Source organism: Ascaphus truei, chromosome 9 (assembly GCF_040206685.1).
Source record: "Ascaphus truei isolate aAscTru1 chromosome 9, aAscTru1.hap1, whole genome shotgun sequence".
NCBI lineage: Eukaryota > Metazoa > Chordata > Amphibia > Anura > Ascaphidae > Ascaphus > Ascaphus truei.
The window spans coordinates 45619319-45763497 of record NC_134491.1 but is presented as its reverse complement, the minus strand read 5'-3'; the positions used below and the strand labels follow the sequence as shown (position 1 = coordinate 45763497).

Here is a 144179-nt window from a genome sequence, read left to right as displayed (position 1 = left end):
TATTTGCTCCCATATTTATTCAATTTGCTAAATATTTCTGGCCCTACTCGTGCATAACTAAGCTTGTATTTACAGTACAACGTGCATAGATTCTCATGTGTTGTTCTCCCACCAAGCCATGCAAATCAACCCAGCAGGATACAATGCTATAGGCTGCAATACCACACTCCAGGAATGTATAACCTCTATTACCGCTCATTACTTTGCTATTGTGGAGAAATACTGACATTTCTATTAAAACAAACCCACTTTATCCCTCAGTCGTGATGGTAGCAGCTAATACCTAAATACGGGAATAATTCAGCAGCAGTTTCACAGCTGTGATAAGCGGCTGATTTCACGGTGAACCAAGTGATCGGAATAACATATAGATATTAATATACTTTATATAAGGAAGGCTTCAGGGCTTGATTCACTAAGGGTCGATAAATGAAACAAATAGTGTTATCAGTGTTTAAAGCCAATATTATTTATTGATCAATTCACCGAAGCCGTGTTATAGCAGCGATAAGGGGCTTTTTACCGCAGCAATATGTCAGTGTTATTTTTAATGCCGCGTTTTACAAATGAGCAGTTAACATCAAATTAAGTAGAACACTTTATTTACTCAACTCCGATACCTGACGATATTGGGCTGCCACTAAATAATATTGCCAGTTTTTATCACCTACCCCAGGCTGGTGTTATGCATATAATGTATATAATGCCACTATAAACATAGGGAAGATTGTAAAAAAGCTGCAGTTGATGCTCTTTTTAAAAATGTATTTTTTATTTTTTCCTTTCAGTATGTGCATGAACACAATCTGCACACTGACAAGTGATTAGATAAATTGCAGATCGATCCGTTCTCCTGTAATCGATCGGCGAATCGGGGGTTATTTAATTCAGTTCTTGCACAGCATTGTGGGCAATGTAGTCCTGGAATATGATTGACTGGGCAGTTACTAGATACAATTGGTGCACTGCTAGAGAGAGGGCCTATCAGAAGGGGAGGGGGCTGTGACTTTGGAAATGGTTTCTAAAGAAACAAAAATGCTTCCAACATTAAAAATGTCTTTAAAAAAAATGTTTTTAATGCTACAAGTATTTTCTCATAGCACAGAACTGATTTATTTTTAAAAAAAAACACATGTAGGATATTGCTTGAACTGCAGCTTTAATAATATACAACATATCAATATACTAATCTTAGTAATACTAGCTGGCTACTTTGGCATACTAAAGGCTTGAAATTTGCACGCAGTAGCGCAACTAGGGGGGGTGCAAGGGTGCATTTGCACCCCCGAGAATTACAGTGGCCCCGCGCTCTTCCTCACAGCAATGAAATTGATTGAGTGTCGGGCCGCTGTAAGAGAGCAGCCTTCCGCCTGGGGAGAGCGTCGGGCCGCTGTAAGAGAGCAGTCCTCCGTCGGGGGAGAGCGTCGGGCCGCTGTAAGAGAGCAGCCCTTAGTCGGGGGAGAGCGTCGGGCTGCTGTAAGAGAGCAGCCCTCCGTCGGGGGAGAGCGTCGGGCCGCTGTAAGAGAGCAGCCCTCCGCTGGGGAAGAGCGTCGGGCCGCTGTAAGAGAGCAGTCCTCCGCTGGGGGAGAGCGTCGGGCCGCTGTAAGAGAGCAGCCCTCCGCCGGGGGAGAGTGTTGGGCCGCTGTAAGAGAGCAGCCCTCCGCCGGGGGAGAGCGTCGGGCCGCTGTAAGAGAGCAGCCCTCCGTCGGGGGAGAACGTCGGGCCGCTGTAAGAGAGCAGCCCTCCGTCGGGGGAGAGCGTCGGGCTGCTGTAAGAGAGCAGCCCTCCGCTGGGGGAGAGCGTCGGGCCGCTGTAAGAGAGCAGCCCTCTGTCGGGGGCTGTAAGAGAGCAGCCCTCCGCCGGGGGAGAGCGTCGGGCCGCTGTAAGAGAGCAGCCCTCCGTCGGGGGAGAACGTCGTGCCACTGTAAGAGAGCAGCCCTCCGCCATCGATATGGCAATTTGACATCTCATGATGACCCGCCATCGCGTGACGCAGCAAAGTCATGACGTAGTTGGGGCGAGGGCCTGGCAGGTAAAAACGTTGCACCCCCCAATATGAATGTCTGATTGCGCCCCCATTTGCATGTATAAATGTTATTCTTTTTAGATTTAATTAACCCCTTTGGTGCCTGCAGGTATTCCTGTGCTGTGCAGCGCTAGCCTCAGGCACTCAGTTATTGAATACTACCCCATCACGTAGACAAGTGCGATATCCCCCCCACGCCCCCGCTCCACCGCCTCATTGCCTGGCGCTGATTAAAGCGGATCTCAGTCCGGTATCGCTAATTGATTTAACACGTATGCAAATAATGCGCACATTGAAACTCGTTTAGCAGTAAATCATTCTCCATGAAAACGGCAGTAAATCCCACATATGTCGTTGTAATCCTATTTCTTAATAACGTCAAAATGGAACGCAGACCTACAGTGATTCGAGCCCGAATGGGGACATATGTGCTATCTGGAGGTTATAAGACACATTATGAAACATTCAAGTGAATGTCTTCTGGTGGTGGATGGTAGCATCACTTAGTAAATATGGCCCTTAATGTCACTGAATGCAGCTCAGATCCCAATGCCTGTCATACCTAGTGACCTTGGGCAAGTCACTTTATCTTCTCATGGTTCGAGTACCACATTTAGATCGTAAGCTCTTTGTAACAGTGACTAAAGCTGCAGCCAGGGTAATGCTGAGCGGGCGTGTTCGCCGCGATGAAACACATTGCAACCATGTGTGTGGCCAGCGTGAGCGCGCGCCTGCGCATGCCCATGAGCGCACGGCGCTTTGCTGCTTGCAGAGACAAGTAAATTTGTTTCTGTTGCTCGCTGGCGTGTCACGTGAGCGCTTCACCCAATGAGGGAGAACCAGCTCTGTGACATCATGGCCCCGCCCCCGACACGCCCCCAACAGGCACGCAACTAGCTGGCCAGGATTCGTACGTCCGAGCAGAGCGCATGACGTCACGACGCTCGAGCGCCAGCGCACACGCTCCCAGTCTGGCCGCAGCCTAAGGCCTCGGCCAGGTAGGGAAAGGGCGCCCTGGCGCTCATGTGCTGCGCCCTGCTCGGCCGGGCAATTCGTAGCCGGCTAAGTGCGCGCGCGTCTGGGGGCGTGGCCACGACGTCACGGAGCTGGTTCGCCCTCATTGGGCGAACCACTCACGTGACGCGCTTGCGAGCAGCAAATTCAAATTTGCTTGCTCAGCAAGCAGCTAAGCACCGAGCAGGCGCGTCCGCCAGCTCACGCTGGCCAAACACATTGTCGCAATGTGTCTCATTGTGGCGTGTGTGAGCGCGTTCGCTCAGCGCCACCCTGGACGAGGCCTAAGCTCTCTGGGACTGACAGTGCACATCGCACAGACATACCAACTTCTAATCCTTCCTAATATTATAAGAAACATTAATATCTCAGAGCTGTGATGTAAGATTAAACAGCCACAACATACAAATAATTTACTGCCATAAAATATGAATGTAACACTTTACATGCAATGAATGATTCACAAACTTCATCACCACTTGCAAATCTCCCTCAATCACGGAAGCATTAAATATGCCATTGGAACATTCCAATGCTTAAAAAGTCATTAAGTAATGGATAATTGATGACTGTTAATCTGTGGCTTGAATAACCAGAGGTTAATTTAGTACTGAGATTTATGGAAACATATTTCAGCGCTTGACAAGAGTCTGATAATTGCTACATTTTCACTGGTTTGGTTTTTGTTTCGCTGGGAACAATAGGAAGATAAGATAATTCATTCCTCTGTCTTGATGGGGATTGAAGATGATATTTGATATAGTATTATCTGGATTCGTCAGGGACTTTTATGATAGGGTTAGTTAAGGTCGGTGATAGAGATGGGAGAATTTTGTGGGGTGGATTTGGACCCACCTCGGATCGGCCGGTACCTTTGGACCGCGGATCAGTCTAAAAAAAAAGGCGACTCGTCTTTTTCCAGATTTTTTTTTTTTTTTTAATCGCCGACAATCCAATCCAACGGATTCGGCAATCCGCCGGCGGATTGTTACCAACGGCGGTTTTGGATTCATCCGCACGGATTGAAACTGAAACAATCCGGCTACAGATTTTACACGGCGCAATAGATTTTGAATGGAAAGCGCGTGAAATTACGCGGAACGGATTTTGAAAGGAAAGCGCGGGAAATTACGCCTAATGGATTTGAATGGAAAGCGCGTGAAATTCCGCGGAACGGATTTTGAAAGGAAAGCGCAGGAAATTACGCCTAACGGATTTTGAATGGAAAGCGCGGGAAATTCCGCGGAACTGATTTTGAAAGGAAAGCGCAGGAAATTACGCCTAACGGATTTTGAATGGAAAGCGCGGGAAATTCCGCGGAACTGATTTTGAAAGGAAAGCGCAGGAAATTACGCCTAACGGATTTTGAAAGGAAAGCGCGGGAAATTACGCGGAACTGATTTTGGCAGTTTCGCCCGTCTATAGTGAGGGGCCCTTATAACCGGTCAGAGAAGCCTGGCTATTATTTATGTAACCCCCTTTGTGGGATTACTAGTGTCTACTGAATGGGTTAACAGTGAATTAACAGGTTAATGTATAGGAAAGGCCCCAGCTGAATGTAACTAAGAGTTTGGAGAGAAGGAGCGGCTCAGTGAGTAAAAGACACTGACTGGCACTTAGAGTTTGACTGAGAGTTTGATGCAGGGGAACCTGGTTCAATTCCCAGTGTCAGCTCCTTGTGACCTTGGCACCAAAAACATAGATCGTGAGCTCCACAGGGCAGGGACCTGTGCCTGCAAAATGTCTCTGTAAAGCGCTACGTATAACTAGCAGCACTATACAATAACATATTACTATTATTATTATTGTAGTTTATTCTATCTTGCTTATTTCATGTAGCTCCTGTGAAGTGTCTGGCCACTCCTCAGTTCAAGAACCTGCTAGAATAGTCACCTGCCCAGTTACAGGGGCAGGATAGTGACATCACACAGGGGTATAAAAGGAGCTTCCAGAAGCTTCCAGACCCCAGGCTCCTGGAGGACACCAGAGGAAAGGAGTCTCATGGTGTTAATGGCCTGTCCTTAATGTGCACCTCTGTGTGAAGCAGAAAGGTCACCTTTTATTGTTTTACAGTTAGGGAAGGGTCCCTTATCTAGGAAGGGCCACTGTAATGCTCAGGGTGCCGGAGAATGCTTTCTTTTCTTCAAGGAGGGGTTACATTTAATATATAAAATAGTTTTCTGTCTCTGCCTTGATCTCCGTCACACTTGAATTACCATTCTGACGAGGAAATTGAGCCATTTGAGACCTTTTAACCATCTTTTCATAGTGAAAGTGCCCTGTGTTTCTTACTGCTCCACATCCCTTACCCTTAGGCCTCACTTATAGTCCTGGCTACGGCGACGTCGCAGCAAAACAAGTTTACTTAAGCCGTCGCATGCACCTATAGCAGGCGCGAGAGCGACGGTGCGACGACTTGTGATCGCTGGAAGTCAATAAAAATTTATTTTTTTGCCGACCGCAGTGTGACGTCACCGGGCACGTGAGCGGTTCAGCCAGAGGGCGAGCCTCTCATGGCCACGAAACCCAGTCTCTTGCCTCCTACACTATAGGCAAAAAATGCTGCTACAACGGCGACGGATGATGTCACGATGTCGCGTCGCCATAGCCAGGACTATAAGCGCGGCCTAACCCTCCTAATTTGCTCTCAGCCCCACGACAGCGCGGGGTATTATTTGACGGGAAGGTGTGCGAGACGTTTATCTCACAACAAGGCAGCGGTCTGACAGCAAAAGAGAGAGAGAGCGGACATTTGCTTTTTATGATGATCCTGCTCTATTGGAATGAGAAACATATTTGTACCCTATAATTGTGCATCTGCGGCCTTGTCCTGCTGCTGCGTTTGTTATTTATAGGAAGTGTTAACTTTCTGGGCAGGCGTCTGAATGAATATAAACGTTCCAAGTGTGAAAATACAGATTTTTTTGCCACAATAAACTGGTCTGACTCAGGTTTCTCGCAGTTACAGTAAGATTCAGGCAACGACAGGTTAACCATGGAGATCAGTCTTGGGCTCTGAATTTCTGTTCTGACACATCAACTCTCAAACAGGATCCATATAGTAATTCCTAGCTACCAATGGCTTGTTAGCATGAAACAATGCAATGAAACAATCCTTGGGAAAGTCTGGGCACAAAGCCTGTACTCTTATCTTGGCCTTGGGCAAACTTCATCTTGTACCCAAAATGTACTAAAAACAATTCACTTGTTCTAACTTTCCTACCAATCAATAGTTTCCTTTAAATGTAATTTTTCTTATATTCTACAATCTTTCTCAGTTCAGTCAGAATAGTGTCTGGGGAAACAAAATGGATGCTAGCAGACAACATGGATTCCAAATCACTTGAATTCCATTTACACTGGACACCTGCTTTCTATCTTTGAGTGGAGAATAATGTGCAACAATTAAAAATGGAGAGATACGACAGAATTCAGGCAGTAAGACACTATATCGCAACCCCCTGTGTAGTATAATAAGAATTGCGGTAACACACAGTTACCGATAGAGTGATTTACTGTATTACAGGGTCCCCAACCCCCGGGCCACGGACTGGTACAGGTCCGTGGCCTGTTAGGAACCCGGACTGCACAGCAGGAGTTGAGGAGCCACGGGTTAAGCACAACTGTATAAATCGGCGAAATGCGTTGTTTAGTTGTTTGTCCCAGAGAGGCCACCATAGCAGCCCAATCCAGATTGCGTTCCAGCTGTGCCCCAGAGCAGGATACCGGATGCGGTAGCAGGGACACGCCAGAGTGCCGCACTGGTCACGGACTACACGTTTGCAGCCTGGGACTTTCTTACATGTGAGTTTAGAGAGTTCATTTGTTATTAAAGTGTGTATTTTACATAATACCTCTCTCTGGCCTCATCCCGAAATCACCCTCCCCCCTCCCCCCCCCCCTGGCCTGTGGAAAAATTGTCTTCCACGAAACCGGTCCCTGGTGCCGAAAAGGTTGGGGCCCGCTGCCGTATTACATAGCGACCTTAGTGACGCGTTTAGTCGTTCCTCACATGCGAAATAGGCGCAGAGTACTGTAGTGGGATTCAGTCATATTCTGTATCTAGTGCTGATTCTTTTGCAGCGGGCGGGACTCTATATTATATTAAATGCCTAATAACTCAGCACCTGTTCCCGACAGCGTAGACCCTCTTTTACTAGCAATTAACAATATATCAGTATGTATTGTCAACGCGGAGATGATGGGCGTTTGTGCTGCTTCAAAAGAAGATGAATCTGTTTGGAATCTCCATACGCTGCGTCCTCATTTTCACAACACTACTCCATATTGGCTGTCTCCTGACTGCCACACGGGTTAAGGACAAAGTAACAGAATCTTCTTGTTTCCTATATCATTTCAATGGTTATTATTTAGCTGCGTATGTATCATTATGTTCCTGAGCCTTCATTTTAAAAGTGCAATCTCATGTAGCAAAAACAGCATTCTGCAAAAGAATGAAACCATCGAGTTGGCTTCGTGAAACTAATTTAGTTGTGCTGGAAGCAGATATTTTATTTCCTTGAATTATTTATAAATTGCTTTTCTTTGGAGCCTCTGAATGGGGAAGTGGTTGTCAATCAAGTGATTTATTTCCCCTAATCCCACCCTGTCCGTATCAGAAAGCCAATAAAAATATTGGTAGAGATGGAGGTTTTGCCTGTGCAAACACGTCAGTACTGTACATAGTGATATCACACAAAAGGAAGCAGCCAGAGGAAATCAAACTTGTCCCAAGTCTCATCTCACCCAAGTAACTTTAAAACATTATTTAAAAATACTTATGGGTGTCAGATTTGGGTAGAAAAGGCCTTAATCACCCAGATGTGACTCCTTATATGGCTGACATTAGTTCACTTTGGTTATACAGGAGACTGTCCCTTTTACAGGAGTGTGTCTTACAGTTATATTATCACCTCCCGTTCCCCTCTGGGAGGAGCAGCAGCTGATATAAATAATCGTATTGATTATCTTGACAGAAATGTATGGCTCTGTCAATGGTGATTTCTCCGACCATTTCAGCAATGGGCAGATCCCCCAGCAGCAGGACGAACAATAAGACGAAACCTTAAAGGGGCACTTCTAAATACTCCCACCCATGGAAAGGACTGACCCCAAACGTCCAGCTCTGCAGAGATACTTCTGCTTAGTAACTGGAAAAAGAAGCACCATTGGAGGTTTCTAATTGTGATGTTTCCCCGAGAGTGGGGTTACAATACATAGTCCCAGGGTAAGTCGCAGGGCCCAGGGTAAGCCGCATTTCATTGCTGCTTTGCCTGTGGTGCTCGGATTTGCTTAGGTAAATGTGGCTGCTTGTTTTGCATGTTGTTGTCCTTTGCTGTGGGAGACTGGACCATACACAGGTCAATAAGCACAGAGCAAACCACAAACATTTCCATCCCTTAGCCACCAATACTGGCAAAGCAGTAAAGTGAAGGCAGGGTGCGGTGTGACATCCTTCGTACCGTGACAGTAACGCAGGGACGGCACCTCCGGTCCTCAAGGGCCACACAGGTCAGAGTTTCAGGATATCCCTGTTTCAGCAGTCTTGGTGGTGCAGTCTTTGACTGATCAAATGATTGAGCCACCTGTGCTGAAGTAGGGATATCCTGAAACCCTGACCTATTGGTGGCCCTTGAGGACTGGAGTTGCCGACCCCTGGTCTAAAGGAAAAATGCTATTTTTTAAAATTAATTATTGATTGATGCTTCACAAGCATGACCCAAAGTGACAGTTCTCTGCAAGCATGACCCAAAGTGACAGTTCTCTGCAAGCATGACCCAAAGTGACAGTTCTCTGCAAGCATGACCCAAAGTGACAGTTCTCTGCAAGCATGACCCAAAGTGATAGTTCTCTGCAAGCATGACCCTAAGTGACAATTCTCTGCATGACCCAACGTGACAGTTCTCTGCCAGCATGACCCTAAGTGACAATTCTCTGCCAGAATGACCCAAAGTGATATTTCACTCGCCCATAAAGCCAATCCCTCAGAGGGACACAAGCAATCCTTATTTAAGTAGGCACAATGCAGGTGGTTCTAGGTATCTGACGGTTCGCTTTCCGTCGAATGCCTTATCCGGCACTGCGTGGTGCAGTCCGCTGGACACATTATCTGAAGTCAGTACCACTTATCCGCCACTCCCCGCCACGGATTAACATGGACTCGCAATCCGACTGTCCATTATCCGACGGCGGTTTGCGGGCCGGATTCCGGGGGATAAGTGAGGACCGCCTGTACAGTATATTCTTCCTCCTGTGTGATCACTTGTATTTTGTTACATATCACCAGGACACCTGTTAAAAATATTGATTTAACCTTTAAAGAAAAAGTGTGCAAGGTTTAACATTAGAGCTACAAGCTAAGAGTCTGTTCTTCGCTCGTTTTTGCTCATTCTTTTTCATTTTATCACCTTATTCTTAGGATTTCACGTAGTTTTGTCACCTTGTATCTTTTCCTAATATCAATATTATATTGTTATGACTATTCAGGTTTTCTATTTTTTTTTTACCACTTTGCATATTATTGTATATAGAGATTTTATTGTATTGTTAACTTTTTATGATAGTATATTTTTGCACTATTCCGACGCCTATAATGCGCCTCTCTTTCTATTTCACGGCGCATATTTTCCCGTAGACTCGCATCTGGAAGAGCCCTTTATTATATTACACTTCCACTTATTTTAATTCCCTTGTAAACTCTTCAGTGTGAAGATTTTCCGACCCTTTTCGCATTGAAGGGTTTAGGACAGGGTGGTCCCCATGGACCACCAACAGGTCAGGTTTTAAGAATATCCCTGCTTCAGGACAGGTGGCTCAGTCGAAGAGTCTGCTTCAGCACAGGTGGCTCAATCAGTGGCTCAGTCTTCGACTGAGCCACTGATTGAGCCACCTGTGCTGAAACAGGGATATCCTGAAAACCTGCCCTGTTGGTGGCCCTTGAGGACTGGAGTTGCCCATCCCCTGCTTTCAGACACGACTGCATTTTCTAAGCAGTGCTGAGTTATGCAGTGGCAGCGCCGGGTCGTGCTGCAGTGAGTGAGCAGCGCACACCGCAGATAAAGGAGCAGTATCCGCATGGTGCTTAGCACACAGCTCTGCTTTTGCTGTGGATGATCAATAAAGCAATGAATAATTTACACCCCTGAAACACAAACCGCCCATAACTTTGTAGGCGTTGGCGCGCCTCGTATTAAAGCCAAGTCTTTGTTAGTGTTTGTCTTAACAGATTGCCTTTAATGCACATTGATCTGGCTCTATCAGATACATAAACGTGTCTTTCACCAGCAGAGAACAAATCGGGCTTCTTTGCCGGGTCCCAGGAACCCAAACGGCTTAGCAGAGGCTGTTGAACGTTAACCATTTCACTGCCAGATTGGATAGCAGGAGTCCATTGCAAAGGGCCTTTCCCTACTAAAATCATCCATCACAAAATACAGCGAAAGAACTGAGCAAGTATTATTCTCTTTATCAGGTTTAACATTTGATTTATATTTCAAATAAAGATTCATTATTAGCCAATCGCGATGTTTAGGTGCTAATTGCAGGTCTGAGTCTGATCACTGGAGATGTGGGAATCTTTTCATATTTGCTTTGCAAAATTTGACCCTAGTTTGTCTCTTAGATTTTTGTGAAAGTTCGCATTAATTGGAATTTTACTGCTTTTTGACAAAATTGACCACAAATGGCTGTATATGAAGGCCGCCGTGACCTTGCACGTTGAAACTTACGAATTTCACCTGGTCAGCAAATTTGAGCGAAAAAGTCACACACCTCGATAAATGACCTGGTGACGTGTTAGCATGATCCCGTGTATTTTTACGTGGAGTCTGTCCCCTCATTAACCCTTTCACTCTTGAAGCAAATCTTCTAAACAATTGAATGAGAAGTTGGGGTGTATGGCCCTTGGGGAAGAGATTGCCTTTCCTATTTGCTTACATACAGTACGTTATGTTTAAACACTGTATAATATTTAAAACCTTTAGTGGTAGGGTGCAAAGTTCATATTAATAGTGACAGATGTGTGCTACGGGGAGAGCAGCAAATAACCCCGAAAGGTTTGATTTATATTTTATCCGCACCTTTCAAATCAGTTTACAGACAAAGTCCTTTGTAGAAAATGGTTTGCAAATTTCTTGTAAATGAAAACGCCCATTAAATGGTAATCGTGCGTTTTGTTTAATCCCTCGGACGTGACCCTGAGTACAAGAGGCGGGTAATACAGCACTGCCAAATGCAAGTACTTCCCAGACTTAAATATAACATCCAGGGTCCATGTTAATATAGTTTAGGGCAGCAAAAGACTGCATTTGTGGTCAACTGCTTTTTTTTTTTTTTAAACATTCTTTTTTATTGGTTTTTGTATACATACATTGAAGAAATAAACATAATGTCAACTTTTGCAGTACGCACACAAATAAACTCCATCTGTGGGACATACAACACTAAACAGACGACGTGATGGGGATACGACAAGACATCACAAACATTCAGACATGACTACAACGGAGAGTGGGGGAGGGGAGGGATTGGGAGAGGGAAGGGGGAGGGGGATATGCGAAGAATCTTCATCCTATGTCCTTCCAACCGACGCCAGTAGCGAATTGCCATCGCCGTGATACCGCACCACCCTCTCGACTGAGGTTGCACTGCCTCTGCCAAATTATTGCTACCTGGGGGATCCCTACGTCCGGACCGTCCTTCTCATCCCACTCCCTGGCACCCCTCATAGGAGAACTCACTTCCTTTAAATTATAGCCATATCGTGGCATCGTTCACTCCCTGGATGTCCGTCTGTGCCAACCAGGGCAGCCAGACTTTTGGGGAATTTGTCGCCGGAGTCGTTGATTAGACTCGTTAATTTTTCCATTCGGCATATGAACCAAATTCTATTCCTGATCTTTGCTAGTGATGGGATTACGTTCTGGTTCCATAATGCTGCTGTCTCGCACCTCATAGCCGTTGCAAAATGTGCTATTAATCTGTTCCCTGAGCGCGAAACCTCATCTGTGGGTTTGCTTAATAGGAACACCCATGGGTCAAGCGTAATTTGGAGGCCCAGGAAGAGCCTCTGTAGCCAATCTCTAATCTGTGTCCAAATCGGTACTATTCTCGGGCAAGACCACAGCATGTGCACCAAGTCCCCCCGTTCCCCGCACTGCCTAGGGCAAAGCGGGGAAGAGCCTGGGACGAATTTAGCTAATCTAACTGGGGTGAGATACCAGCGCAACATTACCTTATATGAGTTCTCCTTCAAGGTCGTGCAGATGGAGCTACTCGCTGCCGCTCTAAAAATCGCCGTCCAGTCCTCGTCCTCTAATGTGCACTGGAGATCCGACTCCCACTGGGCCATAAATCTAGGTTTGTCTGTAACTGGTTTGTCAGTACCGACCACGTCTCTGTACAAGGTAGAAATCAGTCCCCGCGTGTTTGTTCCTCTCACGCAGAGCTGTTCAAACTTTGTTAGCGGTGGTCTCACCGGATGTGCGTTGTAAAAAGCCCGGACCTGGAGGTATCTAATGAATTCTGTGTTGGGGATGTCCGTTTCTGACTTTAAAGCTCAAAAGATTTAATTGTATTACTACCCTCCAGATCCTTGAACCTCCTCAACCCCAATTTGCGCCACAATGGGAAACTCTTGTTCGCTAGACCGGGAGCAAAATCTGGATTACCATATAAGGGGGCCATGAGCGTATGTTTGGAGGTCAACGAGCGACTACTTTTAGATGCTTCCCAGACCGAGAGCGAGTTGAGAACAGAGGATAGTGCCCTGTCTATGTCCTTTACCCGTTTCCGCGGGTACCCGATTAGGTCACCGAGCTCCAGAGGGGCACACATCTCCTTTTCTAGTGCCACCCACCGCCTTAGCTCCGGGTCCCCATGCCACTGCGTAATTTGGCACAATTGTGCCGCTTTGTAATAGGACATAATACTCGGGACAGCTAGACCCCCCCCCCCTCCTTTGACTGCTGCATCATTTTGGCATTTATCCGTGGTTTTTTCCCCTTCCAAATAAATTTCGAGATCTCTTTTTGGAGTCCCATAATATCTGCCCGAACCACGGGTATCGGGAGAGTCTGAAACAGGTATAAAATCCGGGGGAGGATGTTCATCTTGACGCTATAGATCCGTCCTAACCATGAGATACCATATGCTGCCCAGTCTTGTAATTCTTTGTTTAGAGTTTTCAATAGACTGGGGTAATTTGCTTGATACAAGGAGCCTATCTTTTTTGTGATATACACCCCTAGGTATCTTATGGAGGAGGGTCTCCACTTAAACTCAAAGTTGAGTTCAATCAGCTTCTCCATTTCTCGGGGAATATTAAGACTTAGGGCCTCTGATTTTGTCTGATTAATCTTGAACCCCGAGATCTGGTTAAATTGTTCTAGAAGCCCGAACAGGTTAGGTAACGAGATTAGCGGCTTCGTCAGGGTTAGAATAATATCGTCTGCGTACAAAGCCACGTGGTGTTCTTGCGAGTGTATTTGTACTCCAGTGATATCTTTGTTGTTACGAATTTGGGCTGCTAGTGGTTCAATGCATAGGGCGAACAACAAGGGTGATAGCGGGCAACCCTGTCTCGTACCACTTTTAATTGGGAACAGCTCTGAGGGAAACCCCTGGTGAACCACCCGAGCTGCAGGCGCACTGTATAACGCTTTTATTGCCCTCTGGAACTTGCCCCCAAACCCAAACGCTCCAAGCGTGGACTCCAGGTATGGCCAGTCTATCCTGTCAAAGGCCTTCTCTGCATCTAAGCTTAAAACAACACCCCCGATCCCGTTGGCTTCCACAAAGTCAATTATATCTACAATCTGTCTAGTATTGTCGGCCGCCTGTCTGTTGGTAATGAAGCCAACTTGGTCGGGATAGATAAGCCCCGGCAGGATGACACTCAAACGATTGGCCAGCAATTTAGAATAGATTTTAACATCTGTATTTATTAATGATATAGGCCGATAGCTTTGACAATTTGTGGGGTCTTTGTCCCTTTTATGAATCAAGGAGATCGACGCCTGGAGCATCTGTTCCGAGAAGGGCTCTCCAGCCAGCACTCCGTTAAATAACCGAAGCATATGTGGAGCGAGAACTCCAATAAATTTTTTGTAGTATAAATTTGAGAACCCGTCTGGGCCCGGGGCTTTAGAGGGTTTTAAACCCTTAACCACTGTCAACAGTTCTTCCCCTGTGAAGTCGCACTGGATTGCCTCTCGTTCTAAGTTGCCCAGTTGTGGTAACTCTGCGCCTGCCAGGAATTTCCGCAGTTTACTGCTTGTCCTGGCATTGTGGACCACCTTCTCCCCATTATATAGCTGTGCGTAAAACTTTTTAAACTCGTCTACGATAATTTTGGGATTTGACGAGAACTTCCCCTCTGTTGTCCTAATAGAGTGAATATTGAAATTTGGCTGTCTGTTTCGGAGTCTGGTGGCTAGCATTGTGTCCGGTTTGTTAGCTTTCTCAAAGAACTTCCTCTGTGTCCAACTCAGATCTTTCTCAGCCCGGGACGTAAGGAGGAGGTTGAGCTCAATCCTAACATCCTTCAACTCCTTTAATGTTTCCTCTCTACCTGATCGGTTATGTAGTATAGAGAGCTCGTGCAACCTCTGATAAAGCTGGGTCATTTTGGCCTCTTTCTGTTTCTTTTTCCTAGCAGCTATGCCAATTAATATCCCTCTCATCGAGGCCTTGTGAGCCTCCCACAGCGTTGTGTGGGATTCCACAGACCCCAGATTAGTTTGGAAGTACTGGGAGATTTCACTCTTAACTTGTTTTGCGATTTCTGGTATTTTAATCAGCGATTCATTTAGCCTCCAATTTGCTCCCGACCTAGGCGGATTAATTTGCACGCATCTCAGCTCTATAGATGCATGATCCGACCATGTTATGTCATGTATGTGAGTATCGGATATCTGTGGGACCATTCTACCAGATACAAAGAAGTGATCAATCCTGCTGTAGCTGTCATGGGGGTGGGAATAAAATGTGTATCCGCGTTCTCCCCGGTGATGTTCTCTCCAAATATCTATCAAGCCCATCTGTCTTAGGCCTTTTATCATTGGCCCGTTACCCTCTCTCCTCTGGGTCTGAGCTAGTGGGGAGCGGTCTATCCTTGGGTCCATGACTTTGTTAAAGTCCCCTGCCAGTATTACTTGTCCCTCCACAATTCGCTGGAGTGTCTGAAAGAACTCGGCAAAGAACCGAGGTTCCCCTGAGCCTGGGGCATAGACGTTCGCCAGTGTCAATCTGCTCTGTTTTAAAAGGCCCACTAGGATAATATACCTCCCGCCAGGATCTCGTTTGACTTTCTCCACTTGAAAGGGGGCCCTGTTGTGGAATATTATTGCTACCCCTTTTTTCTTTTCTTTGGCCGATGACAAAAATACCTGACCATACTGCTTATCTAAGAATTTCGGGGTGTTTTGGGCGCTAAAATGTGTCTCTTGTAAGAATAAAACGTCGGCTTTTCGCCGCCTAAATTCGGAGAAGGCGACCTTTCTTTTAGTCGGGCTATTGAACCCCTTAACATTCTGCGATAAGAATGTTACCGCCATGTATTTGTGAGAGGTGGGTGGCTGTGCAAATGGCCGGACTCGTGCCTACCTAGGGCTGATGCTGCATAGCAGGAAGTGCCTCGTCGTCCGATGTGGAGGGGTGCCTCCTTTTCTTCGCCGTGAGGACCAGAGGTGGGGAGGGAAGAAAACACTGGGGAAAAACATAAAGAACATATATCAACATACAGAACCGTATTGGTCCGGCTGGACCTCGGGTTCAATGCCCAGGAAGGATATTCTTCCTCCGGACCCCCCTCCCTCCTGGTCCAACCCCATGGCCTCTCTTGTCGACCACGGGTTCCCGGGACTTTGACGTGGGTACGGCCTAGGGCCGCGACCTCGTCTGTGAAGCGCATGCCTGCGGGTAGGATCTGCAACGCGCCTCTTCCCCCCGCCGGCATCTGTTTCTGTCAGCAACCAAACTTTTTAACTTATCCACAACTATAACTATTTCTATAACTACCACTTCCCCCTCCCCTAAATAGTAACCCACCCCCCTAACCCCTGTAACAATTACCCACTCCCTAGTAACCTTGTCCGCCCCTTCTAAACTCCCTGTGCAGGTTCTTTTGGCCATGTCCAGCTTCCTCTGTCCGTCTGGTAATACAACTCCCAGGACCTCCCCCAGCTCCCCCTAGTGTTCGCGCCCTCCCCCCGTATGTGGGCGCCTAAATGCTTGCTCTCTCTAGTATTGTCCCTCCTTTATCTCCTCCGGGCTAGAGCTCGAGTGCGTCCAGCAGGAAGTTCCACTCCGGAGGCTGCAGGCACCGGTACTCCCTCCTCTGAGGTCTCGCGGGCTCCACCGGCTCTTTAGGTCTCGCGTTGGTCTTGCGGAGTAGTCGCGTCTCGCGCGACTCTGCTGATGACGTCATCTGGCTAGGCGGGAGGTTCGCATTCGTGGGCTGTCTCTGGACGAGAGAGGGCGGAGAGGAGGGCGGGTCGTCTCAGCGGAGCAGAACCTTCGCGCCAATTCCTCGCCGCCATTGAAGCTCCGCGCCTCCTCTACCTCGTCTGATACAGGTATGATCAACCGGCCATTTTGTTGGATAGTTCTTTATTGCCCAGGATTTTGCCATCTCTGACAGCTGGTTCTTCGGGAGGGCGTCTTCTAATCACTCCGAGGGTGGGTGTCAACCGTGACTGGAACCCCCCTGAGTAGAGTGGTGCGTTTTGTGTGTTTTTTTTTGTTATTTTGCTTTTTTTTTTATTTGTTGGTAATCCGCTCCGGGCCTTAGCTGTTTCTCTCTTCGCTCGTCACCCTCTCTGTTCTCTTCTCTCGCGCCGAGGAGGGCACCTCAACCCAGGGCTCCGTGGACGCTGGGGCCGTCTCCTGCCTCTCCGTTTGGGCATTACTCGCCCCTCGCGGGGTATTGGGAGCCCCCTTGATTCCCAGTTTTTTGAGGAAGGCCACGCTCTCAGAGGGTTGCCTCAGCACATGAGAGCGGCCATTCCTGATCACCACCAGGGCAAAGGGAAAGGCCCACCGGTACCTAATGTCTCTATCCCTGAGCTCCTTCGTTACAGGGAGCACAGCTCTTCGGCGGGCGAGGGTTAGGGGGGAGATGTCCTGGAAGACGGACAAGGTAATCCCTTCAAATGTTATGTGTGGGGTGGCCCTTGTTATTCTGCACACCTCCTCCTTCGTTTTGAAGTGGTGTAGCCGGAGGATGACATCCCGCGGGGGGTTCGACGGCAGGGGCCTTGAACGCAGAGCTCTGTGGCAGCGGTCCATGGTTAGTTCAGCCTCCGCCTTACCCGGTAGCAGGGATGCCATCCACCGGGCAAGCAGGGCCTCTGGGTCTATGACTTCTTCTGGTATCCCCCTCACTCGCAGGTTATTGCGCCGGTCTCGATTTTCATTGTCCTCCTGCCTGGCTACCAATTCCGCAATCCTGTCCTCTAGAGCCCCCAGTTTTGTGCCCGTTTCCTGATGTCTCCTATGGCTGTCCTCCATGCGGTCCTCCAGTTCACTGGTGCGGGTGCCTATCTGGATTATGTCCTTTCTGAGGCTTTCCACTTCTCCTTTAAAAAACGTTTTCAGGTCTGTGAGGAGCCTTGCTATCTCCTTTTTAATGATTTTAGTGTGACCTGCTTGGGCTCCCTCTGCCTCCTGGGCCGAATCCGAGTCCGAGATTGCAGAGTGGTCTGTGGTTCCCGCTTTACCTGCGTTGGCAAAGTAAGACCTGACATCTGCCTTTGCCTTTGGTTTCTGCCTCCGTGTTGCCATTGCTCCGCCGATGGGATCAAGATGTGCCTTGGGTTAACGGGGTTCTGTGTGTGGTGTTTTGCCCCGGCTCTGTTTGGTATTTCACTGATATAATTTTATAATTCTGCCGACGGGTAATGGTGCCGCGCGTTCACACTGCCATCTCCAGCCCGCCGCGCATGCGCATCCGTGGTCAACTGCTTTTAACGGGAACAAGGCGTGACTCCGTGAGTAAAGGCACTGACTGTAAACAATGACACTGAGTTTGTTTTGTCGGCTCCTTGTGACCTTGGGTGAGTCACTTTACCTCCCTGTGCCTCAGGCACCAACCACATAGAGTGCAAGCTCACCTGGGCCGGGACTGTGTCTGTAACATTCTTATGTGCTGCACACCGCGTGCTGTGCTGTAACTGACGCGCTTTGAGTTGGTAGAAAAGCGCTATATGAAATAGTTATTGTGAGTGGAGTAGGTTTGGTGGACTGGAAAGTGGGTAGGATGCATGAAAGCAGAAGGAGACGGATGGTAGAGGGGGCTGGGTGACCGCAGAGGAGGGAGTATAAGGATGTTACACATGTAGTGAACACAGATTCTACTGATCAGTCGCCAGCTCTCATCATTACTAAGATCCAAAGGCGCCACCATTCCGGGTTTGGCCTGGAGACTACGGGTTTTGGCCACATATCTCCGGGCTACGGGTTTAGTTTGTGAATCTCCGGGTGGCGGCGGTGTGCGGTGGCATCTCCCAGCATCCTCTTGCATCCCCCTGTAACTCCCGTGAACGTGGCTGTATGCCATTAAATGACACCGCTTTGCTATGACAACAGGACGCTACGTGATGTTTCAGCGTCACGTGACGCCCAATGCCATGGTAACGGGACGCTGCGTGACATCACGGCGCTAAGCGGTGGCTCGTTGCCATGGAAACGTCGTGACATTGCGTAGCATCCCATTGTCATGACAACGCTGCGTCATTTGACGCCGTGCAGCCATGCTAATGGGAGATGCCGCAGGATGCCACCAGTAGCAGTGAATATTTTTTACATTTATCTCCAGGTTGGCCTTCAGTAGAAGGAGGCACCCCTGGGAGCTACACCTTAGCACAGCTTTCCTCCCATTCCCAGGCTCAGCACCCTTTATGTAGATCTGGGCCTGTGTTCTCTCCGGGACGGTGGGGATGTAATTCCTCACCCTCTGGTTTACCTGCTGTACCAAATTAGCGTAAAGACAACAACTTCCTGTGTCAGGAATTACCGCTCAACATTTCAAAATGGCTCCTCTCCCCTCCCAGCACACGACCTCGGGACTGGGATGTTTATGTCAGCTAGGCATGCAGTACTGAGGAGGTACTCTTTGCATATTATATTAAATATCATCATTATTCATTATTTTACATGCATTGGTTGTGAATAGGAGGTTTCATTTAAGATTCCAGGTACCGACACTTTAAAGGTCATCTGTTAATGTTCCTCTAAATATTAAAGATAAACTCACTTCTTTCATCTAATTTCCGTCTTTCATCTGGAAATCTGACGTCTGTATTGCATGCAATTGAACTGGAAGGTTTAATAAATTATAGTGCTATACTTGGACTCTCACAGCCGACTGTCTGACCATAACTTTGACTTTTCACTGCATAGTTGCAGCTATTTACACTCATTAGAATAGGGGTGCTCAACTTCAGTCCTCTAGGACCACCAACAGGTCAGGTTTTCAGCATATCCCTGCTTCAGCACAGGTGGCTCAATCAGTACCTACTTCAGCACAGGTGGCTCAATCAGTCCCTGCTTCAGCACAGGTGGCTCAGTCATCGGCTGAGCCACTGAATGTCACCTGTGCTAAAGCAGGAATATCTTAAAACCTGACCTGTTGGTGGCCCTTGAACTCCCCTGCATTAGACCGCACTTACAGTAGCGGCGACGGCGCATAGCGCTAAAACAAAGACATGAAGTCTATCGTGGTTGCCCATAGTGGGCGCGACAGGGACGACGCTGCGCAGCGACATGGCGACCAAAATCGCTGAAGTCACTGGATTTTGTGTTGGTGTGCGGCAGCGCCTCCGCCACGCCCCCTGTCGACCATCCGAGGTCTCCTGCACCAAAGTGCAACTATTGCTATAGCAATGGCGACGTGTGATGTCAGCGGTCGGAACACGTCGCCGTCGACGCTACTGTAAGTGCGGCCTTAGAGGCCTCCTGATACATGTGCTCTTCAGTAAACACTAAAACTTTCTTTGAGGTAAATAGTGGAAGGTCCAATGAAATCCTGGCTTATCTTAAAGGAGCAATCAACACACTTTAATTGTTATTTTTTTACACCAGATTGAAGCAGGGAGTCTCCAGAGCTGAACCCCATTAATTTCAGCTCCGGGGACCCCCTGCTTCTGGGGAGATACTTACCTCCGTAGAGGGTGCCGGTAGCCGCTCCGGCTGGGTTAACATTACTTTAATTGTAATGGTCGTTAGTGAGACTTATATGCAAAAGAGTCATTCCCCCTAACAGCACAAACCCACAAAGGCCCGTGAAGGTTACCGTAGGGACTTCACTTTACTGGGGGTGAATAACGCTTAAACGGGGTGTAACTCACAGCCAGACCTTTAAATAGGGCACTTACAGGCTCTGAGTGGGTGCACCACTGCAGTTAACTATGATATAACAATCCCAGCGTTATTGTCGCATTATTTCGCTCTCTTTTTTAACTTCAGCTAAACACCTATTTCAGGGCCTGGGTGGGAGTAAGGCTTGTTGGAAGCTAACGCAATACTGCGCTCCAATAACGTGACGTTAGCTCTATGCTAATGAGATTAACAGCTGCTGTTATTTTGCATATAATTAGCTTGGTGGATATGCGCTACCCTCAGGGAAAATAACCTCGTTACTTCTTGAGTGAAACCCCCAACCCCCCAAAAAGCACAAAAAAGTGTGAAGTAAAATGATGCGTGAATAAGTCCAAAACAATTGGCGAAACAACAATGGTGAATTAGTGATTACACTGCTCACAAATACAGATAATTAGCACTCACAACAAATCCTTCTTGTGTTGTTTCAAAGTGAGCTGGGCTTGTAAACTCAGGTATTCTTCATGCTGCATCAATACTCACAAATAAAACCATATAGCACACACAGAATAAAATAATTGGTCCTGTATCTCATACTTGTATTTCATTATTTATTGTTTGTCTCTTTCTAATGCAGCGGGAGACTCGTCTCTGCTGTCTGATGGGGTGCCTTAAATCGCAGGTTCAAATCCCCGCAAGGTCAACCCAACCTTTTTGTAGATCCGATGAAGAGTGACTGTAATGTGGTAACAATACAATGTAATCTTATAAGTGCTTTGGAGTGGAAGTGTTATGTACTAAACTGGATTATAGTATCCCTAAATTGTGGCCCTTTTCCTCAACAACCATTTAACCAATGAACCATATCTCCCGTTGATCCTGTTATTTCTTGCCTTTTAATGTACTATTTAATTAGCTTGGAACACCAGATATGCCCCCAAATGTTGCATTCTGCCTTCACCCCTTCTCTGCCTGAAGGGGCCTTTAAAAGGACGCATGCCAGTATCGTCGCTAATTGATACATTGTTCCAATGATATAAACAGTAGTGTGCATGGAGTTGTGTGAGGAGTTTGGTGGCCAGCCATCTCCTCAGCGCGTAAAGCTTTGTATTAGCTTTCCCCTGTATGGTACATAGCGATATTAAAGCAGCCTTGTCAATTTGACTTTGCCCATCATTAGATGTATCTGTTGTATAAGTGTTGTACGGGTCACACGCGCTTTGTTCCTTTGCCACTCAGGTGACGCCAGACCTGCTACTGATTCCGTGCCGTGAAGCGGCGCTGACGGAACGCACATTTTTGTAACTTGAACCAATAAATGAGTCCTTCGCCCGCTCTCTCTATCCTTCTCATCGCTGGAGTTTGAAGGATTTTCAACAAGATGACAATTTCCTCTCAAGCTCCCTCCCGGATCTTCCCCTAATCAGTCTTAGGCCTCGGGCATAGACACTTTGCCCGTGCGGAGGCGCGCTGAGGCTCAGGGAAAGCGGTGCTTTCCCTGGACTTAGAGCGCGTGCCGTCCGTGGGCGTTTCTGGGGGCGGGCCAGTGATGTCACGGAGCTGGTTCGCCCTCATTGGGCGAACCGCTCACGTGACCGGCCCTGCGCTCTGGCGAGCGCCAAACCTAAAATTTAGGTAAGACACACGCTTTCGCAAGCGTGCGGAAGCGTGCGCGAGCCCCTGCTAAAGCCGCTCTCATTGCGGCTGCAGGGGCTCAGTGCTGAGCGTGAGCGCGTCTCAGCACGGGTCAGCAAGGCTGATCCTACTATGTCCCAGGCCTAAGTGTAGAACTGAAGCCGCTGTATCTGTACTGCTGAAACTAGATCATTTTGCAGAATCATCATATATAAAGTTTGCTCACTTACCTTGAAGATCTAACAAGTCACGCGCACCACGCCTTCCATATATAACTTGTAGAGTGAGTCTTATGCATTGCAACATTTACATAGCCCAGGTCAGCATACACACAAAAGTATGTATCACAGCAGTTAGCATTGTTACTCCGAGACCATGTACTTTGGTTCATAACACCTACATCTCACTCATTTGGGCCTTAGGCCATTGGACATGGTCAGCTATGCAAATCTTTGAAAGCCAGATAAAGAACTCGTATGAAGAATAAAGATTCAAACAAGCTAGTGCATTATAATCCTGCACCCAGTGTGACATTCATGCCAGTGCATTATAATCCTGCACCCAGTGTGATATTCATGCTAGTGCATTATAATCCTGCACCCAGTGGGATATTCATGCCAGTGCATTATAATCCTGCACCCAGTGTGACATTCATGCCACTGCATTATAATCCTGCACCCAGTGTGACATTCATGCCAGCGCATTATAATCCATCACCCAGTCTGACATTCATGCCAGTGCATTATAATCCTGCACCCAGTGTGACATTCATGCCAGTGCATTATAATCCTGCACCCAGTGTGACATTCATGCCAGCGCATTATAATCCTGCACCCAGTGTGACATTCATGCCAGCGCATTATAATCCTGCACCCAGTGTGACATTCATGCCAGCGCATTATAATCCTGCACCCAGTGTGACATTCATGCCAGCGCATTATAATCCTGCACCCAGTGACATTCATGCTAGTGCATTATAATCCTGCACCTAGTGTGACATTCATGCCAGCGCATTATAATCCTGCACCCAGTGTGATATTCATGCCAGTGCATTATAATCCTGCACCCAGTGTGACATTCATGCCAGCGCATTATAATCCTGCACCCAGTGTGACATTCATGGCAGCGCATTATAATCCTGCACCCAGTGTGACATTCATGCCAGCGCATTATAATCCTGCACCCAGTGTGACATTCATGCCAGCGCATTATAATCCTGCACCCAGTGTGACATTCATGCCAGCGCATTATAATCCTGCACCCAGTGTGACATTCATGCCAGCGCATTATAATCCTGCACCCAGTGTGATATTCATGCCAGTGCATTATAATCCTGCACCCAGTGTGACATTCATGCCAGTGAATTATAATCCTGCACCCAGTGTGATATTCATGCCAGCGCATTATAATCCTGCACCCAGTGTGACATTCATGCCAGTGCATTATAATCCTGCACCCAGTGTGATATTCATGCCAGCGCCTTATAATCCCTCACCGTGTGATATTCATGCCAGCCCATTATAATCCTGCACCCAGTGTGATATTCATGCCAGTGCATATAATCCTGCACCCAGTGTGACATTCATGCCAATGCATTATAATCCTGCACCCAGTGTGACATTCATGCCAGCGCATTATAATCCTGCACCCAGTGTGATATTCATGCCAGCGCATTATAATCCTGCACCCAGTGTGATATTCATGCCAGTGCATATAATCCTGCACCTAGTGTGACATTCATGCCAGTGCATTATAATCCTGCACCCAGTGTGACATTCATGCCAGTGCATTATAATCCTGCACCCAGTGTGACATTCATGCCAGCGCATTATAATCCTGCACCCAGTGTGATATTCATGCCAGTGCATATAATCCTGCACCCAGTGTGACATTCATGCCAGTGCATTATAATCCTGCACCCAGTGTGACATTCATGCCAGTGCATTATAATCCTGCACCGTGTGACATTCATGCCAGCGCATTATAATCCTGCACCCAGTGTGACATTTATGCCAGTGCATTATAATCCTGCACCCAGTGTGACATTCATGCCAGCGCATTATAATCCTGCACCCAGTGTGACATTCATGCCAGCGCATTATAATCCTGCACCCAGTGTGACATTCATGCCAGTGCATTATAATCCTGCACCCAGTGTGACATTCATGCCAGCGCATTATAATCCTGCACCCAGTGTGACATTCATGCCAGTGCATATAATCCTGCACCCAGTGTGCATTATAATCCTGCACCTAGTGTGACATTCATGCCAGCGCATTATAATCCTGCACCCAGTGTGACATTCATGCCAGTGCATTATAATCCTGCACCCAGTGTGACATTCATGCCAGCGCATTATAATCCTGCACCCAGTGTGACATTCATGCCAGTGCAATATAATCCTGCACCCAATGTGACATTCATGCCAGTGCATTATAATCCTGCACCCAGTGTGACATTCATGCCAGTGCATTATAATCCTGCACCCAGTGTGACATTCATGCCAGTGCATTATAATCCTGCACCCAGTGTGACATTCATGCCAGTGCATTATAATCCTGCACCCAGTGTGGCATTCATGCCAGTGCATTATAATCCTGCACCCAGTGTGACATTCATGCCAGTGCATGATAATCCTGCACCCAGTGTGATATTCATGCAAGCGCATTATAATCCTGCACCCAGTGTGACATTCATGCTAGTGCATTATAATCCTGCACCCAGTGTGACATTCATGCTAGTGCATTATAATCCTGCACCCAGTGTGACATTCATGCCAGCGCATTATAATCCTGCACCCAGTGTGACATTCATGCTAGTGCATTATAATCCTGCACCCAGTGTGACATTCATGCCAGTGGTATATTTATACTTGATAAAAAATGTACGTATTTGGCAACATATTGTGGTATCTGAGATCATGTGTATTTGTTTTTCATTTTATCTTCATTATTCATAGTGCGTAATTGTTTCGTTTCATGCCTCGGTATGTACACACATCTGTATAATCCTTTCTCCTCCCTTGTTTTCACATTTTATCTTATTAGGCAATTCATTCACAGTTCTGCCACTGAGCGTGTAGAAGCACGAGCTCCTCTGATCATAGCATCTTTTATCTGGCATTGGGTTTAATGGCGCCATGGCTTATGGAAATAAAGCTCTCTTCATGTCCCATGGAAAGTTTGTACAAGTACATAGCAGCTCCTGTAATCAAAGGATCAGTCCAATACAGTGAAAGCGAAATACTCACTGCAGTCACTTTCCAGAACATAAAGGAGACCTTCCCCTGTGCCAGGAAGTTAGGACTTTAATAAATGAGGGAATATATCAAGCTTGTGTGGGCCCAGGCAATGGAAAGCAAACACCTGCTCGGGTGGTGAAACGAAATTAATTACTTGAAGGTGGAATTCAGCTCCGGACGTCCCACTCTGTGCTTGTTTTATTAGGGATTTTATTGCAAAAATTACAAAATGATGAATTCATTTGTTAGTCAAGTGAAATATCGCTTTGTATGTGTTGCGGGGGCCTTTTCTCCATGTGTGACCTGCAGTACATTCAGCTTTAGTTACAGGTTAGGCATGGACCCTTCTTTATCTGAAGTACAACTGATGTGTCCAAGATTAGAGGTATCAGGATAAGGGGTTACCAGCAATATGTCTCAATAATGTCACAGAAACTTAATCAGGAAATAATTAATATGAAGACAAAAACATCTGGAAAGATTTTACCTTACTATGACAGGACAAATCCCTTACAGTTATCTCTAAACAGAACAGTCTTTTGTGTTTCAATGCCGATGATCCCACCCCGCAGTATAATCTTTCCTTTGCATACCAAAAACTAGGTGGGATTGTTTTTTGCCAGGGTATGGGACTTTCCATTGAATCTGTTCCTTTGTGTTCCCGCTCCCGCGCAGACTGTGATGTGGGAGGGGAGAATCAATGCAATTTGTGTAAGCTGAGAGAGCGAGAGCGATATAGAGAGGAACCAATATCATGACTGCGTGAACGTTACATGAACTACTTCTCCCGGGATAGTTTCAGCGCTTGCCTCCCAGTGGGTGTCAGGCGGGGTGTTCTGCTCTGTATCCCCCAATTCGGATTTTTTTACATGAATCCTCCAATTTTAGTGCACTTTATTTTAGGTTACCGTTGCACTAGAATCTGGTTTATGTTATATTTTGTTAGTCTGGTATTTTTTTTGTTGTCTCGCTGCGTCCTGCGGACCAGCGAATTACCTGCTGATCTGATTGTCCGGCTTCGGATTAAATAGTCTTCCTCCGTCTTGGGGCAGATAAGTGCTTGTTTCTCTGCAGAGTGTGGCAGGGCATTTCGACTGTTGTAGTCAGAGTGGCACTGCCTTTGAAGTGGGAGAAACAAGTTTAAGGCACAGAATGACATTTCTGTGCGTTTCATGCACCTAGAGGTAGATAGTAATCTGCCTGTGAGATACGGGATCCATTGCATCCAAATCATTCTTCCTTTTCATCCTGACCACATGTTCTGTGAAAACCTTCTGTGGTTTTACTCCTATTCCAGAGACATATGCGTGTAACACAATAACTGAGCACTGTTAAGGCTGGCAGCTACTGTAACATTTCTTTGTGTTACAAGCTTCATGCACAGCCCTGCTACCAAGCGCAGTGACGTTCCCAGGGAACAATACAAGGGGAGATTGCAGAGACTGGCGTACATACCACATTTAGATTCCAACAGTCTGTGCTAACTCCTCACTGTATACAGTACAACCAAATGTCCCCGTTTGCACAGGCTGCAGAGAAGCACAAATAGGTGAAGTGTAAGTATAACCGTGTTAAAATGCCTGTTTAAAATCGAAAAACTTTAAGAACCCATATATATATACACACCCTAGTAGTGAGTGAAGACACTGACTCTCATAACAATGACACTGTGTGTGAATCGGGACCCTGGTTCATTTCCCGGAGCCGGCTCCTTCTGATCTTGAGCAAGTCACTTTATCTCCCTGTGCCTCAGGCACAAAAAACATAGAGTGTAAGCTCTGCAGGGCAGGGACCTGTGCCTGCAACATTCCTATGTGCTGCGTACCATGCGCTATAATGTCATTGTGAGGCACTTTGCATTCTATTGGGAGAAAAATCGCTGTATGAAATACAGTTATTATTGTTATTATTATATCTCCTATATGCTGCTGGCCCATGTAAACCTGTCCACATGAGCCTTCCAGAAATGTGCTAGCTTTATCGTTGCGTTTCTGTTCTCTCCTCACCATTGTTGGGCACTTAAAAATAAATGATATTTCATTCATAACATTAATATTCCATGTTTCAAGTCGATCCTGAGAAGTCCCCGGGCCAGTCAGAGTTATAATGGGCCAAGTAAGAATTGAACCCACACGTTTCAGCATTTAAAACGAACGCCTTCCCTCCTGCCCGGCCCTGATATACCTGCTGGGGGGTGGGGTAGATTTACCAGCCCTCTCCCCTCCTCATGCTCTTTGAATAATCAGCATCATCTGTTGATGGAGCTCTGATAACTTTGGCCAACACCCATATGCTGACATGGTCTTTAATTCAGTTCTGATTTGAAGAATCTTCTCGGCAGCTGTGCATAGTGTTTGTCTATTTAAGACTGAGTAAAAACAGGATCTAAGCCACATCAATATCTACCTCGTCTATTCCAAAATGTTCCGAATTTGTTCCTGACTTAAGCGAGGCCAACTTGGATACAGACTGCATGTCTGGGAGCAAAAGAGCCAATCAAAACAGAGCATATTGAGCGGCTTTGAACTGAGATCAAATCATTTCACATCTACTCCAACCCACTGCTCTCATAACGGGCTTTATTAAGAACATTTGCAAGAGGTAATGAAAGTGACTGCGCCAGGTTTGGCTAGAGGTGTCATCTGACCTTTATCAGCTCTGAGCTTCGCTGTTCTTTATGTCCGGCCAAGCACATTTTTCAGAAATGATCCATGTCAGTGCCAGGCCTCAGCTGACTCCGACCCATCAAACCAGACCAGAATGGTACCCACTCAATCACATGGATGTGCCCCCCTGGTCTGTGATTTGCAAAGCTCTCCATTTGGACGGCACACTTTGCCGTTTTACTAATGCACTGTGATTTATCATTAGTCAATGGCACCTAAGGGATGCACCTGCCATCAGGGGCCCGCTTTGTGCGCAATACCTGCTATATCCAAGAAATTAACCCTTTAACAGTCAGTCATACATTAAAGTGACAGCCCTTGTTCAGGTAACCTTTACATATAGAAGAGAGAACATTCTTTGAGAAATCCCTCGTGGCGAATATAGCAAGATTTTATTTTTTCACAGGACACAACGCTGTATAGCTGTCAATCTCTTGAAATAATCTAATTACACTGATTTGTGGATTTCATTGATTCACTCACATCCAGGGCTGTTGTTTCCCCTCTACATGGGACTGTACATATAATAGGAACGGACCAGTACACAGCAGCTGTGGATTCATAGTCCATCGCTATGTGTGAAAGAGTCTAAAAGCAGTGTAGTAGTATATTACATTATATTTGTTGCTACATCATTCTGGGGTCAGTGTTCAAGTTGTAAACGACTAAACATGTCCTAAATAACAAGTCACATTTGACCAAATAGTAGGAAAGCAGTTGCATGGCTAAGTGCTTTCACTTCATTGAAGCTCCACTACGTTCTGCCAAGTGGGGAAATCGATGGGGAGAACCGCAGACAAACTCGTGCTCCATCCTGGAAGGAAGGAAGTTTAGGTGAAACTGTTATTTCAGGTTTCTGCGGGAGCCTTGTTTATTGAAACTGGAGATGTATTAAAAAGAACTCGGAGGAAGTTTAGTTGTTTTGGCTGCAGGGAGTCAAATCAAAGAGACTGCAGGGTCAGACAAGCAGGGATGCCACCTGGATTCAGATCACCCAGATAGGCCCAAGTAGAATTGTAAAAGCAATTAAACATCTTCAGTTATGAACCAGATGTTCACAACAGGAGCTGCCAACTAGCTGAGTGCTCTCACGATATGTACCAATGAGTGATCTCCTATCCTGTGTGGGAGATGTGGGTGCTATCTGAGTGTGTTCTGTCTACTGACTTCAAAGAGAGAAAGTCAATGGAACAGTAAGAGACATCTGATATTACCGACTGTGTTCCAAGCAGTGGGACTGCCTACCGAGTGTTATCAGTAATGGTGGGGAACTTCACTCATCGGTTTGGTTCGAAACTTTTTTTGTATTATGGTTTTGCTGGAACTTGGCTGATTTCGTTTAAAAAAAAAAAAGGATGGAATACCCCCCCCCCCCCCTTGAAATAAGCAGGAACATTTTTATGTATGGGGTCACAATTTTATCGCCCACACGCCAAAAGTTTGTCCAGTTTATTAACCAAAGAAACCCAGGAAAAAAACCCACTTGTTCCCTGGGTTTACTTTGTATTTTGCTCTGATTTTAACATTTGTGATGAAGCGACTCGGACATCGAAACAAACTTTAAACCCACAAACCTGCCCGTCCTTAATTATTAGTAACATTATTTGTATTGATTATTGACATATTATCAGACTTTATTATTTATTCATGTGACGCTAACATGTGCTGCCTCACAGTGCACAAAGAAAAAGTAACAATAACATCAACATTTGCACACAAATCGGTATGGTAAGGGAGGCTTCAGTGAATGGGACTTGCTCTGAATGAGGGATTAACATTTGCTATGATGTTCACTACTGAATAAAGCTAACGCTTTGTAAAGAAAAAGTCTTAGATAGAGCAAAACTACGCTAAAAGTACATTAGAAAAACGATACTTTTTTTGTGTTCAAATTCTATCTTGAGAGTGTAACCACAGAATATAAAATGATTTACATCACAAGCAGGGGTGGCCAACTCCAGTTCTCAAGGGCTACCAACAGGTCAGGTTTTCAGGATTTCCCTGCTTCAGCACAGGTGATGCAGTCTTTGACTGAGCCACCTGTGCTGAAGCAGGGATATCCTGAAAACCTGACCTGTTGAGGACTGGAGATGGCCACCTCTGATCTAGAGTGTAAACTCTTAGGATCGGGACCCTCGTTCCTCTCTGTATCTGCCCGCGCGCGCCTGTCCTTATTGGTCATCACGTTTACGTAATTGATGTCACTCTGTGCCCCCACTGCACCTCGCTGCGGAGTACCTTGGCGCTTTACAAATAAAGGATAATAATAATAATAAAAACCAACAGATGAACGCCACAGCAGTAACCAGACACCCTTATTCCCAGCAGTGAGCAGGGGGGTGGCTGCTTTGAGGTCTGGTGAATACATTGAAAATAAGATCTGAGCGGAGGATTTGAGTCCCTCAGAGGGTGCGGCTTGCATTTGGCTCAGAATACCGTCCCGTGAACAAGTTGCGAGTTGGCCGGATGTGTACGGCTTCCTAGGGAGAAAGCAACATTGAAAAAGATTTTACAAAAAAAAATCCCCTTTCTGATACTAAGCCAACTCTTTTATCAGAGATTGAAATATTTTGTTTCCTCTTGTCTAAAAGAAAAAGGAAATATTTTCAAGGTGAATCTAGGTGAGATTGCCCTGTGCGTCCAAGTCATGATACCTGCCGTCATTTAGTATGCTAGAGTTATTATAATATAATAATAAGTTATAAGACAATGAGGCATTATGGGAGTTTGGTTAACATCTGGTTATGCAACCTCTTAGCTGATAATGTACTGGGGGGAAAGGGGGTTGAGGTGACCATCTCTCCCTGGAGTGTCCTGTTATTATTACATTCATGTAAGATTTAAAAAAAGAAAAAAGAGAGAACCTTGTGCGGTGTGAGGGACATTTTGGCCGATTTCACACATTTTGCGAATATTTGACTAAATAAATTGCGACGTAATCATTTTAAATCTGTGAACAAATAGCCGTCTCTCCAGTTTCACGTTATACTGTGAACTGAAAATAGGTTATTAATAAAAGCATATTACGAAATTACAATTAGAGAACCTAACTTTGGGGTTTGGAAAGTTCATTTATCCAGAAAAAAAACCTCTCAGGTTCTCATCACAAAATATTTAGTCATTTTTAATTTTGCCTAAACAGTAAAACACAAATAGTGTTGAATACACATCTGGGAAAAAAAATACAAGTGAAAAACATGTTTGGGAAGAGACAGCGCTCTTGTTTTATCTGTGCACAGGGCGGGGGATGGCTTTCCTTACACATATAGGAGATAAACTCATTCTGATTGATATCGCAACGCATGGTATTCTTATCTCTCAGATGTCACAGCACTCTTCTAAAGGGTCCCACTCCATCCACTTGTGTTCAGGGGGTGATGAAGTGACACTTTATGCAGCTTAAGAATGCAACAATGTTGCCAAACACTGTCACAGGACACAAAGGAAGACAAATGAGGGAGGAAGTGTTTGTCGATATGAAAGATGAAAAAGATAAAGCTTGAGTATTTCAGAGCTTATCTAGGAAGCTCTTGACCATCTGCTGGAGTAGGTACCTCCACGGAGCGTGGCACAGAGGAGGTCAAAAGGAAGGGAAATAACAAGGCGTGCTTTGTGCAAACGTGTATTGGCAGAGAGCAAACAGTGGCTCACGTTGATGGATAACATGGGGCAGCAAGCTGTTGACAGCAACTTAACTGAGACCTCAAGTATATTAATTGTCCTTCTTGTAAACATCCCAGTAACACTTCAGTCCCATTTAGAAACATATACTGGAACTGTGGCAAAGTGAAAGCCCTCAGCAGTCTAAGGCCTGGGACATAGTGCCCCAAACAGTGCTGAGGCGCGCTGAGGCTCAGAGAAAGCGGTGCTTTCCCTGGCCTTACACAGCGCGCCATCAGGGGGCGGCCGGGGGCGGGCCAGTGACGTCACGGAGCTGGTTCGCCCTCATTGGGCGAACCGCTCACGTGACCGGCCCTGCGTTCCGACAAGCAAGAAAATCTCAAGACTCCGTCAGACACACGCTTCCCCAAGTGTGCTGACGCGTGCGCGAACCCCTGCTAAAGCCGCTCTCATTACGGCTGCAGGGGCTCAGTGCCGAGCAGCAGCGCGGCTCAGCACGGGTCAGCGCATAAGCGCTGACCATGTCCGAGGCCTAACAGCTTATCTACAGACGTTAGCATTTCCTTCAAATAGTGCTACAAGCAACATCAAGGAGACTCCATTGTAGCCTTTATTTGATGGTGATCCGGAGGGGTTCATCCTTTTCCTAAGCACACAGGCCAGTCCTAAGAGTAGGAACATTAAGATGGAATATTCTCGGAGATAAGGAGAGAGACAGGTGCAGTGACATTCGGCTTGCCCATATTCATTATTCCAAGAATAAAAATTGAACTATAGGGGGTTTGTGTTGTTGTGTTCATCTATAAGGGCTTTTTATGGCATATTAGAAATGTAACCCGAGCAGGCGCTCGTATTTAATTTCTCCTTGGCCTGTCTGTGCAGAAGAAGATATGCATTCCATTTAACATGTTTTAATATACAATCTTTATATCTAATAGCAATCATCTGAGAGAGGTAGGGTCAGGCTTGATGAACTATAAATCCGGTCTATTTCTATGCTGTCTTGTTAATATATATGGAAATTAGGAGACATGGAGAATAACCGGTCTCAGCCCTAAAAATAGATAGATTCTTGTAGAGGCCTGTGCTTTTGGTATTAACACTTGTAATGCCCGTGCGATTCTTCCCTCTGCATGGGAATAGCACAGATAAATGATCTGAATACCATGCTGTTCCACAGTTACAGTGATGTGATCAAAACCAACACTCCCTCTCCAATCGTTTTTTTTTTGGAAAAAAAAAAATGAAATATGTACATTCTAAAAAATGTGAAATTCTATAATAGTGGTTATATGGGATTGAAGCCGGTTAAATGTCTTATGAGGTAACCATAAAAATAGAAAAAAAAATTGTTACAGAGCAAATTGTTAGCACTTTAATTTACTATCAGATTCACCTTCAAATGCTGCAAGCCTATTTTCCAAAAGTTTTCCCTTTTTTGGGCAAAATGAAACCAGATAAGTTCAAACCCTGCAGGTAACATGATTGTACATTCTCCTGACGAAGACGTAGCACACTTAGTCCGGAGTGAGCATCTGTTAGGAAGACGGTCTCGTTATATTAGTCCGGCGCGGTAACTCACGCCTCTTTTCCTGTTTTCTTTCTGTAGATATTCATCATGGCGGTCTGTGTCATGTTCATGGCGATTAAATGGAAGGAACGCAGGATAATGCAGACAGATCAATCATTTTCCTGCACACATCTTCCTGGTGTGGAGTTGATCAGAAGTATATCTGTAAGGAGATGCTGACAGCTGCCACAACCTGCATCTTTGGCATGAAAAATTACACAGATAATTTAGCAGATGTTGCAAATAAGAAAAATCCCATGGCATAGGGTGTTGTTCCGGAAGACATATTATGGAACATTTACTTGAAAGGGCTTACGGCGTACCACCGCCTACTAAATATTCCTATATATATATATATATATATATATATTCCATTCAATGTGTGCATCAATACACTCTACACACTGACAAGTGATTAGCTAAGTTTCCGATCGATCCGTTTTCCTTTGATCGATCGGTGAAGATTCGGCTCGGGGGTTCACTAAATGGCTTCTTTTAAAAAAAATACTACAAGTATTTTCTCATAGTGCAGCACTGATTTATTTAAAAAAACACATGCAGGAAATTGTTTGAACTGCAGCTTTAAATGGATATCATTGTGAATGGTCACTGGGACTGGAATTACTACAGCATGTGTCCTCAGTTAGGTTTGAGGCACTAAATAAAGTTATTAAACATATTACATTATGACACAAACATTATCATTGGTAGAGAAGGTGTTACACAGTTGAGTGCTTTCACTCCATTTCACCTTGTAATTTCCAGATATATTAAGAAGACAACATAGAAATAGACAGGATTTATAGTTCCATGTGATTGGGATCACTACAGCATCTTCCCTTACTTATGTTTCAGGCGCACAAAAAAAGTTATTCAACATACAGTATTACATTATATTATGACACATGCATCATCAATGGTAGATAAGGTGTTACGCAGCTGAGGGCTCTCCCTTCATTGCATCTTCTATATGTACTGCTCATGCTCACTAGAGTTGAATCACAGTTCTTTAGGCATCAATTACTAGATCCTTCTTTCTTATATAACCTAAATATTACTGTATATGTCTGCTGTGACCAAAAAGTCTTATCTCATTGCAGGATAGTTATGAGATTGATGATTGGCAGGTGCCCTGAGACGGCGTCCCATATACTGTACCTATAGAGAGAGACTTCGTATAGGAGGTGTAAGGATGGGAAAGGGGATTGGCCACAAGAGAAGTCGGTAAACTGTTCAAGCCGGTCGTACACACTTCTCTAAATAACAAGTAAACGTTTTGAACCTAAACACACAGCTTTTTATTATGATTGTGTCCTAGTGATCTGGTTTGGTCATCCGGCTGATGACTGGTCTTTACCCATAGACAATCATCTGGTAAAATATTTTCTGCATTAATAACGAGAACTCTTGTGCAGTTTGTGTCTCTGGCTTTCTAACCACAAAGTATCAGCCTCTAGTGAGCAGAATATTTGCTGCTGTCACCTGTTCTCAGCCAGGTGTCCGGTTTCCCAGGTGTACATTTGGGCTTTTCCACTTCTGTCTGAAAACAATGGGTGAATTTTCCCAGTGTCCGATCATTTGTCCCTCAGCAACGCAGCCTAATTGCTCAGTGTTGGTAATGTAGCAGAAGAGAGCAGAGATTTAAACTGACCTCCCAGGTGTCCAGAGCAGGTGGGCGACTCTGCAATGACTCAATGGTAACGGAAAAACAGCATCCATTCTAAGGCCGCGCTTATAGTCCCGGCGACGCGGTGTCGCGTCAAAACAAATGTATTGAATCCGCAACTGAACGACGGCTTGGTCGCGATCGCTGGAAGTCAATGAAAATTGATTTTTCAACGACCGCAGCCAATGAGGGCGAACCGCTCACGGCCACGCCCCCCGGTCGCCATGTCTTGTCTAACACTATAAGCAAAAATCGCTGCTACAACGGCGACGGATGACGTCACGCTGTCGCGTCGCCGTTGCAAGGACTATAAGTGCAGCCTTAGGCTACGGCCCCAGTGCTCACTGCTGCACGCGCACCTGGTGGCGCATGCACAGATTATAGCCGCGATCTGCGGTCTGTAGGGGAGCGATGGGATGCGTGACGGGGCGTGGCCAATGATGGGGCATATCTGCTCTTCCATTGGCTGTCCACCGAGCACGTGACCACGTCGAGGCACGGGAAGACAACATTCTTGTCTTCCCTGCCAGCGGACGCGTCATCGCACTTTGCGCGCCAACACACACACGGCCACTGCGACCTGCCCCATGATAGAGGGCTGTGCTGTGGTGTGTGGCACGCACACGTAGCACGCTCCGCAGCGGCCACTGGGGACCTGGCCTTAGGCAAGGAGCCTGGCCTGTGATCTGCTCCAGAGTAACCTGCACTGTGCCCCGCTCCAAATCCTCCGGGGAAAGAGCCATTACATAGTAAATATTATTGTACTTGATTGCAGGAGAGCACAGTTTGATTGCAGGACTGGGAAAAAAACGTTTAAAAGAGTTTGAAAAGTTCATGTTGCGTTTACTCCACATGAATAAAAAGATCAGATATTATTATTATTATTGTTTATTTGCAAAGCGCCAACATATGCCGCAGCGCAGTGCAATGGGGGAACAGAGAGATGTAAATGACATAAACAGAGTTACATACAAATAAGGGTAAACAGACATGAAAAGTAACGAGGGCCCTGCCCCTGAGAGCTTACACTCTATTTCTAGAGGAAATCTTTATCTTGCAAAATATAAGACACTGTATGTTTCTAAATAAAAGAATAGATGGATATATGAATAGATTGTTACACACAACACAAAAAAATACATAGCACTATATATCTACCTTTAAATAATGCATAATTATAAACCAGTAAAAAGCTCATTATAAAGCGGTGCTAATAACCTATATACATGTATTATATTTCCCATTCTTCATATGCCCCAAGGGAGTGAGACAATACATTGTCAGAGAGCCCACATGTCCCGTCCCCCCAAATAACGACACATTGTGTTTGGGGGGGAAACAAGGCCCCAGCTTTATTTATATTTTACCTAAGTTTTACCAACTCTTCTTTACCACCTGCCAGGCAGCCCGACTAGTACAGAGCCCACACCGGCATCACCGTGGCTCCCACTGCTACCCATACCAGGCAGCCCGACTGTAGTACAGAGCCCACACCGGCATCACGTGGATTATGGCTCCCACTGCTACCCATACCAGGCAGCCCGACTGTAGTACAGAGCCCACAAAGGCACCACGTGGCTTGTGGCTCCCACTGCTACCCATACCAGGAAGCCAGACTGTAGTACAGAGCCCACACCGGCATCACGTGGCTTGTGGCTCCCACTGCTACTCATACCAGGCAGACCGACTGTAGTACAGAGTTCATAATGGCATCCCGTGGCTCCTGTTGCTTCCTATACTAGGTAGTCCGACTGTAGTACAGGGCCCCCAACGGCATCGCCGTGGGTCATAACTCCTGCAACTACCTATACCAGCTCAATGGGGGCGTCTGGCAAACCCACCACCCGTCTACTGCTGGGACAAATCCTATAACGAGATACATATTAGTACATTAGATACCGTACATATTAGAACATCAAAACAGTAACATCATAACAATGATAAAAGCTAAACCTATAGATGGGGGGGGCGGAGGTATTCTCCCTCTGGCGGGCCCCGTGGGAAGAGGTCCGCCGCCCAGCGCATCGCCTCCCTCCCCAGTGTGTCACCGTCCCCTCCCCCCGGTCTTAACCCCATAGCCGCCGGCGGGGAGGAGCGGAGGGAGGTAATATCGGTAAGCAGAGAAGGGGGCGGGTGGGGGTGGGGGTGAGGGACTCACGCCTGCCACGAGACCCCAGCCTGAGTGCAAGGGGCGCCGATTAGAGATGGTTGTATTTTGTTGCAGATTTGTATCCGCCTCTGAGGGCGATTCGTCTTTTCCAGATTTTTTTCTTTATCACTCCAATCCGCTGATCCGCATTCCGCGATAGATTTTTAGAATCCAATCTGTGGATTTAGCGATCCGCGGATTGGATTGTTAAAATTCACCAGCGAATTGCATGCAATGGCGGTTTGGGATTAAACTTCACAGATTGAAACTGGAACAATCTGTCTACGGATTTTACCCCGCGGAACGGATTTGGAATGGAAAGTGCGGGATATTCCGCGAAACGGACTTTGACAGTTCCGCCCGTCCCTACCGACTATATCCATCTCTTTGATTATTAACACCCAATGTGCATGTAAACTGAAGTGAGCAATGAGCAGAGGATATGAATTCCAAGGCATTATATCTCTAAACTGTGGAATAGAACAAAATGTATATATCATCATTTAAAGACATTTTTTTTTAAATATTCAGATACTGATACATTTGTTCAGTATAGAAACCAACTCTCCCCGATGTCCCCATTCATTTAAACACACTTTTAAAGAATAGTTTTATTGTGAGTGCACATTTTTAAGTTATCAGTGAATTTTCACGAAGTTCACACTATATTCACTACTAGCTGATATACCCGGCGTTGCCCGGGCGTGGAAGGGCAGGGGGCATGGAGTGGAAGGGGGGGGGGGGCAAAGGGCAGGGAGGGTGGGGGCAAAGGGCAGGGAGGGGGGGGCAAAGGGCAGGGGGGGCAAAGAGCAGGGAGGGGGGGAAAGGGCAGGGGGGGCAAAGGGCAGGGGGGGCAAAGGGCAGGGAGGGGGGGGCAAAGGGTAGAGGGGGGGCAAAGGGCAGGGAGGGGGGGACTCAATCCCCCCTACTCACACACACAATCCCCCCCCCACACACACAATCCCCCCCCCCACACACACACACACACACAATCCCCCCCACACACACACAATCCCCCCCCACACACACACAATCCCCCCCCCACACACACACACACAATCCCCCCCCCACACACACACAATCACACAATCCCCCCCTACACACACAATCACACAATCCCCACACTCAATCCCCCCCCCCACACACACACACACAATCCCCCCCACACACACAATCTCCCCCCCCACACACACACACACACACACACTCAATCCCCCCCACCCCCACACACACACTCAATCCCCCCCACCCCCCACCCCCCACACACGCACTCCCCCCCCCCCCACCACCAACACCACCAACACACACACACACTTAATCAGTACACAATTTCACCTGGGGGGGGCGACATGCTCCGATCCCCCAACCCCCCATGCTGCTGAAAACGGGAAGCAGACAGGAAGAGAAGGAGGGGCTGTCTGTGTGCAGAGAGAAGCCCCGCCCCCTCTGCAAGACACAGACATAGAAGCAGCGCGGATCTTCTGGCCCCGCCCCCTCTGCAAGACACAGACATAGAAGCAGCAGCGCGGATCTTCTGGCCCCGCCCCCTCTGCAAGACACAGACATAGAAGCAGCGCGGATCTTCTGGCCCCGCCCCCTCTGCAAGACACAGACATAGAAGCAGCACGGAGCGCCCCCAGGTTTCCCTGCGCGCCCCAAGCTAATGTATGTAACACCCCCCTTACTGTGTGTGTGTGTGTGTGTGTGTGTGTGTGTGTGTGTGTGTGTGTGTGTGTGTGTGTGTGTGTGTGTGTGTGTGTGTGTGTGTGTGTGTGTGTGTGTGTGTGTGTGTGTGTGTGTGTGTGTGTGTGTGTGTGTGTGTGTGTGTGTGTGTGGCCCGTCACTCCGCCTCAGGCCAATGAGAGGTGTGTGTGTGTGGCCCGTCACTCCGCCTCAGGCCAATGAGAGGTGTGCGAGGGCGGGCGGCCCAAGGAACCAATGAGATTTCCCCTAGGGACACCGGACATCCAGGCAGGCATACAGTACTTTCACTAATATAGTATAAGATTGGTCCTTGTTTCTTTCCTTATATGCAGCAAGATACTTCCTCTCATTAAGCGAGTCGCTGCTGAAATTAGTTTGAAAGCAAGATCCAGGGGTCTGATTTGCCCTCACATTCGGGGCTATGTGAGTTAAAATCCCTTATTCTACAACAACTTTAGAACAGAGTCCATACATACTGTACCATATTGTATATATTATTTCTTTCGGTTAATATCTGTTCCCTGATTATTTCCCGGTGTAATTAATCATGCCTGGGGTATATTTTGCATCTCACTTTCTTTCAATTCTGCCTTTTTTTCAGATCTTGTCTCAACATGAGTTGTGTAATTATGAAACTACTCTACGGGAGCTGAGAACATGCGGCACAAAGGGTGTGTTAGCTGCCACAGAGATGGAAACAAATATCTCCAGGGTTCAATCGAGTCTTTTTAGAAGGTAAATGATTTTTTATGAAAAATAGTTACATGTTTATCAGAGAAATTGAGATGAATTGGACAGACAGGTATCACAGATGGGGCTTCACATGGATGCTCAGCTTTTCATCTATTAGTAGAACAAAGTTGTTGAGGCAAAAGGGGTATTTTTTTTAACCCCATCCCTGCCAAATGGTCTTAAAACTCATTGCTTTGTGTTGCCTATTGCTAAAGATTCCAAATTAATTTGTGATAAAATAAATATATATAAATGTATAAAAACACAGAAAAAACAGGCGCACTCATAGCGTAAAATTGTATAACAATAAATTTATGGAGTAAGGGATAAAAATGCACACTCACAAACAAAGCTGAAAAAAATGCGTTTTTGAGTACAACTCAGCCCGTTCAGATGCAGGAACCCAAGGAGGAGGACTTCGGTGTGATGTCCGCGGTGTGTCTTGCCACAATAGCCCCTCTAGGTCCTGGCAGGGACCGAGAGCCACGAGGGACGCCGCCTTCCCCTCTCTCCGGTGCTACACAGAGCATACACTGAATAGAGTCTCGCGTGAACTCGATGATGTCAGCGAGGTTTCAGCCGGGGAGAGTTCACAGTGTAAACAGGAACTTGAATGTCTGAATGGCTGGTAGCAAAATGCTAGCAAAGCAGCAGGAGTGCAATAATGTAGATGAGTGCAAATAAAATATATAACCTGGACAGTAGGCTCCACAGCAATCTCTACGCGTTTCGTCTCAAGCGAGACTTCATCAGGAGTTGGTAGCATAGGCATTACATACAGTTATATAGTACACATGACCAATAAGATCATAGGAGGCAGAGGATTAGTAATGAGATACACATGATGAGTATTAGGGTTGGATTAACCCCTATATATGCCAGAGCACACATAGATAAGGATTCACAATTTTAATCCTAAAGACCAAGTATGTTATAGCATATAGTATTAGACGCTTCAACCAATGCATAAAATAAAATATATATCACAATTATAGACCAGAAATTAAACATACAAGTCATCCAAAAAAGGTTAACCTGAAGAGTTAAGTAAAATGTCATTGGTAGTTGACTTGCATAGTAACATATATATAATACGTATAATACAGTAAACAGATGTCAATATGTGGTGAACAATACCCTAAGTATAGAGAGATAGCTATATAACCACTAAATATAGGAGGAGACAACATAGGTGCTAAAGAGACCCAGAGGGACCCGGGTAAGGAAACATGAGACCAAAAGGCTAACAGAACAACTAAAAAAAAAAGGGGTAGACATATATATATATAATGTAGGTAAAAGGAAAAAAAAAAAAAAAAAAAAAGTACATAAAAATGAAATTAAAAAAATAAAAAATAAAAATAAAAAATAGAACTAAAAATGAAAATAAAAATAAACATAAAAATAAAAGTACAAATGGAGAAAAAAAAAAATATAATGAGATAATATCTAAATAATGAAGGATACAAGACCAATGGTGGTCACGCAAGCACAGTCAATGGTACCCATATGAATAATGTATATGTGAAAATGATTTGGTATACAAATATAAATGTAGAAATACTGAGCCACTGTGGTGTAATGGCACCCACAAGGAGGGAACGAAATAAATCGTTCAACCCAGACCTCCCAGCTAAGCGCCAGACCTCACAGTGGACAATTGGATGTAACTAAACTACTGTACTGATATCTATTGTGTCATTGAGACCCCCCGGAACCAATGTACCAAGAACATATATCCAGTAGATCTCCCTGACACACAATTTTTTGAACCTATCACCCTCCGATAGGGAAGGTGAGATGGCCTCGATACCAAAGATGGACAGAGAGCAGGGATCCTTATTATGCATGGTGTCAAAATGTCGTGATAGACAATGCGACTGAAGGCCATGTTTGACATTTCTACGATGCTCAAGAAATCTAGTACTAATCGTCCTAGACGTGCGGCCCACATACTGTAGGCCGCAACGACAGGAAATGAGATATATAATGTATGTACTCAAACAGGTAATATGATGTTTGATTTCATGTTCAGAGCCGTTAGAAAAGGATTTAAAGGAGTTAATTTTACTTAAATGCCCACAAGTGATGCACCTAGTTCTACCACAGGAAAAATATATAAATATATAAATGTATATACATGTATGTGTATATCTATAATGTGTATATATATATATATATATATATATATATATATATATATTATCACCCAGCACACAGCACTTCCACTGCAGCAAGGGATTCTGGGAAATGACATGCAAATGAGCACACCGTGCCACTTTTTGCTTCAAAAACCATTTTTAACATGGTTCCCTTTACATCTTTATACTATATAATTGAAAGCACTGTATGCCTGCCTGCCTGCCTGCCTGGATGTCCGGTGTCCCTAGGGGAAATTTCATTGGTCCCTTGGCCCGCCCCCGCACACCTCTCATTGGCCTGAGGCGGAGTGACGGGCCAAAGGACACACAGGGACACACACACACACACAGGGACACACACACGGACACGGACGGGGACACACACACACAATCCCCTCCCGGTGCCCCTCACTCTCCCCCGTCAGCTGGACCGCACCTCAACTTCCACACCCCCCCCCACCCTCCCTGTGCCCGAACTTACCCGGAGTCCCGTGTACACACACACACATTCCCACCCCCCCCAAGCTCACACACCTCACCCCCCCCCCCCCCAAGCTCATCCCCCCCCATCCCCCCCAAGCTCACACCCCGCCGCCGCTACAGTCAGCGGGGTAACGGAGCGAGCGCCCGGGACACACGCGGGGGAGCGGCCACAACACGCGGCCTCCCGCCTCACATCCACTTGGGAGCGGTCGGATGAGTGAGGCAGCGGCCGGATGAGTGAGGCAGCGGCCGGATGAGTGAGGCAGCGGCCGGATGAGTGAGACAGCGGCAGGACGGGTGAGCTCCCCCCCCCTCCACATGCTACGTGCTGCTCTCCCCCCTCCACATGCCCCGTGCTGCTCTCCCTGCAGCTCCCCCCCCCCCCTCCATATGCCCTCTGTCCGGCTCCGGTCTGATCCCCGCAACTCCGTACCAGATGACTGCAGGGTCCGTCTCCCGGCCTGCACGAGGAAGATGCTGCCGACTGCAAGGTAAGCAGCTCCCCCCCCCCCACACACACATTCCTTCAGCTCCCCCCCCCCAACACATTCCTTCAGCTCCCCCCTCATCCCTCCATACACACACACACACACACTATATATATATCTCTATACATAAATATATATATATATATATATATATATATATATATATATACACATACACATACACAGAGACACACACACACAGAGACCACACACACACATGTACACACACACATGTACACACACATGTAGACACACACACACACACACGTAGGCACACACACACGCACATGTAGACACACACACACATGTAGGCACACACACACACATGTAGGCACACACACACACATGTAGGCACACACACACGTCGACAGACACACACACACACGTCCACAGACACACACATGTAGACACACACACACACATGTAGACACACACACATGTAGACAGACACACACACACATGTAGACAGGCACACACACACGTACACAGACACACACACACACACAAACGTAGACACACACACACACACACGTAGACACACACACACCTATACATACACACACCTATACAGACACACGTATACACACAGACACACGTATACACACACACGTATATACACACACACACACACACGTATACACACAGACACACGTATACACACAGACACACGTATACACACAGACACACGTAGACACACAGACACACGTAGACACACAGACACACGTATACACACACACACACACAACTGGCATTCTCGGCTCCCCGCCATTCCCAGCCCCCATCAACACCATCAGCACCCACACATCGGCACCTTTGCACATCCCCCATCGGCACACCCACATCCGCACCCCCACATCAGCACCAAACCCTCCCAAATCAGCACCCCGATACAATCACCATCAGTACGGCCACAGCAGCACTACCACCGCACATGGGCCGCGTGGACCACTCCTCACCCAAATGCCACACCCACACCACAAACATCCCGGGCAACGCCGGGGCTCTCAGCTAGTATATATATATATACACACACATATACACAGTGGTGTGAAACAGAAAGTACACCCTCTTTGAAATTCTATGGTTTTACATATCAGGACATAATGACAATCATCTGTTCCTTAGCAGGTCTAAAATTAGGTAAATACAATCTCAGATGATCATGACATATTACACCGTGTCATGATTTATTTAATAAAAATAAAGCCAAAATGGAGAAGCGATGTGTGAAAAACTAAGTATACCATATGATTCAATAGCTTGCAGAACCACCTTTAGCAGCAATAACTTGAAGTAATCCTTTTCTGTATGACTTTATCAGTCTCTCACATCGTTGGCTCACAATTCTTTACAATGTTGCTTCAGTTCATTGAAGTTTGTAGGCATTTGTTTATGCACAGCTCTCTTAAGGTCCTGCCACAGCATTTCAATCGGGTTGAGGTCTGGACTTTGACTGGGCCATTGCAACACCTTGATTCTTTTCTTTTTCAGCCATTCTGTTGTAGATTTGCTGGTGTGCTTGGGATCATTGTCCTGTTGCATGACCCAATTTTGGCCAAGCTTTAGCTGTCGGACAGATGGTCTCACATTTGTCTCTAGAATACTTTGGTATATAGAGGAGTTCATGGTTGACTCAATGACTGCAAGGTTCCCAGGTCCTGTGGCTGCAAAATAAGGCCAAATCATCACCCCTCCACTACCGTGCTTGACAGTTGGTATGAGGTGTTTGTGCTGATATGCTGTGTTTGGTTTTTGCCAAACATGGCGCTGTGCATTATGGCCAAACATCTCCACTTTGTTCTCGTCTGTCCAAAAGATATTGTTCCAGAAGTCTTGTGGTTTGTTCAAATGCAACTTTGCAAGCCTAAGCCGTGCTACCATGTTCTTTTTAGAGAGAAGAGGCTTTCTCCTGACAACCCTTCCAAACAAACCATACTTGTTCAGTTTTTTTCTAATTGTACTGTCATGAACTTTAACATTTAACATGTTAACTGAGGCCTGTAGAGTCTGAGATGTAACTCTTGGGTATTTTACAATTTCTCTGAGCATTGCACGGTCTGATCTTGGGGTGAATTTGCTGGGACGTCCACTCCTGGGAAGATTGGCAACTCTCTTGAATGTTTTCCACTTTTGAATAATCTTTCTCACTGTAGAATGATGGACTTTAAATTGTTTGGAAATGGCCTTATAACCCTTCCCAGATTGATGGGCAGCCACAATTGCTTCTCTGAGATCATTGCTGATGTCTTTCCTCCTTGACAGTGTGTTAACACACACCTGAATGCTCCAGACCAGCAAACTGCTAAAACTCAGGCATTTATAGAGGTGGTCACACTTGCTGATTATCAATTAATCAAGGGCATTTGATTAGCAGCACCTGTCTGCTACTTAGCAACTTAATTCCTATTGAAGCAGTAAGGGTGTACTTAGTTTTTCACACATAGCTTCTCCATTTTGGCTTTATTTTTGTTAAATAAATCATGACACGGTGTAATATGTCATGTGTTGTTGTTCATCTGAGGTTGTATTTACCTGATTTTAAAACCTGTTAAGGAACAGATGATTGTTATTATGTCCTGATATGTAAAACCATAGAGTTCAAAGAGGGTGTACTTTCTTTTTCACACAACTGTGTATGTATGTATATACAGCTGTCTGTGGGTGGTTTTCTGGGTATGCACCTTAACCCTGGCTGTGCTCAAAGCTGTGACCATGCAGCAAGCTTAAGCCTATAGGGAACCATGTTAAAAATGGTTATTGAGGCAAAAAGTGACACTGTGTGCTCATTTGCATGTCATTTCCCAGAATCCCTTGCTGCAGTGGAAGTGCTGTATGCTGGGTGATAATGGGGAAAGGCGGGGTTGCAGACCTGCCTAAGACATGCAGATGAGCATACAGCTATATTTGCATATATATATATATATATATATATATACACACATATATATTATAGATATACACATACATGTATATATATGTATATATAATCACAAATTCATTTGTAAATCTTTAGCAATAGGCAACACAAAGCAATGAGGTAAGACCATTTGGCAGGGATAGGGTTAAAAATCCTACTTTTGCCTCATCAACATTTTTCTACTTATAGATGAAAAGCTGAGCATCCATGTGAAGCCCCATCTGTGATACCTGTCTGTCCAATTCATCTCAATTTCTCTGATAAACATGTACCTATTTTTCTTAAAAGACTCGATTGAACCCTGGAGATATTTGTTTCCATCTCTGTGGCAGCTAACGCACCCTTTGTGCCGCATGTTCTCAGCTCCCGTATATTTATATATATATATATATATGAAACCGTTTTAGAGAAATGCCTAAAATTATCTGGAATGTACCAAAATTATCATTCTAAAAATACTGCATTAAGCTTTTCTTTCAGTCAAAATGTATTTCAATACTATTTCTTACATTTGAAATTTCAACTAAAAATATATGAAAATGTTCACAAAATCATGCAAGCGCTTCTAGTCTTGTCTTGAATCCGTCTGTACCAGGGGTGGGCAACTCCAGTACTCAAGCCCCCCCACCAGGTCAGGTTTTCAGGATATCCCTACTTCAGCACAGGTGGTTCAATCAGACAAAGACTGACCCACTGATTGAGCCACCTGTGCTGAAGCGGAGACTGATTGAGCCACCTGTGCTGAAGCGGAGACTGATTGAGCCACTTGTGCTGAAGCCGAGATATCCTGAAAACCTGACCTGCTGGTGGCTCTTGACGATTGGAGTTGTCCATCCTGGCCTGTACCCTTTCATAGACCGGTGAATTTACCACTAGGCCACTCTTTTCTCTAACACGTTGGTCTAAAAGTCGCCTCCATTAAATCTTCCCAACAACTCGACAATTTGTCTGAATCTATTCTCGATTGTGTGGGGAGTTAAGTAGTTTGCAGTAATTATGAGCTTACGTAAAGATTACCAATCGTCGTGTTTACATGCCAGGCAAGTGATCGAGCAGCCTTCAGCTCCACGGTGGCTAATAATTTGTCATTACTCAGACAATCGTGAACGACAGTCAGCTTTCTATGACTAAGTCATTAGCACAAACAACTGAATACAATGTTTGCAAGTAGCCAGCCCACTCTGCTTATGCACTTTTTTTTCCTTCTTCATTTCCCGTCAACAAAAGACTTGTCGGTCCTGTTCAGAGGATTGGGTAGGAATGTGCACGTCACTTTGTGATGGACAGCGAGAGTTGGAGTTTTGGTGTGAGTCACAAATAATGGGACCAGGGCAAGTATCTGCTGTGAGATGTAGGTGTCCACTCAATGAATTGCTTCCGCTTCCAGTTGTCAGGCTGGATTTGCTGCTATATTCTTTGGACCAGGAGCCAGGGGGTGAGCTAATGATGACTGGAGATGTGTGAACATTTTGCAAAGTTGTCAACATCAGAAAACAATCACCCAGGCATTATTTATTTATAAAATTTGTTACCAGGAACTGAGAGTTACCTCTTGTTTTCAAGTATGTCCTGGGCACAGAGCTACGATGACCAAATACATGGTTACATTAAGTGAACAGGCTTACACTATATACAGGCATACCCCGGTTTAAGGAAACTCACTTTAAGTACACTCGCGAGTAAGGACATATCACCCAATAGGCAAATAGCAGCTCGCGCATGCGCCTGTCAGCACGTCCTGAACAGCAATACTGGCTCCCTACCTGTACCGAAGCTGTGCGCAAGCGGGGAGACTATAGAGCCTGTTACAAATGTGTTATTTATATCAGTTATACATGTATATGACGATTGCAGTAGAGTACATGCATCGATAAGTGGATAAAAGGTAGTGCTTCACTTTAAGTACATTTTCGCTTTACATACATGCTCCGGTCCCATTGCGTACGTTAATGCGGGGTATGCCTTTAATAATAATTGTTTGTTCTTGTATAGCGCTGCTAGTTTTACAGTCACAGTCCCTGTGGAGCTTACAATCTATGATTTTGGTGCCTGAGGCACAGGGAGATAAAGTGACTTGCCCAAGGTCACAAGGAGCCGACACCAGGAATTGAACCAGATTTCCCGACTCAGTGCCAGTCAGTGTCTTTACTCACTGAGCCATTCTGCATGCACAGTAAGAGATTATATATGTATAGGCGTGAGAAACAGTTACAGACCAGATTAAAACGTGAGACAGCTTTAGTTTTGAAAGAACGTAACTGGTGGCAGCTGTCTATGCATTCAGATGTCACCAGAAAAATCACGGCCCTCTTACCATTTACTTGGATTCTCCTTGCTGCAGAGAATGGCCTCGGGAACAATGCTGTATCTTTGTGTGTGTTGTCACTTAATGAATCTTATTCTGGCAGTTGCTACTGTTTGGTTAAGCTTATTGGGTGAATATTTAAGAAATTCCCCTACAATAAGATTTTGATCACCTTTAGTGCCCTATAGACACCCAGCGTACTTTACGTAGTGGGGAGCCCTGCGGGCCCTTCTGATGCACGCTGTTACATCATGGGGTTTTGTTTTCTAGGGATTGTTCGCAATAAGTGATACAGAGGAGCGCCATTTACAACATCGGAAACAGGAAGTGATGTGGTGCGCACTCAGGAGAGCGGTCACGTGATCGCTAGAGCTGGAGGGTCCGTTACCCGGGAGGCGGTACTACCCTCCGGCACCCAACGGGTTAAGTATTAGTTAAGAAAATGCTTTAGAAAGTGAAACATCTAGACCAGGGTCTCACACTCACGTCATATGAGTGGCCTCATTAGATTTCCTTCCACCGTACGCACCATGTAAGACACAGTAGTATGATAGATGTCAGCTTTATGCTCACTATTCCACCCTTCTCACTCACTCACTTCCCCCTTCTCATTCACTCACTTCCCCCTTCTCACTCACTCACTTCCCCCTTCTCACTCACTCATTTCCCCCTTCTCACTCACTCACTTCCCCCCTTCTCACTCACTCACTTCCCCCCTTGTCACTCACACCCCCCTTGTCACTCACTCCCCCCTTGTCACTCACTCCCCCCCTTGTCACTCACTCCCCCCTGTCACTCACTGCCCCCTTCTCTATCACTACCCCCTTCTCTCTCACTCCCCCCTTCTCTCTCACTTCCCCCCCTTCTCTCTTACTCCCCCCTTGTCACTCACTCCCCCCTTGTCACTCACTTCCCCTTCTCTATCACTACCCCCCTTCTCTCTCACTCCCCCCTTCTCTCTCACTCCCCCCTTCTCTCTCACTCCCCCCTTCTCTCTCACTCCCCCCTTGTCACTCACTCCCCCCCTTGTCACTCACTCCCCCCTTCTCTATCACTAACCCCTTCTCTCTCACTCCACCCCTTCTCTCTCACTCCACCCCTTGTCCCTCACTCCCCCCTTTCTCTCTCACTCCCCCTTCTCTATCACTAACCCCCTTCTCTCTCACTCCCCCCTTCTCTCTCATTCTCCCTTCTCTCTCACTACCCCCTTCTCTCTCACTACCCCCCTTCTCTCTCACTCCCCCTTCTCTCACTCCCCCCTTGTCACTTACTCCCCCCTTATCACTCACCCTCCCATCTCTCTCACTCTCCCTTCTCTCTCACTTTCCCCTTCTCTCTCACTTCCCCCTTCTCACTCACTCCCCCCTCCTCACTCACTTCTCCCCTTCTCATACATTTCCTCCCCTTCTCACTCACATCCCTGCCTTCTCTCTATTTCTCTCCCCACCTCCCTCCACTCTTAATATCCCACTCCACCGTCTCTTAATTCCCCCTCACACATTCTGAATACCCCCACACTTAGTATTCCCCCCTCACACTTAATATTTTCCCCTCACACTTAATATCCCCCCCCCCCACACACACACACACTTAATATCCCCCATTCACACTCTTACAGGTGAAACAGCACGAGAGTAAAGCTGGTGTGGGGGAGGAGCCTATGCTAGTGCAGGGGAGGGGCATATGCTAGTGCAGGGGAGGGGCTTGTGCTGCTCCCACACCTGACTGCAGCAGGATCCCACACATGCGCTCTTATTGGCCTGGCAAAACTCACGAGAGTTGCTGCTGCAGTCATCTGTGGTAGCAACAAGGAAGAGGCAGTGCAGGCCCCTCCCCCTACACCAGCACAGGCCCCCTCCCCCTACACCAGCACAGGCCCCATCCCCCCACAGGCCCCTCCCCCCATACCAGCACAGGCCCCTCCCCCCTCACCAGCACAGGCCCCTCCCCCCTCACCAGCACAGGCCCCTCACACCAGCACAGCCCCTTCCCCCACACCAATACAGCCCCTTCCCCCACACCCAGGGCCATCTTAACAACATTAGGGGCCCCCGGGCAAAGCAGTGCACGGGGCCCTGCCTACACTGTCGCTCCCAGCCTCCCACGCGCTCACTAGCAGCAGCAGGCACCGGAAGTGCTGCACTGCTAGGCTGCGAGCGGTTGTGACACAAGCCGGGGTGCCGGGCGGGGGAGAGCGAGCGGAGCCGTGGAGCCGTGCAGGGGGAGAGCGAGCCGGGGTGCTGGGTGGGGGGAGAGCATTGGTGGGCACGCATGGGCCGGGCGCGTGGGGTCCCGCTATGCTGTGGGGCCCACGGGCAACTGCCCAGCGTGCCCATACGTTAAGACGGCCCTGCCCACACCAGCACAGCCCCCTCCCCCACACCAGCACAGGCCCTCCCCTACACCAGCACAGCCCCCTCCCCCACACCAGCACAGGCCCCTCCCCCACACCAGCACAGGCCCCTCCCCCACACCAGCACAGACCCACCCCTCACAACAGGACAGGCCCCTCCCCCAAACCAGCTCTCCCCTCCTGTCTGGGTACCTGATCTGCGGGGGTCTGCGGCTGAACACAAGGGTCCGACGGGCCTCATGTTTGACAGCCCTTCTCTAGACTCTGCAAATGAAACATCTTCTAGGAGTAAAAGCGTTTAAACAAAAGCAATAAATGTTTCTACTGTAAGTAGGGAAACCATTACCTACTTACCTAGCTATATAGTTACATACTTACCTACTTTCATAGCTACATAGTTACATAGTTACGTACTTACAGCGCTACATAGTTGCATGGTTACATGGTAACCTACTTACACAACTACATCGTTACATAGTTACCTACTAGCAGAGTTACATAGCTACATGGTTACATAGTAGATGAGATTGAAAAAAAAGACATACGTCCATCAAGTTTAACCTATGCTAAATGTATACGACAGGTTCTTATCCTATATTTGTATTTACAGTACTTTAATCCAGAGGGAGGCAAACAGAAAATCCAGTTCAGATCCAGATCCAGTCCAGAGAAGGTCACTCAGTATATGTGAACATGACGCTCCCAGCAGCTTGTGAAGGGTCTTCCTCTGAACATCCGTAAAACTGCACACGTTGAGTTTGCTTTGTGCTGAAGGCTGATTTACATGGGAGAGAAGATATGGAAAATAATTTAGTTATAAATAAGGCTCAGCAATGACATTCAGAACATTGAACTTTTCAAACCGCTGCTTTCAAAGCGAAGAACAATCTGATAAAGATACTTTATCTATAAAGATCATATACTAAATCAGCAAGTACATCTTTGATGTAAAAGTTCATGTTCCGGATACCCCTAAAAATTAGCAATGCTTCTAAAATAATACTCTTGGCTGGAGAGATTCAACTGTGTGATTACTTTACCTTGGTAATCGAGATGTAACGATAATCATTGGTGCCCCCAAATAATTCAAAGTTTGTGACTCCTGATCTAACCTTGGACCCCAAAACTATAATTCCTCACAGTGAAGGTATTAGCATCATTTCCATTGCACACACACACACACAAGAGCACACGCTACACGTGCACACGTCACACGCCACAGAATAGCACACACCACACAAGAGCACACGCCACACATGCAAACGTCACACAAGAGCCACGCAAGCTTTCTACGTCGTCACTTTTTACAGACTGTGAACAGATAAAGATACTCCGTAGGCAGCACAGTTGTTTCAGCGGCTGAACATAAACTTCTGCTTTAATAAAGAATAGATAGGTGACAGTGACAGTAATACCATGATGTTCGGGCCTTGCTTCAAGATGCCTATACTGAATCTTCAACATCTCAGGAGACGAGAACCCCGTGCAGATGATTAAAGCATAAGATCGAAGTCATACAGGAGTGAAGTCACTTGCCCTGAGGCGAAGTATATTCGAGCAGGGCATTGAATGGAGTGTAATTAGAGTCAAAGTCGTACTGTGTTCTTTAAAATGGCAAGAAAGAAGAATGCCGAATAGTTATAATATCAGGAATAATAATGGAGAAAAAAATATATAGTATATTTATTATATATAACAGCAATATTATCAACTCTGGTGATGCCCCAGATAATTGTACCGTTTTATTTGCCGGTAAAATAAAAGAGAAAATCAAAATGGCTGCTGGGGTCGTCCAATAGAAATCTGTGACATCACACTCCGAACACCCTGGCAGGGTAACAGGCAGATAATGCCGAAACCCCAAGTTTTTGAGTAGAGAAATATGCCTCCGGGTTCCTATTATGAATAAAATGACTTAAAAAACAAACGAATAGGGGGAATTCCTGCTTTTAATATAGGGGTGGGCAACTCCAGTCCTCAAAGGCACCAACAGGTCAGGTTTTAAGGAAATCCCTGCTTCAGCATAAGTGGCTCAATCAATGGCTCAATTGTTGACTGCACCACCTGTGCAGAAGCAGGGATATCCTGAAACCCAACCTGTTGGTGGCCCTTGCGGACTGGAGTTGCTCACCCCTGTATTAAAAGAACTGTTTTTTGGGTGCTATATGCATGTAGTTTATCACAGTAGTGTTATCAAGCGACTTAATATTTTAGAGTCCTTTAGAGTAACTTCCTACATCCAGTAATGTTTTTGTGTCTAAATTCTGAGCAAAAGCATCAGACAGCTGGAAGTGTGTGAAATGAAACTCAGTACTACTTTATATTGAAACATGTTCAACGTGTTCACTTTCAGCAGGAGAGTCCCTGAATTTTTCCTTCCAAACCATAAATATCTGATCATTTGTATTGTTTTGTAGAACACACACATGCTGGTTTCTCCATCGAGTAAAATGCCGGGTCCATGTGCTTGGAAATATATTTGAAGAATGCACACAGCCTGAGAGAAGCTGTGCTCGGGGCTTCATTCCTATCTGACTGATTTGCGACATCATTCTGCACATCACATCCTATATCCAGACTGTACGAAAAGCAAAGCCCAAAGCTGGCCTGTTAGTTCAGGCTAGTCAATGCTTTCCCCTTTGACCTCAGTATGGAGCGCCAACAGCAATGAACAAGTTGTTATAGATTTTATGAATATCTTTATTTTGTACAACAAGAAAAATCCTGAGTGTGGGCAAGTGAAAACAAGTCAGCAAATTATCACTGCCCCAGATACATTAGAAACACTTCGCTATCTGTCAAAACTCAGACAAATGTGATAAAGGTTAGAAAAGATACATGTCTAGATAAGCCATAGGTAATTATCATTACTACAGAAAGGGGGGAATGGGGGGGGGGGGGAGCTTCATTATAAGCAATCCGGGCAACTAGAGGATTCCTGCAGCACATACAGTAGTAACATAAAAACTGAACGCGCGGAACCACCATTAGACAGTTCCCATGTAATGGACAAAACCTTTGCCTGCTGTAATCTCCGTCTCTTGTCACTATTTGGTGTTCCCGTGTATGTACCCCAATAATATATTTCCTCGCTGTGTTTGTCTACACCACTGTATCTGGGCGGCAGCGCCGTGAACCTGCTACATATTCAGACCTGCTTTCTCACATTCCCCAAGCCCTCACGTGAAATGAATGCGCTGTATGAATATGTGTCTGCTGAACAATTCCAGGAGAGAGCAGCTGTTTTTATTGTAATGAAGGCAGTGTTTTTTCTGTGTTCCTTGTTTATGACATTGTTTTCTTGCTTCCTCCTCTGTGACTCTTACAGATGTCATTCAAATTGCACCACAAATGTGTGTCATACTTCACACTCCAGGGAGGAATGCACTTTTTATGTGTTTACATTCCTGAATGACAGATTGTTTGCAAGCTGTGATTTAGACACATTGTGGTCCATTATCCAGTCTCTGCTCTGATACATTGATTCATAGCACTTGATGGCATGCAAGAATCACTTTGTGTAGCTAGTTTGTCTGTGTTCCTAACTCCTGGAGTGTTGTACCATAGATTCAGCCTTTCACTCCACGACTAAACTACTGTTATGCCAATCCCAGGACAATCTTAGGGCGACAGCACAGTGTCTGAAACATTAGATGTATTTTTGTTAGTTTGTAAAAAATTTAATATGAGCATGTACAATGTGTCACTTATTTCATGATATTTGTGACAGCTGTGTGCACGCAACTATATGTGTGTTATGGGTTAATAACACCCAGCTATCCAGGTGACTCACTCATCTACCCACAGGGTGCTAAAAATGAGTAATAACTCTCCAAAACCCATCACTCTACACCCCAAGTACGCTGTCACCACCAAGAATAATTTAAAGTCTTGCCCTCAGGAGTCCTTGGTCCCCTGTTTACTGGGAAAAGATGTACAGGTAATTAACACAAAAACCCAGTGTAGGAAAACGTGTCTGAAAATGTGGTTCATCTCTTCAAAAGGGTACTAGGTTCACTTAGAGCCCAGAAACAGTGCTTATTGCATGTTGATTTAATATACAAAAAGGGTACAGTGTTTATTTACAGAACAGGAATGATACAAAAAGATACAATACATGAATGCAGACAGTTTCATCAAATAAAAATAATAAAACAGAGAACCTATACATTACCAACGAACAGTATTCAAAGAAGTCTTGAGGTCAAAGATATTAGAACTCACGTGTTATGGATATAAAAAAAGTCTTATCATGTTATGGATATCGTGTTATGTCGTGTTATGGATATAAAAAAGTCTTATAAAAAAGCACTTATCATGTGAGATCTTACTCCAAAAGACTGTTCATGGTCCCAAGACTCAATAAGTATCCAGCCGCTCCTCCTCTTACCGTGCATCCCAAAACTGGAACAACCTACCGGAGACTCTCACATCCACCACCAGTTTAAGTTGTTTCAAAACTAAGGCTGTCACATTTTAATCTGGTCTGTAACTGTTACATACGCCTATAATATATTTTTTCTTTAACTGTGCATGCAATGTCCTGTATATAATGTATACCCTGTTAATTTATGTAACTGTATTTGTAACCATGTATTATTTGTCTTAACTCTATGCCCAGGACATACATGAAAACGAGAGGTAACTCTCAATGTATTACTTCCTGGTAAAACATGTGATAAATAAAAAATATATATATATATATATATATATATAAAACACCCTTTGTTGATATCTGCTTTTGATACTCAAATGCATTGTTTTTATCTTCAAAATGTGACAAGGACAGGCCAAACTTTTCTGGGTGTGTCTTATCTCCAACTCATCAATCTTTTGGGACATTTAAGACTGGGAGAGAGAATGATTTTAAACCCAAATGAACCCGGGTATAAAATACACTTTAACTCTCTCCCTATAACTCCTAGAATAATTCTACCCTCATCATTGCATTCGTATGATTTTAATGCACGGCTGCACATCTGTCCTGACCGGGATCATATACATTTTTTTTTAGCGCGATACAAATATCTGACATCCTGTAATTTCCTCATAAAATCAATATATATTATCATTATGAATTGCATCAGATTTTAATTATCATACATTTTAAAATCTATAAGGAAATGGACTGTGCCTTTTCTGTCACCTCTGGTCTACTGGCCGGAAAGGGGCTCATTCAATGTAATGATGTCCCCTTTTGAAGATACCCTAGAGATCAGGCAACCAGTATATTGAAATTATTTCCCACACTTCCTAAAAGGATTTCCTTAAGAACCCCACTGAGTTGACAAGTCTACGGCACCTTGTGAGGAGTGGGGAGCTGGTGTAAGGCCACAACCTTTGTTATTCTGGGCAGCAGCTCTTGCAGTGTGAGCAAACCAGCTTATGGGTAGCATCACTGTCACAGTGTACTTTTGAGCTCTACTGCTCACACCTGTAGCCCCTTCCCCCTGGCTATCTTTAGAAGCAGTCAGCTACACTTCACGGTTGCCAGTTCAATGTTCCTAGTGCGCAAAAAGGAGCACACCTGATATATCTGTGGATATAATATAATGCTATATATATGCTAGTATAATGGCTAGATTAGATACAGGTGTGAGCAGTAGAGCTCAAAAGTATGATGTGACAGGGATGCTACTAGTCTGCTGGTTCTGCGCACACACAGAATCACAAAGGTTGTGGGTTCTAATCCTGTTGGTTCTCACACCAGTACCATGCAAGCTGCCTTAGGCTGTGCTTATAGTGCCGGTGCTAGTAGAAGTGACGGAGTGATAGCTTGGTCGCGATTACTGGAAGTCATCTCAATTTGATTTTTCTAGTGACCGTAACCTGACGTCGCCGTCGCCTGCACTATAAGCGTAGCCTTAGACTTGTCAACTCAAAGTTGTTTCCTATAGAAGTGTGGGATGCGAGTCATTTAAATATAATTTGCATATTTAATTAGCATATCTCTCAAGTATCTCAGCTGTACTCCACTTTGAGCACAAAAGTCTCTCCCTATATTAGTTAGAGGGAAGTGTGAGGGGATATATATACAATTTGAGCAAGGCACTAGTAAAATAGAACGTGCAGATTTGTAAAGAGCTGTAATCCATCACTGGTTGGTTTTTAGTGATCGGGAAAAGAAAAAAATCTGCCTTTTTGAGACTGGTCCATGGATGGAACTGGCCAATCTGTGGCGGATATTGCCCAGGTCTAGTTAAATGCATTAACATGACAATATTGTAGAGTAACCGAGGAGGTCTCTGGAAATCACTGTCTGAATAATCCAGACTCATATCAAACCCTTTTCTGATTAATAGACCCAAAGCAGTAACTTTATATATATGCAGACTGCATGAGTTTCAACTTGTTTTCTAGCATTTTCTAGCATTTAAACACAAAGAAGTGTGTTGTGATAACACTATTACTAATGGTAAGAAATAAAAACAAACAAAGTATTTAGAATTTGGCAGTCAATGTAATCCCTGCGTAAAAATTAATAGGACAACATTAAAGAGAAGTTTAACGTTTTACTATCTCGTATAGAATTTAAACACACAGGAACAATAAGGACAGAAGCCATAGATTAAAACATAGAGCAAAATATTGAGATAAGGAAATTAACCTGAAAGGTTTCATAAGAGATCACAGTAAAGAATAATTCCAAATAAATACAGCCCAACTGCATCTGCTACGAGTTACAGTAGGTGGAACATTCTTGGGCTTATCTCTGGAGCTGGCAAACACAATATATCTTTAGGTGCAAATCCTCATCCACCCACAGGATGAACTGGAATTTCCACTGTCATATCATTATCCTAATGCAGCCACGATGAATGTAAATCTGGTGTAAAATAGTATGTCTCTAGTTGAACAGGACTCTTACTGACCTAGGAGTACAATGGTTTATGCACCAGGATCCAGCCTATTTGGGGTGAAAGCCCCTGACCTGGCTTTGGGAAAGTACAGTATTTGCTAGAGTCCATCTTCCTGACACCCCGTCTCCTTTTTATGATGAAAAGTATGGGGTGAAGGCACTTCTGTAGGTCAGGAGGCCACACAGACGGGATGTGGATCTGGACAGTGTCTGATGGCCCTTTGCTTATATATATATATCACCTACTCATTAGTCCTCTCTTGCAAGAGACATCCTCAAGTTCACCTCATTAAAATAGCTTTACACCAGAAAGCAAGCTTACATTGCAAGCTTATCATAAAGTTTCAAAATGGTGACACGAGCAGATGGTTACCCAACTGGTAATTGTACTGCTATCTTACAAAATCATTAGGGAGAAGGAGTGGCTCATTGAGTAAAGACACTGACCCTAGCACTGAGTTGCGTGACCCTGGTTCAATTCTCAGTGTCAGCTCCTTGTGACCTTGGGCTAATCACCTTATCTCCCTGTGCCTCAGGCACCAAAAACATAGATTGTTAGCTCCACACAGTAACTCTGTGCCTGCAAAATGTCTCTGTAAAGCGATATGTAAAACTAGCAGCGCTATACAAGAACATGCTATTATTACAAGAACATGCTATTATTATTACATACATTAACAAAGGACACGCACTCAATATAGATGTGACATATTTGCACTAAATCAGGCAACGTTTTCTTTTTGTGACAAATTCTGCAGAAATGTAAACTTTTTTATGGAAAGTAGTAAAAAAACATTGTGCCGGTAACATGGTCCTCTATGTGCAGGGTAACATGATCCTCCTCTATGTGCAGGGTAACATGGTCCTCTATGTGCAGGGTAACATGGTCCTCCTCTATGTGCAGGGTAACATGGTCCTCCTCTATGTGCCGGGTAACTTGGTCCTCTATGTGCAGGGTAACATGGTCCTCTATGTGCAGGGTAACATGGTCCTCTATGTGCAGGGTAACATGGTCTCTATATGCCGGTAACATGGTCCTCCTCTATGTGCCGGTAACATGGTCCTCTATGTGCAGGGTAATATGGTCCTCTGTGTGCAGGGTAACATGGTCCTTTATGTGCAGGGTAACATGGTCTCTATGTGCCGGGTAACATGGTCCTCTATGTGCAGAGTAACATGGTCTCTATGTGCAGGGTAACATGGTCCTCTATGTGCAGAGTAACATGGTCCTCTATGTGCAGAGTAACATGGTCCTCTATGTGCAGGGTAACATGGTCCTCTATGTGCCGGGTAACTTGGTCCTCTATGTGCAGAGTAACATGGTCCTCTGTGTGCAGAGTAACATGGTCCTCTATGTGCAGGGTAACATGGTCCTCTATGTGCCGGGTAACTTGGTCCTCTATGTGCCGGGTAACTTGGTCCTCTATGTGCAGGTAACTTGGTCCTCTATGTGCAGGGTAACATGGTCCTCTATGTGCAGGGTAACATGGTCCTCTATGTGCCGGGTAACATGGTCCTCTATGTGCCAGATATTGTGGTCCTCTATGTGCAGGGGAACGTGGTCCTCTATGTGCCGGGTAACATGGTCCTCTATGTGCAGGGTAACGTGGTCCTCTATGTGCAGGGTAACATGGTCCTCTATGTGCCAGGTAACATGGTCCTCTATGTGCCAAGTAACATGGTCCTTTATGTGCCGGGTAACATGGTCCTCTATGTGCCGGGTAACATGGTCCTCTATGTGCCGGGTAACATGGTCCTTTATGTGCCGGGTAACATGGTCTTCTATGTGCCGGTAACATGGTCCTCTATGTGCAGGGTAACGTGGTCCTCTATGTGCAGGGTAACATGGTCCTCTATGTGCAGGGTAACATGGTCCTCCTCTATGTGCAGGGTAACATGGTCCTCCTCTATGTACAGGGTAACATGGTCCTCTATGTGTAGGGTAACTTGGTCCTCTATGTGCCGGGTAACATGGTCCTCCTCTATGTGCAGGGTAACATGATCCTCCTCTATGTGCCGGGTAACATGGTCCTCCTCTATGTGCAGGGTAACATGGTCCTCCTGGTCCTCCTCTATGTGCAGGGTAACATGGTCCTCTATGTGCCGGTAACATGGTCCTCTATGTGCAGGGTAACATGGTCCTCCTCTATGTGCAGGGTAACGTGGTCCTCTATGTGCCAGGTAACATGGTCTCTATGTGCAAGGTAACATGGTCCTCTATGTGCAGGGTAACATGGTCCTTCTCTATGTGCAGGGTAACGTGGTCCTCTATGTCCAGGGTAACATGGTCCTCCTCTATGTGCAGGTAACGTGGTCCTCTATGTGACAGGTAACATGGTCCTCTATGTGCCGGGTAACGTGGTCCTCTATGTGCCAGGTAACATGGTCCTCTATGTGCCAGATAATGTGGTCCTCTATGTGCCAGGTAACATGGTCCTCTATGTGCAAGGTAACATGGTCCTCTATGTGCAGGGTAACATGGTCCTCTATGTGCCGGGTAACATGGTCCTCTATGTGCAGGGTAACATGGTCCTCTATGTGCCGGGTAACATGGTCCTCTATGTGCAGGGTAACATGGTCCTCTATGTGCAGGGTAAAATGGTCCTCTATGTGCAGGGTAACATGGTCCTCTATGTGCAGGGTAACATGGTCCTCCTCTATGTGCAGGGTAACGTGGTCCTCTATGTGCCAGGTAACATGGTCTCTATGTGCAAGGTAACATGGTCCTCTATGTGCAGGGTAACATGGTCCTCCTCTATGTGCAGGGTAACGTGGTCCTCTATGTCCAGGGTAACATGGTCCTCTATGTACAGGGTAACATGGTCCTCCTCTATGTGCCAGGTAACGTGGTCCTCTATGTGCCAGGTAACATGGTCCTCTATGTGCCAGATAATGTGGTCCTCTATGTGCCAGGTAACATGGTCCTCTATGTGCAGGGTAACATGGTCCTCTATGTGCAGGGTAACTTGGTCCTCTATGTGCCGGGTAACATGGTCCTCTATGTGCCGGGTAACATGGTCCTCTATGTGCCGGGTAACATGGTCCTCTACTGCCATTTTCACTAAATGCTGGTGAAAAGTAATGACATTCTAATGAAGTTGGCAAAATTCAGATAAAATTGGGAACATTCAAACAATGAAGAATTGAAGCGGGTTTAACAAGTTTCAAGACATTCGCACACCAGTGAACATAATAATATTGTAGATGCGTTACTACTGGTTACCAAATTATGTCAGAACTCACTTTTCCTCTTATGTCAAATTGACACTTCTAGCATCTCATCGGATACTCCTCTCAGCTCATCAAACACTGATTATGTGGAAAAATCACACATTGATAATTCAATTAGAAACACTGACATTTGTACCAGTGATCTACCTCAATAACAGCTTATCAAAATACTTGTAGCATTTTGCCACATCTTTTACATAAGCAAAAAACATGGAATATTATGAAGCTTTTCAGATTCATTTTAAGTATACTCAAGAGGTTCCCAAATCTTAGCTGCTGTGACCTTTTCTGATGTTCAGATATAATAATGTCTTCTTGTGACCTTCTGATATCGACATTTCTATGAATTACCCAGTGATGGTGACACATTTCTTCTTCATGAGTTCAGTTTAAATGGAGCCCAGGTTAGTAATATGTAGGAGCTGAATAACAATCAGGAGAGGAACAGTAATAATTCTACTGTAGTTGGAAGTGGAACTCAGTATGATTTGAAACAGCCACACAAGATAAGTTATAAAACCCATTCTTTGTATACTGTAGGTTTTTGTTGTGAAAATTCAGATTTTGGTTTTCACTTCCATCGCATACATTGCATTTTTTTTCTTTGGCATCTTTATATTTTTAAATGATGTGAAAATGTCTTTCTTCTGAATTTACATGTCTGCCTATAAAACATACAGCATATTATCATGCAATGGTAACACCTGAATGCATTGGACTAAAACTCTTTCATTCATCACACTAATTAGATATACTGTACACGTTTCTATATTGGTGATACATTGGTGAAAGGATGACGTAATCCTGTGTTTTTTGGCTGTCCCGGTGTGAGTTCTACCTTTAGGGTCTACATATAAAATATATGTTTAATTATCAATGACCAGATCCCTTTACCTTACTACAAGTTGTTAAGTGGAGCTTGGGGTTTTTTCTCATCACAGACGCTCCCCCTGAGCACTCTTTGGGTATAGGCAACCCCGATGCAATATACTATGTGCAGCTAGAGTAGAGTTCAACCCCATTCAAATGAATGATACTAAAATCTTCCCCAACATGGGACATCAGTGTCACAGCATATATGGGCCTCTGAGAGATACAGCTTGTTGCACTTATTCACACATGACATACTCTGCATCTGTACCTATTTCTGACTGCGAGAGCAAAGGAAACCACACTTTCTGTCCCCTATTGGGGAATGTGCAGCTAATTACAACAGCTTAAAGATTGATGGCTGGTTTGATAAATGATCAGCAGGATATTGGGAAGTTGTCTATTGGGAAGTTGTCACTACTTCTATGTTGTACATATATTAGTACACACACGTATACTCAGAAATACCACTGTGTTTTTGGTATATATTAAATTGTATGTGTTCTAGAGTCTTCATACTCCCGTATCCCCCATTGACAGGGAACTAGGGTATACTTATTTTCATGTGTTCAATGTCTGACTTGCTGCTCTCAAGCCAAAGTCTCCCATGGGTCAATGCAAAAACATTTCAAGGCGCAACAAAATAACAGCATTTACTAAAGCCAGTGAGCAGACATCTCAATCCTTTGCATGATTTCAGTCATTCAAAAAGTTATTGTGGGTAAAAAAAAGTGACACGCTCCACCGTACAGTGTACAGTAAATAAACATACCACGTGTGGCGTATTTGCACGTCTCAGGCGGGTCAGCAAACCCCGCCTTTCCCCATTATCGCTGAGCAAACCGTGCATTGCAGCCAGGGATTCTGGGTACTGATCAGTGGCGAATTTCCCATGAGGCCTGTTTTTTCTCCCCCATATACGGAGGCCCCGCTCCCTTCCCCACTGATTGCCGGGGAAGAGCGTGGGGCCTCTGTAAAGGCCTCTTACCATCTCCTTCTCACCGCACTCCTCCTTCTGTAGCATCGAGGCATCAAATGACGCTGCGACGTCACATGGCAATGTGTTGCCATGACAATGTGATGTCGCACATGACGTCACATTGTCATGGAAACACATCATCATGAGACGTTGCCGCGACGCTGCAGGAGGAGGATGGCGCGAAGGAGGAGGCGGCCCGGGCGGCAAAAAGGTAAGTGCCTATGGGCGGGAAATTTTTTAATCCGCCACCGGTAATTACATACAAATGAGCATACTGTCACTCTTTACTGCTCATCCATTTTAACATGGACCCCTTTAGGGTGTACTGTTCTCATTTGCATGTCATTACCCAGAATCCCTGGCTGCAGAGGAAGCACTGTTTGCTAAGCGATAATGGGGTTGCAGACCTATCCGAGTCATGCAAATGCACCACAAGTGGGATTTTTATTTAATGTACACGATTTCAGTGACGCTGACCCATTTTCTCTGTAATAAGACAAGCGCAGAGCAGAAACAAAACAAACCTGCACAAATTACCCCCGGCTATTGTTTAGATGAATTGTCCACTAGGTACTGTAAGAATTGACATACTATGTATTTATTTTCTAGTTGTTAAAGAAAATGGTGGGAAGGCTTATTTTTTATAGCTCATTTGAGCCAGGAAGCAAATACTGCATAAACTGAGCCGTAAACACAGCCAGCCGGCAGCTTTTTGCCAACAATAAAGTCTAGTAATTATAACCCATTCACTGCTGGTTGCAAAGCTTTTCTAGATCCTCTTGCACTGTCGTATGGGTTACGTTATTGCCCTGGATGAGGACACGTTTTCCTTGTGTATATTAAAAGTAAAGTCCAGCAAATAAAAAACAAACACTAAAAAGCCTCCGAAATGTTTGCAAAAAAAAAATGCATTTTTTTTTTTTAAATGACATAAAACTTTGAGAACCAAACGTGGGGATATTTTCACATCTCTAGATCTGGCATCAGCGGAATGATGACACAGCCCGAGATAGTCAACACCATAGTGTTTGTTATTGATTGGTTTACCACTGGTATTGGTGGGACAAGTTGCCATGTTTTACTCCTGGTCATGCTGGGAGAATGGGGGACAAATAGTGTCTGGACCTGACCAAGCTCAAAAGGAACTGCTAATCATTATTATTTATTTTATGTTTTAATAAACAGGAGAGTGGGTTGAAGAAAGACCCACATTCTAGAGAGTCATACATTCTAGGTCAGGGGTGGCCAACTCCAGTCCACAAGAGCAACCAAGAGATCGGGTTTTCAGCACAGGTGGCTCAATCAGTGGGTACTCCTGTTCTAGACAGTCATACATTCTAGGCAGTCATACATTCTAGGTCAGGGGTGGCCAACTCCAGTTCTCAAGAGCAACCAAGAGATCAGGTTTTCAGCACAGGTGGCTCAATCAGTGGGTACTCCTGTTCTAGGCTGTCATACATTCTAGGCAGTCATACATTCTAGGCAGTCATACATTCTAGGCAGTCATACATTCTAGGCAGTCATACATTCTAGGCTGTTATACATTCTAGGCTGTCATACATTCTAGGCAGTCATACATTCTAGGCTGTCATACATTCTAGGCAGTCATACATTCTAGGCTGTTATACATTCTAGGCTGTCATACATTCTAGGCAGTCATACATTCTAGGCAGTCATACATTCTAGGCAGTCACACATTCTAGGCTGTTATACATTCTAGGCAGTCATACATTCTAGGCAGTCATACATTCTAGGCTGTCATACATTCTAGGCAGTCATACATTCTAGGCAGTCATACATTCTAGGCTGTTATACATTCTAGGCTGTCATACATTCTAGGCAGTCATACATTCTAGGCAGCCATACATTCTAGGCAGTCATACATTCTAGGCAGTCATACATTCTAGGCTGTTATACATTCTAGGCAGTCATACATTCTAGGCAGCCATACATTCTAGGCAGTCATACATTCTAGGCAGTCATACATTCTAGGCAATCATACATTCTAGGCAGTCATACATTCTAGGCAGTCATACATTCTAGGCAGCCATACATTCTAGGCAGTCATACATTCTAGGCAGCCATACATTCTAGGCAGTCATACATTCTAGGCAGCCATACATTCTAGGCAGTCATACATTCTTGGCAGTCATACTCTATCATTTTATATTCCCAACACAACTCCATGCTGGCAGTTCAGACGTACTCAGCAAAATGTAAATACATAAAAGGAGCAGGCAAGATTATGTAATGGTTTTACGGGCCCCACCCAATCTCACATTGGCCCCTGTGGTCTACTGGCCCCATTACATGTCTGTGTCATGTGTGGTGCACTTGCTGGCTAACAAGACTCCTGAGTCTCCCGCTTGGTTGGTATGGGGATATCAGCACGACAGGCATCTGAGGTAGTGTGATCTGAGTCTTACTCACATACGATGCAGCGCCTCCATCCCATCAGGATCTCTGCGGCTGCAGGGAGAAGTGTCTGATGGGGACCTCCTTTTGGGTGCCTCCTTCTGTGTAATAACTTCACTCTCACACAGCAAGGATCATGTGAACCTGGGCATCTTTATTGCATGTTAAGGCAGACTGCCCCTCATTGCGGTCGTGCTTAGCTGCTCATCTCTTTGCTCCACTCCATTGGGAAGGTTCCTTCTCTCTCAATAGAGTGGCTCTCCACCTCTCCCCTAAGGCCTCGGCCATGTTAACCGCTTGCTGGCGGAAGCGTGCTGAGGCGCGCTCCCGCTCAGCACTGAGCCCATGCAGCCACAATTAGAGCGGCTTTAGTAGGGGCTCACTTGCGCTTCCGTGTGCTTGCGGAAGCGCAGGTCTTAGAGGAATTTAAAATTCCCCCGCTTGCCGGCGCGACAGGCCGGTCACGTGAGCGGTTCGCCCAATGAGGGCGAACCAGCTCCGTGACGTCACTGGCCCGCCCCTGGCCAGTGACGCGCCCGCCCCCGGCCTGCCCCCTGACGGCCCGCTGACAGCGCGTGCAGTAAGCAACCGCAAGGCCAGGGAAAGCACCCGCTTTCCCTGAGCCTCAGCGCGCCTCAGCAAGCAAGCAGGGAGCATGGACTCAGCCTAAGGGAGATTCACCAGCTTGTCTCTCTCTGCCACTTGAGCTGCACAGACTCACAGCTCTTGCTGACCTCCACAGACTCACACTGTTGCAGACCTCCACATGACTCTCCTGAACACAGTCAGAACACAGACTCAACCCTCTGGAACCCCTAACTTTAGGCAGTGCTGTGTCTTATATAGACTCAGAAACAGACTCACCTCTGTGTCACTAATAGTGGACACAGAGCATGTTCTCACTTCCCTTGTGTACATATGACACTTCACCAGGGTGTGAGGGCAAACCTCCATGATTGTTACTGGCAACCCTGCATACTTACCAGGATTACTGCCAGTATGAAGGAGATATGCACATCAATTTTACACATGGCCACATTTACATGGCTGAGGGCTAAAACATTAAACACGGTGCATGTATATGATATACCTTACTTGGGTAGCAATTTAACCGTTACCCCTTTATTCCAAAAGTAGCCTACAATGCAGTGTATAGGGTTGCAGGTCCCACTGCCAACAAAGTGGCTCAAATTGTTTAGAAAAGGGAATTGTTGCTAAGCCCAATTAATGTTATTTATCACTGCTTCCTACATCTATTGCTCATTTATATCACATGCCAGTCTTCAAACAATAAACAACCCCATTGGATTCATGGCCCTCCTAGTACTAAGGAGGTGAGCATGTTGCAAACCGAAGAAGCTGGATAATCGCTTATTTTCGTTCCTGTTATTTCATATTTTTGAAGTGTTGTTTATGTAATTGAAGTTGTTTCACTTCATACAATGGGATAATTCAGCAGTAACAGTACGCACAGGAATCGAGGTTTATTTTCAATGCTGGAGGAAATCACAGTTTTGCGGCTTTTTTACTTATATAAAAATAGACCTGAATAGAATAGAGATCTCTAAGAATAGAACAAACATTCAAAGATTGCTCCAGGAAACCCGGCCGTGCTCAATTCTACAAAGGGAAAGAAACCTAGGAAAATGCAACTTTGGAAAACACGCTAACAAACTCCAGATGGCAGCCATGTTGGCATGTAAGCAAAGCCGAAGCTCCCAAGCATGTGGTGTTATCGGGAGAGTTTAGTACACACAAGTGCTAGGGTGGCCAACTTCCGTCCTCAAGGACCACCAACAGGTCAGGTTTTCAGGATATCCCAGCTTCAGCACAGGTGGCTCAATCTGAGCCACTGATTGAGCCTTGTGTGCTGAAGCAGGGATATCCTGAAAACTTGACCTGTTGGTGGACCTTGAGGATTGAAGTTGGCCACCCCAGCACTAGATGTTTCAGATGGTTAACCCATTAACCACTTTGCAACCAGAGAGGCCTGCAATGCATCACATAGCCAGGAAGTGAAGGGGTTAGACCAGCGGTGTGCAAAGTGGGGACGGCGGGAGATTTTTCTGGGGGTGCAAGGGCCGTTGCTGGGACCCCACGCTCTTCCCTGAGGCATTAGAATTAAATGCCGGGAATATTGGGCCATGATTCAATCCCTTATCAAAGATACAACGGATCAAACAATTCTGATCGACCCACTAACCTACCTACTAGCGAAACCCATTACAGACATAGGCCGTCCAGCTAAGAGGTTGATTCCATTCATACTAACAGCTGCGAGATGTGCTATTGCAGCCTCCTGGAAAAGAATATCCCCCCCTCCAAACAAACGGTGAAGAGACGGATAAATGAGGTCATGTTAATGGAACAACTGACCGCCTTCCTTAGACAATTGACGGCCTAATTCTACAGAACTTGGGAACTGTGGCCGACCCATTGACCTGGCCATGTGGCTTCGGATGAGCATCCGGTTAAAACTTTGACCAGTCACCAGTCAGAGGGGGAGAGAGGGAGAGAAGGAGAGAGAGGGAGGTAGAGAGGAAGGGAGGTAGGAAGAGGGAGGGTAAGAGAGGGGGAGAGGGGAAGAGAAGGGGAGAGGGGGGGAGGCAGCTAGATAGGAAGGGAGGTAGGGAGAGGGAGGGTAAGAGAGGGGGAGAGCTCTAATTTATGGGAAAGACACCTTTGCACACACCTGAAATATCAAGATGAGGAGTCAGGACCCTGGGGTGGGGCCATGGAGAGGAGGACACAGCATGGAGTGGAGAGAGGTGTGTGTGTGTGTGTATTTCACCATTGTGTCCAGTATTTTTTGAGAAGCCGCCTGGCCACCCTACACACGTGTCTAATTTCCACTCATCGTTGGCTGTAAGGAGAGATTTTTCTGGGACGAATTGGGAATTCTGGATTGAAATATCAAACTAACAGCCTACTTGCAAAATGTATATCCATTAAATCCGGTAGAAAGTGTGTGTAAAATGACAGGAGACCATCCCCCTTTCAATGTTGTGAATTCGAAAAGAACTGAAGCATTCGACTGGAGAAAGCAGAACAGTATGAATAATATCATGCAAATGTCTGATTCAATAGTTATCAATCCATAAGCACAACTCATCGTTTCATATCGTCCCCCATTTCCCCTTCTAGTCTGCTCACACCTCATTAAACTATCTGCTTTAGTGCTTTGATTTTCTACCAGGTACTTTTCTCATGAATGGGTGATGAATAGATCTAGTCAGTTCCTACGTCATTCTACTTCAGTTCTGCTTCGTTACAAAAATTAAAACATTTCTGGATCCATGCAAATGGGCAGAATTTGTTTAAAAGCGGCATTTCCTCTTCCCTGTTTTTTTGTTGCTGTTTTAAAGTGGCAATCCAAGCTGGTGATTTTTTTGCGCATGTATTTTGTTAACGTAGGATTGAAGCAGGGGGGTCTCCGGAGCTGACCCCCCATTAATTTCAGCTCCGGAGACCCCCTGCATCCTGAAATACAGACCCTCTGTAGGGGCTGCAGGTAGCTGCTTCGCTAGCAGGGTTCACGTAATGGCGGCGTTTCAAAGCTGCCGTGACCTGCAGACCAATAGGAAGCCGTGATGTCATCAGGTTCGTCTACCTATTGGTCCACGTGACGTGGGAGCTTCAAACTTTGCCAAGATATTGGCGCCCCCTTTGGAGGCCTGTATCTCAGGGCGCAGGCGGTCCCTCGAGCTGAAATGAATGGGGTTCCGCTTCAGAGACCCCCTGCTTCAATCCGATGTTAAAATACACTAATTTAAAAAAAGCATGAATTGCTCCTTTAATAAATGCTGCAGTTCTGTGTCTTTATGCAATGGAATTATGGACAACTATAGGTAGGAACCTTGCTCTGACCCCTTGGTGGTAGAGGCGTGCTGCCTAGGGAGTAAATCGATAGATTTTTTGCGGGTGTATCTAGAGAGGTACACAGAAAGGGTCCCTTTGTAGGCGCACCGCAGACCGTTATAGAATAAAAGTGGTCAGGGGTGAAAATAAAAGTGTATGGTACAATGTATTCGTATTTTATTTATCAACAAATGAAGGTGTAATAAAAACAGTATATATGTTTAGATTCTACTAAATATACTGTGTTAAAATAGACACTAAACAGGTCTAGAGAGTCCACTATAGGCCCCCTGTAGGCATAAGTGCCAAGTAGTACTTGCTATTGCTGAGCTATAATGGATCACTGTAGTGACCATGAAATTGTTCATGCATCTATACTCTTTCAAGGGTAATATAGAGCACAGGGTAAGTACTCATCAGTAGGATGGATAACTTTTAATATTAGGTCTTAACCCAAGCCCTATTCAACACTCTAGATGGCTCAGAAAACCAGGTGTGGTGAACGTGTGTGGATAGACACTGTGGTTCTAGAGGTACAGTGGAGTGGGCACTGGTGTTAACGTATGCACTCGTGGTCATCCACATGTAGCTGGGGTCCACTGCGCATGTCTGATGGCACGTGCAGGGGTTACTGGCTGCCCACTGCGTCTGGCAAGGTAAGTGTGATTTATTTCTAGAGTAGTGTTGCCAAACAGAGCTTCACATAGAGGAGGAGCTGGGCATGATGTAGTTCGAGGTGTGGTCTAGGGGTAAAGTATAGTTTAATCCACTTGAGAAAAGAAAGTATACTTGTAACCTCTTGTGTCAATTTAATGTATTTGACAGGGTAGTTTGTTAAGACTCACACATGTACTGTTCTGAAGTTAATGCTGTTCTCATACGCGCAGGTCAATGTTTTGGTTAGAAATTCTAACTGCGCATGCGTCAACTTCACTGTGAGTTGCCGGGTATATCGTGAGACTCTGATAGTCTCTATAGGGAGCAACTGGTGCTGCTTGTGGCCCTCGATGGTAAGTATGGTTTGAACAGTGTCACGCCAGGGGGTGTTACCGGGTCCCTATTGGGAAAAGGGGGGCCAAGTTTGAATGCAGAGTCTAAATAAACCCTGCTTAGTGGTCCGCCATCTAGAGTGTTGAATAGGGCTTGGGTTAAGACCTAATATTAAAAGTTATCCATCCTACTGATGAGTACTTACCCTGTGCTCTATATTACCCTTGAACGAGTATAGATGCATGAACAATTTCATAGTCACTACAGTGATCCATTATAGCTCAGCAATAGCAAGTACTACTTGACACTTATGCCTACAGGGGGCCTATAGTGGACTCTATAGACCTGTTTAGTGTCTATTTTAACACAGTATATTTAGTAGAATCTAAACATATATACTGTTTTTATTACACCTTCATTTGTTGATACTGTAAATAAAATACGAATACATTGTACCATACACTTTTATTTTCACCCCTGACCACTTTTATTCTATAACGGTCTGCGGTGCGCCTACAAAGGGACCCTTTCTGCAATGGAATTATCTAAGCTGCCGCTAGATCCGTACTCCCGTGATTGTTCTACGCAGTTCCTTCTTCCCGGGGCATGCAATATGGCCACCTATTTCAAAAGGGGAGCGGCTCCTTAAATGGCTGCAGTCCAAGGAATCTTAATACATTAAAATATTATTCAAAATGGCAGAAAGAGTGTGGGTCAAATGCAGTACATATTTATTTATTTATTTTATTATAAAATATGTTACCAGGAAGTAATACAGTGAGAGTTACCTCTCGTTTTCAAGTATGTCCTGGGCACATAGTTAATATGACAAACAATACATGGTTACAAATACCGTTACATAAGTGAGCAGGGTTATACATTATGTACAAATACATTGCATTAACAGTTACAGATAATATATATTATAGACGTATGTAACAGTTACAGATCAGATTAAAATGTGAGACAGCTTTAGTTTTGAAAGAACTTAAACTGGTGGTGGATGTGAGAGTCTCCGGTAGGTTGTTCCAGTTTTGGGGTGCACGGTAAGAGAAGGAGGAGCGGCCGGATACTTTGTTGAGCCTTGGGACCGTGAAGAGTCTTTTGGAGTCAGATCTCAGATGATAAGGGTGGCATTTGGTAGGGGTGAGGAGCTTGTTCAGATAGGTGGGTAGCTTGCCCAGAAAGTATTTGAAGGCAAGACAGGAAAGGTGAACTTTGCGCCTAGACTCAAGTGATGAACAATCTAGTTATTTAAGCATTTTGCAGTGATGTGTGCTGTAATTGCATTGGAGAACAAAACGGCATATTGAATTGTAGAGGGTATCAAGTTTGCTAAGGTGGGTTTGGGGCGCTGAGCCGTATACTTTGTCCCCATAGTCTATAATTATCTTATATAGGAATTTTTTCTTTAAAACACATATAGGATTTACAATGAAATGTTCTTTAACAAGCCAGAAAACGAAATTGAGATGCAACTTCACATACTGCACCGTTTGTCTATGCTTATAAGTAGCCTTTCCATGCTTTCGGTCATTATTCTTTTACTTGTTTATATAGAAGACCCTCTGTAGACATATTTGGAAGATTATGACCCCTTTGAAATGGACTGCCTCCCCCCTGCATATACAGTATGTGATGGGGTCTGACTAATGAAATGCTCAAAAATGTAACAAAATAAAATGGAAGATTGTACATTTTTAAGAATTCTTTGATTTGCAATGTTTTACCCAAATTATTTTTGGAGGACTGCTCTTTGCTACTAGGAAACCTGTATAATGTATGAAATACTTCACATCTTACTTGACCTAGAATCCATAAATGATAAAACTACTTGTAGAAGGTTCTTTTAAATCAGAAATATCCTTTATCCTTCGCTATGTAAGGGACAAAAATACTCTTCGATTTTTTTCCATTATTAATGTAGAATGGAACATATGAACACAACCATTATGTTAAAAATATATATTTGAATGCAGCCCAGATTAATTTTTGCACCATACCATGTTATACAAGTAAAAGTATATATATTTGATGGATCAGTAAAAGTCGATCTTATCTAAATAATAACCAGGTGTAAAGTTTTTATTAATATATACAGCGACTTGTTACTGTTGATTAAATCCACGTTCATTACCCAGAAGGAGGTGTGTGTATCCCTGAATACGTTCACGCAGTAGAATGGGGGTTTCATGGGACCCCCACGGGTTACAGGTGTTCCGATTCTCGGGTCCTGTGTAGAAAGAATTGTTTTTTGAAAATTAATTGAAAGACTGCATTGTGTCAAAAAAACAACTTCTCACCTAAAATCCCTAGCAGTATATGCTGGTGTCATTATTGTCGTACTTACGTTTTCGTATTCTTTGCATGGCGTGTGTCCCGTGCATACATATTAACGCAGGAAGAATTGTTTGCACCCACTTGCGTTTGTTATTAACGCCAAGAAAGAGGAATCGGACCATTTTTAAGCTTTTCCGGCACACAAATGTGCTATTATTTTACACATATAATTTGCACAGGAGCGCCACCGACAACATCCAAACTCTGCCTCTAACTCCACCCCTAGCGTCATTTTTCCTGAGTGTTGCACACGCTACGCAACATATCAAAGTCTATATAATAAGCTGGGGCACTGGACACGCATGAATCTGTTTCTCTTCTGTGCTTCCCGTTTGTGACAAGATTGCTTTTGGCGACACTTAATAGGAATGGTGTAGCTCAGGAGTGACCAACAGGTCAGGTTTTCAGGATATCCCTGCTTCAGCACAGGTGGCCCAATCAAGTCTTTGACTGAGCCACTGATTGAGCCACCTGTGCTGAAGCAGAGATTGAATGAGCCACCTGTGCTGATACAGAAACTGATTGAGCCACCTGTGCTGAAGCAGAGACTGATTGAGCCACCTGTGCTGAAGCAGGGATATCCTGAAAACCTGACCTGTTGATGGACCTTGAGGACTAAAGTTGGCCAGTCCTGTTTTTGTTTCCTTCAGTAGACCATATATAACTGACACAGCTGATAATCATAGGGAATCCTTTTTAAATCTACCGGCTGCAAAAAGAGGATAAAATCATTGCAAAATACACCACCATTTACACACACATACACACACACACACACACACACACACACACAAACACACACAAACACACACACACACACACACACACACACACACACACACACACACACACACACACACACACTCATTGAAAGCAATTGGAGTTTGGCTGCAAAACTGGGTCAAAATCTGGCTTTAAAAAACACAACCAGATTTTGAAAGGGAAAAAAAGCTATATTTTATTATTTGATAAAACTGGTGTCTTTTCTTATTTCTTACTTCTTTGTATTACTTTTGTAACAGATTCCAAAGCCGGACTCAATGCTGTTGTCTTTTGATATATTTTCAGACCAAACCACCAATCCGTTTAAACAAGGTACGTCTCACAGTCTCCCGGCATCAAAACACAGGCACAAATTGCACAAGTTTCCACTGAAAACTATGGAGATTTAGGGCCTCATCCAGTAAGCACCGAAAAGCCATTTTTTGCCATTTTCTCGCCAATAATGCCTCTCCGATTCAATAAGCGCCGATAAGCTGACGAAAGCACCAAAAAACCGGCATTTTTTTTTTGCAGATATTTGCGCAGAGAGAGTGGCGGATCTCTCTCTGCTGTCTCCCGGCATCAAAACACAGGCACAAATTGCACAAGTTTCCACTGAAAACTATGGAGATTTAGGGCCTCATCCAGTAAGCACCGAAAAGCCATTTTTTGCCATTTTCTCGCCAATAATGCCTCTCCGATTCAATAAGCGCCGATAAGCTGACGAAAGCACCAAAAAAATCGGCATTTTTTTTTTGCAGATATTTGCGCAGAGAGAGTGGCGGATCTCTCTCTGCTGCAGGCTGGTCTCGGCAGGGGACGGCTTATCGGCAGGCTGGCTGTCTCGCCACCGGCAACCTGCAGTGTTTTGAAATGTTGCTCTCACAGGGATTCGCCAGGGATTCGGCCCATCCTGCATACTGCGAGGGCAACACGCCAAAAACATGCCGAGTTTGAACCCCTGCCGAGAGTGCCTTTTCGGCGCTTACTGCATCGAGCCCTCAGTTCTAGAATACATTTGACATTTTCATGCCCCAGATGTGCAGGCCGGAGACTGGCAGGTGAACCCTTATCTGACTTGTAGGCACACATTCACACCAAGGAAATAGATGCAAAACCTTAAAAAAAAAAAAAAAAAAGAATAACGGGTAGCAAACACCTGCAAGCATTAAAGTATGATCACATTTAAACCATGCTTTGCCAAAAACACCCTTGCCTACCAACATGTTACTGCAGATAACAGTAACGTGTTGGGAAATAAATATATACTCTTTCCTTTCTGTGCAGGTAAACAGTGTCTGAACAAGTAACAGGCAAAGTGCATTGCTGTATGCGAACAGGTGAACAGTTAAATGCAAAGGTGTTTTGTGGACATGGGAAAATGATGCAAATCTCTGAATTACTCATGAGCAGCGCTTTCCTATCTTCTTCTTGATGTTAACTCCAATATTCCTGTTTCCTCTACAGCAGGTTTTCAGGATATCCCTGCGTCAGCACAGGTGGCTCAATCAGTCTCTGCTTCAGCACAGGTGGCCCAATCAGTGTCTGCTTCAGCACAGGTGACTCATTCAGTCTCTGCTTCAGCACAGGTGGCTCAATCAGTGGTTCAGTCTTCGAGCCACCTGTGCTGACGCAGGGATATCATGAGAACCTGACCTGTTGGTGGCCCTTGAGCACTGGAGCTGCCCACCCCTGCTCCACAGCTTCCATTCTGTTTTTTGAGAAGTGTCTTTTTTTTGGGGGGGGAGGGGGGTTTATTCCATGCACTTAATTTTGCAGATAGCACATGCAGTATTGTGTTTCTAGTTCCTATAACAGACATGTCGCTCTTGTGTTATTGACATGGGTAACTGAAATAAAATAAATGATGTGTATCTTCATCCTGTTACAATTGATTTATTGCAAAGCTTGTAAAGATTCTTCAAGGGAGCATTGGGAGTTTACAACACAGAATACAGACCTGCGTTTCCTCTTCAGTTTTGGACACAATCACTATTTGGTGTTGGCCTTATCCCGACATTCCCTATAAAAAAATAAAGCTGTATATGACTAATAAAGATACCTAGCAAATGTCCAAAACTGTCATCACAGATCCAGGGCACTGCTGGGCTTATGAATGTTTTCTAGGGATCGGAAAGTATGAAACCGGGCCCCAGTGAAATCCATGAATCCAATGTGCAAGTTACTGAAGATGTTTAAAAGGAGTAATTTTGCAGATTCCATATCCCACTGCATGTCCCTCTTCCTGTGCTACAGCTCCACCTTGGTTAGGCCAGAGGAAGCTCACTCACCCCTCACTGGAATGTATTTTATCTGCAGCAGTATGTGCTGTATTGACGTGTTAGTAATAGATGGTTCAAAAGCAGATACAAAGAGATCGCCTTGGTGCTTATTATATCTGCTGCTGTCTTTGCATTTTTAAACCAAGTATATTCTATCTTTTCTCCCTATCATCTACGCGCTCTTATTGTTTGAATGCGGCTATTGTAGGTTCAGTATGAAGTAGACAGGGCTTCCCATAGAATATATTTGATTTGAGTGTATACAGCTTTATATGAATTGTGTTACCATTAGATAATATAAACCCGGTGTAGGAGGGTAGGGAATGGGTAACCTAAAGTCGTTTCATGTATTCAGACAACAGAGTTTTACTGTGCCGAAGGATGTTTGCAAGACTCGCGCTGGTTTGCAACTGCAATTGTTTAATGAAAGACTCAATCTCTAACATTATAGGTGTTTTATTCAGTCTATATATATATGTAATGCAGATCAGCTCAATTGGGTTATTACAGGGGAGGGCAACTCCAGTCCTCAGGGGCCACCACCTGGTCAGGTTTGAAGGATATTTCTGCTTCAGCACAAGTGGCTCAATCGGTCCCTGCTTCAGCACAGGTGCCTCAATCAGTCTCGGCTTCAGCATAGGTGGCACAATCAGTTTCTGTTTCAGCACTGGTGGCTCATTCAGTCTCTGCTTCAGCATAGATGGCTCAATCAGTGGCTCAGTCTATGACTGAGCCACTGATTGAGCAACCTGTGCAGAAGCAGGGATATCCTGACGTGTTGGTGGCCCTTGAGGACTGGAGTTGCCCATTCCTGCGGTATAATCATTTAGAAATAGCAGCACCTGGTACAGTAGGAGGGAGAGGCCCTTATCAGCTTGCAATGTAAAAGATAAAGAACCCGTGCTCTGGTATAATGTATTTTTAAATAAAGGTCCTGGCCAGCAGAGAGTGAGATACCTGCCCAGAAGCCAGGCTCCCCGTAACTTGGAGCTGCGGTATTTCTCATTGTCACCCATGAGTGATGCATTCATCTTGATAAAATCATTCATTGTTGTGCAATCTGAAGAAGAGGGCTTTTAAACAGCCATTGCTGGCATTGTCCTGGCTATCAATCACGTGTCATGGAGACATGATCCGCAGATACATGCGAGCTGTCTGCACTTATTTATATTGGCCCCAAAATATTGGGGGGCAGAAGTCTCAGGTGGGGGCTGGTTTTATGGAAACCTTTTAATGAGCCCGTATCGTTTTTACACAGAAACAAAGGAAACGATACTGTCCTTTACAGGCTGATACCATATGTGTGTGTATAATGAGCATATAACAGTGTTTCTCCCTGTGTAACAAACACAAGACAAACTTACTGACAAGTTGCACACTGTGATAAGACTATTTGTAATATGTTACGGTTACCGTTACTATTCTGTTTGCTCAGTTCCCAGGTCATTTTTCCAAATATCTAGCATTTTATAATCTCCTCTCTCCACACAATGTAGTGATATATCTTTATGTTTATATATGTATAAAATAAAGTTTATGATTAAATAAAGTTTATGAACAAAGACGGTATTCTCACACACACACACACGTATATAGCACGTATATATATATATATATATATATATATATATATATATATATATTTAGACACACACACACATATAGCAAATGGAAATATGCTTTATGGTGGAGGGTTTTTTGTCACTTTTTTTACCCACCATAACTTAACTAATGTGTGGTGTATATATATGCTATACCATGGAGGTTTCTTGTCGCCTTTTTTCTACCCACCATAACTTAAAATGTATATAAGACTTGAATGTGCTCACAAGTGATCTTTTTATTTTGATATATATATATATATAATCAGTACATTGTGTGTGTATATAGTTGTTGTTAAGGTGGTTATATAATATTGTATTCATATATGTGTGTTTTCTGTGAGTTTGACCTAACATTGAATATAAAATGACCTTATTATTACGTTCTCATTACAAGTCCCTGCGGTTTCCAAGCCTGGGGGGGGGGGGGATATTCCCTGCGAGACATGGGGCTGATAGTGAGACCCCCATCGGACCCCGACCCACCTCCCACTGGACACTCACCTCGTCTGATACCCGGGCTCTGTTACCCTCATCCGAGCCCTGAATCCCCACTTTATATATTTGTGAACATTTTCCAATTCAGGAGCAGAATCCTGACACGGACCCCCCCTCCCCCCCTCCCCAAATAACCCACCGGACCCCAACTAACTCCCAGCGGAACCCACCGCTCCCCCCCAAATAACCCACCGGACCCCAACTAACTCCCATCGGACACCTCCCCCCCCCGCCAACTCCCACCGGACCCAGCCTCTCCCCCGGGAGTCCCAGACAATAGATCCCACGTTCTCTGCCTGATAGGGAATTCAACATCCAACTTCCCCCCCTTAACCACTCTACTTTCTTCATGTGTTCTCAACACTGGGGCAACAACGAGGCAGCCCCCTTCCTAATGTGGGGTATCTCAAATGTGGGGTGTTTGAACTGCCAAACTGGGGCAAATGAGTAGTATACAGAATACATGTGTTATAATGTAATATAATACATTTATTAAATAAATATTATTGTGACTTTTCATCAGATTCCAGGAAATTCTACCTTTAAACTGTGGTAAAACTACAAGGATTTCCGCAGCTGGGGGCTTTGGGTGATATAAGGGGAGTATTACTGCCCCAGATCCCCTCCCCATGGGGAAGATTCAGCTTGTTGTATACATGATTAACACTGACAATCTCCCACAAACGGATTTATCCTGATTTATTCTTCACACATTGAATCTGCTTTATATCTGATCATTTTTCATGCTTTGAAAGGAAGAGTCGGCAGCTAAATGGGATCAACATTTTATTCCTTTATTTAATATGTTTAAATGGGATTAGTTTTTATCAATTTTGTTCAGGCAACAAAGGAAATGTAGGAAGAATTCCGTTTTAATGCACAAATCCATCAACCTACACACACACACACACACACACACACACACACACACACACACACACACACACACACACACACACACACACACACACACACACACACACACACACACACACACACACACACACACACACACACACACACACACACACACACACACACACACACACCTGCACTTCTTTCACAAGCCAGACACACTCAAGCTGGAAATAAATGAAGAAAAGTATTTTTTTTTTAGCATCAAACTCCTCTTTGTTGGTTCACTGCAAAATCCACCCAGCACCGAAGTGGTTAAAAAGTCAACTACAGTATACCATGATAAAGCTCCATGAGATTTCCATAATGAGCCCAGCAATAAGCACAGGGACTTGTGCAGTCCTCCCCCAGCCTTGCCATCTCTTTACACCTTCCTACTGGAGGATGGAACCTGTTGCCTTCACGTCTCAGGTGCTTCCCCTTGGAAGGGATGGGTGGTACCTGGAGGTGCACATTAGCACGGGACAGACACGTCTCAGGCATCAGTACTGCAAACATCTCCCAAGGGTGCCAGGCTCGGGGGGAGAGGGGGGAAGGGAGAGGGGGGGAGAGAGAGACAGAGGGGTGGGGAGAGAGAGAGGGGGGGAGAGAGAGAGGGGGGGAGAGAGAGAGAGGGGGGGAGAGAGAGAGAGAGGGGGGGGGAGAGAGAGGGGGGGAGAGAGAGAGGAGAAAGAGAGAGGGGGAGGTGCAGATTAGCACGTGTCAGACATATCTCAGGCATCAGTACTGCAAACATCTCCCAAGGGTGCCAGGCTCAGGGAGGGGGGGGGAGAGAGAGGGGGGAGAGAGGGGTGGGGGAGAGAGAGGGGGGAGAGAGGGGTGGGGGAGAGAGAGAGGGGGGAGAGAGAAGGGGAGGTGCAGATTAGCACGGGTCAGACATATCTCAGGCATCAGTACTACAAACATTTCCCAAGGGTGCAGGGATAAGGGGGGGGGAGAGAGGGGGCGGGGGTGCAGATTAGCACGGGACAGACATATCTCAGGCAGCATTACTGCAAACATCTCCCAAGGGTGCCAGGCTCAGGGGGGGAGGAGAGAGGGGGGAAGGGAGAGAGAGGGGGGGGGGAGAGAGAGAGAAGGGGGGAGAGAGAGAGGGGGGAGAGAGAGAGGGGGGGGAGAGAGAGGGGGAAGTGCAGATTAGCACGGGACAGACATATCTCAGGCAGCATTACTGCAAACATCTCCCAAGGGTGCCAGGCTCAGGGGGAGAGAGAGGGGGGGGGGGGTGCAGATTAGCACGGGACAGACACATCTCAGGCAGCATTACTGCCAGGGCCAGGGAGGTAACAAGTGACACATTATTACATCTGCCTCATTTGCATGTCCCCGCCCACAGCCCTTTAACGCGTGCAGCAGTCACACTGGCTGCTGTTCGGGAGGCTGGATCTCTGCGCTGGATCTCTGTGCTGGATCTCGGTGCTGGAGGCTGTGAGGAGACAAGATCCGGACTCAGTGTTATGTCTCCCGCAGTGTGAGTGAGCCACGCGTGGGACAGACACGGGGAGCTCTGTGAGAGCTGACCCACAGACAGAGGGTCACCCTGCGCCCTGTTGCCTGCTCTCTGGAATACCGCAGGAGGAGGGAGACCTGCGTGGGCTGTGGGGACCGGGATATGTCCCACTCGTGCCCTGGGAGCCGGCTCGGTGGGGAGGATGCTGTTCCCTGGTAGGGGGTCGCGGATCGCGCCGGACCGGTGCTGGCTGCAGGAGGCTGCGGGGGAAGCTGCCCGGAGCCCCGGCTGCCTGGGATCGGGAGAGCCCGGCTCTGCTCAGCCCGGAGCCTGCGGGTGAGACGCTGCGGAGGAAAGAGGGTGTTTTGCCGCTGGTTTTGGGGAGGGGGGGGGGAGCGGGTCCCATTGGGGGGGATTATGCTCCGAGCTGCTGGGAGAGGAGGACGCGAGAGAGGTACGGTGTGAATCCGGTGTGGTGTGAATCCGGTGTGAATCCGGTGTCACTGCGGCGTGGATCGATCTCAGGGTAACATTTTCCTCACTACATTCCAATGATTAGCATCAGCCCATCCAATCCACACGGGACTTTGTAGGGGTTATACCAGGCAGTGACCCCCTGGTCCCTTTCCTCTCTGTCCCCAGTCCCATCTCACCCTCTGTCCCCTCTCACCCCCTGTCCCCTCACACCCCCTGTCCCCTCTCACCCCCTGTCCCCTCCGACCCCCTGTCCCCTCCGACCCCCTGTCCCCTCCGACCCCCTGTCCCCTCCGACCCCCAGACCCCCTGTCCCCCCAGACCCCCTGTCCCCTCAGACCCCCTGTTCCCTCAGACCACCTATTCCCTCACCCCCTGCCCACTCTCACCCCCTGCCCCATCAGACCCCAAACCACCCTCCCCTGCCCCTCACCCCCTGCCCCCTCAGACCCCAAACCACCCTCCCCTGCCCCCTCTCACCCCTTGCCCCTTCCCCCTCTCACCCCTTGCCCCTTCCCCTGTCCTCACCCCCTGCCCCTTCCCCTGTCCTCACCCCCTGCCCCCTCTTACCCCCTGTCCTTCTATATGTTACAATGTTGCACAGTTGCAGTTGGTGGCACTTGGTCCCCGCGTGTATTTGCATTTCAGAGGTGACAATATGAGCTGTATATAGGGGTTTGGAAACAGCGCGTTATATACCCGGGATGAGCACACAATCTGGGGTGTTTTAATGAGAATTTGAAATAAAGGATCACGAGGAAAGTAAAAGCTGCAAATCAATACACACACACACACACACACACACACACACACACACACACACACACACACACACACACACACACACACACACACACGTACATATTATATACACACACACACACACGTACATATTATATACACACACACATACACACGTACATATTATATACACACACACACACACGTATACATATTATATACACACACACACACACACACATACATATTATATACACACACATACACACACACACACACACACACACACACACACACACATACATATTATACACACACACACACACACACACACACACACACACACACACACACACATTATATTGTATACACACACATTATATTATATACACACACACACATTATATTATATACACACACATATATACACACACACACACACACACATTATATTATACACACACACATATTATATTATATACACACACATATACACACACACACATTATATTATACACACACAAACGGTCACATATCAGCATTTTCTCTTATTAATCAGACACAATCGGGGCGTTTATTCTGGGAAAGTGATTTGAGGAGAAATGAGAATGATCTTTCTCTAGATCGGAATTTAGGAATATTCCCGATTTCTGCAACAAATCTAAGTGCAGCGCCGGGTACCATGTCAGGTTAACCTCTTCACTGCTGGGCTGCTTCATTCATTGGCTTCCCTAAAATTATTGCTGGGTAAATAAATGCGGGGGGGGGGGGGGGTTGGGGTAGTATTATAGAGCCGGGGAAAGGGGGGGTGTAGAATTATAGAGCCGGGGAAAGGGGGGGGTGTAGAATTATAGAGCCGGGGAAATATAACAAAATATAGATTTGGGTAAAGGGCTATTTAACACACTCAGTGCTGGACCTATTCAGTTTTACTGAATACATTATGAAAGCTCATTAAGCGCAGAGAACACGCTGAGGGGGATTTGGGGGATTTACCTGTCTGGCTAATTACAGTACAAGGGTCTTCTGCAAAAGCTCGGAGGAACATGATTTAAATTATACACGCATTGCATGTATATGTTCATGTTAATATGTGTGTGTATCTATCTATCTATCTATCTATCTATCTATCTATCTATCTATCTATCTATCTATCTATCTATCTATCTATATTCCCTCACACTCACTTCAGATTTATCACCCTAGATGTGTGTGAGCAGCTGATAATACTGTAGTAATTCATTATCTGAGTATGTTCTGTGTATCTCAGTCCCTGGGCTGCAAACACACATGGAGGGGGGGGGGGGGGAGGGGGCATCTCTTGACAATCCTGGAAGACCCTGGATTTAAATTTGTGGCCAGTGATTTCCACACTTTACTAGTGTATTGCTGACCACATCACTTTCTTTTGAATAATCGTGCCCATTGATGTAATTAAGGGTCTGTCTCGCACACTGTGAGTGACTCTGGAGCAGGTCACTAATATGTCTCAATTGGGAATCTATACCCGCCCCATTGAAGCACTTTTACTGCTTGAAAATCCCCAGCATTAGCAGGCTGCAGTATACTCCCTGCTAGAGATACAGTGCCCAGCAAACTGCCATATAATTGAGCAACATATGGACTATTAACACCATAACGACATCCAGTGGAACTAGAAAATCCTTTAATGTTGGTTTTAAAGCGGCTATCCTCATTATATTTAAGTAGTACAAATTGCACAGATTATGATGAAGCACAGGAAAGCCTTTAGCCGTCACCTCACCCTGTGCAAAACTCAGTAGTGGGGTGCTGGGCAGTGTCATGTGGCCTGGTCCAGCTTCATAAGCCACCTCACAGAGCTGGTCAGCTTTCTCATGTGTGGATAGCTAAGGGGGAAATAGTACAGGACCAGGAGATAGCTCTGTGTTTTTGATGATGAGCACAGGTCCCGAGAAACAGGGAGATTTGGAGTCTGTGCAGAAAAGCATAGCTTTAGCCTGAATCCGACGCTGCTTGTCAGTAGGAGCTACATTCCTGTGGGAGATATACTGAATGTGCATTTTATTCTTTTTACATCACACAAAATCTTATGTTGAAAGTTCCAAATGCCCTGGAAGTCAATAGCTTGTGGGAAAGGGTTTCCAATTCGAGATCTGTCCCCCCAGACACAGGCGTGACATCTGAACATGAGACTTAAGCCATCGGTCCTCTGCAATCAATATCCTAAAATGTGTGGATGAACCTTAGACGGCTGCACACTTAATTTAACAAGGAAAAGGGATCAAGCTAAACCCTCCTGTGCCCGGGAGAATTGTGGTACATTGCTGGTGCCTCTGACATTAATGGTCTTCAATCCATACACATAAACTCCTTGACTGGTGGGCCTGCAACGCCGTGCATTGCAGGTCCCCCTGGATAAGTAGGGGTTAATGGAAGTGGGTATTCAGCGCTTTCCTTCCCATTGAAGAAAGTCTTGCCTGTTCGGCCACTTAAAATCCTATAATATTTCCATTAGTATAAATGCATAGTGCAGGTTTGAAGTGTCTATATTTGTCATATAGAGCAGAGGTGCCCAACTCCACTCCTCAAGATCCACCCCCCCATGGGTCAGGTTTTAAGGCTATCCCTGCTTCAGCACAGATGGCTCAATCAGCCACTGATTGAGCCACCTGTGCTGAAGTAGGGATATCCTTAAAATCTGACCCTGTTGGTGGCCCTTGAGGACTGGAGCTGCCCACCCCCAATACAGAACTCATATTGCTTACAGGCAGTGATTCCTTTTGTGGTTGCCATAGATGAGATGTTGTGGTCTCCAAAACATGTGTACAAGTCACATCCGATGTTAGTGGTGCTGCTGCTGCAGCAAAGGCTACAAGATGATGGTTTTAGCGAATTCAAGACTTGGCCACACAAGGGACAAGTGGGGAAATGGGTCCAAAAGCAGACCGTTCATATTGACGTACTGATGAATTTATTTAGTCTGTTAATATTTACTTCCAAGGTGAGATCTTCATCAGGGTGAATTCCTCCTCTTCTCAGGGAAATAATGTCATGCTGATCCAGTGAAGAACACTATCTGATTTTGATATAACAGTATACTGACCAGTGCATAGTGGGAGCAGAACTGTAAAATCCCCGTCTCCCAGAAGCAGGTTTAGGCATTTTTATTGTAACCGTACTTTCCTGACTGAGCAGTTTGTGTTAGGACTTGATTCAAATTCAGTCCATTACTGACCTCTATCTGTGAGAACTGGGCAGCCTTTGTATTAGAGCGCTGTATACAGAGCCCGGCTCTCACTGACATGCTCTTAGTAACCATCATTTATCTGCTCCTAAATACTATACAAATTGCACTTTATGTATAAAGCAGAAACCTTTGCAAACAAATTATATAGTGCTAAAAAAATCAATACATTTAAGGTTATAACAGTTTTGTATTGGGGCAAATGGATTGCCGTGTTTATATAACACAATCTCAGCATTTGTTTTGTAGCAAAAAAAGAAAAACAGCTTTAACATTTTTTCTTCTTGAAAAACCCGTGTCACCTGACCTTGTCCTAGATTGTAAGCTGCTTGGGTCAGGCCTATGCTTACCTAGTGTACCCGTCTATATTAACAATGTCATCGCATTGTTATTGTCTTTCAGGCTTGATGAAAGTTGTTATACCATCCAGTGAACCAACATTACAAATCCTCCTAAATTAAATGATATTGTACTGAGCTTCCAAAACCTCAGAGGTTTGTTCTTCAAGTGGAGGTTTCAAGAAGAGACCCGTGAGGTTTCAACAGCTCTGTACGCTATCATTTCATTTATCAGGAGGAACGCTAACATGGCTCCGCTAAAAAGCATGAACTTGATAATCATATATCTTTTGTGAACCTCATCTACTATGTAACTATGTAACCTGCGTCGGATCTGCCTTTCTCCAGGCGCAATACGATGACTGTAACTTTGAAGTCCATGATTGTGTTTTCCACCCATTGTATAGTGCTGCGGTGTATGCTGCCACATTATTAATAAATCATGAGAATAATACCAGTAATGTTGGTAAAAGTGCTATGTATATAGCAGAACAGTTGGTTATCCAGGAAAGATACTTGTAGACATTTTTCACATAAAACTGCGTCACACAAGCTGGTTGTGCTTTGAGAATGGGCGAGTTTGCGCGTGAAATATTTGCGTTTAAGTCTTTGCATGGGGAAGGCGTTTTCATCCTATTGGTAAGAACCCCAAATGTAGCTACTATAACTGATTTACTCCCATCCACGTAACAGTTTTTCAGGCAAATAAGTCTACTATTTTATTTTAAACTATAGAGTTTTACAGAAATGATTTAATCTCTTTTTCCGAAACTTCTGAAAATGGCCAGAAAATCCCCCCCCCCCCCCGCAAATGAAATGAATGTGGAATGAGGTCCAGTTTGTAGGGAAGATTTCTTCAGTTGTACATTTGTCTGCCGCATTTGTTAAAAATGAGACCACCGCAGCGACATAGAAATAATTATCTTTTTCTTTAACAAAAGAAACCAGCGCAGCAATAAACTGAAGGAACTGATTAAAATGCTCGTGTAAGCCGGGCGAGATGTTCCCTGATTTACATGGGAATGAGTATCCGGCGTTGTGTGCACAGGGAGTTACCGGGTGCGAGATGTCACGTGGCGCCAGACGCTGTTTGTAAAGTGCAATTTTAGGGCGAGTGATATTATAAGTTGCACGCAAATGGCAAGAAATCCGCCTGTTGGAAGCAGACGATGGGGGTTATGTACCCGGCTGCAAACTGGAGCCAAAAAGTCTGCACCAAATGTATCAAAATAGAAACTGCTATGGTATCCTCCGGGATCTTATTGTTTAATCTGGTGCTGAAGTGATAGGACGAAAACAGCAGTTATTCTGTTTATATGCAAGTTCAGCTGCTCATGCTGAAAACTACGGCCTGTGTTTAAAGCTGCAGTTCAGTCTTTTTTTTAATTTATTTTTTTACTTCAATAGTTTCATGTGGGCAATCTCTAATTACCTAAAGAACTGCATAGCTGTCGGTCAATTCGTTCTCCATCTATTGATCGGCAAAGTTTGGCGACATCTTTAAATATGCGGAAAGTAAATCGTTGCTATAGGAACAAGCATGCTTGTTAAAATAGAATACAAGAAAATTGGTCTTTCAAAGTTGTTTTTTTTAAAAACAGAAAATGCTAAAAGTATTTTTTCTTACTACAGAACTGATTTATTAAAAAAAAACACACATGCAGGATATTGGCTGAATGAACTGCAGCTTTAATATGCATTGAAGGTACTTCCTCCCGCTGGAGAAGAGTGTAGCACCATTGATGTGAGTGGAGCTGCTGTGTTCTCTAGCATTGTGACGCCCGTACTGTATGTGCGAATGTAGATGGATTTGGTCCCGGTAACACTGCACTTGAGGCAGTGCATGTTATGAAAAGCCATGACATTTTCAGGATAGCTTGGGGGAGTGCAAAGCATGTGCTGTGCAAAGTTTGAAGGCAATTGGTGTATGTCTTGACACATTTATCCACATTAAGCGTTTTTCACATTAAGCATTTGCGTCGGTCCCCTGCACTTTGATTTCTTCATTTCGAGCAAATCGCTCCAAACTGGTTTATTTTCAGGGTTTCATGTCCTCCCAGCTGCTCCTTAAGTACAAACTATAGAGCTGGTTAACACCTTCACTTCCAGGTACAGCTGCCACACAATACGTGGGGTTTTTTTTTGGGGTGTGGCGGCGGCGGTGGCAAGGAAAGGGTTAAGGTGGAATTTGGTACTTGTTTCTGAGGTTTGAACACGGAGCAAAGTTCTCAATCTGCTCGTTGTCCATCAGAGTTGGGAGGGAAGCTCGGGCCTTGCGACGTGCAACGTGTACATGTGGGGAGGAAAGCACCGAGCATATTAGTGACGCTATTTAATATAAAACCTGATGAAAAGTCACTAATGTAAAAAAAAAAAACAATAAAGATGACTCTGAGCATTTTATGGAAGTGTTAAAAAAAAAGCTGAATTTAACATGTAGTATGCTGGTACACTTCTATTCCTAACGCCATAAATCTATAGCAATCAGAACAGTACGTGGAATATTTAATTATTCTGCATTCTGATCTGTGAAAGGGCATACAATTGGATATATATGTAATTACTGATATATATTATATAATATATTTATTTCATCTAAATGAACACATAATACACAGGGCAGCATATGTAACAACGAAGTAACACTAAGCTCTTTATCTGTGGAAGCAGATAATACTATGAAAGGTAATTTCCGTTGATTTATGGCAGACATTTGTGCTTTGTACAGGTTTATGTAATCGGTTCATAGGCGTCTTGTGAGCTAATTTAAAGTGACAGTATGGGTGCGTGTGACACGTTACATGCATGTGGGATACATGTGAGATTAACTCATTCATGCACTGGTCTCCTGAGGCAGCAGAGAGTATGAGGGAGATATTAACCCCTGCTGTAAATTTGCCGGCTCTTCCCATTGATGGATTCATTTTTTATTGATTTTTAGTAATAATGATAGTTTTGTGCAGTGAGTGCCTGCCCCGAAGAGCTTGCAATCAAAGTGATAAAGTGACTGGCCCAGCGGACACTGGGATTGTAGCTGGACCGAACTTTCTGATATTCCTCCAATTCCCTACATTAAATTACCAGCTATCACTATCTTTTGGATTTGCAGAAGAGTGAAAGCGCTCAGTCTTATAACACCCTTTGCGCACATTTAGAAAAGTAATTTCAGAAATGAAAGCAGCAATCCTTCCCTGCTCAACTTGAAATGTTTCTCCAGCACTGAAGCCAGTGGGTTCTCTTAGGCGGAACGGCATTATTTATAGCTCAGGGGACCACTCGTTTCCCGAGATATTTGAGGAGTTACAGGTGTTCCTGCTCCCTCCAGGGAAAACAAAATGGCCGTCACATCTCAAGGCTCGTGCGGGACAATAGGAAGCTGCAAAATAATTGTTTGCTTTCTATTGGACGGCCATTTAAATCCCCCACCCAGGAAACCTCCTAAAACCAAACCGGTAAATATTCTGAGTAACAGGCTTTAGATCTGGAGGATGCCCTGGTTCGAATGTGTCCGGATTCTGCCACATGTGATGTTAGTTAGCCTCTTTCCCGCTAAGCAGATTTTCTAGGTTTAAAACTTTTACAGACTGCACTGGGCTCAGCGGAGAGCTCCATTTTAATCTCACGAGCACTTAATATTTCAGATGATCAGATCTCCTCAACGGAGCATCAATTGTAAAAAATCCGACCGCGTAGGAAAGGGCAGCATTGGGCACCCCTGTCTTTCGCGTAGGAAAGGGCAAGGCGGGTTCTCTTAAATGAAGTAAAAAATAAGATGCAAAAAGAAAGCCTCAATTAGCCAGATCGCTGCTTTAAGAGTTCTAGGATATTTGGTAACGGCCGTTTTGCCACGACCAAGTCGCCACCGGAGTTTATCCGCCACTCACCTCTCCGTAGGGACTTTTCGCCGTCCGCCATGGTAAGCTCCTAACCTTAGAGCCCTTATCCTAAAAATCCCTTACCCTAATGCTAATTTACCTTGGGGCCAAAATGGCCGGCGGCGAAGTGTCCCTCTACGGCTAAAAGTTTGCGGCAAAATAGCAACGTCTGCTCATCCCATTCCAGCTTTAAGAGGCGTGTTATAACAGAGTACCCTACTGCGAAGCGCCAAGTGACAATCATCACATAATATGGACAGTATCTATTGGCAGCGGTGCCAATATTGCGGGAATCAGGGCTGAGGGGTTTTCAAATAATCATTATTTATAAGACTCACCCAAAAAATGTTATAGCAGTATTCTTAAATACTCCTGAGCTGTACTGCAGGATCTCACATCGCAGGGTGCGATAATGCTAGAAAATGAAAGTAAATACAAGTTGTAAAAATACATTTTTTGTCATATGTCACCAGGTGCTAATACAGTCTCTCTCGCACACGCAGCCTCTCGCACACCCAGCCTACCTCTCACTCACCCAGCCTCTCGCATGCACACCCGGCCTCTCGCACGCACACCCGGCCTCGCACGCACACCCAGCCTCTCACACCCACACCCGGCCTCTCGCACGTACACCCGGCCTCTCACACCCACACCTGGCTTCACGCACGCACACCCAGCCTCGCGCTCGCACACCCAGCCTCTCGCACACGCACACCCAGCCTCGCACACGCACTCCCAGCCTCGTGCTCGCACACCCAGCCTCTCGCACACGCACACCCAGCCTCGCACACGCACACCCAGCCTCGCGCTCGCACACCCAGCTTCTCACCAGCAAAACAAATGAAAAAAGGAGTAGAAACATAGATGTATTCATCTGTGTTATTGTACAACAGAAAACTCCAACGTGTAAGGAAAACAAACACCCTACAGAGGAGTGTGCCAGAATTTACACAACATGAATGCACTTTTGTGTGTGCGTGTTAAGCCTCCCGCTATAAAAAAAACCCCACAAATTCCTATAACAGATCAGGATTATTTCCCGTGAACTGTGATATATTATCCCAGCATCAGAGTTAATTGATTCCACTAAGTGCAAAGTGAAATAATGTGCCAAATACGGCCTTTTAATGAAAAATGTTATCTCCCACACTTTGCTTATTAACAAAACAAAAAAAAGAAACATTGGTATTTAACATTGGTAAATTACAGAGGTTTTAAATAGATCCTTTTGTTTTAACAACGCTTGCTAAGGATATCTCTTTCTGATTAGCTTCTGCATAATAAACCACGAACAAACCCAGAATCTATTACACACCATAAAAACAGATATTCCTTTAGGGACCAGCGCCGATGTGCAGAGCGCGCATGTAACTGCCCTTTAAGTACAACCCAGGAGGCAGGGGGCGCAGGGGAAAAAGGTTGCACGCCCCGATGTATCCCATCTGTCAGAGAATGAGTGAAGCGCAATTTTCCACAGGGCTGTGACCTCCTAACATTAGGGGGATGTTAATTCCCTGGGAAACAGAAATGAGTGACCGTTGAGGTGGGAGACCCCTGGTACAACACCGCGTGCCATCTCCTTTTAATCAAAATTAGATTGTAAGCTCTCTGGTTCAGGGTTTAATCGTGCCTGCGCTTCCCAGCTGTGCTGAGCGAGTTGTTCTAGTTCATTCTTCCTAATATAATGACTGGGGTAGTTAGTACATTGCCAGGCAGCGGTACAATCAGGTGGAGGGGGACAGATCTGTATATGTGGATTGATATTTCAGTAGAGACGCGCGGGAATGAACCCCTTACCACGAGCACAGGCCCATCCAAATCAGACCAATATCAACGTGTGTTCCCCAGACATGGGCGAAAATAGCAACCCAAGCGAAAAACAATCTTCTTAGGTAAATAAGGATATACAAGTATACAGAAAAACACATCACACGTGGCTAAATACAGTAACTGCCCCACTAGGGCAAAGTTCTCCGCGTGTGGAGCAGGTTCTCCCTCCGTGTTCCTTGTTTGTGGAACGTTTCCCCATTAGGGTGTGAAACGTTGCCCCCTGATTACAAGGAAGATATATTTTGGGGTGTTCCTTGTGCCAAACTATTTTTGATGTTTCCCTCATACTATACATACAGATAAGTACATCACATACACACGGCAGCTTGGCGTGTCTTTGGTATGTGCTGTTAAATGGAATAATGTATCCCTCATTGTAATGAGCGATTTGCGATATTTACCTCGTGCTCATCTTGTAAAAAAAGAAATATTGTTAAAGAGTTTTTTGTTATCTGTATTCGTGTATATCCTTATCTACCTAGGAAGATTGTTTTCCACCTTTGATGGCTATTTTTGCACACTTCTTGAATGCTGGGACACACGTCAATGTGGTTATTGAAGTGCCCTAGATCTTTTCTCTCTATAGATTTACGCATAGGATTTCTTAGCTCGCTATCTCCCCCTGTGGTTTTATGATGGATTCTCTTCTCTGTTTTGTCCGAGTTAAAAAAATATTTGAATGTATATATTGGCATTGGCTTAAGGGTTTTCCATGTAATGTGGACTTGAGACAAAAGGTGGCACAGTGTGCTCATTTGCATGACATTTCCCAGAATCCCTTGCTGCAGTGGAAGCACTGTATGCTGGGTGATAATGGTGAAAAGCAGGGGTACAGACCTGTCTAAGACATGTGAATGTGCTCACAAGTAATATTTTTTATAATATATATATATATATATTCTCAATTTTCTAGGTTTTTTGTTGTGTTTTTAGTTTGGATGTGGCAGGGTTGTGTATTACAGAAAGTACTGTACTGTGTTCAGTGCAGACCGCGATGGTCCTGCAACGCCTATAATACAAATACCCTTATTCAAAAGAGCGCAGTAGGGCCAATGCATCCCCCATGCACGGACAGAAAGCCCCGTTAAAGTTAACAGGACTTTCTATGCAATAACGCTGGGTCGGTACCAGTGCACGTTCTTGAATAAGGACCCGTGTATCTGTGCTATTTCATTTTCAGCAGCTGATGCTGACAGAACGGAATTGGCCCAAGGTCACCCAGCACAGTAACAAGAATGCCACGTAGAACGCCGCGCGCGTCTGATACCATCACACGCCGATGCTTTCTCGTTATAAAATGAATGCTAGTACAAGTCTTCAAACACACGAGGAAGAATTACGCTGGGGATTTTGTTTGCTCTAGACGCCATTTTTTTATTTTTTATTTCCCAGTTTTAAGCATTACTCAGGCTGGTTTCCTGTTATTTAATTTGTCTAGAGCTTTGAGACTTAAAAAACAGAGAAAAAAGGCAAAAATCGCAGAATGAAAATCCATTAAGATGTGAACCAGAGTTTAGAAGTGGAACCCATAGTAAAACCCAGTGTTAAGTACAGTGCGTGTGTGTGTGTGTGTGTGTATCTATCGCTCTTTCACAACAGCTCACAATCTATTCATTTATTGAGTGTGGTATCTGATTTTCAGCACAGACCCCTGAAGGGGTTAATTGGCCCAAACAGTTTTCTCTTAAATGACTCTTATTTTTAATGCTTTTCTAAATGTTAAACGATGTCAATTGTTTTTTGTTATGTTAATCATCAAACAGATTGTACATTAAACCTGACCTGTTGGGACCTGTTGGTGGCCCCTGAGGACTAGATTTGGCTGCTCCAGGGGTAGAGAAGTGTGTTCCCAGGCTTCCCGGGAGCACGAGGGTTAATGTGCGATTGCTTGGTTTCTGTATACTGCTTGTGTTGTGACATTTTACAAAGCGCCTAGCAGCTCTCTAATGAGCCATGCTGTGATGTATATGTATATACTGTACTTCCCCTATGGCCTCGTCTCTGTGTCGGCCTTCAGATTGGTATTTAACCGCATCCAGGAAGATTCAGCCAGATTTCCAAAAGTAGAAACCGCGACACATTAAAGAATTGTAACCCAAATGACACCGCTTCTATTAGTGTCCCCCATTTCTGCTGTATTTATTCATTTATTTCCTAACATAACACAAACTCGCGAGTGCAGCGAAATGCCGGTTTGGTTTATGTTAATAAATCATTTAATTCGCGTTTACAAATATTTTAAAAATGTTTACTCTTTGATATGATTGATTGCATAAAAAATATTTTTACGGTTTTAAGTGCGTCCAAACAGGGAAAAGCCAATTAACGGGACATTTCAACGTTTTTGAGAAAATTGTTGGGATCCCAAGACCTTTAATGAAAATGCGGGGCTGTCCTGGCTAAGACGGGACATACGCTACCCTATCCACAGGAACGTCGCAGTCTTCTGGGTCCCGAGAAGGAGCGGCTCAACGAGTAACGAAACTGACTGACACTGAGTTTGCATCAAGGGAGCCTGGTTCAGTTCCCGGTGTCAGCTCCTTGTGTCCTTGGGCAAATCACTTTGTCTCCCTGTTCCTCAGGCACCAAAAACAGATTGTAAGCTCCACGGGGCAGGGACCTGTCTCTGTAAAACTAGCAGCGCTATAAAAGAACATGTTGTTATTATTATTACTCCAGTGCAGTTATACCACAGAGAAAAGGCCCAGTAGCACATTATGGTGTGTACGGTGTTACTGTTACTCTGTTATTGCCATGGCTCTATATTAAGTCTGTAAAGCACTGTGTACATGGCTGGCACTCAGTGAAATAAATAATGACCAGATAAAATACAACTTTCAGTTTTACCAGAGTGTGTGACATGCCTCATTTGACGTGACGCCATCCTGCCTTCTGCTTGTCCCTACTGCCAGCTCCCTATTGGAGAGCGCTGTCCATGCACTCCGCATAGTGCGCTGATCGCAGGCGCGGTGCATGGCACAGGGATGCCAGTCTCACTAACAGAAAACTCCCCGGGCATCATTGTACGAACATAATAAAGTGGGAAATGGGACTTGACTTGTATTTATATTTCCGTGCCAGTCAGATGCCTCATTGTGAAATCTCCCAATCTGTTTCGTACAAATACAGATCTAAAATAATCATTTTGACACCCTAACTGGCCGGATTCACCAGGCCGCAATGTGCTCATCCACGGATCAGGAAATAACTACCGCTGACTTGCGTTTACGGACTCTCTCCCTGAGTCAACCCCAGTCCTGAAGACACCCCGACAGGTCAGGTTTACAGGATATCCCTGCTTCAGGACAGGTGGCTCAGTCTTCGACCGCATCACCTGCGCTGAAGCAGGGATATCCTTAAAACCTGACCTGTTGGGGGAGGGTGTCTCGAGGACTGGGGTTGGAACCCTTGCGCTAAGTGTTGTGTATTCTGCAATAATTGCGGGCATTTTTTGTTCAGTTTTGGGAGCTTTTCAGTGCATTTACAGAGACTCCGCTCGGCGCTCCGCTTTCGGTTTCTTTGTAACCTCAGAATAGTTTGTTAGGTGAAACTTCTAAAGCCAAGAAGGTCCTTTAGGATTGTAAATGGGACATGCAGAACTATGATAACAGAGAAGCCGATTTTGTTTTTGGCTGAGCTGCGAGACGTCTTAGTGGTGGCTGAATACAATGCTTCACTTTCACTGCTCACCGTCTCGTCAATGACGGCCAGATATCTAAAGCACAATCCATGTGTTTTTCGCCTGGCTGGCTTGCCATACGCAGCTCAGAGAAATGTTGCATTATGCAACTTAACCCAGAAGCCCTAATTCTCCAAACTAAAAGCATTCCACTTGCATGATAAGAGAGGCCGCGCGTTTCCTTTACCTGACTTCTGATTCGCTGAGTACCTATACACCGGGGGTAGCCAACCCCAATACTCAAGGGCCACCAACAGGTCAGGTTTTCAGTATATCCCTGCTTCAGCATAGGTGGCTCTCATTGACTGAGCCAGCTGTGCTGAAGCAGGGATATCCTGTATACCTGTCCTATTTGGTGACCCTTGAGGACTGGAGTTGACTTCCCACTGCTATACACTGTTAACCCCTTAACCCTCCCAGAAGGCCTTTCTGGCAATGACGGAGTTACCTGTAGTCTTGCATATGGTGGGTGACCCAGTTGCAGTGTAGGCCCGTCTAGCAGTGAAAGGGTTAAGATACAAGCACGTCCAGCTTCCCACAGCCACAGAGGAGCCTGTGAAGATCTCTTCGGTTTGCAGCCCGTGGGCCGGATCAGGACGCGGACGCTCTGCCTGGCCTATTTATTAAAGTTGCTGGGGACAATTTGTTTTTTTCCGCACTGAACCTCACAATGAAGCTGAGATGGTAACAATTTGTAGTACAGAGCTTAGAAATGCTTAGAAAACGTTGACGCTTTGCAGTGTGCCTTTAGATATGTATAACATGACGTTACCCTTCTGGCCGTTCTGTGTATACATTTTTTTCTGACTTGTCCCTTTGGGGAATGAATTGAAGACTATAAACGCCCGGAGCTGATTGTTCATATACCGTCATTATTCCGCTATGTACTGAAGCAGCAGGAACTCGCTGCGCTTTCTCTGCACATTTCCTGCTGCTTGTATTCTTATTAACGGCTCATCTTTATTTTCTATGCGCTCTTTCCTACACTAATCGCCGTGGGTTAGCGGCAGAAATCGGGGAATCAACCGCTTTATTTTCAGGCCCACATTTTAGTTTGCAAAACTGGAAAGAGTCTCCACAGACGCCTCTTAGGCCCAGGACATAGTGCACTCAGTGTCGCTGAGCCGCGCTGAACAGATGCACAAAGCCCCTGCATCTGTAATCAGCGCGGCTATAGTTTCTCCCTCCGCATGCGTGCTGATGTGTGCGGAGGCTGAGAAACTTCCCCGAGACAGGCAAGTTTGAAATTTGCCGCTCGGGGAAGCGGAGGAGCGGTCACGTGACCGTTCCCATCCAATGGGTCTGCAGCCGGTCCGGCATTGTAACTACCAGACAAGACAGAGGCAGCACAGAGGTGTGTGTGTATGTGTGTATGTATGTGTGTGTGTGTGTGTGTGTGTATGTCTGTGATATGTGTGTATGTGTGCATGTGTGTGTGTGTATGTATGTGTGTGTGTGTGTATGTCTGTGTGGTGTGTGTGTGTGTGCATGTGTGTGTGTGTGTGTGCGTGCGTGCGTGTGTATGTGTGTGTGTGCGCGTGTGTGTGCGCGTGCGCGTGCGTGAATATATTTATCAAAGTTGCACAATGTTAATAAATTTATTCTCACGTCTTTTTTTTAAATTTTTTAAATATTATATAATATACATACACATATACACATATATACACAAACACATAGGTTCCCCAGTGACTCACAAACACACAGACCACTTCAAAGTGACACACACACACACGGACAGCTACCAAGTGACACACACAGTGATACCCGCCTCCCAAGCGCGCTTGCTGTCTCCTCTGCCAGGACAGCAAAAAGCTCCTGGTAGAGCGAGCGGCAGCAAGCAAGAGCAAGCAGCAGCAGCACCTGAGCGCTTACTATGTCCCAGGCCTTAGGCTTTGTCCCCGCTGGCGCTGAGCGCGCTCATGCTTAGAGAGCTCTCCATGCATGAGTGCCGGGTGTCCTTTAAATTTTCGCAAGCGCTCGCGGAGGGAACGCTGCAGGGGAAGCTGAGCGTGCTACTGTAGGAAGTCACCTCGCCAAGCGCCGCCCGCTCAGCGAGCTCAGCGCTAGCGGGGATGCAGCCTTAATTGTGTGCACACTTAAATCGGTTTATATTGAGGACCAGTTTGAACGAAGCGCCTTCTCTAATAGATCACAGTAATGTGTTTGGAGACTCTCGCCCCAGTTTGGCAGTTTTGTTCAACCACTTACCTCCTGTGTGGCACCTTATTTCAGCCCCTGAGCTGCCAATCCCCCCCCTCTAATCACACTGTAATTTTGTTTCATTCCCTATTCTCGGGCTTCTTTTATCATATGGTTTTTTTTAACGGTGCCTTAAAACTTTTGCACTCGCGTGTAACTGTTCCTTTAAATCAGGCAAAACGACAGCTACTTAATAGCACTTTAGCCAACATCGTCGGTCTAATCATTTCTTTAATCACAAAGTCGAAGTCCGGTACAGAATCTGGGCCCTGGGTGCTGTCTCCCGCCAGGAAACGGCCGCGCTCTGTATTCCCAGGGGAGGATGGAAGTCATTGCGTTATGCCGGCAGAAAACCACTCGAGCTCGCCTCCAAATACTGGGGGTTGTCATCCATTAAACTGCGATAGTGCCGATCAGTGCACTGTCGCACACAAACGCTTATAGAAGTCAATGAGAATTTTTGTACGGTAGTGCCCTGGTCGGCACTATTGCAGTTTAACGATTAGCCCCCACTGGACTCATCAGCCAACTGCTCAGATTACGAAAGTATTCCCACGTCAGTGGTCAGGCTGATTTTCTTATTGACATTTCTATATGTATTGTGATGGCCAACTCCAGCCCTTAGGGCCACCAACAGGCCAGGTTTAAGGATATCCTTGCTTCAGCACAGATGACTCAGTCATTGACTTAGCCACTGATTGAGCTACCTGTGCTGAAGCAGGGATAATCTGAAAACCTGACCTGTTGATGGCTCTTGAGGCCCGGCGTTTGCCAGTCCTGCGGTACAGGTATACGCTGTATACCTACCATTATTTTCAGCGGAAAGAGTTTGCAATCTACCCTGTGGTATCTGAGACACGGGGAGTAAGTGACTTGCCCAGGGTGACAATGAGCTGTCCGTGGGATTGAACCAGGGCTCCCACGTATTGGGCCACGTGTCCTGTCAAATCACCTTTTACTTTCCATTTATTTCTGTCTCCTAGATATAAAAGTGGGTACTTCACGCAGTGGAAATAATACATGGAACCAACTCTACTAACTCCGGACTGCCTAGGCCAGTCCTGATTATTATAACGCGCACCCAGTGGCATTCTTGGAATTGTAGTCCTGTTGTTCATTTTAAAAGCAGGACACCAAATCTCAGGGTGCTTATGAAGAGGGCGCTAAACCTGAACCTAGGACCGAAACAGAGTGACAATATGGACTGATATCATTTAAAATCCGACACGCTATTACTCAGTGCACCTTAAAACAAGTAGTGATGATGTTACATGCCCGAGTGCTTTCTCTATTACATTGCAGATAAGCAGGACTCAATTATAAAATATATATTATAATATATATAATATATTATAAAATATAGGGTTCTTCTACTGCTAAGCGTAACTGTCCCGGGTTATTTATAGCTCCCCTGTTTATTATTTGAGCTAATGATCCCGTCATGTCCAGCTCGGAATTCAGCCATGCTCCTTATAAACATTATTAAGTGTCCGGGAGGTTAAAATGAAGTTCTCCCCAGAGCAGCTTAAGGTTATGAAGGTAACCTCAGACACTGGGGATTAGTACAAACGGGGGGCAGGGACTTTCGGGCGGTTCCAGAGGAAAGTATTCAGGATTGGGTGATCAGGACTGGGTTATAAAACGATCCTGCTAATGAGGTGAACTGACGACTTTCTTTGTCTGTGTCCCAAATAGAGCTACAACGTGTCAGAACGTTGTCACGTTATTTCACAAGAATCAGACTCGTCCCACCTTCCTTCAGCCTTCTTCTTAATACCTGTGATCTAACCCCCCCCCCCTATCCCTCCTAATCTCTGTTAGCCTCAGTTCATCTTTACATAGTGTTTGTTCTAGGCAGGCATTTTCTTATTCTGTTAACTCTTCGTCTGATAACATCCGAGCTGGGATGTGTAACGCTTGCTGCCAAGATCGGAAATCCCAGGAGACTAAGTAAAAGAAGCAAAACTGATCTGCTCAGAGCGCTGTTTGTCTAGGAAGGGTCATCGGGACCATCAAGGATTAATACCGAGAGCGCAATGCTTTTGGCACAGTTCGAATCCTAATGCATATTGTGTGGGCCTTGGTTACTACAACACTGTTATAATAATAACATTAATAATAATTTCATATAGCGCCTTTCTCCCAATGGGACTCCAAGTGCTTCACAATGACAGTATAGCGCGCTGTATGCAACACATAGGAATTTCTTACAGACACTGTCCCTGTGAGCTTACAACCGGTCTTTGGTGCCTAAGGCACAGGGAGCTAAAGTGACTTGCCCAAGGTCACAAGGAGCTGACACCGGGAATTGAACCAGGCCCCCCTAACACTCAAACTCCATGTCACTATTTGCAGTGTCGGTGTCTTTACTCACGTGGGACGCTCAGGTTTCTGTCCTGTTGGATTCCAAGGGACATTACAGGTCTCTGGCCAAATAACCAGTGACACAGTACTGAAGATATGAGCGACCCTTAAACTCCCCCTTCTCCCCCTCCCTTGCCCCCCTCAAGCTGACTCTGGGTCACAAGTTGCCTCGTTTCTAACTCTTCCTTGTCAGGGAATTCCAACAATGCAGAAGCTGCAGCCACGCAAAGATGAGCATGTTTTGGTGCAATGCTCCCTGAGTCTGGGGCGTCATATCCAGGAAACTGGTTAGTTGGGTTTCTTACATCTAACCCAGACTGTTTAAATTTATAACCCTAAGACCAGAGCGGGAAATGTAGCATCACAGGTTCAGTATGTGATACATCCAATTGTAATATGGTATCTCCTATATTAACACTCCCTAATGGGCAAGCTACCCAGCTACCTGAACAAGCTCCTCACCCCTACCACATGCAGCACCTATCACCTGAGATCAGACTCCAAAAGACTGTTCATGGTCCCAAGGCTCAACAAAGTATCCGGCCGCTCCTCCTTCTCTTACCGTGCACCCCAAAACTGGAACAACCTACCAGAGACTCTCACATCCACCACCAGTCTAAATTCTTTCAAATCTAAGGCTGTCTCACATTTTAATCTGGTCTGTAACTGTTTCATACGCTCATAATATATATTATCTGTAACTGTTACATACGCCTATAATATATATTATCTTTAACTGTGCATGCAATGTCTTGTATATAATGTATAACCCTGCTCATTACGTAACTGTATTTGTAACCATGTATTATTTGTCTTAACTCTATGCCCAGGACATGCTTGGAAACTGAGAGGTAACTCTCACTGTATTACTTCCTGGTAACACATTTTATAAATAAATAAATAATACCAACAGCCCGGCACATATAGCGCATGAAATAGCGCGAGAAGGACATTGTGGTTATAAGGAACATTGAAGTGTTAGGCTGAGTCCCCGCTGGCGCTGCTCATGCTTGGAGATTGCTCCAAGCATGAGCGCCGGGTGTCCTGGCATTTACGCACACACGGGTGGGGGGGCGGCATTGAGCGCGCTGGAAAGGTAGTTTTTGTTTTGTTTACATAAGCGGCCGAGCACGGGTGAGCGTGTGTGCACGAGTGTGCGCACACCGCGTGAGCGGGGATTTACGTATATCTATATATGTAAGTAACCGCGGCAAGCGCCGCCCGCTCAGCGCTAGCGGGAACTCAGCCTTACGCAGCAATACTCTGGCTCGGGATTGCATGTCAGGCATGGCTTCTATTTGCCCAATAAATGTTGACCTTATTTGATGAGAGACTTATCTCGTTAGGTTCATCTAATTAGAAAAGTGAGCTTCAATGCACGTATGTCTCTGCAGAAACGTTTGGCTTTCACTGCCTTTTCCACTTAATCCCCAGCACTAATGAGAGAGGTTTGTTTGTAGGCAGAAATAATCTGCTCCTGAATTTCTATAGCAGATGCCAGCACAGAATAGCTCCTTCACATGCCCTCCATTTGTTAGATTGCAAGCTCTTTGCGGCAGGAAATTTTATTTCACATACACGTATTTATCTGTTTAGTTTTTGCCTGATATAAATGTTCCTGACTTGTATAATATTTTATATAGGTTGAATAGATTAATACATGCATATGTATATATGTATATATGTGTGTGTGTGTGTGTGTGTATATACAGTTGTGTGAAAAAGAAAGTACACCCTCTATGAATTCTATGGTTTTACATATCAGGACATAATAACAATCATCTGTTCCTTAGCAGGTCTTAAAATTGGCTAAATACAACCTCAGATGAACAACAACACATTACATATTACAGCGTGTCATGATTTATTTAACAAAAATAAAGCCAAAATGGAGAATCCATGTGAAAAACTAAGTATACCTTATGATTCAATAGCTTGTAGAACCACCTTTAGCAGCAATAACTTGAAGTAATCGTTTTCTGTATGACTTTATCAGTCTCTCACATCGTTGTGGAGGAATTTTGGCCCACTCTTCTTTTCAATCGGGTTGAGGTCTGGACTTTAACTGGGCCATTGCAACACCTTGATTCTTTTCTTTTTCAGCTATTCTGTGGTAGATTTGCTGGTGTGCTTGGGATCATTGTCCTGTTGCATGACCCAATTTCGGCCATGCTTTAGCTGTCGAACAGATGGCTTCACATTTGACTCTAGAATACTTTGGTATACAGAGGAGTTCATGGTCGACTCAATGACTGCAAGGGTCCCAGGTCCTGTGGCTGCAAAACAAGGCCAAATCATCACCCCTCCACTACCGTGCTTGACAGTTGGTATGAGGTGTTTGTGCTGATATGCTGTGTTTGGTTTTCGCCAAAAGTGGCGCTGTGCATAATGGCCAAATATCTCCACTTTGGTCTCGTCTGTCCAAAGGACATTGTTCCAGAAGTCTTGTGGTTTATTCAGATGCAACTTTGCAAACCTAAGCCGTGCTGCCATGTTCTTTTTAGAGAGAAGAGGCTTTCTCCTGGCAACCCTTCCAAACAAACCATACTTGTTCAGTCTTTTTCTAATTGTACTGTCATGAACTGTAACATTTAACATGCTAACTGAGGCCTGTAGAGTCTGAGATGCAACTCTTGGTTTTTTTTTTGCAATTTTTCTGAGCATTGCACGGTCTGACCTTGTGGTGAATTTGTTGGGACGTCCACTCCGGGGAAAATTGGCAACTGTCTTGAATGTTTTCCACTTTTGAATAATCTTTGTGACTGTAGAATGATGGACTTTAAATTGTTTGGAAATGGCCTTATAACCCTTCCCAGATTGATGGGCATCCACAATTGCTTCTCTAAGATCATTGCTGTGTGTGTGTGTGTGTGTGTGTGTGTGTGTGTGTGTGTGTGTGTGTGTGTGTGTGTGTGTGTGTGTGTGTGTGTGTGTGTGTGTGTGTGTGTGTGTGTGTGTGTGTGTGTGTGTGTGTGTGTATATGTATATATGTATCTGTACACACTTTGGTCTAGTATTTGATAATTTATCTATTATTCACATCACCAATCTTTTCCCCCTGCGCCCCCCTGCCCACTGCCCCCCTCTCCGCGCTCCCCCCCTCCCCTTACCTTGGCTCTAGCGTTCTGGGCGTCATGATGTCACATTGCCATGGCGACGCGTCCCCAGAAGCCGTCTGAGCCAAGGTAAGTGAAGTTAGCTTTCGCCGCTTCCCTGGCATTTAATTTAAGTGTCTTTGAGAAGTGCGCGGGTCGCCTGTAAACCCCACGCCCCCTGCAGAGGATGTCCCCCCCCCCCCAACCCCGGGGGGCACGTCCCATGGTTTGCGCACCCCTGACTAAGCACTATTATAGTGCCATACTATATTAGCAAACTATCACTTATACTGTATTCCACATTTCAGTGGGTATTTATTATTTTACTTAGATCTGGCGTTACTATCTATCTTACATACAGGCATACCCCGCATTAACGTACGCAATGGGACCGGAGCATGTATGTAAAGCGAAAATGTACTTAAAGTGAAGCACTACCTTTTTTCCTCTTATTGATGCATGTACTGTACCTCAATCGTCATATACGTGCAGAACTGATGTAAATACTGCATGTGTAACAGGCTCTATAGTGTCCCCGCTTACGCACAGCTTCGGTACAGGTAGGGAGCCGGTATTGCTGTTCAGGACGTGCTGACAGGCGCATGCGTTAGCTGGCGTTTGCCTATTGGAGACATGTACTTACTCGCGAGTGTACTTAAAGTGAGTGTCCTTAAAGCGGGGTATGCCTGTATATATATTAGTTGTTAGTTGTGTAAATCAATGGAACTTAATGCAGTCCATGTGCTTTGTTACATGTATCGGATGAGTACCTAAATACTGAGTGTATAAGTGTTCTTACTTTCCCTTAAACTTTCACTTATATAAGTGCTGCCTCTGCAGGGTCACTTGCCGTTGGCTTTTGAGAAACTCCTCTTAATTATCTAGGGATTACGTAAATTACACTGTAAAGTCCTTTCTTTTTTTTACAAAGAAACACGTTTGCCTGGTTTAATAACGGCGCCTTTTATTGCCAATACGGGATTACTGTCCCTTTTGTGCGCAGGTTCAGAAGCCTGGCGCCGTATACATAGCTCCGGTTTAACAATAGAAATTAACCCATTTGCTAACAAAAGAACGCTAACGAGCCTGTTCCTTGGTGTTAACGCCATATCGGTCCGGGAGCGGCTTCTGGCGGCGCTGCGTTTGTAGTTTAACCTTTTGCTGCCCGACAATGAATGTAAGAAGGAAAATACTTTACCTCCCATAAGAAATAACCCCCCGCCCCGCTTAAATAGCCAATCCCAGTAGCAATGCATCACACGCTTTACTCACCTGGAATTAGGTAATAATGTCATTATTCCTTTATTCCTGGTTAGGTTGCTGTGGTGTCAAAATGACTACTCTGTGCCAGCCCTCCCACAAATAATAATAACAGCATGTTCTTGTATAGCGCTGCTAGTTATACGTAGCGCTTTACAGAGACATTGTGCAGGCACAGGTCGCTGCCACATTGAGCTTACAATCTATGTTTTTTTTTGTGGGTGCCTGGGGCACAGGGAGATAGGGAGCTGACTCCGGGAATTGAAGGTTCCCCTGTTTCGAACTCTCAGTGCCAGTCAGTGTCTTTACTCACTGAGCCACTCCTTCTCGACAGATAAAATAGTGTTTGACACAATAAGATTTCTATCCAAGGTATTTTTAATAGATAAAGAGTTTTTATGAGCTGTTCACGCTCGGCACTGATCTTTTGCTGCACATTTCTGCTGGTACCAGGTTTATAGGGCAGCCAACCCGTGATGTATGTGAAAGAGTCTCCGGTGGAAGGTTGACACGCGCTCTTCCTGCGCTGGACTGAACGCTGAATGAGTAGTGACGCCGCCGTATTAGGTTTCGCTTGTTGTCTGTCTGCAGGTTGTCAGGTTTCCTGGAAGGAAGGACAAGTCCTCGCTTGCAAATTCCTGAAGATCCACTTGTAGATCTCTCAAGACACAAGGCCAAGGGCTACCCGATGCTATCTCATTGTTTAGTCTGATCTCGTGAAGGGACGGTGCCTGCCATTGTCTCCCTGTGACAGGGATTGTGTGACATGCATTCCCGCATAGCAACATGGGCTGCATCTGCAATCAAAACACTCAACCACACAACACCGTTCCTACCAAGTGTCACAGCTGTGTCAACAATTTTTACTCTAACACAGGGGTGGGCAACTCCAGTCCTCAAGGGCCATCAACAGGTCATTTTTGAAGCATATCCTTGCTTCAGCACAGGTGGCTCAACCAGAGGCTCAGTCTTCGACTGCAGTCACTGTGCTGAAGCAGGGATATCCTGCAAACCTTACGTTTGGTGACCCTTGAGGACTGCAATTGGCTCCCCCTACAGCTTCAGCACAGGTGGCTCAATCAGTGGCTCCGTCTTTGGCTGAGCCATTGAATGAGACATCTATGCTGAAACAGGAATACCCATTAAACCTGACCTGTTGGTGGCCCTTGATGGCTGGAGTCCTCTCTCCCCCTCCCCCCCCCCTCTAACTTGGCTCCGCTTTCAGCAAAGGGATTAATGAAAGCTGCTCTTTTGTTTTGTTTTTACACTCCACGCATTTTCAGGCATTCATTTGCTATCACAAAATAGTGTTACAATGGTATTGGAAATGTTGCATGGCTAAGGGCTGGGACGGCGCGGGCGGCTGCACGGGCTTTCCCCACCAGCAGGGGAATCCTCCCGAGCCGGTCCCCCCTGGCTGCACAGCTCACTACACACTGTGACGCGTCAGCCGCCAGGGAATTCAAGAGAATTGTAATCCCAAGCGTCGACGCGTCACGTGGTGTTGCTGTGAGCCAATGAGGAGGGGAGGCTTCGGGAGGAGGAGAGGCTTCGGGGAGCGGGGAGGAGTGTGGAGTGCCTGCGTCTGTGTGTGTGTGTGTGTGTGTGTGTGTGTGTGTGTGTGTGTGTGTGTGTGTGTGTGTGTGTGTGTGTGTGTGTGTGTGTGTGTGTGTGTGTGTGTGTGTGTGTGTGTGTGTGTGTGTGTGTGTGTGTGTGCAATCCTATCAGGTAAACCAGAAAACAATAGGCCGGCATGGGCCAAGCTGGCTATTTATAAGACCAGGAAGCAGTGCTTGGAAGGGGAGGTCCCAATGGATATCGTGGCGATGAGCCGGTGCTGATGTGCGCCTGTATCCGGGCAGAGTACACCCATGCTGACGGCTTCTGTTTGCCTCCCAGTGGACATTATGCGGGGTGCTCACTCCTTCTTTTTTGGGGGGCACATTTATTTATTTATGTTATCAGGTTGGTTTGTACAGTATTTCTCTTTCGTTCCTAAGGCTAGGTCCCCAGTGCAGCCGGTGGTGCGTGCGGCGGCGCGCGCGCCTCTCACCAGCCCCTTACCTGCTCCCTGCCTGTCCCCAGTCCCTCCTCGCTCCCAGGCTCACTGCGCACTGTGACGCGTCAGCCGGCAGGGGCTACAACCAGTTTGTGATCCCGAGCTGCGACCCGTCACGTGGTGTGGCAGGGAGCCAATCAGAGGCGCAGGAGCGAGGGGGAGAGCGAGAGGTGGGTGGGGGGGGGGGAGAGTCTGCTGAGCTCCGTATGTGTCACAGAAGTGTGTGTGTGTGTGGCATGGTTTTTTTTTAAAAGTTTGGCTGGCTTCATGGCCCCACCCCCTCGTCCTGGCCAGCCTATTTTGGTCACGCCCCCTGCACCTCGGAACGCCGCCTGCAGATTGCGGCTGCACGCGTCGCCAGGTCGCAAGGCGGGCATGCCGGCGCTTCAGTGGGGCCTCAGCCTAAGAAGGGACCATTGAGATGCGTGACGACGCTCTGATTGACCGACTTCTCTGGCCAATCAGTTTTAACTGGTTAAATATAGGCTCGCTGGGACTGCACTTATGGCATTGAGTGTGGCTGGTTTAATAGTGGGGTTGTCCTGTGAGATGGCTTCAGGGAGGTAACTCACCCTATTGTTTAACAATAGCAGTCAAAGAAAAGGCTCAACCTGTCCCAATGACCCAGATCCATGGCACGGAGTACAGAGCCGTGGCACGGATACCGAGGTTAGGCTATGCCGGGAGACTCGCTCCTTCCTGGCAGGGATGTACCTGCTGTTCCAGTCACACTGGTATTTTAGCAGATCACCTTTGCACATCTATCAGCGGTGTGAGAAATGACTTACTGCTTAGAAATGTAACCCTTTGCTTCCATGCATGATAAGAATATGTTTCAGGCCCATGAAATGCTGGCACCTGCATAGAAATCGAGGTTAACCCTTTTCTGTCGAACGCAACGCCAGGCACCAGGTTGAGGGTTTCGCTTCTTTCGGACTTCACATCCTCGAAACACATTTACGTCCAAGCGGCAAATGAAACCCACTATATTTTTTGTAGGCCCGCGTTTAAATGGCAGCAACACAATCATTTCGAAGTGGATATTTCCGCACTGCTACACCATCACAGTGAAGCCAGGAGTATATTGCCAAGCAAACCCGTGTGACATTTTCTTTACCAATTTTGTTTACGGTAGATTCCTAATTTTAGTTTCATTGTGTTGCAATGGACAGTATGCCCCGACGCCTGGCTGTACAAGCCACTGACACAGCGCTGAGCATACCATGAATGCCGGTCTTGTTCTGCAGCTCGGGGAAAGCAATTTATAGAAAATCCCAGCAGAGGCCATTATTAAAAATGCTGACAATAATAAATACATATATTTTAACGCCCAATTTTTCGGCAAAGCAGTGGAAAAGCGCCAATTACGTATCTGTCCTTGCACGAGGAGGACTCAAATCTGTTCAGAAGCGCCCTGTTAGTCACAGGCTGAGAGAGCATCACTCAAGGTCACCTTTGTCTCTCCGTATCTTCAAATCAAAGCTCATCTGATAAACTATGAATTGTCTGCGCCGTGAAATACATCAGTGTCTGAGAATTCAATTTTCTTTGAGTTCCAGCTAAAAATGTTAACCCCGGCAGTGCTGAAAAAGAATGGCAAATAAATAAAAACCTGGTATATCCGTATACTTCAGGATGCTTTGATTTTCTGTGTTTTTTGCCCAGATTTTTTTTTGGGGGGGACTGCGTTTTGTGGGTTACTCTGCGGGGTGAGTGGCTGATCTTGGACAGTGACGGGGAATGACACCACTTGATTGCAAACTCTTCCGGTTCATGGTTTTTGATATGTGCTATTCTTCCCCTTGTACATTACTTCCTAATATTGTATACTTCATACTTAATAATATACTTAATACTCCTGCATTACAGGGTCAGCTTCATATGATATTCATTTCCCGGCTGCACCGGGTACTTGTCACAGGAATCGCTGAAATGGGGAAAAAATACACCCGCGAAATAAATAACAAAACTAACGCTGAAAAACCTTGTAACGTGCGTTCATTTCCGGGGTGATCTGTAGCACCCTGCGGATCCTGCCGGAAGCACAATGGTTGTGGGTAAAGCACCCGGTAACATCAGAATATGTGTGTGGTTGTTTATGGTGCTAAAAATGCAGTAACAGAAATAGAAGCAAATAATTAATAAGTCAATCATTTATTAAAGTCAACAATTTAAGATATAAAGATTTTTAGTTGTCCATTAAAATTGATGTTTCGTTCCCGTGTAAATCATGCAGATATTAATGGACAACTAATAAATGTTATATATTAACTGGATGGCTTTAGTTTGGATTATACCCAACACTGGGATTTCCATGGTGCACTCAACACCCCTGCAGGGGGGTAATTATTCTTATAATGTGCATCCGTCTACATCTTTCTGTCCCTGGAGATAACCCTGCGTCCTGCGTCTTTGGCCTTCACTTGGTGTTTTACACCAGTGGTGCTCAACTCCAGTCCTCAAGACCCCCCAACAGGACAGGTTTTAAGGATATCCCAGCTTAAGAACAGGTGGCTCAGCCGAAGATTGATGGGATGGAACAGGAGTGGCCAACTCCAGTCCTCAAGAGCCACCAACAGGTCAGGTTTGCAGGATATCCCTGCCTCAGCACAGGTGGCTTCGTCTTCGACAGAGCCACTGATTAAGCCACCTGTGATGAAGCTGGGATATCCTGCAAACCTGACCTGTTGGTGGCCCTTGAGGACTGGAGTTGAGCCCCCCTGTATTACCCCACGGCAGTAAGACGCAGACGCCTGAGCAGAGTGGGGGTCAGTGGGCCGCAGGGTTCTGAGAGATGGTATTAACTGGGAGAACCTTTGTCAGTTTATATGCTGTTGTCTTCGGGGTTTTACGAGGCAGTAACTCACACTTCATTAACGACTCGGCCTTGTGGTTAACTCAAGGAGAGGTCAGTAAAGATGCAATGCTAACACTGTAATCTCCTTCCGCTGTGTTTGTGGGCGACTGAGCTGCCAGCTTCTGAGAGACAATGTGCCGTAGGCCGAGCCCATGGTTGTGGCGCTAACGTGCGTGCCCCCGCAATGTGTGCGCTAGCTGCAGGAGATGGGTCGCAGCGATCTGGGGCGTGGCGAACGCGTCAACCCCCTCATTGGCTGAACCAACTCACGTGACGATGATGTCACGCTGCTGCAGCATGAAAATGAAATTTCTGTTGTGACGGCAAAATGTTGCTGCGTCGACGCGCGCAGCGCTGCGGGCACTTGAGGAACTACCTTAGCCAATCAGGTATGAGTCCTTGAAGTACGCACGCAACGCCGCCGCCACCGTGAGCTCGGCCTTATGCAGAGGAGTGTAAGTCAGGGGTGAGGCAACTCCAGTCCTCAAGGGCCACCAACAGGTCAGGTTTGCAGGATACCCCTGCTTCAGCACAGGTGTCTCAATCAGTGGCCCAGTCTTCGACTGCACCACCTGTGGTGAAGCAGGGATATCCTGAAAACCTGACCTGTTTGGTAGCCTTTGAGGACAGGCGTTGCCCCACTGGTGTAGGTTGTACTGGAAAAGGGGTTTGGGTGGAAAGGGGACAGAAAATTGCAGTACACTGACCACCCATTAGACACGATGGCCCATACTCACTAAATAGTGCTACACTTTAGCACACCCTTGTAAAGACGTGCTGACGTTTAACACCCTTCAGCGAATATGGGCCTGTGTGTGACAAGTGATGTACTTCACCCCAAATACCTCAACCTTGGTTCCAGAGACACGGCAGTGAGTGATGAGGTTTCAGGTGTGAGAAAGTAGGCGATGTTGAGCATGACGTGAGCTGGCTGTAATGCCGTTTCCATCAGTAGAGACCTCACACAAAACTCAGTGAAAATGTTCTTTCCTTGTGATCCGATTGTGAAAGAGATTGTGATTCTCTGCTCCGCGCAGAAAGCGTCTGATTAATGGCGTGTCGGTGACGACAAGATACCAGTAAACCTGTTTGTTGTTACAGATATTTATACCAGGCCTAAGTTGTTTGGGGGAAAGGATTTTTGGCCCAGTAAGAGTAGAAACAAAGATACACTGGGGCACAGTGTCCCATGGGGGTTTAATCGGCTTTATTAAGAGACCACCAAGCCCTGTATCAAAGCCAAGTCCAACTTTGTAACATATGTTGCAACTGTAATAACATGAAAGCGCTCAGCCATGCTACACTTTCTGTGTCAACAGTTACGTCAAAATGTCGTATAATGAATAACTTTCCAAAAGCGTAACATTGAAACAGGCTGACACATATGATTGATTATATAATAGATACTGCTGCTCAGTGAGTAAATACACTGACTCCTGGAACAATGACTCTGAGTTTGGAGCAGGGGAGCCTGGTTCAATTCCCGGCGTGGGCACCTTGCGACTTTCGGCAAATCACTGTATCTCCCTGTGCCTCAGGCCCCAACAACATAGATTGTGAGCTCATCTGCGCAGGGACTGTGTGTAACATTCCTATGTGCTGCGTCCCGCGCGCTGTACTATAATTATAACACGCGTTGAGTTCCGTTTGGAGAAAGCGCTATATAAAATAAAATTATTATAGTATATTTCAATGTTACGCTTTTGGAAAGTTATTCATTATATTACATTTTGACATAACTGTTGACTCAGAAAGTGTTGCATGACTGAGCGCTTTCATGTTATTACATTTATATATATATATATACACGCACACACACACACACACACACATGCACCTTGCACCTCTTAAGTGATCTACTGTTTAGATGATGGGGTTGTTGTCATTTCCTATAAACATATTTGGGATGCTTATTTTGCCCGGAGCACATTCCCTTCCTGCCTCCACCTGCTCGCTCTCATTACTCTCTCCTTTGGGGCAGACAAAGTGTTTTCTGGCACTTTCAAATGGAGATGAGGAGAATAATTTGACTTCTGCTGAAATTAAACAAGAACAATCCGAAGTTCCCAGGGCTCGGCTGTAATAGAAGGATAAATAATTCATTGACATGCGCTGGATGAATGCTGCCATGTTCCTGCCTTTTAACAGGCTTTTAAACATGTGAGATCCTTCTATCTATCTTCTTTAACCCTTTCTGCAGAGCAATGAGTTGCAGGTCCCCCTGGCAGGGAAGGGGTTACATGGTGTTGCAGCTTATCCCATACATGTATAGGAAGCAGGGGGTCTCTGAAGGTGAACCTCCTTCATTTCAGCTGCGGGACCCCCTGGCTCCCGAGAGACTTCCAGGGGGAATAAAATGGCGTTGAATTTCCCAGTGCTACGCGGGGCGCACTAGGCTATTGGCCTGCGTGACACTGGCATTTAAACGGGTGCGTATCTCGGGATCTGGTGGATCCCTGGAGCTGAAATAAATGCGGTTCAGCTTCCGGGGGGAGGGGGGGGGCAAGGGAAAATACACCATTATTAACACTAAATAGAATTTGACCTGCCTTTAAAAGTATACACTGATCTCTGTTGGCAGCTGTATAATTGTGCAGGTGTTCTCTTATATTTGTAATATCTTTTTCTTATTGAGATATTTTTATTGTGGGTGCGCGGCACAGGGTGAGGTATTGTTATTGTGGGTGCGAGGCACAGGGTGAGGTATTGTTATTGTGGGTGCGAGGCACAGGGTGAGGTATTGTTATTGTGGGTGTGAGGCACAGGGTGAGGTATTGTTATTGTGGGTGCGAGGCACAGGGTGAGGTATTGTTATTGTGGGTGCGAGGCACAGGGTGAGATATTGTTATTGTGGGTGCGAGGCACAGGGTGAGGTATTGTTATTGTGGGTGCGAGGCACAGGGTGAGGTATTGTTATTGTGGGTGCGAGGCACAGGGTGAGATATTGTTATTGTGGGTGCGAGGCACAGGGTGAGGTATTGTTATTGTGGGTGCGAGGCACAGGGTGAGGTATTGTTATTGTGGGTGCGAGGCACAGGGTGAGGTATTGTTATTGTGGGTGCGAGGCACAGGGTGAGGTATTGTTATTGTGGGTGCGAGGCACAGGGTGAGATATTGTTATTGTGGGTGCGAGGCACAGGGTGAGGTATTGTTATTGTGGGTGCGAGGCACAGGGTGAGGTATTGTTATTGTGGGTGCGAGGCACAGGGTGAGATATTGTTATTGTGGGTGCGAGGCACAGGGTGAGGTATTGTTATTGTGGGTGCGAGGCACAGGGTGAGGTATTGTTATTGTGGGTGCGAGGCACAGGGTGAGGTATTGTTATTGTGGGTGCGAGGCACAGGGTGAGGTATTGTTATTGTGGGTGCGAGGCACAGGGTGAGATATTGTTATTGTGGGTGCGAGGCACAGGGTGAGGTATTGTTATTGTGGGTGCGAGGCACAGGGTGAGGTATTGTTATTGTGGGTGCGAGGCACAGGGTGAGATATTGTTATTGTGGGTGCGAGGCACAGGGTGAGGTATTGTTATTGTGGGTGCGAGGCACAGGGTGAGGTATTGTTATTGTGGGTGCGAGGCACAGGGTGAGATATTGTTATTGTGGGTGCGAGGCACAGGGTGAGGTATTGTTATTGTGGGTGCGAGGCACAGGGTGAGGTATTGTTATTGTGGGTGCGAGGCACAGGGTGAGGTATTGTTATTGTGGGTGCGAGGCACAGGGTGAGGTATTGTTATTGTGGGTGCGAGGCACAGGGTGAGATATTGACTTGCTCATGGAGCTGACATTAGGATTAAACCTGTGTCAGGGGCGGCCAACTCCAGTCCTCAAGAGCCACCAATGGGTCAAGTGTTAAGCATATCCCTGCTTCAGCACAGGTGGCTCAGTCAATGACTGAGCCACCTGACCCGTTAGTAGCCCTTGAGGACTGGAGTTGGCCACCCATGCGCTATATGGACTGCGCAGCAGAATAAAAAGCCGTATCTGTGGCCCCCAGAAGCGGAGTTGCACTGTTGGTTTTATTATGATGTTTACAGCATAGGAAAGCATGGCTCTTGTGTGCAGAAATGCACATTCATGGCCGGGTATACACTGTCTGTCCTCTCTGCTCAGTCTGTGTGGGGTTTTCCTATGTCATTGTCCACATCCTTCTTTGTCCTGTATCTGCTCCTTTTCATTAACTGTCCCAACCCTCCTGATTTATTATAGTGAGAAGAAGGGTAATCATAAAGATAACGATGAGCATTCTCTGCTGCACATTACCTGCTTCTCACCCCATAGGAGAAGAACCAACGTCTCTTTATGGCTTTTCTGTTGTGTAGGGAGAATGCCCTTCTCAGTGCTGGTTATCATGTTTCCGGCTTCTCGATATCTGTATACTTCTACCGTACAATCTAACATGTGAATACCATGCCCTCTTCAGTCATTAGCAGCGTAAGGGTTCTAGTAACTTCAACTCACACCATAAACTGGTATAAAGGAACGGCGTGTAAATGGAACAGCAGCCCTTACAATAGTTTCCAATAATGCATTAGAAAAACCCCATATCTTAAAACTAACTTTCAACAGCATCTGTGCTCTCTGAAAGCCGTTTTTCAAATTATCTAAAGACAGATTTTTGCCCACATCTTTCAAGATAAAAGCAACCTGCTGGCTTCATTGTGCCGAATAATTCATATGGGGAGAGCAATTTACTTACTGCAGAACTGCAGGTTGTCTTCCGTTGAGAAGCAGAAGAGGCTGAATGCTGAATATAGCTCGGGTTACATGCTTTTTAAATTAAAATGCTACTGTTGGTAGGTGAGGTATGAGATCATTTCCATATTCCCGTGTATAAGTTGCTATCCGTATTACCAGTTTATGCAAATGCAGCATTAATGGTTTCTGATACACTCTGAAAGACATCCCTTTGAATACTATAAATATAAATTCTGTTTATAGGTAACAAGCGCAGCATCCTCATTTTTCCATGTAATATGCATACACATCAAACATCAAGGACTCTAACTAGGTGAAGCTTTCAAGCACCCGCCACCAGGAATAGGGGGTCACAGCGGAGTTCTGCGCGCTGAACTTTCTGATGAAAGACAAGGAGAGAGGAGATACCTGTGTGCGCATGATCACGGAGATACCTGTGTGTGTATGATCACGGAGATACCTGTGTGCATGATCACGGAGATACCTGTGTGCACATGATCACGGAGATACCTGTGTGCGCATGATCACGGAGATACCTGTGTATGTATGATCACGGAGATACCTGTGTGCGTGATCACGGAGATACCTGTGTGCGCATGATCACGGAGATACCTGTGTGCGCATGATCACGGAGATACCTGTGTGCGCATGATCACGGAGATACCTGTGTGCGTGATCACGGAGATACCTGTGTGCGCATGATCACGGAGATACCTGTGTGTGTATGATCACGGAGATACCTGTGTGCGCATGATCACGGAGATACCTGTGTGCGCATGATCACGGAGATACCTGTGTGCGTGATCACGGAGATACCTGTGTGCGCATGATCACGGAGATACCTGTGTGCGCATGATCACGGAGATACCTGTGTGCGCATGATCACGGAGATACCTGTGTGCGCATGATCACGGAGATACCTGTGTGTGTATGATCACGGAGATACCTGTGTGCATGATCACGGAGATACCTGTGTGTGTGATCACGGAGATACCTGTGTGCGCATGATCACGGAGATACCTGTGTCTGTATGATCACGGAGATACCTGTGTGCATGATCACGGAGATACCTGTGTGTGATCACGGAGATACCTGTGTGCGCATGATCACGGAGATACCTGTGTGTGTATGATCACGGAGATACCTGTGTGCATGATCACGGAGATACCTGTGTGTGTGATCACGGAGATACCTGTATGCGCATGATGACGGAGATACCTGTGTGTGTGATCACGGAGATACCTGTGTGTGCATGATCACGGAGATACCTGTGTGTGCATGATCACGGAGATACCTGTGTGTGCATGATCACGGAGATACCTGTGTGTGCATGATCACGGAGATACCTGTGTGTGCATGATCACGGAGATACCTGTGTGCATGATTACGGAGATACCTGTGTGTGCATGATAACGGAGATACCTGTGTGTGCATGATCACAGAGATACCTGTGTGTGCATGATCACAGAGATACCTGTGTGTGCATGATCACGGAGATATCTGTGTGTGCATGATCACGGAGATACCTGTGTGTGCATGATCACGGAGATACCTGTGTGCATGATCACAGAGATACCTGTGTGTGCATGATCACGGAGATACCTGTGTGCATGATCACGGAGATACCTGTGTGCATGATCACGGAGATACCTGTGTGTGCATGATCACGGAGATACCTGTGTGTGCATGATCACGGAGATACCTGTGTGCATGATCACGGAGATACCTGTGTGTGTGATCACGGAGATACCTGTATGCGCATGATGACGGAGATACCTGTGTGTGTGATCACGGAGATACCTGTGTGTGCATGATCACGGAGATACCTGTGTGTGCATGATCACGGAGATACCTGTGTGTGCATGATCACGGAGATACCTATGTGCATGATCACGGAGATACCTGTGTGCATGATCACGGAGATACCTGTGTGTGCATGATCACGGAGATACCTGTGTGTGCATGATCACGGAGATACCTGTGTGTGTATGATCACGGAGATACCTGTGTGCATGATCACGGAGATACCTGTGTACATGATCACGGAGATACCTGTGTACATGATCACGAGGGCTTATCTGGTTCTAGCAATGGTGTCCGAGGATTGAGCAGCACACGCAGGGATTCCGCAGCTGCTGCTCTCTACCAATTAGCTAGAACAGGCGTGGCCAACTCCAGTCCTCAAGGGCCACCAACAGCCCAGGTGTTCAGGATATCCCTGCTTCAGCACAGGTGGCTCAATTGAACACTGATGTTGGTAGAGGAGCTGTTTCATTGTCTTGGAGGTTTGGCCGACATATCATTTTCCACGTGGGCATTTTAACGCGTATACCACAAAAGGGTGTGTTGCGTGACATCTCTTAGCTAATTGTTGTCTCTGTGCGGGATTGAGATGATCCCCTTTCATTATATTATTAGGACAGCCGCAGTGTAAGCCGGGGAATGTGCCTGTTGTTGGAGTGGATAGAAAACACAGTGGGTTTTTTTTGTGTCTTGTTATTAGCTTTGATTAATATGTCACCCGCGTTATTCACAGGTCTGTCTGTAAATGAATGTGCGGTGCTCACGCCTTTCCCACGTGCCGATGTTTTGAGTGTGAGCGATTTGACACTACCAGACATGGTATTAGACGGCTCACGCGGAACACACAGTGTTTCTGCTGCCGTCTTGTTAGCAGGTTAACCACGACCCGCAGGATATCTTCTCCTTTATGCTAATAAGATCCTCTTATAGGATAGCCCCAAACACAGGGGGAACCAACTGCTGAAGAAAGGATACCCTGAAAACCTGGCCTGTTGGCGGGGCTTGAGGAGTTCAGTACCCCTGCCCTGAGATGCTTGGTACTAAAGACGCAGCACTATCTTGGACCAGTTCAGTGGCCTCGAGCTGCCCATTTTTCGGGGGGGGTTACGCGAGGCCTCTCGTGGCAGTAGTGTGCAGTAATCTCACGGTGGATGGAAACAGACGAGGATAGGTGCAGCTGTTCAGGCCACAACAGCTGTAGCTTCTATTATATCTGGGGTGGTATGTGTGTGCGCCGCTTTTAGACTTTGCAACCTCACCAGGAACACCAGCTAACAGACACTTGGACATTCCTCCCCAAATATTTCCGGCACTTGTCAGGCTGAAGAATAGAGGGACGGATCCATGTACGAGGTCGGTTTGCATCTGATTTCGAGACATTATTAGCTTCTTTTTTTTTAAAACACAGTTTTGAAGTACAGATTGCATTTAGAAATGAGCGTTCACTTCTCTCTTGGTGAGGAAACAATGGGGAGGGGGGGTTCATTATTTTGCACTGAAGGACATGGGGCTTGATTAGATTAATATAAATATGCAGATCTTGATGAAAATTCTCCTGAGATCTGATGCTTTGAGTCGTTTTGCTGGAGGGAAATCTATCCCTCAAGAGCCCAAATCAAGAACACGCTGTTATTAATTGTTAGCTCACATTTTATTGAATGCATAATAATGTGATCATCATTAACAATATGTTAGAGCTTTTGAGTGTAATGAATAGAGACTCCCGTAGTATTGAATGCTCAGATACACATTGTACATGACAACGTTCTCATTTGGCCCAATAAACTGCATATTGTGACCTAACTTTAGGTGTTAATATGAACTGGTTTTCCATTTTAATCTTGGCTCTGATCACACAAATCGTCATCTTCTAACTCGACATAATTCACGTATCACTGAAACCTCTCCGGCATTCTCTCCTCCGACATGAGACCCGACCTCGCTTGTAATAATTATAGCTGCATGTATACTATAATCCATCACATTTGGTGTTGGGCTTCTAAACTTTAAACCCGTTTAACACGTCTTAATGTATGAAACAAAGGTTAAAAATAGCAGAGCCAGTGACCCAGCAATGAGGGCTTCCACGTTGTTGCTGAATCTCCACAAGGAAGTTGACAGATGTAGAAGTGCTTTAAATCCTGGGAGTATTAAAACTCCACACAGTCTGATGTAATTACCTCCTAAAGACGCTCACATTCATATCTGATCTCCTCCTGCTACTGACAGTGACAGCTCCGTAAATTCTGAGAAACCGAGAGTTCCAATTGTCCCTGTAATCCTGCTAAATCTTCATCAGACAAAAGCCTGTCAGGGCCCATTGTCAGACCCTCTTTTTTTAAGTCATAGCCATCAGGCATATCAGCTAATTAATCGAGGTGTGTACTTGTGTTCAACAGGTGTCATTTATATTCAGCAGCTCTATCAGGAGCACGAACAATGACACCAACTGGTGAGACCATCGAAGCCAAGAATAATAATAATAATTCCTTAATACTTCTTTTACTCTGCTGTAGGTATAATTTCTGTGAACATCGGGATTAGGCGTGCTAGTCCAGGTGCGATAGTGCAGAGTTAATGAGTACTTCAGTATTAGGTGATACCTTTTTTATTTAGACTAACCATTGATATTATAAGATTAGCTTTCGAGATTTCTCCTCTGTGTACATCTTAAAATCTACATTTTTCGATGCCAGAAATAAAGTGACTTGCCAGGGTCAAAAGAAACTGTGACTGGGTCTAAAAGCCGGTTCAGTCTGTTCAATGACAGGTCATAATAACTATGCTATGCTCGTTAACTTCAATTAACATCCCTTAATAGTAACGCAATATTCACTAAAGTAAATAACATAACGTTTGCTCGATTTTATTACCGTAAAAAGCATAACAGCCGTTGGAGTAAATGATTTACAAATGCACCTACATTATAAGCATACCATATTCACTAAGCTCTGGTAAGGTTACCGCCGGGAAGTAATGCAACGTTGCTGAAATCATCCCTAAACCTGGTGCTAGTCCCATCCTGACCCGGAAATAGGGCTTGGAGATCACAGAATACGGAAAATAGCTGATAAAAGTCCATTTTACAAATAAAAAATAACCCGACCATAAAAAACAATATTAAGTATGTATGTATGTATGTATATATGTATGTACATATAAATATATAAATACACGTGTGTGTGTAAGTGGATAGAACAAACAATGAATACATTTCATACAGTGCAAAATCATATATTGATACTTAGCAATAATAAATATAAGGGAGGTGCTAACCCGTGATAACTGATTCTTTCCCGATAACTGCTGCCAATTAGGTCCTCGACCCAACAGGTGCAGAGTGGTTTTACATGAAGAATATACATATATAAATATACACATACATATACAGAATATATGGCAACATAGTACATACATACTGTACATACATATGTGTGTGTCAATAACCCTGGCAGAACCCCTTGGAATATATCCACTGTGGTAATCCAATGGGTCAATGGCCAATCATAAATAAACTCCATTCATGTAGAGAATGATTCATCACAGCCCAAAAAAGGAGAAAACCGGAAAGGTAAAACCACAAAAAATGGAGGCCTAATGGCCGACTATAATCCACCATCCATATCCCTCGACGCCCCATCCTCAAACTGTTGAAGCCATTAATCCTTCCTAGTTTATAGAATTGATTTTATAATGTGTTAGCCACTCTTACTGATGTCACCGGAGAGAACACACCCCCTGCCAATGACTTACATTTGTTGGTATGAGCGGTTAGCACGTGATCAAAAATATTAACCAATATGTGGCCACTTGCGCTAATAAGGGGTTCATATATTAAAACGTTGCTAAAAATGTTTTTAATGAACGTTTATCATCTTTACTTCATATTCTCTCTTTCTCCACTCCCAAATCCTATTTATTGTCTGGGTGTGAGTAACAATGATACTTTATTAGTATCACATTAGTTGAAAATCACATCGTTACCCTGAATGATTGCTAATGAACCACTGTACGGCCCTAATTGTTGCATAGGATTCGTTTCGTGAATAAGGCATTCGCTGAAGGAAAATAACGTCCGTTCCGGTTATAGGTAATGTCACGTTATTTGCCGTGATTTACCGGGGCTTGGGGAATCTTGCCCTTTGACTCGGAGCAACTAAACACTGCTGACACCTGCTGGCCAGACAGAAAGTCTTGCGGCCAACTCAAGGAACTGATCTTAAGGCGCGGTGCTTGCCGGTTTTACTTACATATGTCTATATGTGAAAGTCGCCGCTCACGTGGTGCGCGCGGGCACGCACGCTCACCCAAGCTTGGAGCTTGAGTAAACAAAAAAAATTGACTTTCAAGCGCGCTCAATATGCCCCCAATGCCCCTCCTCCCCCCTTGCGAAATATACAGGCCACCCGGCGCTCACGCTTAGATAGTTGGTGACGTCACCGCTCTCAAGTATGAGCGCGGTCAGCGCCAGCGGGGACGCAGCCTTAGATCCGCAACGCTTCACAATTCCATATATAACCCGTGAGCTGCAGCCTTCGCCACTCTATGAGACTTTGTTGCCTGCAGTTTTAGGATCACTTTTAACAGAAGCCATGAATAAAATCAATGTGTTTTTTTGCCGGTGATGGTTACATTATTTGACCGGCTATTAGTATGTCCTGGGCACAGCGTTATAAATGACAAATAATACATGGTTACAAATACATAGTTACAATGAGTGGAAAGGGTTATACAGTATATACAAGACATTGTATGCACAGTTAAAGATATATATATATATATATATATATATATATATATATATATATATATATTTCTGTGTTCCTTTTTGGGGGGTGAGGGAGTGGAGAACACATTAAATGATGAATGGATTTATGTGTTGTGGCGATGTACTCTTTATTTGCTATCACACTTGATCAGAGCCACACTCATTGTACAACTTGACATTTATGAATATTATTGATACATACTGTCATAGACAACAATACCCGTTACTACCTTACATTGAGATAATCAGCTTTATCCACTATAAGCCGTTGGGTTTGGCAATCAAATTGCCACGCAGTTGAATTAATATCTTTTTACGACTTTCCTGCCAGCCTATCTGTAATACAGAATTATGCAATGTCCTGTACTGTGAACGATTGCTCCAGGCAGTTATGTATATATTAATGTACATAAAGATTAAACACTGCTCCACATAGAGATGGGAGAGAATTAATAGCAAACTCCTAGACACAACAATTGTTTGTCATTTTAACAGTGCTGCCAGGAGCCGGCAGATAATGGGAAGCGGTGTGACTCAGATCTGTCGGCATCGCTCTGGTTTCACTGCCTCGCTCTCCCTTCTCAGCCTCAGCATTTTAATGCACAGGCTGCACCCATATGAAACTGTGGCCCTCAAATGTTTAATAACATACATACGTTTAAGGCTGTATGGGAAATGTAACAGTAAAATCAAATAACAAACTGATCCTTTTTTCCTGCTGGGAGGGTTTGCCTTGTGATGTAGTTCCTCGCAGGGCAATCAGCAGTCAGGCTGCAGTGCGTTGAGATTCCTGTGTCCTAATTGTGGTAGCTAGACACGCATTTCTCGGTAGAAGCTTAAATGGATCCACGTCAAAGGGGTTAAGAAGCACAAAGTTGCACAGTGGGAGTGCTCATTTGCATGTCATTACCCAGAATCCCTGGCTGCAGTGGCAGCGCTGTGTAAGATGTATGATTATGGGGTATGGCGACCTGTCTGAGGCCAGGTCCTCGCTGGCTACTGCAGCGCCCGCTGTGTCGAACGCTGCAGGGACAAGAGCCGCCCCACAATGGGGCCGGGCCCGCTGCGAGGGGGGGCCGCTGCGCAGAGAGAAACATTGGCGGTTCAGACAATGAGGGCAAACATGCCGGGTGATGTCACGGCCGTGCCCCCGTCACGCCCCCCCCCCCCACCTGTCTTTCCCCCTGCAGCTCTCTGCAGGCCGGGGAATTCGGCTGCACACGCCGCCAGCCTCCCAGGCGCGCGTGCAGCGCAGACAGCGGGCCCGGAGCCTGAGACGTGATTGTGCTTTATCATTTCTGAAATAGCACAAAGTGTTCCCCTTGTAGTGTCCAGGTCACCACGGAGGGAGAGGTCAGATTACATGCTGAACTCAACACAGAATATAGTTTCAATACACCCTGTCCAAAGAGCTTACAATCTAACATGACATCCAGTTCAATGCAAACTACATAGTCGTATTGGCCATGTACAAAATGCTACCAAAACAGAGGCCAGTACCACTGGATCCCGCCATGGTCGGTGTTCTGCATCGCTCCTACTGTCACCTTCTGTGATGTCATTTCTGGCTCTGCCGGTGACTGGGACCATTTGTTGACAGCAGGATGGGGGGGGGGGGGTGTTTGAAAAGAATCTGGGTTCAATATAAAGTTTTTCATTTGCATTTGAATTTCTTTAGCAGGGATGCACACACAGCCACTGTCAGACGTTAGAATTCCTTCTCCTGTTTCTTAATGTTCAGAACTACAGTGATCTGCTTCTGCAAAAGATTAAGGAAAACACACAATGTTATTAGAAATAAAACAAGAAAAAATGTTTACGGCGTTGCCTTCCCTGAAACCTCAGCTAGCGTCCGACACACCTGCGGGTCAGTGCTTGGGAAGGAATGACGTCGCTATACTGCCGGGTTTCAGAAGAACACCGTTACAATGAAAATATTTCTCGCAGAATATATAAAAAATCCCATGTGATATCGAAATTGTCATTCTACTGTTAGCACTAAAGTCATAAAATTCTTATTAGATTTGTCACTGCAGGTGTTTAATACGATTCGTGGAGCTATTTGACAATGTCGATTTTCAATGCTGAGATTTTAATGACCTCTGTTTATTAAACAAGGACTGGAACTGTTAGCGAGCCGCTGTCTGAGAGAAGCGCGCGTGTGTAATGTACGCACAGGGGAGAAGTCCCCTTCACATTATCATGTGACAGGGCTGGGGGGGGAGGTCAGGGCGCTGTATGCGTGTAACAAAGGTACCAATATCGCAGGAACAATTTCCATTATATATGCCAAGTTAAACCTCCCATCTGCTGCCTGACAGTAGATTGTTGAACTGCAACTTTGCGTTGCTTTTGTATTCATAGAATTACAGCATGTCACTGCAAGCGTGGCTTTATCCTAACACGCAAAGCCCAAACTAATTCCGGTCCCAAGTAATTGACCGCGTGTTGTTTCCTCTAGGAAAGTGACTTGGCCAAGGTCACAGCTGTTTTCTTCAAAGAGAAAAGCCCAAGCCAGCAGGTTATAGAGTAAGATAAGCCAGGGATGGCCAGCTACAGTCTTCAGGGGCCACCAACAGGTCAGGTTTTAAGGATATCCCTGCTTCAGCACAGGTGGTGCAGTCTTCGACTGAGCCACTGATTGAGCTGCCTGTGCTGAAGCTGGGATATCCTGAAAACCTGCCCTGTTGATGGCCCCTGGGGACTGGAGTTGGCTACCCCTGTGATAGGCCGTAGTTACTGTAACTTAAGTTATGTTTACAGCGATTTGGGTCTTGACATTGAATTGGGCTGTGGTTCTGGTTACAGGATTAGAATCTTGCCCCTTTACAGTAAAAGGAAAAGACATCCAGTCTACATACCCCCAAGATAAAATACCCAAGCATATACATCATATCAAATGTATATAGGAATCAATGTAGCCAGCGAAAATGTCTTCTTAAAAGGCGACATCAACAAAATAACAATGCATTGTATCTGTAAGGCCTGTCCTGGCAAGAGGGTGCGGTTGGGATGATGGAATAGGCCGGTGTTTGTCTGCACGCTAGGATAGGACATTGCCACCCTGAGGACAGAGGTGATGGGATTCTTGGCAGAGCGTGCGCTGCTGTCTTAGTGGCACCTGCCTGGGCTATTGTGGGCTTTAGTCTGGTGAGATAAGCCATCTTTCTGTGGCATCTATCACTGCTGAAGAGAACAGCAATGATCAGCTGATTCCTGCAGCACTGAATAGCAGATCACACACAAGCTGGAGGTTGGTTACGCTCACAAGGAATCTTACTAAAAGGGTAGTGGATACAGGGAACAGTGTCCAAGCAGAGGTATTGGAGGCAAATCCAGGAATACAAAGGATTTACAATATTTTGTAATAAACTTTATGGAATCTATAATTTTACAGTGTGGGTAGACTAGGGGAAAAGGTTATTTATTGCCCATTTCTGTGTTATGCAACTTGTTGCTTTGCAGGTCTGCAATGCGTTGCTGGCCACTATGGCAGTGAAAGGGTAAGGGGTTCATTGCGTAAAATAATGCTTACATATCAAATTAATGTCCCCTTCTCGTGTGTTTTTAACACGTGACGTGCTGAAGGAACCTGCAATCATTACTTAATGACACTGGGAGGAGCAAATATCGGCATTGAAAAGGTGATTTGCAATATGTTCCAGGACCCCCAGCACTGATGGGGTTAACCCCATGGGACAGGCAGAGGGAACATCTGTTGCAGAGAGTGACAGGCCCATTAAGATTCACTTTACACTGCAAGATGAACCTTCTTGAACAAGACAGCACGATCGAGACACAAACCTCACTGCGTTAAGAAGGATAAACTGTGACAGTCAGAATTGAGTTAGAAGCATAATCCAGTTAGGGGAGCTTTTTATGCAGCCTCACGTCATCTGCGATAATTGAAGCCAAGCTGTCCCTGAATACTGCATGGCCACGTGACAGCGGAGAGGGAGCTAATTGCTCTATTAAAAAAAAACAACAAAAAAATGGGCAGTTAGGGAGAAGGTTTTTCTTTGTACATTTTAGATGCATAATAATGCCCCTTTGGGGCTTGTACCAGAATAAATACATCTTCGAGTGAAATGTTTCCTATTGACATGGGTGAGAAATTGCACGGTGGTTCTGAAAAGCCTAAATGAAAATACATCTCTCAAGGGCATTTTGTGCAGCCGTATAAAATGCAGGAGGACAGTCTCACTGCGTACATCACGTTTCACCATCACACACTATTTACATTCTTATCATTGATGAATTCTGTAACCATGTGTTTACCGGAGGAGGTAAAGCAGGGGCGGGCAACTCTAGTCAACAGGGGCCACCAACAGGTCAGGTTTTCTGAATATCCCTGCTTCAGCACAGGGGGCTCAGCGGAAGCAGGGATATTGTCTCTGTAAAGCGCTATGTAAAACTAGCAGCGCTATACAAGAACAAACAATTATTCATTTTTATTATAGTACAAGGATCCACACATGTTGATAAAGGGTGAAGCCTTGTACCTTGAAGGAGGATAGGTGAACAGGGCCAAAAATGCAATGCCACATTTTTATCACAAATCCTAAATAACGTCACTGGACTTTTTTATTTGTAGAAATTGACACATCAGGCGGCACAGCGACCCAATCCCCGAATACGAGCGCAAATCCCCCTTAGATTTCGATGCAGAAATAAAAAACAATGGTTTAATTCTCCCTATCCTGTAACACCGTATCACACTGAAACCTGTATCAGTGTGGTTTCCGCCAATGATTTGTTTCGGAAATATATTTCCTACCTCCAATAGACACCGATTGTTTTGCTTTGACAAAGACTCACTAACTGAGCTAACTTAATGTGAAAAGCTTCAATCCCCACTTATCAGTGCAAGATCTTTTGTTTACCCAGAGAGTTATCTTTTCCAGATGGATACCTTTTAAAAGACTTTCTTTTACAGTGACACTGGAAATATAGTTTTTTTTTGTTCCCTGTTGGTGTTCTCTGCATTCTTAAAAAAAACAAATGTGACATTCATTATTTATCTAGCACAGGCAAGATCTGGAGACCACATTCAGTCTTCCGAAGGGACTGGGACCCGTGGGCATGTGTAGGGTACCACAAAATATGGCTTGTAGTGTATAGATTTTCAGAGTGTGTCCCTCCATATAGTATATAAAGAGTTGATATATAGTACTATGTTTGAGCCTCTTTCTTGCCCTGTAGTTAGTTTAATTTAACGAGAGTAATTTATATAAAAGTGTATAAACACCTATGTTTCTATTTTGTTGAGGAATTATGTGTAACACCCCTATTCCCCCCTCCCCCCACCCCACAGGGAGATTTGCTGGTACTGTGGTGTTAAGATCTTGAGTGTGTCACTTCTGATGCAGAGTGACTGCTGTTCCTATGGGAGCAGAAGGTTGGAGCAGAGGAGTGAAAAGAATAGTAAGGATGTGGACAGGGATATGAGCCCGGGTTCTGTGACTTATAACTGGGTACAGCAGGAAGGCTAGAGGTTGAGGCACTGAAGTGGACCCCATGAATTGGCCAGAAGGGCAAATGCCAAGTGACAAAATACCATAGGAGGCCTAGTATGTGCCTGAGGTCTTCAAGAACAAGGAAGTCACTATTGGATCAATGTACACATGGCCTCAGAGTTCTCAATCATGGATGTGCTTTCCATTTCCATTCCAAAGACTTGAACCCTCACTAAATGGTAATCTGGGGATCCAGAGGCCTATAGTGGGTGAATATTATTATGTTTGCTAAGATTGATATGGAATGGATAATCAATATTGCTATTTTGTATGACTGAACATGGTGAAGATTGATTATTTCTAGATTTTGTTTAGGATTTAACAATAAGGAAATGTTATTTTAGAAATCCCCCTCACCCTATTTATTTATTCTTAAATCCTTCCAGACTCGGCACCATGCACAAAAACCTCTATAGCCATTTTTAACAGCCTCTGAGAAGTTCTGGATCAGCCAGAGGTTGTCCATAACAAATCTCTGTGACGTGAACCGTACCAAATAAACCCCTGAGCCTATGAGGGTTACACGTGGAACAGTACTTTGCAGCTATTCAGATCATTTGCAGGACATCACAAAGTGGAACTGTTGGGCTTTGTACACAAACCCTCAACAAATTCTGCATAATCCCCAAGGTGCCGGAAGCCCCTGCAGTAGTCTTGAAAACGAACACGGCACATTGTACATTGTAAAATCCTGCCGTGCGCCTGTGTTTATCTCCAACCCTCTCCCCAACAATTCCTTCTCTTTTTGTAAACAGTGTTTTACTTATCATCATAAAATAGATTTTTTAATTCAAGCTTGAAAATGAAACTCCAAGCCGCAAATAAACAAATATCATAAAATATATACTAGAGTAATATACAGCAGTTGGCAGTACCTGTAGTGATCATTGTATGGTCTTTCTACTGTACGCTTGAAAATGTCAGCGGTTGATGTTTTTGCATTCTGTGTATTTATCTTGTAGCTTCATGTTTATTGACGTCTCTTTTCTTCTTCACTACAGGCCTTGCAGCTGGGAGTCCAAGCAGATGAGGTGAGGAAGACTGTGCAAATTGATCGAAGCCACATCTAACAAGACAACAACGGGGCATCCCTCCCAGCCCAACCCGACTCAAAATCCAAGGAGCCCTCTGCCAAAAGCCTGCTTTTACTCACTGACTTTAAATAGCCTTTTTCTATTTGGGAGAAAAATAGGGATTAATCAGCACTGCAGTTCACATGGATCGGAGAAGCAAAGTGTGCAACCCCGGCTAATGAGACTGCTGCATTCCCATCGACAGCAGGAGAAATGTCACTATAAAAGGATTGCTTTACCTTTATGTGTGAGGAGCTTTTTGCTTGCCGGGGGGCTGGACAGAGGCACGCTAAATGCTGACTTCTGCACCCGGTGTTTCCATATCTACCCTCTCATTTTAGTAAGGACCTTTTATTTTTTTGCAAAACAGAAATGGGCCTTCGGATAAGACTTTGGCCCAAAGACTGGGTGTCTTTCTTGAAATCCTGGGTTCTGTTTTCACTTGGGCTTTCCATGCACATGTCCCGATCTCTGGCATGTCCGAGTGTGTGCCGCTGTGACCGGAACTTTGTCTACTGCAATGAGCGGAGTTTGACCTCAGTGCCTCTTGGAATACCAGAGGGTGTAACCGTGCTCTACCTCCACAATAACCAAATTAATAATGCTGGATTCCCTGCGGAACTGCACAATGTCCAATCAGTGCACACGGTTTACCTATATGGCAACCAGTTGGATGAGTTCCCCATGAACCTTCCCAAGAATGTCCAGGTGCTCCACCTCCAGGAAAACAACATTCAGACTATTTCAAGGGTGGCGTTGGCACAGCTCTTGAAACTAGAGGAACTGCATCTAGATGATAACTCTATTTCAACAGTGGGGGTGGAGGATGGTGCATTTCGGGAAGCTGTTAGCCTAAAGTTGCTATTCCTGTCTAAAAACCACTTAAGCAGTGTACCTGTTGGCCTTCCATTAGGTTTGCAAGAGATAAGGTTAGATGAAAATCGTATTGCCACCATTTCAGACCAGGCCTTCCAGAATCTTACTAACGTGGAACGTTTAATCCTAGATGGCAACCTCCTCACCAACAAAGGAATAGCAGATGGCACTTTTAGCCATCTACCCAAACTTAAGGAATTCTCAATGGTACGTAACTCTCTCACCAGTCCTCCCACTGATCTCCAGGGCACCTATCTGGTAAAGCTGAACTTGCAGGACAATCAAATCAACCATATACCAGTGACGGCTTTTGCCAATCTGCACAAGCTCGAGAAATTGGATATTTCCAACAATCGCCTCCAGATGTTGATACAAGGAGTCTTTGATAACTTAACCAACCTGAAGCAGCTGACTGCACGAAACAACCCCTGGTATTGTGATTGCAGCATTAGGTGGGTTACTGAGTGGCTGAAATCTCTTCCAGCAGTCATCAATGTTCGGGCTTTCATGTGTCAGGCCCCAGAACAGGTCCGGGGAATGGCTGTAAGGGAGCTTAATGTGAATCTATTATCTTGTCCAACAACCACCCCTGGCTTGCCACCTGTCACTCAAGCTCCTCCCACAATTGCTCCAACAACCACACAGCCCCCTACTGTCTCAATCACCATGCCAACAGAAATATCCACAGTCCCAACAACCACAGCATCGTTAGCCCCTACTGTGTCTGACCAGGAGGACACCATCGATAAAGTGACCCCTCCCATTAGAGAACGACTCCAACTCTTCATTCATTTTGTAAATGACACTTACATCCAGGTCAGCTGGCTGTCCTTTATTTCCGTGATCTCCTACAAACTTACTTGGGTTAAACTGGGACACAGCCTGGTTGGGGGTATTGTCCAAGAACGGATAGTCAGTGGAGAGAAGGAACACTTTAGTCTGGTCAATTTAGAACCCAAGTCCACTTATAGGATTTGCTTGGCGCAGCTGGATGCTTTTAACAACTACAGAGCAGGTGAAGAAACTGTTTGTGCTGAGGCTGCCACCAAGGCTTCACTTTTAAACAATGGCAGCAACAGTCCGTCCAGCCATGAGCAGACAACGACACAGAGCATGGGCTCTCCTTTTCTGCTGGCGGGTTTGATTGGGGGGGCAGTCATCATTGTTCTGGTAGTCCTTCTCAGCGTCTTCTGCTGGCACATGCACAAAAAGGGACGCTACACATCTCAGAAGTGGAAATACAACCGCGGGCGCAGGAAAGATGACTACTGTGAAGCGGGCACCAAGAAGGACAACTCCATCCTGGAGATGACGGAAACCAGCTTCCAGATCGTCTCTTTAAATAATGATCAGCTCCTTAAAGGAGGTTTCAGACTGCAGCCCATTTACGCCCCAAATGGGGGCATCGGTTTCACAGACTGTCATATCCCCAACAACCTGAGGTACTGCAACAACAGCAGCGTTCCAGACTTGGAACACTGTGACACGTGATACTGTCACATCCGGGGGTGGGGTCAATGCCAAGCTACAAAATAAAGATGGACTCAACTTTGCAAACAAGAGGAACAAAGACACAAAAAAATACATTTGATAAATGTTAGGCAGATGCATTTGTGCATCCGGATACTCTGTAATTTATACTGTGTACTATATAATGGAATTTAAAAAAAAGTGCTATCTTTTCTATTTCCAGTTAATTGCAAACAGTTTTGTAACTCTTTGCTTTTTAAATCTTTAAAAAAAAAAATGCTGAAGTACTGTACAGGGTTGTACAATAATAACCCCTTTGCCATGATAAAGAAAAGAACCTGTGTGTTTTCTTTGTACATTATATACATATTAGAAATGAGTAATTTCTCTGGGCAACAATTTCAGATTTATTTTTGTACTATAAGTAGTGTATCAGTTAAGTTTTAAAACATCAACACTTCATATTACACATTATAAAGGGAGCATCAATCTGACGCCATCCATGATTCACTATAAGATGGCGTGGCAGTGTGTGAGGGCTTCATCAGGTATCTCCATATAAGATCTGTGTGCGTCTTGAGGGCGGAGGAGAAGCAAAATGACTTCATGTATTTCTGGTAAGACGCACATTGCTAACATTATTTAACTTGCATCGTAATCGAACTTGAAACATAGCCGCCAGTGTATGACAAACTTCCATCCCCCTGAGGCTATTTCTCTATAGTAACTGGAAACCCATAAATCATTGTTGAAGGTCTCCAATAATTACAGCTGTTGACCCCGGCGGCCTGCTCACTGCCTGGGCTGCCCTGTAACCTTCTGGTGACACGAGGAAAGTTGTATTCCTCTAAATAGAGACGTGCTGAGGGACTTGATGCTTAGAGGGCTACTCAATATCATTATACATGGCAACTTGATCTGTGGTGAGCAGGACATCAATATTCCTTTTGCAGATCAGCAAAGATAATGTGTATCGCCTTGTAGCACACTGTAATGAAAGAAGTGGTTTAGCTGCTTCTCTCTTCACAATGTGCTTGTTCTTTGGCCTGCATCAGGATTTCTATTATTTTGTAAGAACGTCAGGTCAAAGGAGGGAAATATCACAGCGCAAAAGCAATGCGGCTCTTTGAAGCAAAGATGACAAAATCCTCCGAATTCCTTATCGGTCAGTACATATTTAGGATGCTTTCAGAAATGTCAGGTGAGTAAGATGTGAAGGTCCGTAACCAAACCGTGACATTTTATTAACAAAAAAAAGCGGTTAAGCGCTCAGAGTCTACACCCTTGTGTAAAGCAATGTTGTTAGGGTAACAGCATTAAGGTGATGAAAAATAGTTTATATTCTGTATTATAAAGGATCAGCTTAAATGTATGACATGAGCCACGGTATTAGGGAGCGCTGCTCACCCTATTTTTTTTTTGTGAAGCTTTAGATCCGCCCCATGCAAGAATCACTGTGGGGTTTACTGATTGGGCCACCCAGTATTAATTGCATAATTTCCCAGGGTATAAGGCTACGCTTATGGTGATGTGACGTCAGGCTGCTGTCGCTGGAAAAATCAAATTGAGATGACTTCCAGCGATCGCGATCAAGCCGTCGCGTCACGCTTACCATAAGCGCTTGCGACGGTGGCAATGCATTTGGTTTGACGCAACGTCACTATAAGCGCAGCCTAAGAAGGGGTTGTAGCACTCTCTCTAATGTATCCCTGATGAGGGCCACAGAGGGCTGAAACGCGTTGGATTGAGGAACAGATTACATGCACCCCCTGTAAGTAGAGAGAGGGTCCACAAGTTTGTTCCAGTAAATTGGATTGTTTTCACTACATCAGCGTCGGCAACGTCAGCAACGCCTGCAGCTGTTAGTGAGAAGCAGCATACAGCCCAGGGGCAGTCCCAGAAAACGTCAGACCGGAAACGTCCTGTGGTTACACCGCATCCGGGTTCTGGAGAGAGGAGCACGCTAGCCGCAGCATCAAGTTCTTTCCAAGCACTAAGCGCGACCCCTCAGTGTCCGGTGCACGGAGGAGTGGTGCCCAAGCAGAGAGCTGACGCAGCGGTATACCTAGGTACCAGCTTTACCTTGAACCTCCCAGTGACCCATGGGAAACGTCCAGGAGACGATTGAAGGACAACATACCCCCCTGAATTGGGCTCCTACTGCTATCAGGCAATTTAACTTTTTTTTTTCATTTTTATGTATTATGTATCATTTATTGCTTTTTTCCCTTCCATAAATAATTTACTTGTATCACTTGCGCCCTTTTTTCCTGTTTTGTTTGATGTGATATTTTATTGGAAAGATTTGGTAGTCAATGAGACGTCTTCCAATGAGAGAGACCTGCACATTGCTCCTCTCACAGGGGACAAGAAACACATAACAAAGCCAGTCCATTAAAGCCCTTCTGGTCCGCAGTCAATAACACTTTGAAGTATTTTCTAGTTGAACTGGTTGGTCTATCAATACTTGATTCTTTTGGCCACTTGTTGTTCTGTATGCTATGGGGAGTTCAGTTACTTCTTTTTAATCACCTCTATTTTATGATCATTCTAAATCCCTCTTCTGTGAGCTCTTGTATTTGAGATGTATTCGGTGAGGTGATTGTAATTTCCATTTCACTAATGAAGTGGCAGGTGATGTATTTGCACTGGAACATAGCGTGTTCCGGTGACAAGGAATGTGCCAAATTTGAGTAAAGATACTAAATTACCTAATAATAATATTACTAATTGTCATTCTACATTTTGTTAACATCATAAAGCTTTTTAAGGAAAAAAATAGCTTTAAGTCACAAAACTGTCACAAAAAGATGTGACCTGCTTATTTTGCCATTCAAAGTGATCTCTAATTGTTCTCTGTGACTCCTGTTATCACTATAAGGGACATGCACCTTATTCCCCCCACTCACCTAATCTTACCACGTACACTCCTCCGAAACAGAACAAGCACCCCCCATCACCAGACCCCCACCCCCCTCACCAGCAAAGACACAAGTCCGTCTCCCACACAAATATACAAATGAGACACATTGTCGATTCTGCTGGCCTGTGAATTCAATGGAAACCCCAGAACTAAGCCCCAGTGAATCTTGCAGGTGAAATCTTACAGGTGTTCTGTGAGCACGAGCTCCATTCTTGTGTCTTCAGTTTTTTTCCTAAAAAAGGACATTTGCAGCATGTTTATTTTCAGGTCCAGAACCGCTGGAAGTGTTTTAACTGTGACAGGCATCATGTAAATACTCCCCGCTAGAGATATGCGCAAAACCCGTTTCACAGAATTTCCCGGGCTTACCGTTAAAAATCTGTTCCGCGGTGTAAAATCCGTCTACGCATTGTTCCAGTTTTAATCCGTGCGGAAATCCAAAACCGTCAGTGGATACAATCCCCTGGTGGATTTTACCAATCCGTGGATTCAGCTATCCACGTGCAGATTGTATTCAAATCCACCAACAGATTGCGGAATCCGTGGATTGGATGGTCGGTGATAAAAAAGAACGAATCGCGGTTCCAAATATGCAAAAAAATTAAATGCCCATCTCTACCTCCATCCTCCGGGATTTCTCAGGCACTTTTCATCTCTAGCTAGTGCCACACATACAGAGGGAATGCTCGTCATTCAAACTGCGACTGTGTTAATTGACCCTGAAAAAGAACAATATTACATTAATTTAACAAGTTTTCCTGCAAAATCTATTGAAAATAAAAGAGCCACGCCAATCTTGCTAAAACTTGGGTTAAAACTAGAAATTGTTGAATTTTTCCATCAAAATATGAATTTGCTGTAGAAATGGTGGTTTGTCACATGTTTCAATATTTGCAAAGTTGAAAAATAAAACCACTAAGTTTTTATACATTTTGGGGGGAATACTTGAAAATGCAAAAATTAGTGAAAGTTAGCAAACTCTTAATGAGAACTTTTCTTAATAGGCGAAAGTTTGCAAATTACAGGCATACCCCGGAATAATGTAGGCAATGGGACCAGAGCATGTATGTAAAGCAAAAATGTACTTAAAGTGAAGCACTACCTTTTCCCCACTTATCGATGCATGTACTGTACTGCAATCGTCATATACGTGCATAACTGATGTAAATAACGCATGTATAACAGGCTCTATAGTCTCCCCGCTTGCGCATAGCTTCGGTACAGGTAGGGAGCCGATATTGCTGTTCAGGACGTGCTGACAGGCGCATGCGTGAGCTGCCGTTTGCCTATTGAGCGAGATGTACTTACTCGCGAGTGTACTCAAAGTGAGTGTCCTTAAACCGGGGTATGCCTGTAATTAATAAAAATTGCACCATATTTTTTTTATTGACATTCTTACTAAAATGGGGGGGCAAAAAAAACAACGTATCAAATTTCAACAAATTCGTCCATCTCTGGTTACAGCTAGCGAAAGTGAACACAATTGTGTTTTGAGGACCAGGCGCTACATCTAGCTGTTTTATCAATACCATCTCAACTCACATACAGAAATGAGTAGGTACATGAAGCTAGATATATCCAGACCAGCTGTGCCTCGCACTATAGCACCCAAACCCTTTCACTCCCTTATTAGTGCGTACATGTTTTTCATTTTCTGCGAGATCAGAGAACCCGTTTCAAAATAGAGCGTGTGAGAAATCTATCATTGCTTTTGCATATGTAATCAGTGTGTTATTCTGTGTGACTGCGTCAGAATCTGGATTTCTATTGCAGGATCCCCGGAGTCCACTTGCGTTTTAACTCCCGTTATCTAGATTGTTTGCAGGTTGCGATAACTTTTAAGCGACCAGCAGACTTCTTCACAAATAAAATGATAGTGTACAGAGATTTCCAAACCTTAGGTCTCAATTAACGTGTAGAAACCGATGAGACTTGGACCGCTCTGTCCACTATAATTTCATCTACGGACAACCTAATGTTGGTCCCATAAGGCATGGGGAACAGGGCCACTCCAGGGCTACCAACAGGTCAGGTTTTAAGGATATCCCTGCTTCAACATTGAGCCGCCTGTGCTGAAGCAGGGACTGATTGAGCCACCTAGTCGGAAGCAGGGACTGATTGAGCTACCTGTGCTAAAAACAGGGATATGCTGAAAACCTGACCTGTTGGGGGCACTTGAGGACGAGTTGGGAACCACCGCTGAGGTATCACAAATCTGCATTTATTCAACACTGCGACCAGAACGTATAAATACTTCTCCCGTTATCTGAGTATTTCACCCCGGGAGGTACGTTCTGAAGCAGCTGTGCAAAAATATATTGTTTATATTCTTTAACAATTATGTAGTTTATATACACAATGCACATACAGTTGGGTAATATGCCATCTGGCATGTTAAAGTAATATTGAATGTTTATAGCCTTAAAGTTGAAATATATAGTGTTTGCTCTTGAAATGTAGTCTCCACTGTTTCTCGCCTCTCAAGTTAAGTTCATTTAACTGATGGTTTTGAAAATGTAAAGATCTTTGATTCCGAGCTAGATTCACGGAAGGTCAATATTGCTGCATTAAAATTTGGGTTTTACCGTTTGTTTTTTATTTTACAATTGCTGATGTTTTCACTAAAATATATTCATTGTCATTTGTATACCCGAGTATGGCTTTAAAAAATGCAAGTGATAATGCTTATTTTTAATTCCTAGACATCTGCGTTAATCATCACTAAACATTCAATTGTGCATTGTGGGAGAGGGGACATTAGGGTAGGGGGACTCAAATCCGGTCCTCAAGCCCCCCCAACAGGTCAGGTTTTCAGGATATCCCAGCTTCAGCACAGGTGGCTCAATCAGTCCCTGCTTCAGCACAGATGGCTCAATCTACGACGGAGCCTCTGATTGAGCCACCTGTGCTGACGCTGGGATATACTGAAAACTTGACCTGTTGGGGGGGCTTGAGGACTGAAGTTGAGCCCCCCCCTGCCTTATGGAGTAACATAATTGTATTTATCTCATTGCATCAGATAACACCCCCTATTGACTCCCGAAATCACAAGCTGATGCAGTAACATTGTAGTGTTGCAGATGGATCAAAAAACACAACCCAAATGAAACTGATGGCGTTCTTTTCTTGGATGAACGTGCTGCTTTTTGCCCTGGAATTGCACCAAAGTAGCGCTGATGCATAATCCCCTGGGAATCTAATCTAATCATAAACATGTAATGCTGCTTTGAAATGCTTCACTTTGGTCTGTAATTGTGCAGCACATAATAGCCGCAGAATCCTGCAATCCCAGGCGGAACAGAAATGAGATTATACATGAATAAAAAGACTGCACATCTATCATTTCAATTTAGCCAGGGAGAGCAGGAATTCCTTCCCTGAGAGCAACGCTTTCTTTCCTCCCTTTCCGATAAATTACATCCAATTAATTGGGTCCAGGCCAGCAGTATATCTCTTCTGATGCTCTTTGATTTGCGGAAAGCATATTAAAAGTTTCCCCTTGTGAAAAAAATTATCAAGTAATTGGAAAGTGTAAATGTTATCAGTTTGGGAACTATGAATACCATCATCTTCCTTACCAATATTTTGTAGCCACAGAGGGCTTTAATATGTAGAGATTCCCGTTTGGGGCCAGAAGATGTAATTTCCGGGGCTTCCTTGTGTGACACACTGATTGACTTTGTTCCTTATATTTTGAACATTGACAAAGCTTTTTGAAGTGAAATTTCTCAGCTGACGTTGGCTCATTGGAAACTCTCATAGGGTAAAATGAATTGAGTTTGTGACTTACTATGAAACGGAAGTAGCATACTGCGCATGTGCAGACTGGCGCAGCAGAAGGGGGCAGAAAGTTCTCAGCAGCACTGTGTGCTGGCCGAATTTAACAGATTGGGGGCATGCACGCACTCCCCCTGCCACCCTGTGAATGTAATTGTGTGCATGCGCAGGTAACACAGGGCGTGGGCGGATGCGTATAAACTTCACTGCTATTGCGTATGCGCTGAAGGCATATGCATCGTGCGCATGCGTCATGTTTATGGTATGTGCGCATGCGCAAAAAATTACCTCTCTGCACATCAGAATACTGAGTACGCATGCGCACTACTCGGGGAACTCCAGGAACAACAGTGACACTGGCTGTGGCTGGCTCCCAGGGAGCACAGCTCCGCTACCTGTCACCAGCTCCAAAATACAACAATACCGCTAAGTAATGTGCGGTGCAGCACCACCACAACAACAGGACTAGTCTGCCACTGACAAGTGTCTGCTCCGGCATACTGACCCTGGCCCTACTATCTGCGGGGACACACGCAGTGCCAACCATACTTCACACACACACACAGACGCACGCACGCACACACATATGCACACACACACATATACACACATACACATATATACACATACATATATATATGCACACACACATACACACATATATATATATATACTTGCATACATATACATATACACATATATATATACCCACGCGCACACACACCCATATAGCGAAACAAATAACAAATTAGCATTTAAAATTGAAAAAATAAATCAAAACATCAAAAGTGTCTTAACATATTACACGCGACATATATATTAATGAATTAAAATATATTACCTGTAATAATTTTGTTTAAAAAAAAGGCGGCTGTGAGGATCACGCATGTTAAACATATATCATCATTGCATTTTATTAATGCGTTTCTACTTTAGTTTATCATTTCAATGGAATTAAACAGTTTTGCACACAGTGACTGTAAAAACACCAAGTCGTTTCACTTCTTACATGCGTGCTCGCCACACACACTGTTTTGTTGTTGTCTGGACTGGTAGCAGTACGTTGCACGGGCATTAGTTCCGGATGGGCAGGTGCTGCAGGGCAAGGCAATGAGGAAGGATGACATTATATTGGGCGCAGAAACTGGTTGGTTCTGCTGATGCAAATTCTCTCTTCTCCGTGATGGAGAAACCGTCAGAGCCACAACCTAGAAGTCTCCGAATAAGATTGACTCAACATATCTAATACTTTAAAAAGTCCATAATATGAAGGTGATCGTTGATGCTGTCGTGAGCCCACATACCTAAGCAAAACATATAGGAGCTATTATCCGATGAACTAGTGATGAGTGGATCATCTGAGGTCAAACTATTGGTGCATCGGCTTTCAATTATATCTGAGATTTTCATAAAATGTTCTTACTCTGAGATTATGTTTCAATTCTTCCTCTTAAATTTACGTTAAATATTTGTGTATGCACATAATGTTTTCACTGACCATACTGTAAATATAATGTCACTAGAAAAGTGGAGATACTTGGGCGCTGCCTCTGTGGGATGGTGAATGATGTAACAGAGTGAAATTCACAATCATGCAGAACTAGGGTGAACGATAGTGAGAGGCCGAAAGTATTTGAGAAAATATACTGGCCCAAACTGTCGCTGCTGCTCAGCTGGAGAAGGACCTTCCCTGGATCTTCAGAAAGTAGGTGCACACAAGAAAACAGCGAGCGCACATGTGGAGAAAGTAATAAAAAATGATAAAACACTGTTAGATGTCTATTATTGATTTATCATAAAATAAATAGGGGTAATGGGATGGAGTAGTGCTCATGCTAATGTAGACAAACACTCACACGGCCAAATGTGAGTGGCGGTCACATCTGTTGCAGAGTGTTGTTGCCTCTGATCTGGTCTCTACTGTACTCACAGCCCCAGGTCATCAAATCTTCCTTCCAGGGTATATGGGTAAACCTGATGAACCTGAGGAAGGATTTTTCCGAAACGTGTTGTTCAGATCACAAGAAGATTTTATCCAGTTCAGTCTAGCCATCTGCCTGAAGACCCCTGCTTTAGACCTCCGGAATCGGGAGAGAGAAGAACTTTAAGCAGGAGTCTAACAGCATCATAGACAAAGGACTTAATCACTGTTTAGTCTGTTACCCCCGATACCATCTCTTCCTCCATCTTCCACTGAGTGACTGAAAAGAGTTGAGCAAGAAGAATTAATCCATCTGAAGCTCACAACCAGTGTTTGGTTGTGAGGACACTTACATAAGTCCATGTGAGTGATTTAGTTAGTATTTTTTATTACCCATCAACCCCCATTATCCTATATTGGGATTTTTCCCCACTGTTTTCATTCCTATTTCCTGAGGTATTACTGGATAAGACTGGCAACAGGAGTACCAGAGAGTATTGGCATACTTCATCTACGAGGGCATGCTTATACGCCCGTGACATCTACGTTTACCCATATACCCTGGAAGGAAGATTTGACAACCTGGGGCTGTGAGTACAGTAGAGACCAGATCAGAGGCAACAATACTCTGCAACAGATGTGACCGCCACTCACATTTGGCCGTGTGAGTGTTTGTCTATATTAGCATGAGTACTACTCCATCCCATTACCCCTAATGATTTTATGATAAATCAATAATAGACATCTAACACAGTGTTTTATCATTTTTTTATTACTTTCTCCACATGTGCGCTCGCTGTGTTCTTGTGTGCATGTAGATATAATGTCAGGCTGGAATTCTTACTGTAAATCTGAGCTAGTTCCAGTCTCTGCAATGTAATCACAAGACATCCAAATCTTCCACCTTGTCCCCTGTAACGTCCATGCAATGAAACCAAATCAACCCCACCGTACCAAACATGCACGCATTGACATAGGTATCATGCATATAATATACCATTTTACCAGCAATATGTGCATTTCATCCCCATAACCATTCTATCATTCTATCATTACACCCCAAATATCTGTCCTATGTTCCTCTTCAAACAGACAGTTATGTTTCTCTTTCCAGCAACAAGGCCCTTTCTTGACTGATGAAAAGAAAATGTTCAATGGAACTTTAATGAACAGTGATTTTTTTAAATTAAATAAGAAGTTCAGAGCTTTCAGAATTCCCAACCTTTTGGAGTTTTTTTCCCCTACAAATCAAGCCTGCCTGTTGGATTGGCATTGTAATTCTGGTGATATCAGAGCGCCTGCTCCTTTATATCCAGATGTTTGCAGCATTCATACAAGGACTTGAATAAGCTGTGTGATGGGATCCCAATCTAAAAAGGGTATACACTGTAACATAGCAGCCATACGGGAGACAGAGCTCTTACAAGGTACACGTTGTTGGAAAGAACAAAATGGGTCAAATCCAGAACAGAGCTTCCCAAACATGGTCAGTATTGTCTATTCTGTGTGTGTTGAGTATTCGAGATGAGAAGCCAGAGAGGATATGTTATAATACATATGTCATAAATATTCCAGGAGAGATGACAATAATCTCTCCACAGAGATCCATTCCCTCCTGAACTAAATATAATCTCGCCACAGAGATCCATTCCCTCCTGAACTAAATTAATCTCGCCACAGAGATCCATTCCCTCCTGAACTAAATATAATCTCACCACAGAGATCCATTCCATCCTGAACTAAATTAATCTCGCCACAGAGATCCATTCCCTCCTGAACTAAATATAATCTCGCCACAGAGATCCATTCCCTCCTGAACTAAATATAATCTCACCACAGAGATCCATTCCCTCCTGAACTAAATATAATCTCGCCACAGAGATCCATTCCCTCCTGAACTAAATATAATCTCGCCACAGAGATCCATTCCCTCTTGAACTAAATATAATCTCACCACAGAGTTCCATTCCCTCCTGAACTAAATATAATCTCGCCACAGAGATCCATTCCCTCCTGAACTAAATATAATCTCACCACAGAGATCCATTCCCTCCTGAACTAAATATAATCTCACCACAGAGATCCATTCCCTCCTGAACTAAATATAATCTCGCCACAGAGATCCATTCCCTCCTGAACTAAATATAATCTCGCCACAGAGATCCATTCCCTCCTGAACTAAATATAATCTCGCCACAGAGATTCATTCCCTCCTGAACTAAATATAATCTCGCCACAGAGATCCATTCCCTCCTTAACTAAATTAATCTCGCCACAGAGATCCATTCCCTCCTGAACTAAATATAATCTCGCCACAGAGATCCATTCCCTCCTGAACTAAATTAATCTCGCCACAGAGATCCATTCCCTCCTGAACTAAATATAATCTCGCCACAGAGATCCATTCCCTCCTGAACTAAATATAATCTCGCCACAGAGATCCATTCCCTCCTGAACTAAATTTATCTCGCCATAGAGATCCATTCCCTCCTGAACTAAATATAATCTCGCCACAGAGATCCATTCCCTCCTGAACTAAATATTTATTGCACATAGTGACCCAGTGGAGCATACAATCTAGTGTCACAGGTGTGAACTCCAGGCACAACAGGGACAAGAATTAAGGTTTAAAAAGATGGAGGTAGGTGTACAATGCACAGGGCTGCAGTTGAGGATACATTATGACTTGCATGGATATAATGCTTACTATAATAATATATGTCTCACTAAAATGCTGCATCACCAATATTACCAATTCACAAACAATTCTGTCTGTGAATATGTTTTTACTTTCTGTGAATTCATTGCTCTGAACAATTACCTCTTGTGGCAAAAATACAATGATTTCACTCTGTTTGATAATAAATAAACAGCATGTTGCACATGCTAAAAATGGACGTTGAGTAACTCTGCTACAGTCCTGTACCCATAACTAAGATGTTTGAGTAGTGAGTATTCTTCCGGGGATACGTTCAAGTGAAGGGACTAAAGAAAAAGTTATATACTTAATGTATTTGGATTAAACAAATGCACTCGAACAACATGAGTGCAGCCACATCACGGGTGATAGTGGAAGTTGGTCTTTCAGTATCCGATTCCTGCACGAGAAAGGAAGAATTCATAATGATTTTAGTTGTGATTGTTTCCCCACCTTTTCCAACACTTTCCGTGTTACAATAATCCTTCATTCTGAACTACAATTGGCCTCCTCTTGCTTGCAAAAGCTTTACACCACAGAACCCAAGCCCAAACTTGGTAAAGATACTGGACATGTGAGGAGACACGAACAGAACATCATTGTGTTTGTATTCTGCTTTGAGGATCTCTAAGCGCTTCCAACTCCTCTTACAACAAATATAACTTAATGTAACTCTGCATACAAATACTGAACATCAAACAGACAGATGTATTATCCATGCAAACTCCCCAAACATACTTGTATCATTCAAAACATTCTTCTGATCCCCAGAGTCTCGTATAAGAGTTAAAACGCCTATGAAAATGAAGTCTTGTTGACATGAAAGTAATAGAAAAGTTATATAGAACGCTGGTTCTGTTGGCAATTAGTGTGGATCAAAGAACCAGTAGAATTTCATAGTTAATATGCTTTTTTTTAAATGATGTCGTAGCCGTTTATTTTTTTCACTCTGGAATAATATATTGCCTAAATTGGTAACGAGGCAAAAAGCCATTAAGCACATACAGTACAATTCCAAGATTTAGCAGTCATTTAATATGTTGCAGATTATAAAAAAGCATTTTACGATATCCCAGAGACAAATATTGCTAAACATCCACACATTGTACTTGGGTTTTTTTCTGACATTGGCAACATCTTCAAATAAAAACAGAAAAATATATTACGTGTTGGCTTAAGACTTTATACCACATCACGCAAATCTTCTCTGAAGAGGTAGTGAATGCATTGAATGGCCTCCCAGCCGGACACAGAGGAAAGGAACACGATACAATTCAAGTTCATTTATAAAATAAGTGTCTACATTAAACATTGCAAATATGCGAACATCGAGATGTATTCATTAAACCGTGATATTGCTGATCTGGGCACTGACTTCAATAGGAGTTTCCATGCGATAATGCCTTGATCAGCAGTATTGCACTTTAATGAAGTAGGCCCCTTGGAGAGTTACGATGACCGGCTTATATTTTACTGCAAAAGATACACTTTTCTGGTATGGACAGTGTCCGCGACTTAACATGTATTTATTACTGACTGGCTCGAACCATCTTAATTAGTATGGATCCAGAGAGGGTGCTGATTATTTTCATAGCAGATGAAAAGCAAAGCGGTTCTCAGCTGGGAATAAAGCGCATTCCTCTGGAATGTTGGAGCTGGAAATTCCATCTCAAGTTACGATAGGGGTTTAATTGCACTGCGGAAAGTCGCACTCTGTAATGAATATGTTGTGTTTGCCATTAACCTTTGTAAGCAGAAAGCAGTGGGGAATAAAAGTGAAGGGAAAAGAGGGAGAGAACTAATGTTACCATTAAACATAGAATGTTGTAATGATACATCAGTAACAATTGGCATTTCCATTGCAATAGTTTCGGTTAAAAAGTCTGGAGCAACGGGGAGAAGGAAAAGAAAGAGTTGGACGTTCTCATGCTGCTGAGTAGAGGACGTGAGGAGCCACTCAAGATTACTTGTGTTACATGACATATATCTACCATGATGACTGGGGAGAATCTACTCTCATTCCCTACTAAATTCCAGTAACAACCAACAAGAGAATCCTTCCAACTTTCTCATATGGGAGTTTCTCTGTCAGTGATTAGGGTCGGGGGAGAATATAACTAGAGAGGTGTATCGCAGTTGTGCCGGTCAGAGTGACGCCTATTAGAAGTCAAACACCTACCCATGTGACATCACTTAACACTTGCAGAGACACAGATAACCTACTATATACACACAATAGAATTTAATTATGCATAAATGTTTGATCAACAGTGTTGCCATCAAAGATGCCACATTCAACTTTATATTCATTGTATTATGTTTGAGGTTCACTTTAAAATGTTACCACACACAGAGGTCAGGACACAAGCGCAAACCAATCCCGTTTAGACACTCTCACTCAACCAGCAGGTGCAAATGGAGCAATATTCAATGTATCACGTGTATAGGGGGTCGCACTTTGGTTATCTTTGGTACTAAGTCAAAATATTATAAATACAGGTAAACCCCGTTATAACGCGACCCATTATAACGCGATTCGGTTATAACGCGGTTTTCCCGTGGCTCCCGTTTAAAAAAAAAAAAAAAATGAAATTTAATTTTTTTTGCACACTGCACACACTGCACACACTGCACACACTGCACACACTGCACACACTGCACACACTCTCACTGCACACACACTGCACACACTTCACACTGCACACAGCACACACTCTCACTGCACACACTGCACACACACTGCTCATTGCTCACACTACTCACACTGCACAAAGCACACTCTCACTGCACACACTGCACACTGCACACACACTGCTCATGGCTCACACTGCACACACTGCTCATTGCTCACACTGCACACACTGCTCACTGCACGCACTGCTCACTGCACGCACTGCTCACTGCACACACTGCTCACTGCACCCATTGCTCACTGCACCCACTGCTCACTGCACCCACTGCTCACTGCACACACTGCTCACTGCACACACTTCTCACTGCACACACTGCTCACTGCACCCACTGCTCACTGCACACACTGCTCACTGCACACACTGTTCACTGCACACACTGCTCACTGCACCCACTCTACACTGCACACACTGCACCTCACATCACTCCCACCTCACATCACTCCCACCCCCCCCCCTGCAACTCACACCACTCTCCCCCCTCACAAATAAAACAGAGTCGGGCCCTACAGCCCATTTCAGCAGCCCCCCCAGCCCATTCCATTTCAGCAGTCCCCCCCATATGTCAGCAGCCCCCACCCCCTTCCTCCCATGTCAGCAGCCCCCCACCCCCTTCCTCCCATGTCAACAGCCCCCCACCCCCTTCCTCCCATGTCAACAGCCCCCCACCCCCCCTCACATGTTAGCCGCCCCCCACACCCCGCACATGTCAGCAGCCCACCCCCCCTCACATGTCAGCAGCCCACCCCCCCTCACATGTCAGCAGCCCACCCCCCTCACATGTCAGCAGCCCACCCCCCCTCACATGTCAGCAGCCCACCCCCCCTCACATGTCAGCAGCCCACCCCCCCTCACATGTCAGCAGCCCACCCCCCCTCACATGTCAGCAGCCCACCCCCCTCACATGTCAGCAGCCCACCCCCCCTCACATGTCAGCAGCCCCCCCCCCCCTTACATGTCAGCAGCCCACACACACACACACACACACACACACACACACACACACACCCACACACACACACACACACACACACACTCTTTAAATGCTGATGACATCACTCTCCCCGTTTCCCGCTATCTCCGGAGCAGATCTTTTCGGCTGATGCCTCTCCTCGGGGTTCTCCTGAGCTGGTGTCAGCTCCGGAGGATCTGTCGGCAGGCAATGTAGGCGCCACCTCACCCTCCCTCACGGAGCAGTGTCGGCCATCTTGCTCCCGACTTGCCCCGGATTGAAGCCTCTTCCTGCGGCTGTTGGTCCCGTTTGTAGGGAGAGGGAGGGGGAAGCCCCCTCCACACACACACACAGTGGAGTAAGGGGGGAAGCGCCAAGACTCGGCTCTCCAGCCTCCCCGCCCGTTCGTGCCCGTCAGCTTCCCCCTCGCAGTCCGCCCGCATCGAGCGGGCAAGCACGGGAACCACCACCACCCCACCCACATGCACAGCCGCGCAACACAATCCTCCTTCCCCCCCACGGCCGCCCATCTCCCACATCCCAGGTGGCGGACACCCCTTCAGAGGACACCCCGGGCATTGGACACTTCCGATCAGGCGTGCGGCGGCCATTTTTAAAAAAAAATAGCGTGCCCCCGTTACTAACGCGGTGGTCTCGGGGTGGACCCCGAGCACCGCGCTATAACGGGGTTTACCTGTATATTTAACACGAATACAGGAAATAAAGACACTGGAAAGATTAAGGTAGTAGCTAAGGATCCAGTTGTCACACTACAACCCTAAATCCAGCTCTTATCAATCACCCATATCACAAGCCGACATCCAAGGATACAGTATGTGTCGATATGCTGTGACACCATCTTGTCCATTGTCACGGTAGCTTATGACAAGATATAATGAACACCAAATATCTGGGTTGAACTGAACGAGGCTTAGATATAATAAAATATAATGTATTCCTTAAATAAGGTGAACACATCAAAATAGTACAATTAACAGACAAAAAGGTAACACTTACTTAGGGTTGGGGGATGGAGAAGTATCCACTAGCAATTCTCCAGCAGTCCAGTGACATTCAAGATGGAATCAGAAGCACAACTCCAGCAATCCAGTGACATTCAAGGTTGTATCAGAAGCACAACTAAAAACTGTAGGGTTGACACAGTTTATATACCTGTGTAACCCTATCTTTAACATTGAATACAGCCTATTGGTGAACAATTATCTGTATCCACTCCCTAACGTGGAGACAGACTAACCCATGCCCTCAGGTAACAATCAGACTGGCAGAGTTTGTTGATTGATTAATACTTAATCTCTAGACATTGGGTAAACAATCGAGGCAGTTAACTTTTTGATCACCGTGCTTAGGCTACTCAGCCGGTTGTCCTTCATGACCTATTAGCCTAGCAGATGGCGTCTGCATTTTCAGACCAGATCCAAAATAAAATACATATACACTTTAATATATACACATATTAATAAGTTCCATTCTGGTGGACTCAGTGGGTCGACCTTTGCCAGTTTTGAATGCTTACAGTGACTCCGCATATTGGCCAAATATCAACTCTCTGCGACCTACAGAACTGGAGATACAGAAATGCACTTTAAAACATTAAAATACAGGCTCATAATGAAGCATAGGAATAGGGGAACATACATTTTCAAGGTATAACAAAATGCAAACCACATCCCTGGACCGCAGTCCAGTTAACCCCTTGCCTCTCTGGTGAGGTCAGGGGATGGCCATATGGGGTGCAACCCCTTTAATACCAGGCCACCCCCTTTCTCCCTCTACATCCATGTCTCAGGGTTGCCAAAAGAGAGGGAGAGCTGGGACAGTTTCACCTCATGCTCCTTCCACCAAGCAATGGGCATGGACAGGTTCTGGACAGACCTGGCCCCTACCCCCACTTGACCAGTGCACCCCCATGTGCCCCTC

General features: G+C 45.1%; 1 protein-coding gene and 1 long non-coding RNA gene across 3 annotated transcripts; one reads left to right on the top strand and one right to left on the bottom strand.

Moving 5' to 3' along the window:
* The first annotated feature begins 78910 nt into the window (after positions 1-78910).
* On the top strand, positions 78911-127614 carry FLRT2 (fibronectin leucine rich transmembrane protein 2). 2 transcript variants are annotated; one of them, XM_075614610.1, is made up of 2 exons: positions 78911-79098; positions 124860-127614. In XM_075614610.1, exon 2 carries the CDS (start codon positions 125304-125306, stop codon positions 127296-127298), a length of 1995 nt encoding a protein of 664 aa, XP_075470725.1. In that variant the 5' UTR covers positions 78911-79098; positions 124860-125303; the 3' UTR covers positions 127299-127614. The 2 variants fall into 2 exon arrangements, with proteins under 2 accessions (XP_075470725.1, XP_075470724.1); XM_075614609.1 differs by having other exon boundaries at positions 78911-79413.
* Positions 119551-134188, bottom strand: LOC142502914 (uncharacterized). Its single transcript, XR_012803894.1, has 4 exons — positions 133779-134188; positions 130570-130919; positions 122147-122310; positions 119551-120101 (listed from the first exon to the last, which is right to left on the bottom strand). It is a non-coding gene; the product is annotated as an uncharacterized LOC142502914 (long non-coding RNA).
* Between the last annotated feature and the right edge of the window lie 9991 nt (positions 134189-144179).

What these genes read in the sequence shown, in the direction of transcription:
- FLRT2 (XM_075614610.1), top strand. Translation starts at nt 125,304, where the DNA reads ATGGGCCTTCGGATAAGACTTTGGCCCAAAGACTGGGTGTCTTTCTTG.